Source organism: Xenopus laevis, chromosome 3L (genome assembly GCF_017654675.1).
Source record: "Xenopus laevis strain J_2021 chromosome 3L, Xenopus_laevis_v10.1, whole genome shotgun sequence".
Taxonomy (NCBI): Eukaryota; Metazoa; Chordata; class Amphibia; order Anura; family Pipidae; genus Xenopus; species Xenopus laevis.
Genome location: NC_054375.1, coordinates 134,476,200 through 134,590,023, shown reverse-complemented (window position 1 = coordinate 134,590,023; position 113,824 = coordinate 134,476,200). Strand labels below are relative to the sequence as shown.

The window sequence follows — 113,824 nt, the reverse complement described above, 5'->3', positions numbered from 1 at the left end:
TTTTTAGGGTACCCGGCTTCCCCCCTACATTTCCTAACATATGGCACATAAACTATACACTGGGCTCATGTATAGGGCAATATAACAATTCTATTTATTTTATTAAGGTTCCCTGGGCTTGTGTAGTGTAATGTATTTGCTGCAACATATACGTCCATTGGAAATTTAACTTCCCACCATATGCAAATAAGCCAACGCTAGCGCAACTTTGCTTGCTGAATAAACGATAGGGAAACTTCCGTATTTCCCCACAACCATATGGGACTTAACCTCTATATGCAAATACACAATACAAGATATCCAGGACCATACAGATTATATTAAAAAGCAATATTTATTGTCACCATGCCAAATATCTAAAATCATTTAAAATAAGCAGCGCTGCTTAGGGGGTGGGGATCCCATTTATCCTATTTTGCATATGTTATACAATACAGCACAATGTAAGAAACTGCGTGCACGCTATAGATCAAGACCTCCAATGTATGTGGATTGCAACCAACTGGATAAATCCGTAATTGAGTGTTCATAGGATGAGGAGAGCGACAGTCTTCGCGGCTGTAGTATAGGTAACCATTAAAGTGCTCAATTTGATGGTAGAAAAAGTACTTGTTGGAATCAGTTGTGGGATATCTGATTTAAAACGGCATGTGAGGGCGAAGCCGGTGTGGGGTTAATTCTTTAGTGCCCAGAATGATGCAGTCTTAAATGGTATAAATGTAGGCACTAGAAGAGGGAATATCCTCTATACATATCCAATGGACATTCAGATCCCGGTACTCTGGTGGTATGGCAATCGCTATATGATGGTATTTATCCCACCACTCCGCAGCACGCCACTGTTCAAGATAGAGAAATTACTGACCGTGATGGATCACCTCTCACACCGGCTGCTCATCGCTCCATACTCACATCCGACTCCCGCAGTCACTTGAGCTTCTGATGCGCATCATCCTCAAGACGGAAAACAGGAAACCGCAAATCCCCTCGCAGCGCTGTGCCTCGACAGCTGTTTCGCCGCTACCTGCGGCTTTGTCAAGAGACCGACAAACCGGAAATGACATCCTTTTGAGGGTAAAGTCACATGACTCCAATGGTCATAATTGCCACAACATTGTTGCATAAAGCTTTCAAATGTCACTAGTATCGATGTAGTAACATCGTTGGCGTAATATACAATCTGAGGATATCCTTTAAACCAAAATAAACAGTAATACACAATCAATGCATCCTATATTAAACAAAAAATGAATGAAAATAAAAAAGAAAGAAAAATAAACATATAAAGGTGAGCTTTATTGTGGCACTATTCACATAGCTACTCGCTAGGTTTGTATACCCCTAAGGCATGGTAATAAGATACACAATAGATGAATATCCAATAGGTCCTGGACATATGATCAAAAATTCTCGATTGTAAGTATGTATATATAAATATAAATATTAAATTCCCAAAAATAAATATATTGGAAAAATCAGAAGGAAAAAGGAAAGAAAAAGAAGAGAAGGAAAGTTGATATGTATACAGAATCAGTACAGTTCTAGACAAAAAGTATGGTATAAGATCATCAGAAAGGCCCAAATGGGCAGCCAAATATATATATCATACTAAAGGTCATTCAGCATCCTGTCCTATCATTTATTTACAAAAGCTTGAAAGTTAAGATGGCCATTCAAACCAAATTCAGATTTGTAAGTATGAAGTCTGAAGATCCATGTTGTTTCCAACTGTAATAATTTATTGTCCAAGTCGCCCCCCCTAATGTCCCCATGTAGGCGGTCAATGCCCTGAAAATAGGAACCTGCATGGTGTCCATTGTGCATGCAAGAAATGTGTTTGGCGATTGCTGATAGCAGATTACAATTTCTAATATCGCGCATGTGCTCATATATGCGTCTCCTGAAGGGCCTTTTCGTCTTGCCAACATATTTGCTACCACAATGACAGGTAAATAGATAAATCACATGTGTGGTCGTGCAACACGTATAATGGTACATGTCATAATTGACTTTTCCATTTCCAAAACTTGTAGACACTCTAATATATTGGCACTGTTCACATGTGCCACACTTGTAGCTGCCCAATGTTTTACAACATGTCGTTCTCGATTGAGGTTGGAAGTGACTATGAGTAAGTGAGTCACCAATACTAACATTCCTCCTATAACTAAACAGGGGACGAGGGGACACCAGTTTACCCACAATGGGGTCCTTTGATAATATGTTCCAATGTTTGTATATTGAGGAACGAATTTCCTTATCATTGGTATTAAAAGTCAGTACCAGTCGTGTGGCTTCCTGTGTCTCAGGGGAGGAAGTCTGGGTGTTAGAATTCCGACATTTGTAAAGTAGTTCTTCCCTGTTAAGGGATAGAGCATGTTGGTATGCCCTACGGAGACATCGTGTTTTATAGCCCCGTAGTTTAAATCTCTGGTAAAGGGAGTAGGCCTCTCGTTTAAAATCCTCATCTGTAGAGCATATTCGCCTCAATCTTATGTATTGTCCCTTGGGAATACCCTCAATGCATCTATGAGGATGCATTGATTGGGCATGTAAGAGGCTATTGCCCGCTGTTTTTTTACGATATAGGTTAGTGGACACCTGACCATCCTGGCCTACTTTTATCTCTGTATCCAAAAATTCCAATCTAGTCCTGTGATAGTTTAAAGTTAAGGTTAAGTTGAATTTGTTGACGTTCAATTTCGCTACAAATTCCTGTAATAATTTTTCTGGGCCTTGCCATATTAGCATGATGTCATCGATATATCTGTGCCAACGTAGCACATGAGGCAAGTATATCTCATATTCATCAGCCGTAAAGACATGGTGCTCCCATTCTCCTAAAAATAAATTAGCGTAGCTAGGGGCACATCTGGCACCCATGGCTACGCCCTGGCGTTGTAAATAGTAGATGCCATTAAAAAGAAATACATTGTGATGCAAAACAAAATCTAATGCTTGCAAAATAAATCTGTGTTGTTCAGAAATTGGTTTATGCATGCGTTCAAAAATCAGTTGTATGGCTTCAAGGCCCAGGGAATGTGGTATACTCATATACAGGGCCTCTACATCCAGCCCCACCAGGATACAGTCCGAATCTAAGATTAGGCCGTTAATTTCCCTCAGTAGATGGGTAGTGTCCACTATGAATGAGTCTAATTGTGACACCAAGGGTTGTAGCACCATATCAATATACCCACTGATTGGTTCTGTAAGTGAGCCACACCCAGACACAATCGGTCTTCCTGGCGGATCACTAAGGGACTTGTGGACCTTAGGAAGGGCATAAAATGTGGGAGTTCTGGGATGTGATACTTTGAGATATTCGAGTGTATTCTGATCAATTATACCACCGCGGTATGCTTGATCAAACAGATCAAATAGTTTATCCCTGTGTCCTTGTATGTGTGGTAAGAGAATGGGCTTATACCATTGTTTGTTGTTCAAAATTCTGGTACACATCATAATATATTGGGAGGAATCCATAATTACGATATTGGAACCCTTATCTGAGGGCTTTATCAAGAAGAAAAGAAAAAAAAGAAAAAGAAAGAAAAAGAAAAGAGAACGAGAAAAAACCCCAAAACAACCCAAAACCAATAATTCAAAACCTAATGGTTGAGTACAATTACTCTGCCCAAACCTTGCTAATTAGAGAATTCTAGTCCCAACCTTAGTATCAAGTATCCATATGACCCAAGCAAGGTGCACACAGTTAATAGCAGCCAATTAAGGCCCGCATAAGAAGAGGTGTCCACATTTACTTATTATTGACGTATTTCCCCACAACCATATGGGACTTAACCTCTATATGCAAATACACAATACACCTTGCTTGGGTCATATGGATACTTGATACTAAGGTTGGGACTAGAATTCTCTAATTAGCAAGGTTTGGGCAGAGTAATTGTACTCAACCATTAGGTTTTGAATTATTGGTTTTGGGTTGTTTTGGGGTTTTTTCTCGTTCTCTTTTTCTTTTCTTTTTCTTTCTTTTTCTTTTTTTTCTTTTCTTCTTTTAGACATGGAATTTTTTTCGGATGATAACAAATGGGCCTCATTAGCCAAATCAGTATTTTCAGGATCCGCTGCTTCTACTAGCAAGGGATCCCTTACAATGTCCCACCTAATGGTTAAAAGTAAAAATTTGCTACGACGGCGTTTAAATATATTTTGGAACATCATATGTTTGGAGGAATATATGACGAGGGGCATTATCCCAAGGGGTTTACGTGTACAGCTATTTCCCTCTTTTGAGGAAACACCACAATCATTCAAGCTGCAATGGGAGGAGGTATTGAGTGAATGTTCTCATAAACTTATGTCCCTTCTAAAGCAATATAATATTGAGGAATTAGAATCAATTAAAGCACAACAGAAACAACTGTGCGATCAATTAAAGGAATATGAATCCAATGATGAGTTTAGGAGATTGGATGATAACCTAAAGTCATTTATGGATAACCTTAATGCTGAAATTATGCAGGTGAAAAAACGGAAATTTGAAAGGGACATTTTGGATTATGAGAACAAACATGTTTATCAATGGAATAAGAAAAGACGTAATTTTCAGAACACATTTGATCGTAATGGGAGCACAAAGGGTTTTCAGGGGAGGCACCAGAATAAAAACACCAAGGCAAATTCGGATCGTGAAACATATTCAGAGAATGAAACGAGCGGGTCCGACACATCTTCATTCACACGTAAGCACATGGATCGCAAAAAGCGCAAATTTAATACGGTATTTCACAAGGAACAGGTCACGTCACAAGTTGTCCAGGAGAAAAGCGTCAAAGCGCCATTCCTGTTCAACTTGTCTCAGGATACACCATCACCAGTAGGCACTAGTTTTTTACAGTCACTCAACCTGTGATTGTCACAGGAAATGCAGCTTCACCATCACATCACAATGATTTACAAATAATAAATCTATCAAGCACTCATCTCACTTCCACCATCACGGGGTTATTACAAAAGGGACTTTCTTTTGTACCTTCTAAGTCACTTGATCAATTTTCCTTAATTAAGGATGTTCACTTATTTGCACGAAAATTTCTCCTAAAATTACAATGGACTAAAAGTAGACATAATACTGTTGACCTCAGTCAGTTCAACTTGAATGATTTCAAAACGCTTAAAATTCTTATGGAATTGTGGGATGATCCCAGAATGGAGGAAGAGCAGCTATTGCTGCAAGACATTCAGGACTTATGGTCCGAAAATTCCTCAGATCATATTAAATTACCCTCATGCAAGAAAAGATCTTGCCGATACCCCAATGTCTCAGAAAATGGGGCGATTGATACTTTTGTACGAAGTGTTACGGAGGACATTTTACATTTGACTAAAAATATAAAAAAACAAATCTTACAAAGCAAGAAATTCAGGCCCTTAAAGAGCTAAAGGGCAACTCTAATATTGTGATAAAGCCCTCAGATAAGGGTTCCAATATCGTAATTATGGATTCCTCCCAATATATTATGATGTGTACCAGAATTTTGAACAACAAACAATGGTATAAGCCCATTCTCTTACCACACATACAAGGACACAGGGATAAACTATTTGATCTGTTTGATCAAGCATACCGCGGTGGTATAATTGATCAGAATACACTCGAATATCTCAAAGTATCACATCCCAGAACTCCCACATTTTATGCCCTTCCTAAGGTCCACAAGTCCCTTAGTGATCCGCCAGGAAGACCGATTGTGTCTGGGTGTGGCTCACTTACAGAACCAATCAGTGGGTATATTGATATGGTGCTACAACCCTTGGTGTCACAATTAGACTCATTCATAGTGGACACTACCCATCTACTGAGGGAAATTAACGGCCTAATCTTAGATTCGGACTGTATCCTGGTGGGGCTGGATGTAGAGGCCCTGTATATGAGTATACCACATTCCCTGGGCCTTGAAGCCATACAACTGATTTTTGAACGCATGCATAAACCAATTTCTGAACAACACAGATTTATTTTGCAAGCATTAGATTTTGTTTTGCATCACAATGTATTTCTTTTTAATGGCATCTACTATTTACAACGCCAGGGCGTAGCCATGGGTGCCAGATGTGCCCCTAGCTACGCTAATTTATTTTTAGGAGAATGGGAGCACCATGTCTTTACGGCTGATGAATATGAGATATACTTGCCTCATGTGCTACGTTGGCACAGATATATCGATGACATCATGCTAATATGGCAAGGCCCAGAAAAATTATTACAGGAATTTGTAGCGAAATTGAACGTCAACAAATTCAACTTAACCTTAACTTTAAACTATCACAGGACTAGATTGGAATTTTTGGATACAGAGATAAAAGTAGGCCAGGATGGTCAGGTGTCCACTAACCTATATCGTAAAAAAACAGCGGGCAATAGCCTCTTACATGCCCAATCAATGCATCCTCATAGATGCATTGAGGGTATTCCCAAGGGACAATACATAAGATTGAGGCGAATATGCTCTACAGATGAGGATTTTAAACGAGAGGCCTACTCCCTTTACCAGAGATTTAAACTACGGGGCTATAAAACACGATGTCTCCGTAGGGCATACCAACATGCTCTATCCCTTAACAGGGAAGAACTACTTTACAAATGTCGGAATTCTAACACCCAGACTTCCTCCCCTGAGACACAGGAAGCCACACGACTGGTACTGACTTTTAATACCAATGATAAGGAAATTCGTTCCTCAATATACAAACATTGGAACATATTATCAAAGGACCCCATTGTGGGTAAACTGGTGTCCCCTCGTCCCCTGTTTAGTTATAGGAGGAATGTTAGTATTGGTGACTCACTTACTCATAGTCACTTCCAACCTCAATCGAGAACGACATGTTGTAAAACATTGGGCAGCTACAAGTGTGGCACATGTGAACAGTGCCAATATATTAGAGTGTCTACAAGTTTTGGAAATGGAAAAGTCAATTATGACATGTACCATTATACGTGTTGCACGACCACACATGTGATTTATCTATTTACCTGTCATTGTGGTAGCAAATATGTTGGCAAGACGAAAAGGCCCTTCAGGAGACGCATATATGAGCACATGCGCGATATTAGAAATTGTAATCTGCTATCAGCAATCGCCAAACACATTTCTTGCATGCACAATGGACACCATGCAGGTTCCTATTTTCAGGGCATTGACCGCCTACATGGGGACATTAGGGGGGGCGACTTGGACAATAAATTATTACAGTTGGAAACAACATGGATCTTCAGACTTCATACTTACAAATCTGAATTTGGTTTGAATGGCCATCTTAACTTTCAAGCTTTTGTAAATAAATGATAGGACAGGATGCTGAATGACCTTTAGTATGATATATATATTTGGCTGCCCATTTGGGCCTTTCTGATGATCTTATACCATACTTTTTGTCTAGAACTGTACTGATTCTGTATACATATCAACTTTCCTTCTCTTCTTTTTCTTTCCTTTTTCCTTCTGATTTTTCCAATATATTTATTTTTGGGAATTTAATATTTATATTTATATATACATACTTACAATCGAGAATTTTTGATCATATGTCCAGGACCTATTGGATATTCATCTATTGTGTATCTTATTACCATGCCTTAGGGGTATACAAACCTAGCGAGTAGCTATGTGAATAGTGCCACAATAAAGCTCACCTTTATATGTTTATTTTTCTTTCTTTTTTATTTTCATTCATTTTTTTGTTTAATATAGGATGCATTGATTGTGTATTACTGTTTATTTTGGTTTAAAGGATATCCTCAGATTGTATATTACGCCAACGATGTTACTACATCGATACTAGTGACATTTGAAAGCTTTATGCAACAATGTTGTGGCAATTATGACCATTGGAGTCATGTGACTTTACCCTCAAAAGGATGTCATTTCCGGTTTGTCGGTCTCTTGACAAAGCCGCAGGTAGCGGCGAAACAGCTGTCGAGGCACAGCGCTGCGAGGGGATTTGCGGTTTCCTGTTTTCCGTCTTGAGGATGATGCGCATCAGAAGCTCAAGTGACTGCGGGAGTCGGATGTGAGTATGGAGCGATGAGCAGCCGGTGTGAGAGGTGATCCATCACGGTCAGTAATTTCTCTATCTTGAACAGTGGCGTGCTGCGGAGTGGTGGGATAAATACCATCATATAGCGATTGCCATACCACCAGAGTACCGGGATCTGAATGTCCATTGGATATGTATAGAGGATATTCCCTCTTCTAGTGCCTACATTTATACCATTTAAGACTGCATCATTCTGGGCACTAAAGAATTAACCCCACACCGGCTTCGCCCTCACATGCCGTTTTAAATCAGATATCCCACAACTGATTCCAACAAGTACTTTTTCTACCATCAAATTGAGCACTTTAATGGTTACCTATACTACAGCCGCGAAGACTGTCGCTCTCCTCATCCTATGAACACTCAATTACGGATTTATCCAGTTGGTTGCAATCCACATACATTGGAGGTCTTGATCTATAGCGTGCACGCAGTTTCTTACATTGTGCTGTATTGTATAACATATGCAAAATAGGATAAATGGGATCCCCACCCCCTAAGCAGCGCTGCTTATTTTAAATGATTTTAGATATTTGGCATGGTGACAATAAATATTGCTTTTTAATATAATCTGTATGGTCCTGGATATCTTGTATTGTGTATTTGCATATAGAGGTTAAGTCCCATATGGTTGTGGGGAAATACGTCAATAATAAGTAAATGTGGACACCTCTTCTTATGCGGGCCTTAATTGGCTGCTATTAACTGTGTGCACCTTGCTTGGGTCATATGGATACTTGATAGGGAAACTTCGTTATCGTTCGGCGCCCTGGACGCAACTTTGCATTTTAGTGAATCAGTGTTGTCCTGGCGAATTTTTGCCTGGCGCAGTGTGGCAATGTGAGCGAAGCCGTCGCTGGCAAATTTCCACAGGTTAGTGAATTTGCCCCTTAGATGGGGTCAGTGACCCCCATTTTAAAGTATATAAAGTGAATCCAGCACACGTAGTTTGCTCAAGGGTTATCACCCAAGTTTAATGTCAAGCCAAACAGAATACAACGTTTCGGGGGCGTACCCCTTCGTCAGGTGCACCTGACGAAGGGGTACGCCCCCGAAACGTTGTATTCTGTTTGGCTTGACATTAAACTTGGGTGATAACCCTTGAGCAAACTACGTGTGCTGGATTCACTTTATATTCTTTCCAATTGTGGAGGTGCCGTCCTCTGATGTTCCAAGCACCGTGAGCGTTGATGAGAGGGACCAGGTGTGCAGCTGCATTTCGTTTTTTGGAGCCCCATTTTAAAGTGGCAAAAAGTCAAAAAAGAAGGCAACTAATTCAAAAACTATAGGCCCTGTCCTACGGGGCCTATACCTTACACTTTTAACTTCCCAACGTATGCAAATTAGCCAACGTTAGTGCAACTTCGCTTTGCTTGCCGAATTAACGATAGGGAAACTTCGCCTTCGTTCAGCGCCCTGGACGCAACTTTGCATTTTAGTGAATTAGCGTTGTCCTGGCGAATTTTCGCCTGTCGATGTGAGCGAAGCCGTTGCTGGTGAATTTCCGCAGGTTAGTGAATTTGCCCCTTAGATGGGGTCAGTGACCCCCATTTTAAAGTGGCAAAGAGTCAAAAAAGAAAGCAACTAATTCAAAAACTATAAGCCCTGTCCTACGGGCCTACACCTTACTCATACTCCCAGTCCTGGAGGCAGAGTTAGGGGTGGGGTAGGATTACTTCTCTCTCCCTGCTGTACTTTTAATGTTCTTTCACCTGTTCCTTCTCTGTCTTTTGAGGCTCACTGCATTAGGCTATTTCTCCTGTTTCACTTCGCTTGGCCATAGGCACAGATAGGGGCAAGGAGGGACACTTGCCCCTTCCTGAACTTGTACTTCATAATAAAGGATATTCTCTTGCCATATATATATATATATATATATATATATATATATATATATATATATATATATATATATTGTTTTGTTATTTTTTTATGAACACATAAAATTACCATTAAGAACCTGAGAAGCTTCATGTGAGAAGCTTTCTGCTCCTCAACTGTGTGAGGAATGAGAGAATCACAGTAGAGAATCTCCTCATGATGAAGAAGTTTCTGTCCCAGGGCAGATGAGTGTGAATCTATTGTGTTAAGCTTAGAGTGTGAATGTCAGTGTATGCGTGTGTCTTTGTGTGCCCATGCCTGTGTGTAAATGAAATGTTCTTGTTAATGTGTGTTTGTAAGGGCAACTGTGATTTAAAAAGATCTGACAGACTATACAGACTATAGAGACTATAATGAACCTATGTATAGCTGTGTAACTACATTAATTATTGAATCTTATAGGTACAGGTTCGCTGTTGGTTTTGCCTACAACCATTCTCTCATTGCCACAAAGCACATTAACCCCTGCAGTTTCTTGCCCTGCTGCTCCATTGAATCCCCCACCTATCCATGGCCTCACTCTATTCACTGTCCTCTTTTACCCTTTCCCTTCTCATTCTGCTGAGTTACCCCAAACTCACCTCTCCATCGCTAATAACACTCTGCCTCATTCTATATATCTTTATAGATGGAAATATCTATAATATTATAATATATACTTTTGCACCTCACCCCCTCTCCTGCTTCTGTCCTGTATCCACCTCATTGTTTCTTTTTGGATGACTCTTATCTTTTAACCCTTCTGCCACTTTGGAAACAAAGCAGCTTTTCCCTTGATTGAAATAGAATGTATAAACATAGATTCTATACTAGTGACATTTCATTGTGCACATCCTCTTCCTGCTCTTGTTATTCTACTTTATGTACAGTAGAACCTCCATTTTACATTTTTCACTGGACCAGAAAAAATGGTGTAAAGTCAGGGAAATGTATTATGCATTATATATGGGTGGCACCATAAAAAATTTAAAAACCTAAAATTAGGGTATGTAAAATGGAGGCTTCACTGTATGTATACAGCTGTAACTAGAACTCTAGAGGAATAACGTTCTACAAACTGCTGGCTAGTAATTTTGTTAAGAAAGTAGAAAATACCAAGTGCTGTCCAGGAAAACAATGAGTTTGTGTCATTAATAGAATGGCAATGCTATACATGTGCAACAGTTACTACTTTACAGGTCCGGACTGAGAATAAAAATAGGCCCTGGCATTTCAGGTACACAGAGGCCCAATCACCCCTCATAGAGGCCCAAACAGTCTCCACCAGCCCACTAAATAGTGACTTTCTATGGGACCTTATAGCAGCCCCTCTGGCATTTGCCAGAACTCATAGATTGCCAGTCCGGGCCTGCTAGTTTAAATAGTGAATAAAGTACCCCTCTTGTAAAATATAAGGATATTATAAGTTACCGAGGAGTTTCATGACCATATAAAAACACGAGGCCAAAGGCCGAGTGTTTTTATACAGGTCATGGAACTCCGAGGTAACTTCTAATATCCTCATATTTTACAACTGGGGGTACTTTATTCATTATAATACACAAATTTCAGTGAGTCATGTGACAGAAATGACATCAGAACTCACCGTTTATTACCGATGACACATCAGAACTCACCGTTTATAAGGATATAATTTACAGGATATTCATGGCTTTTGTGTATTATATATATATGTTTTCTTCCTTGGCCCACACTGACTGATACAAAGCCATTCCTTTAAAAATGGGTTGCTGGGAGAGGGGAAGCAAGAAACTTTATAATATCCTTCGATCAAAAAAACTTAGGAAAGACTATGGAGACCTTCCCCATAGGCTAACATTGAGTTCGGTAGCTTTTAGATGGCGAACTAGGGGGTCGAAGTTTTTTCTTAAAGAGACAGTACTTCGAATGGTCGAACAATTTTTAGTTCGAATAGTTCGATTCGAAGTCATAGTCGTAGTCGAAGGTCGTAGTAGCCCATTCGATGGTCGAAGTAGCCCAAAAAACACTTCGAAATTCGAAGTTTTTTTTACTTCGAATCCTTCACTCAAAGTTAGTGAATCGGCCCCTAAATGTTTAGTTTCTCAATAGTTTTTTTAAATCTTTTATGGAAAACTGTTGTCAAGGCAGAACCTTCAGTTGCCAAGGGATTGTCAGCTGCGGGAAAAGAATTGCATGCAAGAGAACAGACGCAGACCAGGAAGTCATCAGGAGAGACCCAATGAGATTGCCCTTTCTTTGCAAGTCAGTAGTCTCTACCGGTCTATCTTCTTACGGTGGCCTCTAAGCAAACTTGCAGACTCTGCATAAGCCACCAGCACCTCGCAGCTCACTTTGCTGGGTCCCTCTAGAATATTTATAGTTCATGAACCCGACACACTGCGAATCTCTTTGCTGGTGACATTGACATGCTGCATTTCTGTTTGGCAGGTTCTTTACCCGTTACCTTTCATTGCAATCGGTAGTCTTTTATCTGTCAGAGATGCAGTTTTTGCTTTTTTTAGCCTGGCCTTCGTTAAGTTATCTGTGTCTGCAAATCAACTGACATGGCTGCCGTGTGTAAAGGACCGTTAGGGGTTGTCATAGAAACAATGTGACATCATAACGGCTGATGCAGACCAGTAAGTTATCAGGGGAGAGCCAATCAGATCTCTTTCCCTTTGCCCCTAAGGAATGGGCGTCCGAAGATAGGGGCAAGGGGGGGGCACTTGTCGTTCCCTGGACCTGTACTTCATAATAAAGGATATTCTCTTGCCGTATATATTATGTTTTTTTAATACTACTAAGGACCTGCAATAAGCTTATAAACGGCTCACATCTTGTGGTCAGCACCCCTTCAAATAATGAACCGTCGCAATGCCTATTCTACTGCTCTGTGAGAAGCTTCCTGTGAGCAGCTTCCTGTTCCTCAACTGTGTGAGGAATGAGCGGATCACAGTAGAGAATCTCCTCATGATGCAGCAGCTTCTTTCTCAGGGCAGATGAGAAATGTGAATCTGCTTGTGTTAACCCCTACAGTTCCTTGTCCTGCTGCTCCATTGAATCCCCCACCTAGCTATGGCCTCACTCTATTCACTGTCCTCTTTTACCCTTTCCATTCTCATTCTGCTGAGTTAACCCCACACTCACCGATTTGTTGCCTCACTCTATATATCTGTATAGATACAATATCTAATATCATAATATATATTTTTGCACCTCACCCCCTCCATACCTCCCAACTTACAATTTAAGATAAGCAAAGAAGTAATTGTAACAATTTAAGATAAGCAGGTCTCTTGGGGAAACTGTGACTTGCAGCTTAAAGGGCAATTCACCTTCATTAAGCAAAACTGTAAAAACACATAAAAACCACAGAAATGTGTTCAAACTTTCATAACCTGCCAAATTTTCTAAAATGAACATGGTAATTAGGGGGTGTGGCCAAAAAATGGGCATGGTCAAAAAAGTTTTGCCGCACTACGTGTGCCAAATCTTTCTGTCCCTCTTTCTATTTCAAAAAATTTGGGAGATATGCCCCCCTCTCCTGCTCCTACATAATACATTTCCCTGATCCCCTGAAAAATGTTTTATAGAGCAAATAAATCTCCAGCTGGAACACAGTACTACGACTGCTACTACTGTACTTCTTTACTTAGATTGTAAGCTCTATGGGTCAGGGACCTCCTTCCATATTTCTCTGTAACACGTAGCACCTAAACTTGAATGTAACTTATTTTGTATTTATTTTTATATTCTATTAATGCATTGTTGTACTCTGCAGCACTGCATGTATAAGCAGTTCTCTATAAGTAAAGACATATATACAAATACAATGGACAGAGGCCTTTGGAGAGAACAAAAGTACCTCAAGTGATGCAAATATTGCCCAAAAACATCAGTATTAGTGTTAGAATTATTTGACTATGGCTAATCACGTGACAGCACATTTTTGTTATACAGCCAGGCTGAATAACTACATAGTGATGGGACAATAGTAAGGGGGTAGGACCATAGGGGCGGGAGAGGCTGGCCGTTGCTACAACTAACAGAGAAGTTTCTTGGTTGTGGCTTCCCTGGCTCCCGTTCAGGGCAACAGCACAGCAGTGAGCAGAGTCCTCCCCCCATATATAAACAGCGACCTGCAGCAGAGAGCAGTAGACAAAGGGCATCTCTGCAACTGTATCTGGGCATCACCATGGCAAGCACCCTGAGGAGACTGGCTAACAGCGAGAAGTGCAGGGTCCTGCAGGATAAACTGGATGACTGGTACAAAGACTATCACGTGAGTAAGATGGACTCTGCAAACTCTTATCCCCTCCTTTGTCTTTTGTACAGTGATTGCAGCACTGATTAAACCATATATTATATAGTGAATAAAGTACCCCCTCTTGTAAAATATAAGGATATTATAATTTACAGAGGAGATTCATGACCATAACACGAGGCCAAAGGTCATGAAACTCTGAGGTAACTTCTAATATCCTTATATTTTGCAACTGGGGGTGCTTTATTCACTATATAATTTACAGACTATTCATGGCTCCGGTGTGTGTGTGTGTGTGTGTGTGTGTGTATATATATATATATATATATATATATACACTGTACTTAACGGGGTTGTTCATCTTTGAGTTAACTTTGAGTGACCATTCTATAACATACTAAAAGTTAACTTAGAGATGAACCAAGCCACACCTGTATGTTGAGCCTGACAGATTAATACCTGGGCAAAATCAGGTAAATGCAACTTTCATAATAAGCTTTTTAGCAACACACTGTATGTTTCCTAAAGGAGTAATGTATGTACGTGCATTTTAATTTATATAACGTGGTTTGTGCAGACAGCCCTGTGCAGCAATACAATATTTTGTAACTGGCCATTTAGCTCTGTTACAGTTGCCAAAATACAACTTACTCCCGGAAACCAGACAAATAAGCCCAATAAGGACTTTCCAACTTGTTGGAACTGTATTGTTGTAAGGTCCTACATTTCTTTTACTGAATTGTGTGGTTACATCCCACCTATGATGGCATTATACATAGTTGCACTTGTGTTTGTGTCACACCTTGCCGTGCCCTGATTGAAAAAACTGCAGGAATGTGTGGTAACTAACGACGCTTGTTACCATGGTGACAGGGTGCTTCATTCCAGGGCAGAACAGGGCTTGTAACCGATGTTGCGACACTATCAGGACATGCTACTCTTTATTTACACACTGTCACCGCTCGGATAATACAACGAGACTGTGCTTTGAGGCTGACTCTGGAATTTGCATAATACGATAAACGATGCTGGGAATAATTTTTTTCCCATTTACACCTGTCTATTCTTTTTTTTTTATTTAGGACAGAGAGTATGTGGTATAATACATAGGGGGGAGATTTATTATGTGGCATAAAAAATGGTAGAATAATTCGCTAGTCATCTGCTTGTAAAAAAACAGCGTTAAAAAGTCATAATTCTTATTACATGCTTTTTCTTTAAGCAACTTCCACCGGAACTTACTTATAAAGGTCTGAAGCAGTGAAAAATGACGACAGAAAATTTGGTGCTCAATTGACGTTAAATATCACACACCTTGATGAATTCTCCTTTTGTTTTACACACCCTGTGGCACTTACTGTAGTTAAACGTTTTTTCACTTTTTTCAAACATTACCGGAGTGCTGCTGTTTTTTTTTTTACTGATCTTACCCTGGTAGAGGGTTCAGCTTGCACCTGGGGCTGCAAAGAGCCTTTTTTCTACTGTGTAGCATGCTTCAACTGATTCTGCTGGTTTAGGACGATACTTTTGTTATACAAGAGAAAAGTGAATACATGTGATACCTCTATTGGCAAACAGAAAAAAAATAAGTGTTTATGCAAGCATTTTCAACACAGCTTATGCCGTAGCATTTGATACATGTTCTAATTATTGTTTGGGCTGTGAAAAAATTAACAAGTGCATAAAATCACATTATAGAAGTGCATTTTGGCCACATTTGCAAAAACAACAACTAATAACTGATACAAAGGTAACAATGGCCCTGACCAAAAGAGCTTACAATCTTAAAGATTGTAGGATCCATTCGGTTTACAAGGTCAATGCACCAATGTGGTCTTTGTCCTTGCTTTCTTTGTTGGACCCATGTTTATTCGCTCATAGGCAACATGCACAGGCTGATGCTCTATGACTTGTGCCTGTGGTAAAGTAATTTGCCCCTATTGTTTGGGATTACTTTCAATTCTCTGAATGTATGTCCTCAGGACAGTTGTTCTTTAAAGCAACCAAATGAGAACTGGTAGTCCGTCTGACTGAAAATATTAAACACATCATGCAGCAGTTATTCTTTTAGGCAAAGCAGTTGTTTTCCCTTCTAAGGGCAGGACTCCATGGACGATTCTGCCGTGATCCGACGCTTTGCAAAAACGCAGGCGCCACGTCGGATGCATCTGACAGTCGTGTTACGTCGCATCAACAATGCGACCCGATCTGACAATAGCATTACTTACCTTATTTCCGTTGCATCCGACGTGACGCCTGTGTTTTTGCACAGCGCTTTCGATCGCGACGTAATCGTCCGTGGAGTCCTGCCCTTAGGCTAATGCCACATGAGGATAACTCTCGTCCTGCGTATAAACATAGACGGAGAATCAGCCCCTCCACTCATATAATACCCATGTGTATTTTAGGCAATGTAGCACCCCGTGTGTCAGAGCCCTAAAGTCAATGGTAGATGGAGCATTGGCTCCGCTGCTCTCTGTCTGCATATTTTAAGGCTGAGAGTCGAGAAGTGGGTCTGCATCATGCCCTATCTCCATTCATTTGAAAAAGATCCGCTTGCGTGCAGCCAAATACGTGAAAGCAGACATTTTCAGCGACTTCTACTGTGCTCCACTGTGTGTGACTACACCCAAGCAGATCTGATTCAAATCAATGCAAAAAATATGCAGGCTGAGAGCAGGCTTGGACCGACAACCGACATTTCAAGTATACAGAGGACCAAACAGCCCCCCCAGCCCAATAAATAGTGACTGTCTATGGCATCTTACAGCAGCCACTCTGACATTTGCCTGATCCCACAGATTGCCAGTACAGGCCTGGCTGAGAGCTGTGGAGCCTACACTCCGTCTGCCCTTCCAAGGCAGTGATCCCCAACCAGTGGCTCATAAGCAACATGTTGCTCACAACCCCTTGGATGTTGCTCTCAGTGGCCTCAAAGCAGGTGCTTATTTTTAAATTTTCAGGCTTGGAAACCAGGTGTACTGCCAAACAGAGCCTCCTGTAGGCTGCCAGTCCATATAGGGACTACCAAATAGTCAGTCACAGCCCTTATTTTGCATCCCAGGAACCTTTGTCATGCTTGTGTTGCTCCCCAACTCTTTTTACATATGAATTTGGCTCACAGGTAAAAAAAGGTTGGTGACCCCTGGCCTAAGGCTTAAAGCTTCACTTTGTTTCACCTGTTCTAAAAAATACATTTTTTTTTTACTAATGGCTGTTTGGATAATTACTTAACTACAGCACTTGGCTTGATCATGTTGGGTGATTGTGTTAAGTGAGTCTGTTTGGTTGCCATGGGAAGTATTGCTGGCCAGCATGGTAAAAGCCACAACTTCTACCTCTTGTAAACACAGATAAGAATACCAGTTTCCAGTTAAGTGGGTAATTCATCCTCAAAGGAAAGATCATCTGTGTGTGTGTGTGGGGGGGGGCTGTTGCCTAGAAATGCTTTGCATGGGTTAGTGCTATTTTAAAGGGGTTGGTGGGGGGCTGGTAAAATAACATTTTGCCTAATTAAAGAAAATATAATTCAAAGCAAGTTTCCAGTATACATTACTCGTTTTCAATATTGTAATGTTATTTGTAAATGTATTGGCAATACCTGCCTGTCCCTCCTTGCTGTCCTGTGTGTAGGTCCGCCACCTTTTTTGGAAAATAATACCGGCTTTCCTATATATTTATCTTTTTTCCCTATTAATAACATTGGGATCAGCCATTGTTTTTACCGGATAGGCCTGTAAAATACCGGCCTGGTGGCAACCCTACCTGTGTGCTCACTGCTGGTTCTGGTCATTCAAGCAATTTAGCAGCACTTAAGCTGGCCATAGATGCAAAGACTCGAACGATCGGACTTATCAGACTTCCCCATCTCCCGACCTGCCACTAACCTTTTAGATCAAACAAAGTAGAAAAAGAACAGATCAGCCGATGTTCTGCCCCTACAGCAATCGTACGAAAGTTGTGTCTGACAAAAGCTGTTGACAGTCTCCCACTGAAGAATCGTCAGATCGGCAATACATGCAGAGATATTATCGTCAGCCGACAGAAATTTTCTAACCTTTCCAATCGACTGAACGACCGATCAGCATGGCAAGACAGATGTCGGGACTCTCCATACACAATCTGAAAATCGTACGAATCGAGGATTCGTACGATCGGATCTTTGCGTCTATGGCCAGCTTTAGCAATCCAAGATTCCACTTCCCCCAGTGGTTTGCAGGACAAGCAGTGCAGAAAAAATACATTTTTGGTTTTATACCCCCTCCTGTACTGCGCAAAAAGAACTGCCAAAAATACATATGCACACAGCTGGGCTTCAGGATTGATCCCATTTGGCCATCCTTGTTTATGGCTCGGATTGCCACCTTTTCTGGAAAAAAATACGGCCTTCCTATATATTTATCTTTTTTCCCTATTACTATTATTGGGATCAACCATCATTTTTACCGGCCAGACCTGTAAAAATAAAGGCCCTTTTTATTTTCATTATTTATTTATATTATTTATGTCTAGTTGTTCAGTATCCATTTGTTTTTAGGTCCCTGCCTACCAATCAGAATGGTCAGCCAATGTATGACTAACTTTACCTACATATTGAAATCCTGCATCAATCTGACCCCACTCCAGGGCCCCTATACTAGTGGGGCTACACTGTATTGCTTATGTAACATATAAAGGGGATTTTATTAAGATATAACTACCACTGAAAAGTGCTCTTACAGCATAAAAAAAATAGAAAAAAAACTCTATCTTGAGTTCCTCCAGTTTTATTCGAGGTAGTATGTAAAATCTGCTTTATTATTAAAATGTATCACCAAAAGTGAACATTCTATTTCTGATTTGGGAAAGCTACTTATGTTTTCATGGCTTATATACTCTCTCTTTGACAGATCAATTCCTGCGACAGTAACTTGAATATGTGCTGCGAGCTTCTCGAGTTGAATTCCAAAATTCAGGGACAACTGTTTCAAATTCTCAGTGTTACAGCTCGAGAAGGTAAGAGATCTTTTGTAGCTCAAATATCATCCACAGATTTGTCTACAAACCCAACTACAGCAAAAAACCCTTTACAGCAATCACTGGGTGAAAAATAACGCATTGCTTTGTACATAAATGCAGTGCATATCCTTAAACAGTGCCAAGTTCCTTCATGTGTGGCCTTTTCCTCAATGATGCCTTTCTCGCTAGGCCATACCCTCTAACATTTGTAAGATATTCAGGGTTTTGGAAGAGAAAAATTAAAAATATGGAACTGAAAAACCAACCAGTTACTTACTACTTACTGGCAAAACGATTGGATCACACAGGCTCCGTTCAGACTAGTTAAATACATAAGATTAAGGTTTCCTTCCAGCTGGTATTTCACCAACCTAGCTGGTAAATAAGAGCCAATCTTGGGCCGGTATTACAAAATTTGACAATACTTGTTCCACTCTTAGCCTGCCAAGTTCAGTGATATTTCCCATCAGACAGGACAGTTATAAAATACAGCACACTCAGTGGCTTAACTATGGAGGAAGCAGACTTCTGCATTTCAGTCATAGAAAATTAGGCCTATGTGCATAAGGTATAGGAAAAAGTCAGTGTGAATGTTGATGTGAGCATAATCTGGTCTTTGCCGGCCCGCTTTATTACTCTGTCCAGTACTGCTTACTATACAGTTTTCATGGAGACGCACAAATCCGATCAAACCTTTCTTGATCAGAAATCTGTCCTGTTCATACATATGCTGAAAGGTCTAGAGTCCATTTTAATGGCATCAGTGGAGCAAAGATGGCAGTTACAAAATGCTATGTTGTCAATACAAATAGCATATAAATAAGGTATTTTCAGCAAAAATAATATAGCAATTCAGGAGGGGGGCCAGGTGCCTACTAATATGAGATATATTGTTTCAGGGGGTTTCTTTCCTGATCTTATATCTTCTTTATCCATATGGTAAGAATCATTGGCAAGTCATTAACCTGCTGACCCAGCGCAATATAGTTTACAGTTTTGGTTTGCATTTTGCAATTCAGCATGTCGCATTACATCTCATTCATATGGGTGGGAAGTGTCCTATAGTGGGTGGCAGGTGCTTTAATTACTGATATAAGTAGTGCCATGAATATCTTATATATAATAAATTATCTGTTCATTTCTAGGTGGTCAGTATGCAGGTGTGGAAACTCTCAAGAGCCGTTTCTTGCCTTGGTTGGGAACCTGCTTTTCTGCATCTTCTCCAGGATCATTTTCTGAGAGCAGTTTTGGTATTTTAAATGTATGTATAAAATGAAATGTCTTTTTTTCAAGTATAGAGAGAATAGTGTGAGAATTGTCTTGGGCACAAGATGGTCTCCTTAAAGGGGTGGTTCACATTTAAGTTCAATTTTAGTATGTTATAGAATGGTTAATTATAAGCAACTTTTTTCAATTTTATAATTTTTGAATTATTTGTCTTGTTCTGACGTTTACAGTTTTCAAATGGGGGTCACAAATGCAACTGTAATGCTACAAATTTATTGCTACTTTCATCTTTCTATTCAGGCTATCATAGCATGGTTGCTAGGATAATTTGGATCCTAGCACCAGATTGCTAAAATTGCAAACTGGAAAGCTACTGAATAAAAAGCTAAATAACTCCAAAATCACAAATAAAAAATGAAAACCAATTGCAAATTGCCTCAGAACATCACTCTCTATGTAATACTAGGGGGCCCATTTACTTAGCTCGAGTGAAGGAATAGAATAAAAAAACTTCGAATTTCGAATGTTTTTTTGGCTACTTCGACCATCGAATTGGCAACTTCGACCTACGACTTCGACTTCGAATCGAACGATTCGAACTAAAAATCGTTCGACTATTGGACCATTCAATAGTCGAAGTACTGTCTCTTTAAGAAAAACTTCGACCCCCTACTTCGCCACCTAAAACCTACCGAGGTGCAATGTTAGCCTATGGGGAAGGTCCCCATAGGCTTTCTAATAATTTTTGGTCAAGAAAAATCGTTCGATCAATGGATTAAAATCCTTCGAATCGAACGATTCGAAGGATTTAATCGAACGATTTTTCGTTCGATCATTTGATCTAACTATTTGCGGTAAATCCTTAGATATTCGAAGTCGAAGGATTTACATTCGGCAGTCGAATATCGAGGGTTAATTAACCAGAATGCCAGAAGCCTAACTCATACTTGACATATATGACAAGGGTAGTGCTTTATTAGGACTCATAGGCGATTGTATTAGAAAAGATAAATTTTAATTCCACAAAATTACATTTCAGGAATCAATGGACAGAAAATTATCCCCAAGCCATGAAAGAGAATTGAATGAAGTAGAATCCAAGCTGTCTTCTACACGAATTGAACTGAACTCTGTCCAACAAGAGTAAGTATCATATGGCAACACTACATCACAACACTTGACACTTAGGGGGGTTATTTATTAAGACTTACATTTTCCCCATTTTTTTATTTAAACAAATTTGACCAAAAAATAATCAGGTTTTACGACTTTTTTAAATTTGATGCTCGAATCATACGACATTTTCGGCTTGCCCCAAAACCTTGACTTTTTTGGATTATCGTACAAAAACCAGTAAAACCAGTACAATGTCAAGAAATATCTTCATATTGTAAAAGGGACATCTTCCATGGACTTCTATATGATCTTGACAGGTTTTAGCTGGAGTATTTTCAGATTCGGATTTTTAGCAGCTTCAGGTTATACTAAATCTCTAAAAATTCTAATATTTTTTCCTCCCCTTTAAAAACAAGGTTTAATAAACAGTGAAAATTGATTTCTGTCTAATGAACCCCATAAACAATCCAGTTTATAGATCTTTATTTTCTTCTCAATCTCACCTCACTATTTAATGTCACAAAATTCAGTCTAAGTAGTATCATACAGATGAACTGGATTGAAATTTACATTAACTAAAATCGAAGTAGAATCCTCCGACATTCGAATTCGAAGTCGGAGGATTTTATACATCGTACGATCGTATTCCAAAAGATTTTCCCAAAAAATCCTTTGACTTAAAAAAACTTAGCAAATCACACAGGAGGTTCCCCCATAGGCTAAACAGCAATTTGGCAGGTTTAAGTTTTCAAAGTATTGAAGTCGAAGTTTTTTAAAGAGACAGTACTTCGATTATCGAATGGTTGAATAGTCGACCGATTTTTACTTCGAATCAAAGTAAATTAGAAGTCGTAGTATCCTATTCGATGGTCGAAATATCCAAAAAATTACTTTGAATTTCGAATTTTTTTACTTCGAAAATTCCCTCAAATTCACTTTGACCCTTGATAAATTTGCCCCTTAGTCTGTCATGTTCATGTAAAAATCTTTCCCTCAACTCCTGGATTTTGAACTGTCCCATAATCTTTTCATATCCCCCCACCCTCCATTTTTAAGGCCCCTTCCCCAACTGCATCATCGATTGCATGTACAATTCCAGAGGTTTCCCCATTCTTGCCATAGGGCAAGTTGCAAAACATGTTTGCCGGAGCAGAATATTAAAAATCCTATTTTGCATAAAATTGGTTAGGTGAGTTTGAGCCAACCAATTGTCTCTACAGAAGGTTGCAGGTGGGTGGTAGGCCTATACAATTTCACCAGCCTCCCTTCATCCCTCCCCACCCTGTTCCAACCCATTTTTCTGAGAACCAGAACTTATTTCTGCTTTTATTTATAAAGAAATGCCTGTCCCACTCCCACCAAACATATATATATATATATATATATATATAGATATATATATATATGTATGTATCGGTGAGGCCGAGTTTGTGTGAACCAACCATCACTAATCCATACCTATAGAGGGTTATTTTCTAAACTTCGAATGCCAAAAACAAAAAAAAATTTTTTCGGGATTTATTATACCCTGAGTATGAAAAAAGTAAGAATCTGAAAATCCGGCATCTCAGACCTGCCGAGGTTGCGTATAAGTCAATGAGTGAAGTCTCAAAGATTTTTTGATCTGTGATTGGTTTCGTGCAATAACCCAAAGTTTTCAGGGTTTGAAGGCAAAAATCAAAAAAAAAAAAAAAAAAAAAAGAATGTTTGGGTGGAAATTATGAAATTTTTTTCAAAATTATTTGGGTTTTTTTCCCGTTAAACAATGGTTCCGGAAGGGGTTTTAATAAATATGGCAAAAAAAAAAAACAGTGCATATTTGGTCAGAGTTTTTTTCAGATAATATTGAGATCAATTCAGACTTTGATAAATAACCCCTATAGTGTCATCACTGAAAGTCTAAGAAAAGGTTATAACATTTGATTTTATCTCACTTATGATTTCTTCTTACTCCAGATTATTAGAAACACAAATGGACCTAGAAGACACCAAAACCAAATCGGCAAATACACTACTGGCAACTGAGGACGAGATACTACAGCTCAGAGCAGAGTAAGGAAACTAACGTTTGTGTTACTGCATATTGAATGCCTTGTCTTATTTAATGAACAGTAGCTTTTAATTGTAAATTCTGCTGTAAATTGTTGTAGCAGTTCATCTCTTCGCAAGGGAAGTGTAGTAGGGCATCACAGCTTTTGGTGCAAGACCAATATTCTTTACTTAATTGTGGTTAATACAGGGGAATTCATTCAAGGCATTCCGTTTTATCTCACTTCACACATTTTGGGAAATTTAACTGTCTTTTATGTTACTTCCATTACCAGTTTCTTTGGTTGTATTATAAAGCATTCCTTGTAGAAGAGATTCTGACTGTAAATCTGTGTAGTCCATGAACACTTGGGCCATACACTTGAGCCGTAAAAACAGATATTGGACAAATAGCCTGACAGGGCACCTCAATGATCACGCCGCCAGTTGGCCAACTACTGACTAAAGACTAAATTAGTACCTTTAATGGTCAGTTTGGCCCTGCAATCTGGTATTTACTATTGACCAAAGACTAAATTGGTACCTTTAATGGTCAGTTTGGCCCTGCAATCTGGTATTTACTACTGACTAAAGACTAAATTGGTACCTTTAATGGTCAGTTTGGCCCTGCAATCTGGTATTTACTACTGACTAAAGACTAAATTGGTACCTTTAATGGTCAGTTTGGCCCTGCAATCTGGTATTTACGTTGGAACTTTGCCTGCGTACCTCATTTTCAAAAAGTTGGTTCATATATAAGTGCTCATTTACTATAGGTATACTCCTTGTGCTTGATCATTAAAGGGGACCTTTCACCCAGACATAAAAATCTGTATAATATAAGTCCTTTTCAAATTAAACATGTAATCCAAATTATTTTTTAACTACAATAGCCATACCTGTTATAAATACATTTAAAAATCTTACCTGTCAATATGATACCGTCTGCCCCTCTTCTATGCCTCAGGCAGGCAATTACCTTCCATTCTGCACTTCCCAGATGTCCCTGCACTCTTCACTTTCTGCCTCCCTCCTCACTATCTAATTGTATAGGCAGTGCATGGGCTTAGGCATAAGGACTCCTATTCTGGCACATAAACAAGATGAGTCTTCACAAAATGGTGTCTGCCTGCTTGCTTTGAATGTACAGTATAATTCCAAGACTGAAGGAAACAAGATTTATATAATGCATATAGTGTAAAGTCTGTTTTGCATTGCAAACACAGAAGATGAGAATTTGGAATTATTTCTTAGGGTGAGAGGTCCTCTTTAAGAGGCACAAATACATGCCCTTTACATAAGCACTTGTTCCACAGCACAAAATTGGGGGCATAAGGGAGTCTCCTCTACTTGATGCCTGCCTTGAGCAGAGAGCTCCATGTTTGCCTTACATCTGTGTCCAATATTGTGCGCACTTTCACGGATCAGCAGACAGCTGTGGTTTTAAAAGTCTTTATTTCCCCAACAGATCACCTAATGCGTTTTGTGTGTCATCGCACGTACTCGTAGGCCTATGAGTACGCGCGATGATACATGAAACGTGTTAGGTGATCTGTTGGGGTAATAAATGGTTTTAAAAGGCTTTATTACCCCCAACAGATCACCTAACGCGTTTTGTGTGTCATCACACGTACTCGTAGGCCTATGAGTACGTGTGATCATACATGAAACACATTAGGTGATCTGTTGGGGTAATAAATGGTTTTAAAAGGCTTTATTACCCCCAACAGATCACCTAACGCGTTTTGTGTGTCATCGCACGTACTCGTAGGCCTATGAGTACGCGTGATGATACAAGAAACGCGTTAGGTGATCTGTTGGGGAAATACCACCGCTGTCTGCTGATCCGTGAAAGTGCACGCAATATTGAATAAATTGTGATTGCTGCCAATTACATGCACTTTTACTTTTGCCTCCATAGGAAACAAGCCCTATCATCTTTATAGATATTGGGCCAGATTCAATTCAGAGAGATAAAGGTTTAGCACTTGAAAACTCACAGACAAGATTCAATTTTTAACTCTTTTGAAGTATATGGAATTAAAGTGGAAGTGAATTTGGAGAAAAGTTCTTTCTCCTTGAACTGAATCCCATCCATGAGTTTCTTGTGATAAACAATAACATAACTTTTTCTCACTGAACTGAATCTGGCCCATTGTGTCAAAACAGTGCTGTTAAAGATTAGCATCCGATGTAACCACTATTTCTTTGTTGTCTTTGTGTGCACTTTTTAAGCATTTTCTGCATAATGTTGTTGGTAGGTATAAGCAAGTTTTGAATTATGTTTGTACACAGACATTTGTGTGCTGGTGTCCAGGGCCACCATCAGAAATCACATTCCCCATACAACAAAAATTTCTGGCCACCACATCAAAGACTCCACCCCAGACCCCCACACACTACTAATCAAATTGGCACTATACTTGGGGCGGAAGTGGTAGAGGTACAAACGTCAAGTATGAAGGTTTTTCATACTTTTCATAGGATTTTGACTGCCAATCATTCACAACAATGTTTTATAAATGCCATCAATTCAATAATGTATACAGGGACAGACACATGTATCATAAAATTATAAAACTTTGTACATTATAAACAAGCTGCATATGGTGAGACAAATATACATTTAGAGATAAGGAATAAAACAACACATTAGTATATTTTATACCCACTTTCAGGCTGAGAGCTGCTAAAGAGAAGCTGGAGTTAAGATCTCTTGAATCCATCGATGACTATGAACGGCAAATACGCCTTTTGAAGGATGAGGTCTCCATTTTGTCAACTGAGAATGGTATCCTAAAAAGCAGGTGTGTAGGCACTTTTCTGTACAAATGTCTATTTCTACAAAATAAATGTAATATTCCAGCAGAAAACTGATCAAAAGTACTGGCTCACAACATGCACGGTGATCCCCTATGATATTCATGCAAAACTGCAATAGCCAGAGCCCCTGCACTAACAGGCCTATTACAGTTTTTGCCTTATGTCAATTGGAAGCAATAGCTATATATACGTCTGATGTCACATAAGGAGGCTGGGAGGCACAAGTAGCTAAATAAGCAATCAGCAAACATCTAAAGAAGTAGTGTAATGCCAGCCTGAGCCCATCTCAACCCATGGGTATACAGCAGGGCCGTCACATCTCTATGGGGTACTTAACTATTTAACACTGCATTACCGTCTAAAGGTGGCCATACACGTAGAGATCCGATCGTTTGGTGATGTCACCAAACGAGCTTATCTCTCCCTGATCTCTCCCTGATATGCCCACATTGATATCGGGATGATCCGATCATGAGCCCTAGGACCCAACAATCAGATCATAATTCAAGCAATATGGGAGGTCGGATTGCAGCCACCTTTAGCAGTGTAAAGGCTCAATTAAATGCAAAAAGTATCTTTTGGTATCTACTACACATGCACACCCACCTGGACCAGTAGCAGTAATAAGGATAGTACCCTGGGGCCTGAATAATTTTAAGTGAAGAGGCAGTGGAGTAACTAGATATTACTGGGCCCCACAGCAAATTTTTTTTCAGGCCTCCAAAATGTCTAGAGGTTGACTTTTTTACCAATATGAAATGAATATGAATTACCAATTAAATGATATATGAATTATGGTCTCCTTGGGGCCCCTATACCTCCTGGACCCCCTGCAGTGTCTGCTTCTTCTGTATTTACACCCCTGTGAAGAGGAGCACCACATCAGGTTCTGAGGTTAGCAATTATAATCAATGGAGACTATGGGGCCGATTCATCAAGGGTCGAATATCGAGGGTTAATTAACCCTCGATATTCGACTGTGAACTAAAATCGTTCGACTTCGAATATCGAAGTCGAACGATTTTGCGCAAATCCTGCGATCGATCGATCGAAGGATTTTTCGTTTGATCAAACGATTAAATCCTTCGAATCGAACGATTCGAAGGATTTTAATCCAACGATCGAAGGAAAATCCTTCGATCAAAAAATCACAGGCAAGCCTATGGGGACCTTCTCCATAGGCTAACATTGACTTCGGTAGCTTTTAGCTGCCGAAGTAGGGGGTCGAAGTTTTTTTTAAAGGGAAAGTACTTCGACTATCGAATGGTCGAATAGTCGAACGATTTTTCATTCGAATCGTTCGATTTCGTTCGAATTCGAACGAATTTAACCAATTCGATGGTCGAAGTACCCAAAAAATACTTCGAAATTCGAATTTTTTTCATTCGAATCCTTCACTCGAGCTTAGTGAATCGGCCCCTGAGTGTCTAAAAAAACTGCCCCCACAGTAATTATGCATTACATTTTCCTTTAAAAATGTCCTTTACTGGCCCTGCTGTTGTGCTACAGCAGTATAGTAGTGCATTACTCAGCTGTGAAAGTCATTCTGCATAAGAAACGTAGCTATTATCTGATGCACTTGTATGGGTAAAAACATCCAGCTGAGATTGCTATTTATATATGCATGTAGCACTATTTAAAAATGTACCAGAACCAAATACTTTTATCATACAATTGATTCATCTCAAATACTGCACAGCTGATCGTTGTGGCTGGAATGCTTTGATTTTGAATTTGTATTATTTTAGAGTTTCAAGAAGCAGATCTCCCAGCCCTATTCGACATTCCAGCAGAGCATCTAGTCCATTCGCCAGGAGTGAGTCCCCTACCTCTGCCAAACTCACCAATTCCTCTCGCCAAGCCCGTCTGATATCTAGATTTAATGATATATTTGCTAACGATCGACTGGATGCACAGACTCTCCTTAGACGTTACGTTGAGGATCTGGAGATGGTTCAGAGGATTATATTTATTGCCACAGTGGTATGAAGATGCATACTAATTTGCACATTTTATATTTTAAAGTAGACCAATAAGATAACAGCAGTGTGAATGGTTATTTTATTGAGTCTGTGGTACAGCTTTATACTGTGTGTATAAGAATTCAACCTGCTGCCCTACAATTATTATGTAAAGAAATATAAAATATAAATCATAGTACTTATAAACCTTATTATAATTATCTGAAAGCCAACAAACCAGGGTTGTCAGTATCTGTGCTCTGGGTCTCCATTAGGAAAACAGGATCCAGAAGCTACTAGGTTAACAGGGTCCTTCCCCAAAATGGGTTATTAGTTATTAACCCACTGCTCACCTGGGCGCATGGGTGGAGAGCCCTGTCAATAAGTAGAATGGGGCGCACTTAGATAAAAATGGACACTCTATTGGTTGCATCTGTTGCTCATATTACAAATGTGTAACTCCAATAAACCATAATCTAAATGACACTCACATAAACAACATTTTGATGTTTTTTTTATTATGCTGAGATCTAAATAAAAAGCATCAAAATCATTGCACGTTGCTCTTTATGCGAGTGCCATTTGGATTATGGTTTATTGGAGTTACTCATGTTTGCTGTAAGTCATCTTCTTGGTCTTTTGCACAGATTTAGCTTTTTTTCACCCCTGTATACCCAAACAGCGCAACATTTGGGGCTGGTTATGAGCACATTTATGATGAAGTTCTGGGTAAGAAACACTGTATTGTGGTAAAAAAAAATCTTGCAGCTGTTTTGCACTTTCACTTATTTAGTTAATTAAGCCAGTGGCGAAACTAGATGTTACTGATGTTACTGGGCCCCACAGTAAATTCATTTTAGGGCCCACAATATATTCAGAGGTTGTCCTATTTTAGCAATATATATTGAAATTGCTCATTAATTAGGGCCTTATGGGGCCCCCTATACCTCCTGGGCCCTCCTTAGACTGAAAGCATAAGCCAGATGTTTCTGATAGGAGATGCCTGTTCTTGCAGTTAAGTTTTATTTCCAAGGTGGATCATAAATGCAAAACAGCAAGGAACTACTTGTACAACTTATATATATATCTATGTTTTTGCAGGAATCTTTCCATGCTGCCAAGATGGCCTTTAGGCAGTTTAGACTCAGAGTACGCAAATCCCTATCTCCTTCTCATATGGGACCTGAATCGCTGGAAGATGCTGTCATTGACTACATTGTCCGCAACCTAGATCTGTATGACGTCCAGTCCAGTGTTAATGTAAGTTTCTATTCTATTCCTCCGTTCTTCTGTGTCTCTTATCACGTCACTAGTAGCGAATCTTCGCGAAACGCATTGAATGCAAATAATTTTGACGCGAGCAACAATTTTTATACCCTCGGCTATTTGGTCAAAATGTATTAAAGTCAATGGGCGTCCAAATATTTTTGAAGCATGTCAATTTTTTTATGACGCGGTGGATTTTTCACCAGTGAATTATCGCAGCAGTTTCGCAAATTAATTAGCTTGCAGCAAAACGCAGTAATTCCCAGCGAAATTACGTCTGGCAAATTTATTCACCCATCACTAGTCACTAGTCTTTGTATATTTTTATTTATTTATTTCAATGTTTTTCCTCCCTTTTTTTATTTTTACTGTGTTCTAAAAAAAAAGGTGCAGTTCTGCATATGCAAATTGTGATAAAGCAATAAAGTTATACATATGTAATGTTACCCAAAATCTCTTCTGAAATCATAGTAACTATCACTGAATTATTTCACTGACAATCCTTGTTTGTTTCAGGAGGTTATCAATACCATGAATGTCAATCCTAAAATTTCCTTTCCGCCTGATGTTGACTTTATTCTGATCAGCGGATTTATCCGAGAGGTGTGCCGAGTTGCTTTTGCCATGCAGACCCTAGATCCCCCACTGGACATAGCATTTTCTGTTGATGGAGAACTCTTTACTGAGAGCAAGTAAGAATTCCTTTCCCTTGATTTAGTTCTAGTCACTAGATGCTAAAATGTAGATAATCCCCTTGAGGAGGTTCTAAACAGGGTTCTCCAATGTGTTACTCAGTAGGTAATATCCCTATGTAGTCTATATAAGGGGGAGAACAGTGGATCCTCTTTGGCTGGTGTAAAGAGGATAAGAGTGGATAATGCCTGAAAGCCTAAGGTCTACTGCTAAGGTAAGTCATTAGCTAGGTTAGCTAGTGGTAGGCCAGAGTTCTGGAGCTCACTGTAGGTGATGAGCAATAGCAGTAGATCAGCTATATGAGCAGCTGAGGCTCCAATGAGTAGGAAGAAAGGGGTCAACACCAGCAGTATCTCACCAATCAAGGACCCAGTGTACAGGGGTCTAAGACTAGGATGGTGCTGTTGCTAGATAGAGGACACCCCTAGATGCAAGGATAAATAACAATTTATTGCTCAACTCCCTAGGTACCGTCGTACATATGATTCCGAGCACACAGCCCCTCTGGTCTATTATCATGTGTGGCCTGCTTTAGTGGAAAATGACGATGTCATTGTTAAAGGAGAAGCAGTAACAAAAAGAGGAGCTCTGGTAAGATTATATAATTTTAATGAACCAATCTGTTGGTATTGTAATGTAAAGGTAGTGATATATATTGGGAAAGCTCACATACTTGTTATTGTATTCTCACCATGGGGTATATTTATCAAAAAGGGAAATTAGAGATCACCACAGTCCTCTAGAGTGAAATTCTGCCACTCTCCATTCATTTCTATGGGATTTTTAAAAGAGTATTTATCAATGGGTGAAAGTGAAAGTTCATCCTTTACGCCTTTCAAAATCCCATAGAAATGAATAGAGAGTGGGGGAATTTCACTCTAGAGGACTGTGGCTATCTCTAACTTCACTTTTTGATAAATTTACCCCATATCTGGGTACTACATCATGTACAAATAAAAGAAAGTAAAAAGGGCTAACAGTTACCTTTTATGCTCCTACATAATAAAAGGCACATTTGCCCATGTGGTCAATCCCATAGTTATTAAATACACTCAATAGGAATATGAGACAAACCACTATAAACACACACTAACTATATATATATATAATTCACCTTTAAGTTAACTTTTAGTATGTTATTGAAGGGCCAAGTCTTATTTGTCTTCTCCTTCTGACTCTTTTCAGCTCTCAAATAGGGTTCACTGACCCCAGCAGCCAAAAAAACTATTAATATTGTTACTTTTTATTACTTATCTTTTTATTCAGGCCCTCTCCAATTCGTATTCCAGTCTCTCATTCAAATAACTGTCTGGTTGCTAGGGTTATTTAGACCTACAGCAACCAATTAGCAGATAGCTGTGCAAAAAAAAATCTGATTTAAAAACATCTGGTTATAATATGCCAGTTTTCTCTCTGGCATATTGCTATTTACAAAGCATTATTGATCATATATATATATATATATATATATATATATATATATATATACTTACTTTAATGCTATACATTATTTTGTCTTTCCAGTGGAATTCAGTAAGGAGCAGAAGCAGAAGTTCTAGCCCACTCCGATCTCGCTCAGTTAGCCCAGGCCGCAACCTGGTACGTGACCATTTTGTTACCTATAAAGGTTCTTTGCTAATTTCTTGTTATTGTGTTCATAAACATGTGCCTAACATAAACATGTATACACCTGCAGAGTATCATTTACTGGTAAAGCTTGGGGAAAATGTCCAGATATTCTTCATAAATGATTGTTAATTCGCATGTGGGAGCCAGTCACAAGAGGAGTAAATTACAAGGCCCCAGATGCTAAAGGACTAGCACCGGGCATAAAATTGCCTGTGTGTCTCCCCCAGCATGCTTCTCATCCCTCATGTCCAACCACTGCATTCATGGGGGGATTCCTGTGGTGCAAAGTGATTGACATGATGCAAACATGCAAAAAAATGGTGGTTTGCATCTAGTTTTTATTTTTTGCACTTTGCACAGCATCGGACTGATACGTTGTGGGGCCCACCTGGGCTGTAACATGAAAGCCCCTCCTGGCACCCACCAGGGCCCCCCTGCCGAAGTTCAACTTCCCCACTACCACGAATGCCCACACTGCATCACTTTGGGGCAGATTTATTAAGGGTCGAATTGAAAATTGGAATTTTTTTCATGGTCAAAACTCTCCGATTCGTATTGTGAATAATCCAAACTCAATTTCGATTTTTCCGAAGTTGCCCGTTCGGAAAACGAAGCACTCTGAGTGCCATCCCGCCGGCGTTTTTCATTCTAGCTGGCGGGAAGGCAGTTCATGGAGATTAGTCGCCCCAAAGAAGAGGAGATTTGTCGCCGGGCGACTAATTTCCCCGAATCTCCCCGTGTGTCTCTGCCCTAAAAAGGGAAAGGGTTCTGAAAAATGTGCATTTGGTCTGCCCAGCCACTATGTTATCTCTGATCATTTTACTATTCTGTTTCACAGACATCTAGAAGCCGCAGTCCTTCCCCCAGAAGAAGTGGCACCCCAAGTAAGTGGCAACCTTATAATGAGAGACCAACTTTGTTCCTTTATCTGTTATGTACTAAACTACATAACAAATATAATGACCAGCTCATTTGATGCAGCTTCTTTATTTGCATGCATTCACATAAAGACACCAGCTTGTTAAACACCATTTCTCTGTGGCATGCTGCCCAATGCAATGAACTCTATTAACAGTGCTACAGAAGGCATGATTAAAAAAGATAATATACACTGATTTAAATTGATAAATTCTAGCCATTTTATGTACAAAACTTGCCATATATTGCCAGATTTGGACAGGCAGTTTGGCCGTTTTCTACCATACTGTACGACTATTTGGGCATATAAGGCAAATTAGATGGCTGTTTGCACTGATAATGCAGGTGGTTTCAGTTGTTGGGCATGTAGTTACTAACCATTCACAAGTACTGCTTTCATTTCTATTCCTGAAATGCTTCCCATTTGGCTGATTTTTAAATATTTCTCTCTATAGGATTCTAACAGTCTGGCATCATGTGTCAAATCATTTCATCAGGGACCCATCTACAACAGTGGTGCTTTTTTTTATTTCCCAGTACCTCAGACTTACAGTACAATAATGTGAATGGGATATTCAAAGACAAGTGTGCGCATGCAGTGTGTAAAAGGGGAAAATAGGATCGTCCCTACAAACTTCCTACTGTGTTTGTAGTGTTTGTAATACAGCAGTCAAATGCTGCAGAATTTGTTCAAGAAAACTAAAGCTATCAGTACTATTTCCAGAGTACTCGAATACTCATAAATGATTAAATGAATTCTGAAAAACAAGATGAATCAAGATCAGAAACATGATTTCCTTTGTATAACTATAATATTCTACTTCCCATATAATGTTGTGTTACTTAAAGGGGTTGTTCACCTTTAAATTAACTTTTAGTATGAGGTAGAGAATGATATTCTGAGACAATGTGCTCTTGGGTTCCATTTTTTATTACTTGTGGTTTTTGAGTCATTTAGTTTTTTATTCATCAGTTTTAGCAGTCTGGTTGCAAGGGTCAAAAGTACCCTAGCAACTATGCATTGTTTTGAAAAAGAGAACACAATAGTAATAGAAGAGGGCCTGAATAGAAACATGAGCAATATAAATACTGTATATTGTAGATTTTTGGAGCATTTTTTTTTTTAGATCAGGTCAGTGACTCTCCTTTGAAAGCTGGAACGAGTTAGAAAAAAAGGCAAATAATTCAGAAAATATAGAAAAGAAATATAAAGGCCAATTGAAAAGTTACTTAGAATTGGCCATACTAAAATTTAACTTAAAGGAGAAGGAAAGGCTAAAATGAAGTAAGCCTTATCAGAAATGTCTATATAAATACACCAGTAAAGCCTCAAAGTAATGCTGCTCTGAGTCCTCTGTCAAAGTAAACACCACATTTCTTTCCTTCTATTGTGTACACATGGGCTTCTGTATCAGACTTCCTGTTTTCAGCAGAAAACTCCAGGGCTAGGGCTTGAGCATGCTCAGTTTGCTCCTCTCTCCCTCCCTCCTCCCATCCCTGCTGTAATCTGAGCTCAGAACTGTAAGTGAGCAGGGAGAGACTCAGGCAGGAAGTGATGTCACACCAAGCTAATATGGCAGCTGCTGTCCTTAACAAACAGAGACAGTGTCTATGGCTGTTTACTCAGGTATGGTAAAGCATTCTGCAGAATAAATATAGCGTTCTAGCTTGCACTATTGAGGCTAATCTGAAATAAACTGTCTTGGAGCTTTCCTTCTCCTTTAAAGGTGAACCACCCCTTTAATACACTGATTCTGGAATTGTCTTTAAGTCAATGAATTGTGTATTAGAAAGAGAGTTACCTGCAAAATATGTTTTATAGCTTTTCATACTTCTAGGGTGCAGGCCTCTTTATATTATATGAAAACATAATAAAGTTGCTGTACAAACTTTCGGAGTATCTCGTATATATAAGCCCTGGACTGGACATTTTGCTTTGATCTACCAGAAATATTGTATTTCATAGCATAATACAAGATTGTTTTTGCACTGACTATCTATGAGTGCTGCCTTTTTATCTATTCATATATACTGTAACCCTTAACAGAGAAAATATCAGCACTGAGAGGATTTTGTACAAAATATATCAGTAACAATTAGTGTTTGATTTTTTTTCTATACAGTGTTTTTATGAGTTATTCATGGCTTGCTATTAAAGGTTGGACTGGGCCGGCGGGGCAAAAAACCCGGTGGGCCTCGTTGGCCCAGACCCTCTCCCAACACCACAGCTCTCCTTACCTCCCTCCCTGGCTCTATAGCTGTCCTGACCTCCCTCCCTGACCCTGGTTAAAGCCAGGAAGGAATAGGTAAACATGGGGGGGCCAGAGGGGAGTTGCAGCTGGGGGGCCCCCCCAGTCCGACACTGTTGCTATTCACAGTCATTTTGGCACAACTGGTGTCACTTTATCTTGAGAATAGTCTGGGCTAAAGGTGGCCATACATGGCAGATTAAAGCTGCCAATATCGGACTGATTCAGCATCTTATCTGCCCGTGTATGGGGCTTCCGACGGGTCTCCCCGATAGATATCTGGCCAAAAATCACCTCTTCTTCTGGGCGACAATCTCCCCGAACTGCCTTTGTGTGTCTGCCCATCCGATATAATAAAAAGTCGCCTGCACTAAAGCACACGCAGCGCTTCGTTTTCCGAAGTTTCACAAACCTGCTTTAGCGCAGGCGCCTTTTCATTATAGCGGACGGGAAGACACGCAAAGGCAGTTCAGGGAGATTGTCGCCCAGAAGAAGAGGTAATTGGTCGCCAGGCAACTAAATCTCCCCGAATCCCCTCGTGTGTCACAAGCCTTAAGGAACTCACCTGCGGCTCACAGATTTCTCTGAAGATGGTGTCAATAATGCTCATGCCTCTCCGACTGTTACAGGTTGCATTCTAAGTAAAGGGATCCCACATGGGGCCCCACTGGCACTAAGGATGACCCTGTATAAGCTCATACAACTTCTCTCACTGCTACTGTAGCCTGTGTCAGGCTTGTCAGCCATTTCCCCAGATGCTTCAAGGCAAATCAGCCCTTTCATTGTTAATTTTATTATTTCTTATTATTATTGTTATTACCTTTATTTTCAAGTATAAATTGCATAAACCTATATAAACCAAAGATGAGCCAAAAAAAATTCTGCCATAGAAGGTTTATTGCACACAATTGTGTGATTCAGCAATACCATCATACTGCTGATCCCGAGCACATCATATACATATTTATACTCTTTCAACACTAAAAATAACTATTCTTTATAATGTATTGGATAGATGCTAACATGGTATATTCGGATTGGCACGCTTGAATACCGCACAAGCTACTGAATATTCATACCGTAGGAATGGGCCTAGGTCAGAGGTTAAACATAAACATATGTGAAGGGACACATCGGAATCCTAATAAGGAAAGCCCTGCTAAAAATTCTAACCCTTACACCATGCCAGTGTTAGGAGTCATTCTGTGCCCGTGTACCATGTTCCTTGGCTCTGGATGGGGCATCGGATATATGTATACTGTATATATATAGCAAATTTCACATACTGATAGGCATTTGTTGCTATAGCATAACATATAACATCTCACCCAGTCCCAAATTGGTGGTCTTCATGGCATTGATCATCATAATCTTCCTCCCCCCCCAGGTGCCTGAACTTTTTGTGGCGTTTACTCGGACTCACCACTGAAATTCATATAGATCACACATACTGTCACATATGTAAGATACTGATCATATGATGCTAGGGCTTCTCCCTTACAAGAAAACAGAGCCAGCTAATATATAAATCATTTTACACACATGAGAGACATACCCAGAGGGCTTGTCTGATGTTCTTCGGGTTAGGAAAAATATAAGAAACCTCAAATAACTTTTCTCACATTTGTCCTAACCAAAAGAACATCAGACCAGCCCTCTTTCTTTTTACAGACAACTTCCACCAATACTTCATGGTGAGAATGGTTGGAAACGAACCAACAGGTGGCGCTGTTGTACTAAAATTAGTGTAAAAAAAATAATGAATGTAAATTGCAAAAGTGCTCAGAATAGCTCTCTCATCAATTTTAGTTATTCTTTGAGGAGCTGTCTCACAGTGCATTGAGAAAGGGAACGGTATTCTGTTTAAATGATGCACTTTGTTGGCCGATGCCTGCTGCATAGACAGATGAGAAAGTGGAGCCGGAGCTCCTCATAACTGCATTGCATTTCCAACTGTTTCTCTTTCAGCAGTTTAAGGTCAAAGCAAAAATCCTCTGGTGTGTCATTGTTCTCAGCTAATTGCCAGGGTGTTAGTAAGTGTAAAAGCAAAACAAATTTCAGTTATCGCTTTGTAATAAAAAAAAACTTTGCCACAATGTATTTTTAGTGTAAGCTCTATTATATCTGTAGAAATAAGTCAAATCAACTGGACTTGCTGTGTTTTTCTTGAAGACGTTTCACCAGTCATCCAACTGGCTTTCTTAATTCTGAATTGAGAAAGCCAGTTGGATGACTGGTGAAACGTCTTCAAGGAAAAAAACACAGCAAGTCCAGTTATATACCATTTATATACCATGATCTGGATGAATTAGAATGTTCACAAACATATAAGCCAGGGGTGTCCAAAAGGTAGATCGGAATCTACCAGACTAGTAGACCTTTAGCTGATGATCAGTAGATCTCAACACATGACTAAATCACCCTTCTGTTTCATTCTTTTCTTTCAGATATTTAATATGTTATGGTTACATAAGAAATAGTTGTTTGTTAAATATAGCATTATATATTTTCTCATAAATCACCATAATATAATATATAATATTGCATATGCAAATTAGGGGTGTGAAGGGGAAAATATTTTTACTTCCTTGTTTTGTCACAAAAAGTCTCGCAATTTCCCTCCCTGCACCTCATTTGCATATGCAAATTAGGATGCCGTTCGCGTGGGCAAAAACAATGGTTTTATGGATGTAGATCATAATGGCGACAATATCACTAATAGTAGACCCTGCATTAGTATAGTATGGGCACCCCTAATATAAACTCTATTGAGGAAGGTGTCAGCGTATACGACTATATCTTTAATAAAAGATATTTGATGCACATTTGCAGTATGTGATTGACTGTAGCCTTCCAGCAAATATCAGGCCAGCGTTTAGCTGGACATACATGAGTTCACCAGATAAGGAGGCCTTGGCTCCGAGTTCATCAGATAAGGAGGCCTTGGCTCTGTTTGGCCACCCACACAATAGGTTAAATCTACCTGATCTCTCATTTGGCTGATGAGCTGATGATCTGACTATAATCATACTATTGGCCTGTTGGGTCACTGGCTGCAAACAAATTGCATTGTAAAACAACAGGGGTTGTAGTTGGATGCATGCTACATTGAGCACACAGTCATTAGGTACTTGCAGCAAAAGGTACTGCTTGCTCTTCCATATAGTTGCACTCAGTGCTGATCAGTCCGTCCTGCCTTCTGTTCCAAACTGGGCGCAGAACTGCTACCACCACCTCCAATGGTGCATCAATCACTACAGCACACTTACCTACACAAGTCATTTTGGCCCAAGTGATGCCATGTGGATTTGGAAGTACAATCAGGCAGATTTTGGAGCATCGACCACAACTGCATCACCAGGCACTTTACCACCTCATGACTACAATTAAGCTGGAATTCCGGGGAAATAACGCTGCTGAGAGACAAACTATGTGGAGATGATTGGTCGGTCTGGTAATATATCTTATATATTGAGACACCATTTTGTGATATTCTGTGTGGAACTCCCTGCACACCTGACAGGCACACCCCTGTACATTCATTGACTGCTGTATATGATATGTCACCTATGAACCAAAGGAAGGAATTTAAGATGGTGTTTTAATATGGGATTATCCAGTAGAACATACTAGCACAAGCATAGTTTAATAAATACTTTATTTATATGAATCAGGGTCACTCATTATATCTTGAAAATTGTGGTATTACCATGTTATAGGTGCGACAGGGTGACATTTTTAGGTCCTTAAAGGAATTATTCAGTATAAAAAAAAAAACTGGGAAAATATATAGGCTGTGCAAAATAAAAAATGTTTCTAATATAGTTAGTTAGCCAAAAATGTAATTTATAAAGGCTGGAGTGACTGGATCTGTAACATAATAGCTAGAACACTATACTACTGCTTTTCAGCTCTCTTGGTTTCCACTGATTGGTTACCACTCACTAACCAATCAGTGACTTGGGGGGGGCAAATGGGCGTGACAGCTGCATTTGTATCTGAGCTGCATTCTGAGGATCAATTGCAAACTCACTGAACATTTATGTCCCATGTGGCCCCCCTTCAAGTCGCTGACTAACTCAGAGTTAGAGAGCTGAAAAGCAGGAAGTAGTGTTCTGGCTATTATATTACACATCCAGTCACTCCAGCCTTTATACATTACATTTTTTGGTTAACTAACTATATCAGAATAAAATGTCATTTTGCACAGCCTATCTATAACCCAGTTTTTATTTTTACACTGAACTGTTCATTTAAGTCTCATTTATAGAAGTACAAGAACTTTTTTCTCCGACATGCCCACGGAGCCCTAAATACAGAAATCAGAATAAAGTCAAAGAACGGAATAGGGGACTCCAGAACATGTCATTTTATTTCTAGCTGGATGTTTATGAGTCTTCTTTCTCATCTCCATGCGTGATGATATAACACAGTGACTTGTAGTCAATATTCCCTGCCACGTCAATTGGGGTCACAGCAAACATCTGGTCTACCTGAGAAAACAAACAGGAAGGAGATGTTATAAGGTGCAGCCAAAACTTAATAGAATTCAGAAAATACAATATAAAGTGAGACAAGTGCAGTGTATTTTGTTATTATTAAATGAACATCCTACATCTCTTTAAATAAATCTATTTAATGAGGGACCTGATTGAGCTGTTGGTGGTGATTATTTCGCTGTTTTATCCTCCTTGTCTCAAGCAATTACTTTGTGATTGATCTTTTAGAGCAGTGATCCCCAACCAGTAGCTCAAGAGCAACATGTTACTCACCAACCCCTTGGATGTTGCTCCCAGTGGCCTCAAAGCAGCTGCTTATTTTCTAATTTCTGGCTTGGAGGCAAGTTTTTGTTGCATAAAAAACTGGTGTACTGCCAAACAGAGTCTCCTGTAGGCTGCCAGGCTACACAGGGGCTACCAAATGACCAATTACAGCCCTCATTTGGCACCCCAGGAGTATTTTTTTTTATAACTTTTTATACATCTGAATGTTGTTCACGGGTGAAAAAGGTTGAGGACCTCTGTTTAAGAGCAACTGAGCTAAGTGACGCCTTGTGGTTAATTGTAATCAAATGTTTTAGGGATAAGTGAGTGGACTTGTAGGAAAGGAATATATAGAGCAACATGATTATTGGAGGAAGAGATTACAAAACAACTGGGAGAAGTAATAGGGAGAGGGTTATTGAGAGCAATAGGAGTAGTTATTGGGTATTTCAATGGCCATTGCAACTCTGGCATGTACTACAAACCTCCTCTGCACTGAATTTGTCTGCTTGTGTCATCAGAAGCAGCTTTAATCTGTAATTTAGAAGAAAAAAAGAGTTATGAAATGCTACATTTAATTTGTTGGCACCCAAATTTCTTCTGAAAGTTTGTTGAGAAGTTATTATACAGCTTGAATACCCTTTAGCTCCATATTTTGAAAGGGCCCAGCTGAGCAGTGCTCTGCCTTAAAAGCAGCAGGTGTTTAGTCCTGCTTTTTGCCTACAGCCCCACCGGCACTTACTCATCTTTGTTGATATTGCCAGTTGCGTTGGGGTCAAGAATTTTGAATGCACTGAGGATTGAGTCTTCTGGGTCCGTTCCTAAGAAGAAATCATAAGGCAATGAAAGAATAATGAATCATCTTGTAGCAGTGGTTACCTAGAACTTGAAGCTTTACTTCTATAAACCATTGTAAAACCTGCACCCTTCTCTTACTATTCTGCCACATGGTGGAGGAATGTATACTATTCACTAAACCTTCAATACCAGCCATTTAAATTGCTAGCGGAGCCTTTATTAAATTTAAAGAACATGTCATGGGCATCAAGTTAGGACACTTGCAGGTCATAGTTGAAAGGCACAATACTTACAAGTAGAACTTTTAACTTTTTTACTTTTTACTGAGACTGAGGAGCAGTTAAAGGTCTTACTTTATAATGAAAGTGCTGCTGAACCTTTAAAACGGCAATAAAATTACAAGTTCCCCTAAACATCTTATTATGTTTGACGAGTGAAACTAAGAGCAGTCATCTACTGTTACATTAAGTAATTGAGTGTGGGATCATTGTAATATGGGTGTGAGTACTCATTAGGGGTCATTGAGCAAAGGGACAGAGACAAATCAAGCTACAGAAATTCTGCAACTACTTTTTTGGAAGATGGGAATTGTTGTTTTGTAATAAAATAATAAAGGTAATTAGTCCCCATGTGTAAAATATTTAGACATTAAAGTCAAAGAGGTGTTTTGTCACCAAATAAAGGTGCCAGGGGGCTGTAGGTTTTAGGATGCAGAATTGCATCTCCTCCACTGTTTAAAGGACAAGGAAAGTTAAACTAAAGAAGTAGCTTGAAATGTTGTACATGATGTTTTGGGCTTCTGTACCAGCCCAAGGCAACCACAGCCCTTTAGCAGTAAAGATCTGTGTCTCCAAAAGATGCCCCAGTAGCTCCCCATCTTCTTTTCTGCTGATTCACTGCACATGATCTGTGCTGCTGTCACTTACTGAGCTTAGGGACCCACTCACAATATACAGTACAAATACAATATAAATGTCACAATATGAGGCTGATTAGTAATTAATATAGATATTTACTACATGGCAGCACAGAAACCAGTGCAATTAGCATCAGAATTTAATAATCAGCCCTGTAGCATCAGCTTATATTACAGGACAACCTCATTTTCTGGTTGATAATTAGTGACGACCCCTAAACTTAGCTTCTCAACAGCTGCTCAGAGCCCACTGAGCATGTGAGTGTCACAGACACTTTCCAAGATGGTGACCCCCTGTGACAAGTTTGAAGTCCTGGATCATTGCTGCTATTGACAAGCTGAAACTTTAGGCTGGTGCAATTTTTAGGGTTTAGTTTTCCTTTAAAGGTCTGAATAAAGTCAACCTATTGGCTGGATAGTGTGTGATTAGGTTATCCACATGGAGGTCCGTGAGAATCTCTCCATTTGTTTTTGGACCAATGTCCTAAATGAGTGGATGTAAAATAATATGGGAGGGATTTGAGTTCCCTCTCAATTCTGCATCTACCACTGTTCCATAACCCTCCAACCCCAGAAGAGACATCAGATAGATTATTTTTTTTCCGTTTGGATTGGCTGACCGTGATCTGACTGAAATGGATTGCTGAAACTTGAAACTCCAGGGAGTAAGCCTGAGATCATTCAAACTCATGATCAAATCTTGGCATATAAATATCCAACTTAATACACAATATTTTGGGGCACCAAAAGATAAAATGCTTCAAATCGACATCCAGTTAGCTTTAGTTATTGTGCCCAGCGGAGGGAAGGTCCAATTGCCATGCCAAGGTCTAACTGCCCTTGTTTCCCTGTGCAAAAGCTGTCCCCACTCACCATTAAGCTTCTCGCCAAACAACGACAGGAAGACTGTGAAGTTAATGGGTCCTTTGCCCTCTTTGAGCATCTCATCCAGCTCATCCTCATTCACGTTCATCTTACCTGAGAATGAAACAAGTAAAGATTCAACTACAAATAGACAACTTCCTCAATAAGTTCAATGGAACTAATAGCACTGGATTATGGTAATTGTTTTAAAATGCCAGGGAATTCCCTTCCACTTCTTCTGTTGAACTGAAGAAGCTACTTGAATGAATAGGGAAATGTTCTTAAGATTATTCAGCAAGTCTGGATGCTTTAGACTCAGGGGCACTCCACCAATGAGGCGAGTTGAGACACTCGCCTCAGACGGCAGCTCCCCCCTGGTTGCCAGGGGCGGCAAAAATGCCGCTCCTGGTAACTAAGAGCCGAATTTCTTGTTTTCAAACCGGAAATTTGGCTCTTCTAGTGCAGAGAGCACAATTGCGCTTTCTGCACTAAGCAACGCGGACCACCCCTGCCCTCTCCGGCACTGTAAAGGTAAGTGCCGTGGGGAGGGGTGGGGGCGATGAAAGAAGGCCACCTCAGGCGGCATAATGGCCAGAATCGCCTCTGTTTAGACTTACTACTAATCAATATGCTGTATCATGACCTGGATGAATAAAAACCTTCATAGACCCCCGACAACATGAAGTACATACTAGCAAGTTGTTCAAGGAGTTGCCCTTATGAATAAATAATTACCTGCCAAAAAAACGCATGGAAGCTCCTTACGCTCTAATGAAGGTTTAAATGCATTGTTTTTCCATCGGACAGCAAAGCACCATGCCCTGATTTTAATATCACCAGTCAGTGCATTAAATGAGACTTTAACGATTCTGATTCTGTACAATTGGAACCAATATCAGGAAAGTCTTGAGGGATCATTTACAATGCCCCACTCAGTGTGCAAAGAGCAGATAAAAAAAAGGCCACAATTAGGCATATTTGCACTTTGCCCATAGACGGCCTCCCCTCCCACCCTCATTTGGTGCTCAGTACAAAGCAGAGCATCCAGGGGCACAGGTCCTTAAAAAAACAGAGCTAAAAATGCATTTCTGTGCCCCTTAGTGCTTTTGAATAAGCCTATGGTGTTCTGATGCTGCATTGTGACCAATGGAAAACATTGCTCTTACGCATGTGAAGAAGATATGGTCTTCACTTCTATTTTCCATGACGAAGAGCGCACCAACTGTATGGAAACTGTAAGTAATTCTGCTGCTTCTGCTTTTCCTATAATGCTAAATTAATTAACAAGAGAGCTGAGGCATGACAGAAATCCTCTCCATGCAAAGGAAATTGCCAGGAGGGACACTAATATCATAATTGTATTTTAAAAAGGGGGAAGAAATAAAGGGACGAGAAAAAGAGCCTGAAAAGCTTCCTCCCAATGACCAAGCACTTTTTATCCCAAAAAACGCTTTAGTCAGAACTTATAGATGTGGAAAAGTGATTATAAGATATAATGTGACAATTGCATCTCTAGTGTCATCAGTATCATGTATCAGCTTACCCAATTGCATATATGTTTCTTTGAGGTCAGGTTTGCTTATGATCCCATCACGGTTTTGGTCGATACAGCTGAATGCCTGGCAATGGAGAAATACTGTTAGATGGGAACATGTATTCATGTATTTTTAGAACACAATCCCCCCTCCACCATGTGTGGACGTTGCATCTCTATGGGAATAATGTGATAACAAGCAAGTTAGCTCTTGGTCTAGTGACTGTGAATTTCATGTATTGCAATCAATAAACCAGTGCATGCTCCCTGTTGATTGGTCAATATATTCCACTTTTTTAAATCAATACACCTCAATAAAAATTCAAGGGGTTCTCTGCAGAAGATCAATAAACAAGAATAAGTATGTTCAAATGGACTCAGAGATCCTTTTCAGCATATGAGGGTATATTTTCAAAATGGTATCAGAGGGCTAAACTATAGCCTCTGGGTTTATGGCACATATAAAATATGATATTGCATGGGATCCGTCACACAAGTCTCAGCACCTCCTTAAATTCTTGAATCTGTGACTGCTCAAACATGGAGAAGACATTAGAGGAGCCTCGCTGAGCACGTTTGGCAGCCGCCTTCCCTGCAGCTTTTCTGCTGGCCTGGAAAACATAAGAAAAATTACCTGGGCTTTCAGTATATGAACAGATAGGAGGAGAAAAGAACAAGAGTGTGATAGTCTTACAAAGGAGGGTATCTCAGATCTAATGGTACTGAAGACCCTGTGAGGGACACAATCATTTTAAGGTGGCACTATGGTGATTACATCGCACGCATAAAGCAAATGACAAATATTCTTATTAGATAGATAGACACAAGTCCACAGGAAGAGGGTAGATACCTGAGACATTAATGTTGCCTATGTGACTTTTAAAAATGTATCTAATAAACTAGATTTTTTTTAAAAGGAGTAGTGCTGTGCACCATATAAACTTTGGATTAGTAGGGGACATGGAAGAACACTTAGCAGAAGCACTTCATTACAATAATTTATATTTAGTTGTACTAGCAATCAATGAAAAAAAAAAAAATATATATATATATAAAGCTATATCTATCTATATATATATATATATATATATATATATATATATATATATATATATATATATATATATATATATATATATATATATATATATATATATATATATATATATATATAAAATATAAATTATATATAACATTTTAAGTCCTGAGAGTGCGGACCTTCTTTATGGGATAACTATATATATATATATTTATTTATGTATGTATATATATATTAAGGAAATATGCATCTCTGTCATGGTAATAAGAAAACAAGTAAATTTAGTATAGGGGAATAGGGGGCAAAGTGAGTGAGAAAACTATAAATCCTGGATTGTGTCCAGTTGAATTATATTTTTCCTTTCACCTCTCTGTCCAGAAGTGCAGTGAGAGTAAAATGGGCAATTGCCTGTATCTACAGTCCAGTAACAAGAAGGTCAGATGCAAAAGATAAAAAGACAGAGGCACACACCTCCATAAAAATGGGGTTCAACCAAAAATCTATTTTCTAAATGCCACAAACATTTCCGATTTAACTTCCCCTTGTTACTGTCTTGTTACTGAGTGTGCAGCTCAGTAACAAGCACTCTTCTTGACCCTAGCACTGCCAAAGAAAACTAGCAATCCTATGAAAAGAAGAAAGAAGGGAAGAGAAAGCTAGGGAGTTTATTGGAAAATAAGATGATAACAAAAAAAGGTAAAATTGTGCTCACCGCTTATTTTTAAACAATAAAGTGGGGGTGCAATGAGGCTGTGACCACTAAATTCATACACCCATCTTCACCCATTATCAGTATATTAATGACATTGAGACATTTTGTTACTTAAGCTACTAAAAATGCCTTACCCTTTAAACAAAACAGGGATTGGTTGTCCATGTATTGCAGAAGCATTGTACACACGCACCACACACAACTCACTTACCATGTTCTCTAGTGTCTTTCTTCGTCCTGTGCCACCTAATGGAAAGTTCTCCTGACCATTTTATACTGCTTCTTATCTCAGCTATAGCCAAAATAGCTCCAGACCTCAGGCAGAGAACCAAAGATGGCCATAGAGAGACGGGAGAGATAACAGCACAAGGGCTAAAATTCCAGAGCTCTCCCGTTCTCTTTCAGTAAAATAGCCCACCTTCCTTCTATTTATCAGAAAGTGCAGTATCTGCCCTGGCTAAAATGCTCACTGCCTCCACTACTAATATTAGCAAAAGCAAATTTTAGAACAGGGCTGGGTGAAGAAAAGAGTCCAAAGCAGTGTAATGGGTTATTTCTGACTGGAAGTTGTGCACCCCTAGCTATTGCTGAATTGGCATCTTCCAGCATATTGAACATTTGATTCCCAGCATCCTCTAAAATGTATAATTAAACTGTATGCAGAAGACCACTGTTACAGCATCTCTAAAGGAAAGCATTCCTCAGCTTCTCTATTCACATAAGGGGGTATATTTATCAAAGAGTGAAGCTAATAGTGAAGTTCCGCCACTAGAGTGAAATTCCACCACTCTCCATTCATTTATATGGGATTTTTATATGCGTATTTATCAAAGGGTGAACTTTCACTTTCACCCATTGATAAATACACCTTTCAAAATCCCATAGAAGTGAATTGAGAGCTGCGGAATTTCACTCTAGTGGCGGAACTTCACTCTTTGATAAATTTACCCCTATATGTGAATTAAAACTCCCACTATCCTAAGCCACATTTGACTTGGCAGTTCAATACAATAGGTGAAGAGAGGCAATGTTGATATCCCTTCTCTGCCTTCTAAGTTGCCTTATAAATTCCTTTTGTCTGGTTTTCCTTGCTATAAAAAATATGCCTCTTGGTGAGGACTTTGGATTATTGGGCACCAATTGTATTTGCTTTACTTCTTAAGGTATGGAGTGTCAGATGTCTACAAGCCTCTCTACCAGGCTGCAGCCTCAGACCATGTTTTACCATTATTATAACATTTTCCCAACAGGATCTGGTATACCAGCAGCACAAGCCTGCACAGCTACAGACCATTTAATATCCCAGAAGAAGTGCTGATGGTTAATGCAGTTTCTGTTTTGGCCAACCATCTTTGGTGACCACACAAGAGAGTATCTAGTATCAGTAAATCTAGAGCAATTGGACTTGCTGAGTAATCATTGAAGACGTCATTAATCACTACTCATACAAGCAGCTTCTTCAGTGGAAACAGCTCTGATGAGTAGTAAAACATCTTCAATGATTTCTCAGCAAGTCCAATTGCTCTATATTTACTTCTACTAGATATACCATGATCTGGATGAATGAAAACATTCATAGACATTACAGTACAAGAGAGTGATCTATCAAATTCATTTTGGGAACCTACCCATATAAAGTTCAATCAAAACCTGACCAAACAGTATAATAATATAGAAATAGTCCCCCATATGTAATAAAAGGCACAGCATTTGTCCAGCTGAGGTAAACTATAGCAGGGTCAGACTGGCCCCCAGGACAATGGAAAAAATCATGGTGGGTCCCATCCCTGTTGGACCCTGTTCTTAGCCAGCAAGCCAGCCACCTAGAGCCACCATCACCCCCCACTCCACTGTGGAAAGCACAGTCATCTTTAATTATTGACAATTGACAGCGAAGTAAGAAGCACAGCAGAACATGAGCAGGTTGGGCTGAGGACATAGCTGGAGCAATGGGTGGTGGGCCCTGTGGTGGCCGATGAGTTGGCCCTCCAGTGGCTGGGTGGTAGACCTTTGAATTTGGTACGCGATGGGCCCCAGGTATTTTTGTTTGTATTTAAACAGCAAATACTGACTTCTGATTTGTTTGTATAGTGATTAGACCTTTAGCAAATGTGCTCATTTTAATACATAATCCCTAACATTTGCCTTCTAATAGTCCTGTGATATCACAATGTTACAATCCTGGCAAGATGGCATATTTATTGTTTCCAACAAATAAATTGATTTGGATTAATATATTGAACATATACTAAGTTGAAGGACTCAATCAGGAACACATAGCGGTAAAACAAAAAAAATATGTATATAACTCTGCTAAATCCATACACAAAAGCATCTTACAAAACTAGACAAAAATATGTCATTAAACCAGCACGACACAGATGACCTGAAATTCTGTGTCCCTCAGTAACTCTAAGGGGCCGATTCATGAAGCTCGAGTGAAGGATTCGAATTAAAAAAACTTCGAATTTCGAAGTGTTTTTTGGGCTATATATTAGACCTTCGACTACGACTACGACTACGAATCGAACGATTCGAAGTAAAAATCGTTCAACTATTCGACCATTCGATAGTCGAAGTACTGCCTCTTTAAAAAAAACTTCGATCCCCTACTTCGGCAGCTAAAAGCTACCGAAGTCAATGTTCGCCTATAGGGAAGGTCCCCATAGGCTTGCCTAAGTTTTTTTGATCGAAGGATATTCCTTCGATTGTTGGATTAAAATCCTTCGACTCGTTCGATTCGAAGGATTTAATCGTTCGATCGAAGGAATAATCCTTCGATCGTTTGGTCGTAGGATTTGCGCTAAATCCTTCGACTTCGATATTCGAAGTCGAAGGATTTTAGTTCCTAGTCGAATATCGAGGGTTAATTAACCCTCGATATTCGACCCTTCATACATCTGCCCCTAAAAGTGGATGAGTATTTTTCCCATACAGGATTGTTGGTAGATGCAGTATGAAGGGATCCATGTATACATTTAACAACAAAAGAGTCTACATAAGGACCCACTGAAATGAGCCTGGATTGTATTAGATCTTTAATACATTTACCCAACATCCTTCAGAAAACCCTTTGTACTATTTTATAATCAATGTTTTGCCAAACGCCTGTCCAAATGAATGGAAAGAGATGCATTTATGTAATAACTCAATTATTCAACATTGTGACATCAGTCAAAAAACAGATCCAGAAGAAAACAATCCTTTGCAATCATTGCACGCAAAGTTGGCATGTCTTCCATTCCTAATATTCTTTCCTAGGAACTCCTTTTATAAGTGTTTTTTTAATGACGATAAAGTATTTATTTCTGTCTCTTGTAGCAGCAGGCATTTCTGCGGTAGTAAACCTAAATAATGTTCTTCCTTGCACATATTATTGTGTTTCAGACAACCTTCAGCAGTTCTGTTTTCATATGAAAAATAAAAAATAATAGTCTTAGTGCGAATCTGTAAAACCACCACCTGCATATAGACATTGTGATGTCACTTATTACTGGTAAATGAGATATTCATGTAAATGAAATGAGATATTCATGTAAATACATTTATTTTTTGTATAGATACTGCATTCTTCAACATTACATCACTTGTTCCAATAACCCCCGATGGCCGACCTCAAACACTTTGTTTAGTGACAGCTTTTCCAGTTACTTCATCACTTTCGAGCTACTCATTATAATGTCCAGCTTTAAGTTTCATAACTGGCTTTTTGTCTGTAAGTAGAATAATCTACATTATATTTTACTGCAAACAGAATATTCCTCCTGTGTCACTTCCATCTGCAGGCTGTGCCTGAGAAATAGTAAGGGATTTTTTACAAACCATTACCTGAGTCAAAGTTGGGGTGAAATCCAACTGAAAAAGTCAACTGATATCTGGCCAATAATTATACCTCAACATGTTATATAGACAAGAAACACTGATTATGATTATAGATAACTGTACAAGCAGTCCACATTTCCTTTAATAAGCTTAGATGCACTTATGTCCTTTGTGGTTCTTTTATAGTTCTTTAAAGTCTTCTCCTGCTGGGAGGCTACTAGTTGAATCAGCGTTGGAAAAGTTTCAAATGAAGGGTGGCTTCTGGCATGTCTATGGATAAAGCTAGTTTCTTGCTTTAATATTGTTTTAATAAGTAGGATTCATGGTGAATGTTAATTTATTCCTGGATCCTAGAAGTTCTTGCAAGGGGTTCTCCACTCATGAGAGTGGATCTAAAAATCTCTTGAATTGGTGAAGGGCATTGACAGCAACACCCGTGGTAAACGTTCATGAGTTGGTGCTCCACACTGAACTTTTTTTCTTACTGGGCTGGTAGTATGTCTTTGCCAAGATTTGATATGATGTCTCAGGTTGAACATCTCTTGGTGGCAGTGTTTGGTGGACCACCCAATCTCCTTAGGGTCTACCAAAATGCATCATCTTTGGAACCTCCCAAAGAGGAGTCAAATGTCCACTGATGTTATCTTCCAGTTTCTACTGAATTAATTGGTTTATGAACAATGACATGTTAAGTAGATCTGGGCTATGTAGAATATGTTTCTATGAGTCATTTATTGTGTAACTATAGGAATGACCTTTGGCTCTCTCTGTCTACTGAGTTCTCTCCATGCATTTTATAAAGCTAAAGTAATATTCATTAAATCTTAGCAGCAGAAAGGTTTGCCAGATGTTCTACACGCCATTGTAGATATGAAGGAATCTCTTCAGATCTTTGGAACACTCTGCAGAAGGGAGGCTTTTCGGTCTCTGACTTGACTTGGGTCTCATGTATGCATTGAGGAAATGCTCACTAGTGACCAATCATGACAGCCATCTTATACGCCACTGCTGATATTAGGGCAGCTCCACGTCCACTTCCTTCCTCTGACTGAATGAAGGTAATTTCACAGCCTGAAGTCAGTTTGAGCACAGTGGCATGGAACTTGTCCTTGAAACTGTAAAAAAAAGGGGAAAAAACCCAAAATGTTATTCTTGTAATCTACAGAGTTCAGAGTGCATCTAACTGTCAAAAGAATTATAATTTAACATTATCTCTTTTTTAATAAATTACTTCCCCTTATATACTTGCCCATAATAACAGCGGTGCATTGATTTCTCAATGAAAATGCTTGAGTTGCCCCAGGCCATTTGAGTGTAAGCAGACCTTTAGTTGGAAAAAATGCCCCCTGTTTTGCCCAACATTTTAGTCCTACCCTAAATCATGTATGTTAGGGTTAGGGTATGAATAAACACAGCTGAAAATAAAAATTTTTGTACCCCCATTAAGGCTCCTGCCCTAGGTCTGGGCCTCTTTGGTCTATATGATAAACATACCGATGTTCAGTCAAGTGTGGCAAAGTCTGGGTTATAAGCACTTGTACTTTACCCAGGTTTAGTGGAATATGCAAGCTTAAAACACAGCAAAAATTGGAGAAGCCACCAGCCCCAAAGGAATGGAAAGACTACAAAGGCCTGGGTCTAGGGAAGCAGTCCCTTCCTAATATAAAATGTTTTGTTGTTATATTTTCGGGCTATAGAATATCAGACCAGCTCTGTACAAAAATAGCATAACAGGTAAACTCAAACCTGGAAATCACATTGTAAGCCCAGTTTATAAACCTACAAATATTCTCCGTTTTTTGAAATTCTATTTTATTAATAAAAATATTTATTTCAACACATTGAATACATTCCTTTTCATTTCCCTTCTAAAACATCAACACTATATTTCTATATCCTTCTCTACTGCTCAGTCCTGGCAAAATCCATAAAATCCAATAGAAGACAAAAAAAACTTGGCGAAATGAGAGGCAAAAAAATCATCAACATTTTCCTACCCATTCCTAATTTCCTATTCAGTGACGGGGTTTTAGTTCATTCTAAAGTTTAATGGAAACATATTGATGATTTTTAAAAACTGCCATTGTTACTTAAAAACGTCAACATTGTTTGAACCTGAATAAAGCTCAAAAAAAAATGTTTTAGTGCTCTTATTTTACAACAGAACATCCCTTACTAGCATCTCTAAACATCTTTTAGAAGGAAGCCCTAAATCACTGAAGAAATATGTCTATACGCTTAAAGATGGCCATAGATGCACAGATAATATCGTACAAATCTAATCTTCATACGATATTAGGTGCGTGTATGGTGGGAGACAAGCCAACTGATATTGGCAGAAGACTTGGATATTGATCGACTCATCATTTGGGCTGGTTGTAAAATGTTGATGATCGCCCATTGTTTGTGCTGAATCTTCAGACACAGGTAGAATTCTATTGTTTCTATCTGTATATCTGACGATTCAGCTTTACACAAATGTATTAAAAAGAATGATCTTTCCTGGAAAGATCTTTTTCAGGAAAGATCGTAATTGTAATGTCTATGGCCAGAGTGAAATGTAGAGTGAGATGAAGACTTTCTTATCTTGTTAAATGAGCAATGACCTCCCCCTGCAACTTGTTCCATAAAGGACAGATGACAGTATTCAGTAATGTGACCCTAAAGGCTAACTAATCTCACATCTATTAATGGAAACTTGCACTAGTGTTAGACGTTATTATTTTGCGTTTGGTGTGATGAGTATTTAATGGATTTAGAGATTAGTAATCTGCTATTCTTTGTCCTTAGTAGAAAAATCAATTATAATAAGGTAGGGAAAGCATCTGCTTTAGATCTTTATAGCTAATTAAAATCTTAAGCAACGTGTGCTGCATCACATGGAAATTGCTGCCTACATAATTATCAGCAACACAGAAGAAATAACGCGTTTTCCTGCATTGGATATCAGCTGTGACAGCTGTGACAGACCCCAAATTTCTGTGCAGCGATTAACAACTAAATATAGTTCTCTTCCCAAATATCCCAGCCTGTCCAAAGAACTAAAGGCAAATGAAGGTTTGGGTGTTCTTTGTGTTCTTATGAATGTGATGCCATTTACTAAAGACATTTCTATGTGTGACAGAGAGAGCAGTATACTTATTAATGTCCCTTGCCATCTTAACACAATTCCTTATACTGTTTGCACTGAGAATAATGATTTCAGACAGGGACCAAACTCCCTGAGATGTCTTTTTTTTGTTTTAAAACATTTCAAAGCTGGAGGCATTTACTCGGATTGTGCTGCCAGTGTTCAGCCATTTTCCCTGGGTACTGGCTCAATGGAGCATACAGCAGAACAAGGGAGCATAACAGGCGTTCACAAAGTAAACAAGAACCATCTGTAGTGGCCCTGTGTGAGTGTTTTATAAGAAGGCCATCTGTAGTATAGGTGGGGCCTGGGATTTGAACCTACCCTAACCCTGAGGGTAGTTAGTTTCCCAGGTGCCATTTTAACAGTATCAACCTCCAGTTCACCCACACTGTATTTTTAGTTTAATGTTGCTAGATTGGGTCTGTATAGGGATACCTGTGGTGGCTGTTGGAGGCAGGTGCGGATTTACATAGCGGACGCCCCTAGGCCTGCTGTCATTTGTTGCCCACGTACCCTGCCCTTTATTTGTGCAAATTTTTGAAGAAAAGGGGATTGGTGCACGGGAAGTTTAAAAAACTATCGTATCTCCTGCACATCCCCAGTGTTTCTGAACCAATGTGGGTGTGGTTGGGCAGCATGCCGCCCCCTAAAATCCTGCTGCCCTAAAAAGTAAGTCTGAGCTCTACCACCGCACATCCCCTTAAAAACCCTGCCGTGCCTACATTCCTCCCCTTGCCTCCTCCCCCAGACCGCCTCTCTTTTTCCCGCCACTGCTATCCCCCTCCATTGTTCTTACCTGGGGTCTGGCTGGGAAGGCTTGGGGGAGACTAGGCTACACTTGAAGGGAGAAGGGGGGCCTCATCTAACCCCATTTCGGCCCTAGACGGGCTTCATCCCCCCTTTCCACAAATCCGGGCCTGGTGGGAGAACTTTCACTTTAAGCATGCTATGTATGTTAATATTAGCATACATGGTTATTTGGGGTTCTGTGGTTTCTGGGTTTTATTTAGGCCTGGTAATAGGCGGATAATAATCCTCTGTGCTATGATTGTTGGGAGGTATGGTGATTGTTGGGGGAGCTATGTGCAAGCACAGATGTTGATAACCTTTTATGATGGTATTTATAAGATAATATGTTATTTGTAAACCAATTAAGTTTTAGTTATTTAAATAAATCGACTGTGTCCTGATCTCTCATGTGAGTGGTCCTGGTAGACCTTATGTTGCTACAGTACTTGTGCTGAGGGGACGTGTAAAAGGTTATAAATGAAAAAGTATTCTTTTAGTCAGGGTCGGGCTGGAGCATTGGGGTTCACAGGATTCCAAACTTCTGCAGCCCCATGCGCATGCATGAACACTGGCACGCAGCACGCATGTGCAAACCCTGCAGCGTGGCGAAGCGTGTCATTTTTTAGGGCCAGCTGATTGGGGGAGTCCGACCCTGCTTTTAGCCATGAGCAAGTTACTTCAGCTTTACATGGGGAACATGCAGGCCCAGGCTGGGCTAATGGGGGCAGTTGGGCCCTTTGTTTATTTGAAGTTCCAGGGCCTATTTTGAATCCCAGACCAGATCAGGAAGCATGACACTGTCTTGGTCATCCACATAGACATAGATGCCAACCTGTGCAAATATTGCTACAAAGCCTTGTATATTTTTTTTACACATAGATCCTTGACAGATAAGAACTTCATATTCTACCTAGGGTGTAGTTTGTACACAGATCCATCCACTCCCACAGTAATTCGAAGTAGCTCCTCTCTCCTGCTTTGCCGCATGCGGTTTAGGATCCCAGCAAGGCCAGCAGAACACATGATCGCAGCTCGAGTAGATACACTCTCACATGCTAAGCGCACAGCGTGACAGTCTCCAATTGTGGCCTGTACTCCTAGAGTCCGCAGGATGTTGAGAGTCTGTTTAAAATCGGAGGTGTCCCTAAAAGGTAAACAAGAAGATTTACACATAATCACTGAGAAGGTTGGAAGGTTAAAATGATTATCAGTTGAGGAAAGAGACAAAAGACAAAATGTATAGGTTAATGCCAACATGTAAGGTAAAGGGTAGCAGATATGCTAAGATGAGAAGAAGTACAGGGGAGCAAGCTGGGATAAGGTAATAATATATATAGGATGAAAAGGGAACAGTAAATATGCAGAGCACTGCCTGTGAGGTGAATGAACTGAAGTAGTAAGTGTATCCAAAGCCAATAAAGAAGGAAGAACAAAATGGAACTCAATCTCCTTACGCCTCTATCTGGGACACAAATTGTGTTTCGAAGGCTCCTCGGGTCTTCAGCTTTTCAGAAGATTCTCCTCCAAATAACAGATTCTCATTCACCATCTTTATCAGGACCAGTCTGACCAGCTCCCCCATGTATTTTCCACCGATCATCTTTTCGTAGCTGTGTAAGGAAGGAACACTGGAACTGAGATGATGTTACAACTTTCAGCAAGTATAGTTCAAGCACCAAGCAACAGAGACATTTAATTATCATGTCTCATGAAACCCAGCAATGTCAACTATCTCCATGTCATCAAGGAGATCTAATTCCATGTTGCCATTTGGACTAAAGTAGAATATGATCATAAACATCGAAACTGGATGATTATCTCAGTGATGACATGGGGAGAGTTAGAATATCTAGAAATTCAAAAACAACCTCATGGCATGAATTCATAGCTGGAATAACAGCTCATAGGTTCTGTGTTATTATTATAGGGTGTGATATGGAGAATATGACCGTATATTTGTATAGTGATATTACACAACATTTGCTGATTTAGGCCAATAGCACACATTCACTTTGGTAGTGACAGAAGGTTTTTGGGCCAAACAATTAGCAAATGTCCATGCTCAGGCTGAAAACAGCTCATTACAAGTGGTGACAGGTGATTTCCATTCATCTACGATATAGGTGTTATGGAGAGTTACTAGACTTTTCTCAGCCATCTGTAATACTCAGAAACAATACATGTGCCAATGGCTTTAGGGTCACTGGGGTGTCTGCTTGCGATTGGACAGCCTTAGTGAACATGAATTTATCACATTTGGAAGGCAGCTGCTCTGCTTATGTCTGTCCCTCTGTAAAATAAAATAGACAGTTGAATCCTTACAGTTGCTGACCAGGATTAAGAGATGCCTCATCCACCACTCGGTCGTACTCTAGTCGGAAATCCTCCAGCTCCCCCGTGTCTCCAAATGCTCCCCACTCCGTGTTCACACACATACGTCCCTCCTCTCCTTCCACCAGCTCCACATTACTCATCTCCTCCATGTAGCAAGCGTTGCAGCCAGTCCCTACATTGTTAATTTTGTAGATTATAGTTTTCATAAACTCCCATGAGCACAATTATGGCATTTCATGTGTTATTTTACCATTTGGTACGGTCCTTACCTACGATCAAGCCAACCTCACAGTGATGGTCTTCATAGTAACAAGATATCATAGTAGCCACTGTATCATTTACCATGGCAACCACATCCATCTCAAAATCCTGGGAAACAGAATAAACTTTGTAAGAGGAAGGACAAAGCACCTACTTCCCTCCATCTTGTTCCTACACAGCACATTTATCAGTGATATGTTTGAAATGTAGGTAATGTTCATTATTTTCTCCAGTGAGAGACATAAATTAGTACCCTTTCAATGGAGAAAATAAGTATAGAGTTGGAATCCTCTTCAATTCTGTGTTGATAATATATATATGAAGAAGCTACTATCGAATATACTCTGAAATTACTAGTGCAGGCAGAGCAGAACAACAAGTAAAGTTCAGTCCGGAACACTTACACCACGTCTCTTGATTGCATCTCTGAGTAATCCAACAACATTGTTTCCTTCTGCTCCAGATGCTTTGAATCCTTTGGTCCAATTGAGAAGAATACCCTACAATAAAAGACTGGGTCAGTTGTATGTGTTGCTATAGGAAGCATTGTCAACTTGCAGCCCTCCAGTTAATTCTGCAACCCTAAAACCACTTCCCATTTCCCCAACAGCCTTCTGCGGGATAAACTGTCATAGTTAAAGGCAGGGATTATTATTAGCTTTATTCTTGTAGAGCTACTATTTATAGGCAGTGTCATAGACCGTACATCATTCACACCTTTCGGCTCTTAAAACATGAGCAAACTTTTTAAAATGTCATGTAAAATGCAATTTACATTAAAATATTTACAGTCAAAGAGATGTACCTTCAGAAGCAAAACAGATAATTATTCTTATGATACTCTGCTCAGGAAAGAGACCAGAAGCCACAAATGCCATTTCCCATCTCCTTCCTAAGCAGAGCAACATCAGAATATTTTTCTGTTTTCCATCTGAAGGTATGTCTCTTGGTTTGTACATTTCCAGGAACTGACCAGTAGGTGGCGATACAAAATTCATTATATTGACAGTTGATAAAAACTTAAAGGGATACTGTCATCAGAAAAAATGTTTTTTTTCAAAATGAATCAGTTAATAGTGCTGCTCCAGCAAAATTCTGCACTGAAATCCATTTCTCAGCAAACAGATTTTTTTATATTCAATTTTGAAATCTGACATGGGGCTAGACATTTTGTCAATTTCCCAGCTGCCCCAAGTCATGTGACTTGTGCTCTGATTAACTTCAATCACTCTTTACTGCTGTACTGCAAGTTGGAGTGATATCACCCCCCCCCAGCAGCCAAACAAAAGAACAATGGGAAGGTAACCAGATAACAGCTCCCTAACACAAGATAACAGCTGCCTAGTAGATCTAAGAACAACACTCAATAGTAAAAACCCATGTCCCACTGAGACACATTCAGTTACATTGAGAAGGAAAAACAGCAGCCTGCCAGAAAGCATTTCTCTCCTAAAGTGCAGGCACAAGTCACATGACTAGGGGAAGCTGGGAAATTGACAATATGTCTAGCCCCATGTCAGATTTCAAAATTGAATATAAAAAAATCTGTTTGCTCTTTTGAGAAATGGATTTCAGTGCAGAATTCTGCTGGAGTAGCACTATTAACTGATGCGTTTTGAAAAAAACATGTTTTCTGATGACAGTATCCCTTTAAATAACCCTAAAACTGAAAAAAACAACTAAATAACAATGTAAATTGCAAAAGAGCCTTATAATAATACAAATTTCATAAATACTACAAAAATACAATTCCATTAATACATTATTTTTCCTACAATACGAATTGCAAACAATAGCAGTGTTTCTGAAGCGAACCAGTGCAGGGCAACACTGCAATTTATTTTTAATGATGTTTTATTTGATGTTACTTGTATTTCAATGAATATTTATGGCACACTATATCAGTGTATTTATTGCACTAACGTTGTTATGAGGAAAGGAGACGCACAAAAGGGGTTTTAAACTAAAACTGTCTAAAAATCTATTTTCTACTTTTTTTTTAACTGCTGTACCTATAAATAAGGAAATGTTTCACATACAGAATAAGCCCTGAAATGCATATAATGCCCAGAAAACCATTAAACATACGATTGCTACATTGACATCACCTTGTCGATATCCTCATGTCTAACCGGGAAAGAGAAAGTAAATCCCAAGGGCAGTTTCTTGTGCTTCATGTTTTGCTGGTCCAGGTAATCAGAAATGCATTCTGCAATGTAGTCAAATAGCTGTAGGGAGAGACATGCGGGAGATAAATGGGCTTCTTGCAAACGTCTTACTGCGCATGAGTGTCTCCATACTCTGAGTCTCTCTATGTCATAAAAGTGCTTTATATCAATGTGCTGTGCAACTCTGGATATGTGCTAAGATGGCCATCGATTTCACTGTTGGTGACCTCACTGGCTATGCCTGTCAATTCTGTCACCCATGCTGAAATGCAGGACCAGATCAGTACAACTTGAGCCTTATTTAATTAATGTATTTTTACCATGCCACTGCATAGTATTCAGCTTTCAGTGACCCTTGGGTAGTTGTCTTCATCTTCACACTTTGTTGCAACCATGTGTTGTGTGCATAGTTCTGCTCTTTCTCTTTGTTATCTTTGCATCACACATTTAAATCTTGGTAATGTTACTCTTTCTATAATAAGACTTCAAAAGGGTCTCCAAAAGTAAAATTATAGGGTAGGACTACATGGATGTTTTCGGCGCTGCATGCTGCGTCTGCATCCGACAGTCGTGTCATGTCGGATCAACGCTGCGACACCATGCGACTGCATTCACTTACCTTATTTTTGTCGCATATGACTTGTCGCAGGTGTTTTGTTGCAGTGCGTCGGATCGTGCCGAAAACGTCCATGTAGTCCTACCCTTGTTCAACACATAGGGGAAGTGGCCCAGGTGCACCACGCTGAGCCCTCAGCATAGGGAGCAGATAACCAAAAATAAATATGGAGCAGGCACTCAAATGAAGGCAATCTTCCATCAAATAGTTGAAGCAAAGTACAAAGATTTTATTGTGTATAGGCCATGATTAAGTGTTTAAAACACGAAACACGTAGGGCGGTGGACACAATAAATCTTTTTACTTTGCTTCAACTGTTTGATGGAAGATTGCCTTCATTTGAGTGCCTGCTCCATATTTATTAATGTTACTCCTTCGGTCTGTTTCACTTTTTCCCCAAACAGCTAAAGTCTATTTCTCACCATCTCTGCTGTTCCAGTCATGGCATCCACTGGAATTGAATACATTTTGTGTTTTGTCTCCACTTTCCACTGCCCTTCCAAATCCTCCCCAACCTTTACCAACATGACACGGAAGTTGGTGCCCCCAAGGTCCAGGGCTAGGAAGTCACCCACCTCTGCGAAAAATGAAAAGGAAATCAGAAACTAAGAGCAACATTTTTTTTTTAATTCACAGCTAAGTGATCAAAAGTATGCAACTGCAGCAAAAGCTGCATGAAGAATTGGGACTCACATTGTATATTTACTAAGATGCACAGCCCTCAAAGTCACAGTGCAGAAAGGGCAGCTGCCCAGCGCGTGATTGGCCTGGATCCCAATGTGCGGCTGGTCATTTTATCTAAGTTAACAGATTGGAGATGAGTGGGTTGTGTATGCGGGTGAAGGACACTGGGGCAGATGCTAAGCCACTGTTTGAGCAAGATCTTTGTTTGCTTACAGAGTGTGGACACTGATCATCCAGAAATGTATTCTTAGCTGGAAGAGTAGACTAAAATGTTTCTGTTTTCTGCTGGACAACAACCAAGAGGGTGGTGCAATCAATGAAATGGAGCATGAAATAAGGCCAAAGCTTGGCTTATGGTCTTACTGTTTCTGTCTGAAGCATTGCATGGTGTTATGAACTGAAAAACTATAGCAGGGAGAACACTTGGTGCCAAAAACATTAGGAATGTGCTGTTTAATTAATTCTGCTGGGCACTCACCAGAGCCATCAGGTGTTGAGCGAACATAGGTGGGCAGCATTTTAACACTGGCCTCCTCATTGGTTTCCAGGTGAAGACCCCTCTCCATCTCAGCCTGCATCCTGCACATCAGAACATGCAAATCTTCCTCCTGCAGATGGAACTCAGACAGGATCTGATCCACCTAAAAAGGGAAAGAAGAAAGAAAGGAGGGAGCAGGTAGCAAGAAGGGAGAGAATTGAAAAGAAGAAAGAAGAGATCACATATAAATATTTGTAACAACAACACGCAGAGAGAAACTATTTGACCTATGTTGTCCTACTGTATCCATTACATATATAAATCCATTATATTCAAAATATAAAGGCATTTTCAAAAAGAGCTCACTAGTTGTTGATGACCTTACCTATGCTGATGTACAGTACAAGCATATGGCAAATGCTGTACATCATTCAAAGGGCTAACTTGCTGCCAACCACTGATGTAAGTAGCTCTTGATTGGAGCTAGTTAAATCAGACAGGGCAGAAGGATCCCACAATCCATCATGAATAAGTGTCTGGTTCATCCAGTTACTAATGCCACCTCGATTTTCCAAGAAAAACACTCTACAGCACTCCGAATCATGTGACAGGGGTTTATTGTGCCAATCTTGATGACACTGGTGATGCTGCCAATATAACTGAAGCCCGGTAGAATGGAGCAGGGGCGGCATTTGCATTTGTCTCCCAAGCCTCAGTGGTAGACCCAAGGCCAGAAAATTAATCTTGGTAAAAAGAACAACAACAATGGGTATATTATTTCATTATGTAATATTTTATTGATGTTTGAGATGCCACCCTGCATTACCCCAAACTGTTGACAGCTCACTGAATGGAAGATCAGAAGGTTTGTCTATTTTGCTAGAAGGTTTGTCTGTTTTGATGATGATGATGATACTGGGATAATAAGAGCTCAATGTATATGTCACCATGCAATGAATATACAGTGCAGTTCAGGTAGGGCTGTTACCATCTAAATCTTACATGTATCTTATACACCTTGACTGGGTACATGTTCCATTATCAGGGCTGGCTATATATATATATATATATACACTTCCTGAGGACGGCTCAAGTGACTGGGCCGAAACGTTGAATAAACTACACTTTTTCTTCTTTATCCAAGTCCTATGTGTGCGGACCTTTTTTGACATTTACATAAGATTGTTTTTTTGTTCCAGCACTGAGGCATCCATTTTGTGCTCTGGGTGCACCGACCCCATGTTGTTTATATATATATATATATATATATATATATATATATATATATATATATATATATATATATATATATATATATATACTGGCACTCATGGCCCCTGCCAAGGGCAATAGCATTATAGGGTCGGTCCACAGATGTCTTTATAAAAAAAATAATCGCCAATAAAATCCTTACTGGCTAATTGGGCCTGTGGGGGCAGGGGTGCTTCGCCAATGAGGCGAGTTGAGGCAGTCGCCTCAGGCGGCAACGCCCCACAGGGTACCAGGGGTGGCAAAAATGCAGCTCCTGGTACTTTAAGAGCCGAATTTCCGGTTTTCAAACCGGAAATTCAGCTCTTCTAGCGCAGAGAATGCAGTTAGGCTCTCTGCACTAATGTACTGGCCCTCTCTGCCGCCCTCGTGGACCCCCTCAGGCGCAAAAAGGTAAGCGCACGGGGGAGGGGGGCGGCAGCAACTGCTGCTGCCTCAGGCGACGGAGGGGCCTGGATCGCCCCTGTGTGGGGGCTTTTTGGATCTCTGTGTACTTGCAATGCCAGAGCTTATTTTAAATCACAGTCTGCACCTGCCTAGCTACATACATGTATGAGTGGCAAGCAGGTTAGTGTGCTCCTGGTTAAATTATGTGTTGTGTTAATGTCATAGGGTCCTTAGATTGTAAACTCCACTGGAGCCGAACTGATGTGAATGATGAATAATCTCTGCAAAACACCATGTGAATGTGTCAGCGCTACAATAAAAGATAATAAAAACAATGTGTACAACAGCACAGCCAGGCACATCTTTATACCACTTGAGAAAGGCACGGTCATGGGTATCCTACTACAGCATGCTACATATATATATATAAATACACCACAGATGATTAGAAAACACTGTGATAATACCAGAGAGCCAACCAGTCAATACACACTAGTCTAGCTCTTCATTAATAAAAATACCAAGAAACTAAATGACCTGCAGATAATCGTTGCCTAAGACTAAGAGAGGGTGAAGTGAAGCATTCAAGGTCACACATTCCAAAAGCTTGTTCCTCAGTCCCATGTGACATTCCCAGCGAGTTCCGTCTCCCACTCCCTATACACTCCGTCGGTTGTAGCCACTTACCTCATTCTGGTCAAATGTTTCCATGCTCACGTAAAAAGGGAATCTTCCACACCACACGCAGATCAGTGAAGGGTTGTTAGAAGTGCCTGTGTGTCAGTGTGTCTTTTTGCAGATCATGTGGCAAGTGTCTAATTGTCCCTGCCCGGGTATCTATGGTGATTAAAAGCTTTTTCTGGAATGTAGTCAGTTTTTAATAACACCCAATCCCTTTTAATTGTAGTATCTATCTCTCTGGATTAGATATTAATCCTGTTTCTGAATAGATGTCCATGTACTACACAAGTTCAATGTTCTGCTTCACTCCAGTCCCTTGATATAAAGCTCTTCCTTCTGATACAAGCCACGTCTGTATTTCTTGTGTAACCTGTCTCGCTTTCTGGAATGAGCTGCCTTTCCTAGGCTGTAGGTTACACACCGCCTAAAGCTGAACTTGATAAGGGTTCATAGGATGGCGAAACTCCCATGGCAAGAGGGAAGGGAGGAGAGAGTAAGGGGAGGAGAGCTGCAGAGGAGAATTCTATAGACAGAAATTGGCCATAAGGGGTTAGAACAACTTGGAAATAAATAGTAAAGAGTAATTAATCACAGTTACAGAACGTATAGTATAATGAGTAGATCTATGTACCAAAGGTCCATGTTTGACATTGGGTATGGACATCCTGCAGATCTATAACGCCAAAATAATTTGCACCCCATTTCCCCAACCCTCAGGGCTATTTTGTAGAGAGGGGCATGACCACAGTCCCCGAGTCCCCCTATTTATTATATTCTGTAACTGCTTTTAGCTACACATGAAGACAACCTAATATTCTTTAATATATATAAAATTCAACAATAAGAACAATTCCTTACATCTAGTAAAAAGCATTTGTTAGAGAACACATCTTTGCATCTTTTCGTTGATGCAGTCCCACAATCTGACCGCCCGTATGGCCTCAATTCTGATCCAATCGTTGGGCTCTAGGGCCCATGATCGGATCAGCCCAATATTGCCGCCTCAATGTGGGCATATCTGGGAGAGATCCACTCATTTGGTAACATCACCAAGCAAACGGATGTCCCCGTGTATGGCCACCTTTACAGTTCTGTGCCTGGTATGGCTATAAGAATACCAGCCACATAGAGTGTGAAATGTCGCTATGGGATAAATTCTGCTCTATTGTAGGGCAACGCAGCTGGCAGAGTACTGGTTAATGAGTAACTATACACGTTAATATTAGCCAAGCCCAAGTCATGATGTAAAGTGCTGAGCACACACACAGCCTTATATAACTGCCTTCTACAAGACCTATAGCAACTTAAACCTTACATATTATATAACAACGGTGCAAAGGCCACAAATAACTTATCTGGAATGCATCTGAATACCAGACTCTAGTGCTGTGAACCTTGAAGTTTACTTATTGTGACACTTTTTCTTTTTCAACCCTAGATATTGTCATATATCTCATATGATGAACCTCAAAGGAGGGCTTGACCTGAAAATTCAGAAGACCATTGGCCAGTGGGAGGTTGAGACGAAGGACTCCTCTATCTAAACACATAAACACTGCTCAGTATATTTGTATATTACATAAGCACAGTAAAAGTCACTGAGGCATGACCAGGTCATGGAACTCCAGGGTGATTTCTATCGTCAAATGTTTTAATAGAGGGTACATTATCTTTAATATGGTCATGAAACTCCTCGTGACTTATAATATCCTTATATTTTACAAGAGGGGGTACTTTATTCACTATATAATACACAAGAGTGCATTATACATATACTGCACTTTCATGGGGGCCTGTCATCTATCCATAATGCATGGGACCTGGGATTTCTGGATAACGGATCTTTCTGTAATTTGGATCACCATACCTTAAATATGCTCAAAAATAACTTAAACATTAAATAAACCAAATAGGATTGTTTTGTTTGTAAAATAAGGATTTATTATATCATAGTTTGGATCAAGCACAAGGTACAGTTTTATTATTACAGAGAAAAAGGAAATTATTTTTAAAAGTCAGAATTATTTGCTTAAATTGAGTCTGTGGAAGATGACCTTCCCGTAATTCAGGGCTTTCTGAAAAACGGGTTTCCAGGTAACATATCCCATACCTGTATTCTTTTAAGGCTCTTACTGACGAGCGGATGTAGCTGCGCTCCCCTGCATTCCATTTTTCTGCGTTCAGCCGCAGGGGAGCGCAGGAATAGACGCATTACGTTTTTTCCAATGGGACTGTACTCACACAGGCGCGTGTAGGCGCCGAACGCAGGAAAAATGCAGCATGTTGCATCTCAACCTGCGTTCGGCGCCTATACGCGCCTGTGTGAGTACAGCCCCATTGGAAAAAACGTAATGCGTCTATTCCTGCGCTCCCCTGCGGCTGAACGCAGAAAAACGGAACGCAGGGGAGCGCAACCGCTCGTCAGTAAGAGCCCTTAGATCGATGCTAGTTTGTTTGTGATCAGCTTTATGTGAGAGCTGGGCCCAAGGAAGCAGTTGGGACGTTTAATAGAGTCTGGGCCTGCTGCCTACTCTATTCTGAGGAACAGCACAGCACGCTGGAGCTCTTTTGCATTTTCAGGATGCTGAAACCTCAAACCATGGCGGAAAATTCTAAACAGAATATAGGCTTGTGTGCTTAGCATGGCATGGTAAGTTTAAAAATGGTATCAGTTGAGCCAGTATGGACATTCTAAAGGTGACCATAGACTCAAAGACACTGTCATACCAATCCTTGATCCGTACTATTTTCGGATTGTGTTGGAGTGTCGCAACATTTTTCGGTCACCCCGTCGATCGGACAGGTTAAAAGATTTGTATGGTGGGCCGCTAATATCTCTGCATGTATCATGATATCAGTGGGAGACTGTCACTAATATTTGTCATTTGCGGTCTGTGATTTTAATGGCCAGAGCATTGTCTGGTTTGTTATTTAACTACTTCATTTAATCTGAATGGTTAGTGGTAGGTCGGGAGATTGCAACAAAAGAGTGTTCGTCGGACATAAGGATTTCTCTGTACATCTTACGCTCTTGTGCCAAGAGCACATACAAATATATATAACACAACCCCTGCTGCTCCTGCAGAACTGCTGTGTGTATGGTTATTGACGTCCCAATGCCAGATGGTTGTTTTCCTCCTTATTGCTCCAATTTGTCCTCCTTGGATGTAACGACATCCCATTAATCAGGGTGTTGTGTCAGCAGAGAGGTGTTTACTTTGCCGTGTGTGTGTGTGTGTGTACATGCTGAGAGAGGTCAAGAGGAATGCACACATGCGTGAGAGTAACACGCTACCCCTTAGGGATACTGGGAATCCTATTACATTATAAAGAGGGAGGGCTTCCCGTTACTGTTAAACAAGAACCTTGTGATCTCTCCGTATGCAGGCTTTTGGCCTAAATGGTTCCAGTTAATCACTGTGTGTGTCAGGCACAGCTAATTGAATGCAATGTATCTACTGAGTACTGTAAGGATACACGGGGCTGCAGCTGGGATATCATTCATAAGAGGGTCAGGCTGTATTTCTTAGAATAAAAAGAGAACTAATTTCACTAGACATTCTGTACTGAAGGGAAACTAGTAAAATGTTGTTAGGGAATATAAAAATATTTACATTTCTGTTTCATCTATTTTAATTCCATAACTGCTGGTCTCAAAGCAAAAATCAGCTGGCTCGTTGGTCTAGGGGTATGATTCTCGCTTTGGGTGCGAGAGGTCCCGGGTTCAAATCCCGGACGAGCCCCGTTTGTTTTTATAAACACAGAAAATAACATAATAATTATCAATGAATAATGTAGATGTAGAATAATCTCACATATGGACATTACCTAAAGCATTTTACTTGGAGGTATTGATGAGCTTTAGCCAAAGAACCTGTTGCAGTGACAGGTATAAATCACCCAAAGGAAGGTGTGACACTTACTGTACTTAAATGTGGGCAGGGTTTTGGGGGTGTGGCATCATAGTAACTGGGCATGGTCACTGTAAATAATGGGTGTGGTCTAAAATTTTCTGATTTTCCTTCGGAAATTTTTTGAGGTTTGTTTTCATGGTGTAAACATCAGCTTTCCCGCATCAGAGATTGTGTTTGAAGACAAGCAGAGAGAGCAGTGTGATCATGTTTTTTTGGAAACTATTAAATGTTATTTTTAAGATTTTTTTTTATTTTATTCTTAATACACTTTGAATTAATATTTGGCAGGAATCTCTTAAAATATATGCAGACGGACATCTGCTATAAGCTTCATGATTTCATGCACAGGGCCGCTCCTGCCATGAGGCAAGGTGAGTACTGACCCTGGTAACTTTAAGAGCCATATTTCCATTTTTTTTATAACAGAAATTCATCTCTTCTAGTGCAGAGAGCACAACAGCACTAGTAATGTGGTCTCACCAGTGCGGGTTAGGGGAGGTGTAATTGGAGCTGAAATGGCACAGTTCATGCACATAAATGATGATAGTTTTGGATATAAACTCCCCTTCCTATTAGCCCACTGTCTGATATATTGATATATTGATGTGCTACACAACCAGGGGCGCTCCGCCAATGAGGCGAGCTGAGCCGCTCGCCTCAGGCGGCAGCGCCAGACAGGATTCCAGGGGCGGCAAAAAGCCGCTCCTGCACCTTTAAGAGCCGAATTTCCGGTTTTTAAACCGGAAATTCGGCTGCGCTATTGCGAGAGAGCGCAATTGCGCTCTCCGCAATCGTGTTCCTGCCTCCCCTCGCCGACAGGCGGCTCCTTCCCCAGAAACGGCGCTGTACACAACACAAGGCACATGCCACTCAGCCTTGTGCCCAGGCCCTGACTGGCAATCTGTGGGTTCTGGCAAATGCCCGAGGTGCTGCCGTAAGTGTCACTATTTAGTGGGCTGCTGGGAGTAGGTTTGCCACCGGGCTGGTATTTTACTGGCCTGGCCGGTAAAAATGATGGTTGATCCCAATGTTATTAATAAGGAAAAAATATAAATATATAGGAAAGCCAGTATTTTTTTCCAGAAAAGGTGGCAACCCTAAATGGGAGGCTGTTTGGGCCTCTGTGTACTTGAAATGCCAGGGCCTATTTTGAATCCCAGTCCAGCTCTGCTTGCGCCATAGACTGGCCAATAATAGCTGCTGAATTGGTCCCTCTTATGCCGTGTTTCCCTCTTACTGGACCATGTCCTTGGAAGGTGCTGTCCAGGGTCAGACTGGGTCAGAGGAGCGATGCACGCTCACTGGTTGCAAATCTTGGCCAGCGGGGCCCACAAGATCCAGGGGCCCACCGGATTTTTTCCTGGTGTCCCGCCAGCCTAGTCCGACCCTGGTCCTGTCTGATAGACAGCTCAGGCAAATTTATAAATTGTATCAGGTAAGGACCGCATCAGCACTCTGATATGGTTATCTTATGACAGATCTCCATAAGTCCCCATTATGATCTGATCCTTGGCCCACATTAATGTGACTAGAGAAGGGGGACTCAAGACCATTTTTTCAGTGAGGCCCAGTCAAGTGTTTACACCTCTGGACATTACCAATGATGAAGTGGCAGTGAGTCACGAAACGCGTTAAGTGGGCAGCCCCACAGGCAGTGGCATAACTAGATGTTACTGGGCCCCACAGCAAAATAATTTTAGGGCTCCCAAAATATCCAGTGGTTGCCCTGTATTAACAATATATATTAAAATTCCTAATTAATTAGAGCAATATGGGGCCAACTATGCCTCTTGGGCCCCCCTGCAGCCACAGGGTCTGCTTCCTCTGTAGTTACACCTCTGCCCACAGGAGAGATGCTGCTGTAATTTTTAATGGATTTATAATAAATTTTGACTTTTTTAACATATTATTCGTTCCCCTACATTGATTTTGCCTTACCATTTATGCCCAGCTGTAGTTGGCTAGACTGGGAAAAGTGCTTAGAAAGTGAATGGCCCCAAAAGTAGGGTGCACTGAATACAGCATTGGGCTAAATTCCACATACAGATTTTTCAACCCGGTTGGACCCGAAGACCTATTCATGTGGGTTTTGTATTTATTTATTTTTTTATTTGTTTCAAACATTTAGATCCAACATTTGGTCAGGATCCCCTCACCTACCTCCCAATGTTTTGGAAATAGAAACAGGGACAACAAGATTTGCTGCACTCTGACACACCCCCTAATTACCATGTTCACTTTACAACATTTGGCAGGTTATGAAAGTTTGAACACATTTCTGTGGTTTTTATGTGTTATTACAGTTTTGCTAAAGAAACTGAATTGCCCTTTTAGCTGCAAGTCACAGTTTCCACAAGAGATCTGCTTATCTTAAATTGTAACAATTGCTTTTTGCTGCTTATCTTAAATTGTTACAATTGCTTCTTTGCTTATCCTAAATTGTTGCAAATGTTGCAAAACATATTCTGGGCTCTCTGCCAAAAGCCAATTAAGTATCTTTTTCTGGCTGTTCAGTGCAGGAGATCAAAGAGAAAGTTGGGACATTTCAGTTATAATCCAGGACTGTGAGTTGAGCTGTCAAAATCGGGACTGTCCCACGAAAAACTGGACAGTCGGCAGGTATGCCCTCACACTGCAACAATGTAAAGTTATTGGCACACAGGGTGTCCTGACCACCATCTGGCTGTAAACAGCAGTGGCCAAAGTAGCCATATTCACCTATCAATATGTGAATTGTTATGGAATGAAATGTGGCTTCTCTTGCTCCACAAACTAGCCACAGTTCTTCTAGAATACCTAGAACATTAAATAAGTGTTGACTGGAAGAGAATAATAATGTATTATACTGTATTTATAGATATGACAATTCCTAATGGATAGGCTACAGGCTTGGCTTGTATACATGGACTTTTGCAGTGTTTGATGTTACACTTCTGCTTGTTAAATTTTCACAACTTAGAGTAATAGACTGTTCCTGTTGATCAGTTATGGCAGCACAGATGTATTGATTTGCTAGACTGTGTATACACTTACTGGAGGGGCAATCACTCTTACCATTGAGTAACTACTTGGCAATAATCGGGAGGAGGCGAGTGTAACATTACGAGACAGGGGTGTGAGCTGTACCACCCCTTAGTTAACCCAGAATCCACACCAGATATCGAGTCTCTTTTGGTTAAACACTGAGAAATGAATTTCACCATGAATAGTAGCTCCAGAGTCAACTCTTTTACAATCCTCTAACACACAGAAACTAACAGAGCTAACAACAGAAATGTAATGCTAACAGCCATAGTACATGGGCAATTTTGGGCACTTTTGCTGTGTATTTATTGACAAAAATAACTAGTGCCAAAAATCCTCCACTTTTGTTACCTATGAGAATAAAAGAAAAGTGACAGAACCATCTGGTCCAATCACTTAGTCCCTAAGCCAAATATTGGATCATAATAGAGGTTTATAGTCCTGCCTGATAGATACTGTATCTGGCCAAAATTTGATTGGCCAGGCCATTGGTTTGTCTCCACTCCACTCAGCTACCAGCTTGATCTGGAGAAGCTAGACAGCAGCTACTATTGGCTCATGTATGGCGAGCATTTGTCATTATTGAATATACATTTAAGAAGCTGTCTGGAGCCTTCATTTGCTACTGGAGATTTGAGTTCTCTCTTTCCATCTAAATGTATGCAATTTCTTGTTTGTTTTTGGCCTTTTTTTGGTTCAGCCACCCTATTTTTTTTTTTGTAGGGGTAGTTGCCAGGCACTCCAACAAAATGCTGACAACTCCATGGCAGTGTTGTAAACCACACACCATTGGTTTTAAGTGCTTAACAAATAAATGTAAGATTTTTGAAGGGCATTACTGCTCATTTATCAACACTGGGCAGTAACCTGCTGCAACAAAAACTGTCTTTATCTTATTTTTGGTCAGCCAGCTGCAGGTGGAACAATGAAAGCAAAAATGTTACTGGTTGCCAAGTGTCCCCGCCCAGATGTCAAGGTGCAGATTTGTCCGGAGTTAATAAATGAGCCAGACTAAAATTTGTGCCATACGCGTGACATTATGAAATGAACAAATATAAATAGCTTCAAAGATATCTAGTTTCCTACTACTACTACAAAATAATATTAGTATTGTCAAGTCTTAAAGGGGATGTAAACTGAAAAATATTATATCTCTAATGATAGAAAATGTTCAATGTACACCCCCCTGCAAAAAAAAAAAAATTCCATAGGGGCCCTGTGCACAGCAACTACTTCCCCATTTGCCTACAGATTTTCCAGCTGAGGAGGATTTCTATAAAGCAGACCTTGTATTGCACCCCACAGTGAAAGCAGGGTCTGCTCCTTCTATAATTACACCAGTGGTTGCCTCTACAGCACAGTTCAGCCAAAATCCATGGACCCAAAAGTGACAGAACTTAGAGGAAAGTGGGTACCATGTAATAGATCCAAAACTTTTATTTTACGTTGAGATAAATGGTTAAGTGGATCCAAGCTATCTGCAGAACTTACTTATATACAGAGGGGATCTCACCCTACATTGGCTTCTGCAGCTAACAGGGCAGTGTAAAAGATATGTGATAGTTACAGACATAAGCTGTAGCAGACAAACAGTATGACAGCTCTGCAGGGATGTAAATAAAAGAGGGAGACTGAATGTGACAAAGTAATGCACTAAAGAAGGTTTTGTTAATATAATGCTATTATCAGGCGCAGGACCATTTTAATAAATGGGCAAAAGGAGTATATGCCAAGGGCCCACTGTGACAGGTGGCTCTACCATCAAATTTTATCTGCATCCCCAAGAAATGGCAGACCCCTCATTTTAATCAGCTGGAAAAGCTATAGAACAGCATGAATTACATTTAGATATGCAAAACATTTTTTTGGGGGGAACCGTTAGTGGACAATTTCTTGGGTGGCAGTTGATCTTTCTGAGCCCAGGCCCAGAGGCTATACCCCTTCTAGCAGACCCTGCTGTTTCTCTTAAAGCTCATTTAAAAAGGATAAATACTTCTTCCATCAACTTTCTGTTTTTTTAACTATTTATCTGCTTTAATTATTTATCTGTTTTTTATTTAGTAATAAATAATTGTGTCGTTTACCAGGCACTGCCTTTTCTAACATTACTCAAGCCAGGTGTAACCACTTGTTTCTATGGTTCTTCTTTATTTTGATACTCGTAAAATTATACTCATAAGAAATCAATCATACTACAATAGTGAAGGTATTTTAGGTGTAATACACTGTTGGCCCTGGGCTGCTGGGCAACTTGGGTCAATCTAGTAATTAATTTGAATGCCAGAAGTTAGTATTCCTTAGCACAAGACAGGTGTTATTTGCCTTGCACCTAAGCAACTCTATTGTGCACAAACAGGGTTTTTCAGTTGGTACGGCCTCAGCTAAAAACATTAAATCTTTTGTTGACTCAAATAAAGAAATGGAAGCTTTAAAATACTTGCAATAGATCTGAGTTGTGTTTTTATTTTTAAAGGGGTTTTTCACTTTACGGCAGAGACACAAGCTGCAATTCGGGGAGATTAGTTGCCCGGCGACAAATCTCCTCTTCTTCGGGGGGACTAATCTCCCACAAATAGCCTCCCCTGCCTTCCCATCGGCTAGAATGAAAATCGCCGGCGGGGTGGCGTCTTCGGAAAACGAAGTTCTCCAAGTGCCATCCTGCCGGCGATTTTCATTCTAGCTGGCAGGAAGGCAGGGGAGGCAGTTCGGGGAGATTAGTGGCCCCGAAGAAGAGATTTGTCGCCGGGCGACTAATCTCCCCGAATTGCAGCGTGTGTCTCTGCCCTTAAAGTATCTTTTAGTATGATATAGAGAGTTATAGTCTAAGACAATATGCAATTAGGCTGCATTTTTTATATTTGTGTTTTTTTTGTGTTATTTAGCTATTTCAGCAATCTGTATGCTGGGGTCCAAATTCCCCCAGCAACCATAAATTGATTTGAATAAGAGACAGGAATATGAATAGGAGAGGGTCTGAATAGAAAGATAAGTAATAAAAAGTAGCAATAATAATAATTATGTAGCCTTACAGAGCATTTGTTTTTTAGATGGGGTCAGTGACCTCCATTTGAAAGCTGGAAAGAGTCAGAAGAAGGCAGCAAATAATTTCAAAAACTATAACAAATAAATAAATGAAGACCAATTGAAAAGTTACTTAGAATTAGCCATTCATACTGAAAGTTAACTAAAAGGTGAACCACCCTTTTAAAATGGGCATCACTCTTATTTTAGTGAAATTGTGCAGCCTGTACTGCATATAGATTTAGATAGTAACTCTTTCCCTGACAGTGTCTGGATTGAGTGCGAATGCTCTTAGCAGTCCTTTGTAATAACTTTCAATCATCCTAATACTGTTTCTGTAGTGGCTATTAATAGTAATATTTTGGAAAGATCAAAATGAAGTATTAACATATGCAGTCATTTTCATGGATAGCCTAGACATGACTACAAACAGCAACATATATATTAAAGGGGAACTGTCGCATAAATGAAAATTTAATATTATCTTCAGCGTACTGAAATAAGAAACTTTCTTTATACAATCAATTAAAAATTCTATACTGTTTCTGAAATAATCAAGCTTATCTTCACTATTCCTCTCTTAGCAATTGTTTTTCCTCATTCTGTCTTCATTCGGGAGTTGGGTGTCAGATGAATGATCCAATATATCTTATAGGGGGGCTCCTTTTGCCTAGAAGATGTATTAGAGCTCACTCTATTAAAATCACCAGACATCATGTCTCTCTACATGCAGAATTTGTGCAAAAGGCAGTTATTTTGTTAATATTGGATCATTCATCTGACACCCAACTGCTGTATGAAGATAGAATGAAGAGACATAGATGCTGAGAGAGGAATAGTGAATATGAACTTGATTATTTCAGAAACAATGCCGAATTTTGATTGATTGTGTTTAGAAAGTTTCTTATTTCAGTATGAGGAAGCTTATATTGAATTTTCATTTTCGCAATAGTTCCCCTTTAAGATTTTTGCAATTTCAGATCAGCATCAGCTAATTCCCTTAAGACATAAAAGGGGAAAGACAGAGGAAGCAGAGAGAAAGATCAGATAGAGGGAGATGGAGTTGGTAGAAGACAGATGAGCAACAGTGACCAACCTTTTGAATTTGGGTGGCTTCCATCTTATTCCAGGTATCCAGCATGAGGAGCTTAGAGGTTTTACCCAGGACAGAAGACACAGTGGAACTGGGTGGCAGGTTTCTGCTCAGGTCACTGTGTGTGGTGCTGAGCTTGGTTGTCAGAGGCAATGGCCTGGGTAGGGTGCTGTTGATTCTCCTCTTCTGGAAACCTTAGTCCTCATCCACACGTTTACTGCCGGCCGACTGTTAGATAATGTCCCTAATTAGTTTCCCTTTCAATTCACACACTTAAAAATGATAAGGCAGGTTTTCTTGCAGGACCATCTGCGTGAAAAGTCCGTAAGCTTCTTTTTATAGCCAGTGTACTAGTCTCTTACAGTAATATTACCTAGAGTTGTATTTCACACCCTGGGGACCTTTAAGATGCAGGTTTGATATTATTTACTGTAGAAAGGAAGATCAGTCAGAACCCGAGTTCAGTGACAGCATTCACCACCTTCTTCCTTGCACTCTGCAGACCTGCCAGGTTATCAGTCTCTATATATAGCCCCGCGCACGAATCAGTGAACCTATAAACCTGCTTCTCTATCTATTTAACCGCTTGCCAGCTGGGTTCCTTAATGACACCATAAGTCACATATTTCACACCCATGTAGCTCTCGAGTATACACAATAGCAGCAGGACAGAGTCACTTAAGTCCACGTTGCAATTTGGCTTCTTTGTGCAACAAGTACTGTATCTTCTTTTCAATTAAATTCATTTAAAAATGAACAAGAGCAATGATAACAACTGATGACATTACTAAGGCCAATTTATAAGTCCTTAATTATGTATTATATGTATTTATATAATTTAGTAATTCTAAACTATATTTTCAACAGTAAGGTAAAGAGTATATGGGATTAACTGATAAATATTGGTAAAGTTGTTGTACCGTGTTAGCCAGTCAGAGGGCAAAAAAACGTGTTATTTAGCCAATAAAGGTATGACCTTTATACCACATTTTTGTAATTTTTGTACCACCTTTTTGTTATTTTTTTGGCCTGATAAATATAAGGATGCTACCGATCTGTAAATATTAGTATCACTTTATCTAGGGACCTTTCTTTTCCCAGATGTTACTGAAGGAGAGTTATTATCATCACACTGTTTGCACTGCATTTGTGAGTACTTTTAGTTCATTACTAGCAGGCAGCTACTCTTCAGTTTTGCTGGCAATTAGGGATGCACCGAATCCAGGATTCGGTTCGGGATTCGGCCTTTTTCAGCAGGATTCGGATTCGGCCGAATCCTTCTGCCCGGCCGAACCGAATCCGAATCCTAATTTACATATGTAAATTAGGGACGGGGAGGGAAATTGTGTGACTTTTTGTCAGAAAACAAGGAAGTAAAAATGTTTTCCCCTTCCCACCCCTAATTTACATATGCAAATTAGGGTTCGGATTCGGTTCGGTATTCGGCCGAATCCAAAATAGTGGATTCGGGGGTTCGGCCGAATCCAAAATAGTGGATTGGGTGCATCCCTACTGGCAATATCGCCTGAAATGGTCTTTTTAGTTGATCGACACATCGTACATTTAAACGATTATTTCGAGATAATCGTGGTCTCACAATAACGATTGGATCTTTTAAAAATCTTTACATCTATGGCCAGCTTAAGAGGGAGTCTGATATTTATTTCTATATCAGGAAATAAAAAGGCAAAATCCTGAATGTAAAGTCTTTCCTTGTCAGAAAATGTTCAAACCTATTAAAAGAGAAGGAAAGGCTTCGTGCACTTGGGGGTGCCAAATGTTAGGCACCCCAAGTGATTGTATTGATTTACCTGAAACCCTGGGCCAGTGCTCCTATCAGCAGAAAACTGCACCGGCCCGGGTTAGTGAGCACCACGGAGGAATCCTCTTTTTTCTTTCTCTTTCTTTAGAGCGAAAAGCCGAACTTTAACCAAAAAGTCGGCTATTTTGTTCAACTGCGCATCACTATCCACTCATTGAACCAATAATAGCAAGTATGGGATCCGTTATCTGGAAACCCATTATCCAGAAAGCTCCGAATTATGGAAAGGCCATCTCCTATAGACTCCATTTTATCCAAATGATAAAAATTCTTAAAAATGATTATATTTTTCTCTGTAATAAAAAAACAATTCCTTGTACTTGATTCAAACTAGGATATAATTAATCCTTAGGCCAAGTAGTAGGCAGGGCCAGAACTAGGGGTAGGCAGAGTAAGCACGTGCCTAGGGCGCAAAGCTGGGGGGGGGGTCAGGGCACACACCTTCTCTGCCTCTCCTACCCCCTAGTCCACTCCATGCTCTGGCCGGTGTGTGCGTTTTTTTGCGCATACGCATGCTGTCCCTATCGTGTCACCTCTTTTTTATGCGCATGCTCGCACGCGGGTTCTTTTGCACATGCCCGCTCGCCACTGTGGGGGGCTCCAATCGGCAAAGCAGCCTAGGGCGTCTGCCCAGGCTGGCCCGGTACTGACTTTAGATATGGAAATCCAAATTATGGAAAGATTCGTTATTCAGAAAACCCCAGGTCCCAAGCATGGATAACAGGCCATACCTGTATATGTTAGTGGTATTTCCATGAGGAAAGGTGAGAACTTTGCCTCATGCTGTTTCTTGGTTACTGGTAACTTTAAATTTTCTTTTTTCTTCATCAGTTGGAAATTCAGCTCTGCTAGTGTAGAGACTGCTCTTTAGGGGGCACAACAATTTGTTGGACTCCTCAGGTTGCATTTGGGACAGAAATGTCCCTGCCAATATATACAATTAATGAATAAGTGATTGTAATAAAAGTAGACGACAACAGGTTTCATTCCCTATTGGGAGTAAGTGGTGAGCCTCAGGGTTATACAAGGCATTAGTATAAAAATTAGGCAGTCAATTAGGCTCCTAAAAGAAAATCACTTTATCTTGTTGTGCACTGATAATGAAATAACATGCTCTGAACCCTTCTGTAGACACAGCTGAGATGTGTAGAGGGGAGAGTGTTATGGCTGTTGTTAGTTCCATTCGGCTACTACAGCCAATGCGGCACCATGGGTGTCCACATGAGGCGGCAAAAGGGTGCTGTTGGCCCACTGTGACTTCTCCAGCTAGTATTTTTATACTTCCCACCCCAAAGCAAGCCTTAATTAGTTTATCTTATGCATTGTCGTGAATAGGTTCATCTCCAGTGGGATGCTACCCTATGTGATATAAGCTTATTTGCTCCCCCCCCTGGAAAATTTTCTGCAGACACCCATGCCAATGTCCCCTCTCTTCCAGTAAGGAACTCTGACAGGCCTGTTATTGGTTTTTAGGGCCATCATGCAGAATCCTCGCTCAGGTAATGAGCCGTCACCTCCGGCAAACACTTCATCGCCCGGATCACTTAGCAACCCCTGCATTACCTGCCACGTTTTCCAGGCTGTTCCCTCAAGCAACAGAGAGGCTCTGACGTCAGCCGCAGGTAGGATGGATACTCATTGCTTCCAAGGAAATTCTGGGAAGACTGTTATCCTGTCCCCCCCATATGTTATTTACTATCTAAGCTTATATACTGACCAGTCTGAAATGAAGTCACATGCATCTCAGGATAGATCACTTTGCTTTTCTTCTACTCTAATCACTGTAAATATGCTCTGTTTGGAAAATTAATTTCCAAGAATCCTGCACCCCGCTTGGTGAAATCGCAGAACCACAGTGTTTGTTTCTTGAAGGGATCAGTGGCCCCCATTTAAAACCTGGAAAGAGTCAGAAGAAGAAGGAAAATAATTCAAAAACTATAAAAAAAAGAAAAATTGAAAAGTTGCTTAGAATTAGCTATTCTATAACATATTAAAAGTTAACTTAAAGGTGAACTACCTCTTTAAGGGATGTGGCTGCCATGTCTGTTGAAGGTAAATTAGATTCGATCTTTCCATCCCTGGATACCCTCTTTAAAAAACAACATTCATCAAATGTGGATAGAGACATTCAAATTGTTAGTAACACACATGTATATATATATATATATATAGAATATATACACACACACACACACACACACACACACACACACACACACACACACACACACACACACACACACACACACACACACACACACACACACACACACACACACACACACACACACACACACACACACACACACACACACACACACACACACACACACACACACACACACACACCGCTACCCAGTCTTACCCACACAAGTATGGTTTTACTTACAACCTAGCTTACCTACTGATCACTATTAGACATGTTAAACTCCTCAGTAATAGTACTAGTAGTATACTTGTAGTATGCTGATCCAGTAAGTGTCAGATTTGCTGTAGATCAGGCCACATGGAAATAATTGGATTATGAGCCACCAGGCTCAGCAGTATTATGTCTCCTTCCTGAACAAAGGATAGTTTCTGGTATTTAACAACATATGTGATCCTACTGGTGGAAAGTTTTAGCAGGGGGATATAATTTTTAGTGCTAATGGCTTTATTGTGCGTCTTAGAATAAGATGCTACTGGGTGCAATTAAAGGGGAAGGAAAGGTTAAAACTAAGTAAGCCTTATCAGAAAGATCCACCTAAATATACCAGTAAACCCTCAAAGTAATGATGCTCCGAGTCCTCTGTCAAAAGAAACATCACATTTCTTTCCTTCTATTGTGTACACATGGGCTTCTGTATCAGACTTCCTGTTTTCATCTTAAACCTCCTTGCCCCGGGCGTGAGCATGCTCAGTTTTCTCCTCTTCCCCCCCCCCTTCTCTGCTGTAATCTGAACCCAGAGCTATGAGTGAGCAGGGAGAGACTCTGGCAGGAAGTGATGTCACACCAAGCTAATATGGCAGCTGCTATCTTAAATAGAGAGCTTCCAGAGCTTTTTACTCAGGTATGGTAAAGCATTCTACAGAATAAATATAGCAGTCTAGCTTGCACTATTGCAGCTAATCTATTGGCAATAAAATGCCTCTGTAGCTTTCCTTTTCCTTTAAACATATACAACCCAATTCAGGAGGCTTTTAAAGTGATATTGACTAATGTGTCCTGTAGAATGGATACGTAATCCTGGATAGAATTTCATACTATCCTTACTATATAATGGTAAGTCCACTGGAAAGTAAATTTACTTACAACAGATGCAGCTTCTCATCACTTCCTCATATGGTGACACCATATACCTGACATCATGCTGCATTGAGAGGTTGACCTGTTTTACTCTGTACCTCCTGGGCCCCTCTGCAGCTTCAGGGTCTGCCCCTGTTGGCAGATGAATTGGGCAGATCTTCTTTACTCCAAAAGGACTACAAGATGGTCTTTCAACACCAGCCCCAATGTGCTATGCATGCTCAGACAGACATACAGTATGGCCGAAATCAACTAAACCAAACATACCTAATCATGAGATGAGGATAATTCTTTGGAAAAGCTCACTGGTGTTGTGGTGACATCTAAAGGATGGCTACAGTATTGCAAAGCGCTATTATAGTGTACCAGTAGCAATTAGATGAATTGAAAAGCAGGTTGCACAACTCCAGAACTATGTTTTCTTCTCTTTTATCGTCCAAATCCAATTAACTACCAATAAGAACTGCTATGGGCTGCTTCTCTTCATAATCACTCATACCAGGTGTCACGCTAGCCTATGAGGATTATTACACCACAAATAGTTCTGATAAAGATAAAGACAAGTCCTAGTCTCATACAATACAAAATCTTTATGGAAGCTAAGGGTAACGAAACCCGAAGTTAATTTCACATTCATTGCTTCATATTTGTAATACACAAAATCAGTGATAAAAAGAACAACTGTTAGGGTGTTACTTATCAAAGGGCGAGTTGTAATTTTACCCGAAAAATTCGAGGGTATTTTTAGTCAAACCTTTCGGGTTAAAAAAAATCTAAATTTTTTTGAGATTTATTATACCCTGAAGCTGGAAATAGCTAGAATCCAAAATACGCCATCTAAAACCTGCTGAGGTCACGCAGAATTCAATGGCAGTGGTCCCTTGGACCATTTGATGTTTGTAGCCTTCATGATGTTCCTTTAGAACTCGACCTTTGATAAATAACCCCCTTTGCGTCCATTTAATTTACTGGGAAATTTACTGGGAGAGAAAATATTCATATGCTTTATTTTTTTCAGCCCTATTATTTATTTATGTATTTATTGCCAAGTTAAAGGCAGTTAGGGATGAGTGGGTTGCCTTTTCCACTGTGTAACTCTAAACCAAGAAATGTAAATTCTATGTTTTCGGTAAGGTTGCCACCTTTCTTTCTGACAATGTAGACTCTGGCAGAGAAAAAGTTAATGGCCACTATTAGCACAAGTTAGAGATAAGTTCTAAATTCGGGTGGTACTGAAATATGGGACAGGTAAGTAAAACAACACAACAAATTTATGGTCCCCATTTCTCAGGGACAGACCCCATGGAAATGTGTCTCAGAGTCTGTGTTAAACCCCACCGCAGACTGATGGGAGGCTGTTTGGGCATTGTTTTACTTGGAATACCAGGGCCTACTTTGAATCCCAATATAGACCTGGCTCCAAGGCTTTCTTAGCAATAGTGCAGGAGATCCATGTTCTGAAAATGGCACAGCTCAAACATAAAAGAAACACTTTTTTTGTGCTCTCATGGGCTTCCCTGTAACCTTAGAAATAGCATTTTTCACTGTGTTATCAGCTTTGGGATAGGGTAAGATGGGAGATCTTAAAGGAGACACTTTGTGTTAAAAATAAGAATGTACCAGTGCGTTATACTCATTTAGATATAGAAGAATTGTGGTCAAAAATAGTGTTTCAGGCTGATTTATTGAATATTTCTGCAAAAACCCTAATAATCCCTCCATTCTCTTCCACTTCCTGCTCCCTGAATTCCCAGGCTGTGCAGGGGAGCAGGCACACTCAGATCACTGCACTGTAGGATAAGAACCAATCAGCAGCTAGCAGGACCTGATAGGGAACTGAAGCCTGTCTGTGCTTGTGTGACTGCAGGGCTGTGATTGGCTGTCCCCCTCCTACTGTGCTTCTGGCAGGTACTGTCAGTGTCGGACTGGGGGGCCTGGGGCCCACAGGGACTGCTGTACCAGGGCCCCCCTCAGGTCTCCCTTGCTGAGCCGCTGGAGCCCCACACCGCATGTGTGCGCATGCGTGGTGTGACGTGTGTGCGTGCATGCGTGCACTCGAGTAATGTTTTTCATGGCAGGAGGAAGCTTCCAAATTTCGGATCTGGGCCGGCAGGGCCCACAAGAGCCAGGGGCCCACTGGGTTTTTTCCTGGTGTCCCACCGGCCCAGTCCGACCCTAGGGACTGTTAGGAAACACCCACCCCTCATTGGAAACATAGATAGGGACCAGAGGACATCTATAGGGAGCTCCAATAAAGGGGCTATTGTTAAAGATATCATTAATTTTTAGCACCATGTAAAAGCAACACCATATATTACTTTTAATTGCCTACAAAATTATGTGTTTTTTTTCCATTTCTCCTATATGTCTCCTTTAATTACTTAATTCTGGCTCTAGCTAATTATTTTTTCCTTGCCACAATTGGACTTCTATGTTGGACTACACACTAAATCCTGGAACTGGACATTTTTCATAAGAACTAGTTTTGTTGACTTTCAAGAACTTTGTAAAAATATGTTCTGTTGTTTTACTAATGAGGGTTTTCAATATGGTATGGATAGTTATTATAGTTATTAATGAGGATATAAAGCACTACTCTGTATGTAGATCTATATGTCTGACAAAGGGGTCTGCCCCCAGAAAGGTGACACTTATTGACACAATAAACGTGCAGGGGTTCTCCCCACTTCAGCTGCCATTGTGTGCATGGTATTCTGTATTACTATTGATGTGGAAGAGGTGCCGACCTCTCTAACCAAGCACAAGGCAAGTCTCCATTTGAGAGGTGGGGGAAAGAGGACTAACCTTCCTTTATAAAATATAAAGTTGCCATTGTATTTATATTTGTTCTGGGGGCATTAAAAAAAAGTAGTTGGCACTGTATTTATACTTTTAAGTGTTCTGGGGACAATATACATGAAGTTGCCTCTGCATCTATAATTAGGTTTGCCACCTTTTCAGGAAATAATAACATTGGCATCAAGCAAAAATTTTACCAACCGATTTTCACTAGGGATGCACTGAATCCACTATTTTGGATTTGGCCGAACCCCCGAATCGTTCGCAAAAGATTCAGCCGAATACCGAACCAAATCCGAATTTGCATATGCAAATTAGGGGTGGGAAGGGGAAAACATTTTTACTTCCATGTTCCAAAAAAGTCACGTGATTTACCCTCCCCACCCCTAATTTGCATATGCAAATTAGGATTCGGATTCGACCGGGCAGAAGGATTCGGCCGAATCATGGCTTTGGATTTGGTTCATCCCTAATTTTCACAGGACAGTCCGGTAAAAATGATGTTTGATGCCAATGTTATTAACAAGAAAAAACAGCAAGAATATAAGGCAGGTACATACCTCCCAACTGCCCTGTTTTGAGTGGGACAGTCCCAATTTTGACATCTCAACCCGCAGTCACGCGTTTGTACTGGAATGTCCCGATTTCTGTGCACTGAACAGCCAAAAAAGATACAATGTTGGCTCTTGGCAGAGAGCACAAAATAGATACTTAAGATACATTTGTAACAGATTCACCTTCATTAGTAAAACTGTAATAAAACATACAAACTACAGAAATGTGTTTAAACTTTCATAACCTGGCAAATTTTGTAAAATGGGCATGGTAATTAGGGGGTGTGGCTGCAAAAGGTGGCGTGGTCAAACGGTTTCCAAAATGCTGGGAGGTATGCCAGTATTTTTGTCCAGAAAGGGTAGCAACCCTAACTTAAGGTCATCTCAGGTCATTTTGCCTGGTCATGTGCTTTCAGAAAGAGTCAGCACTTCACCATGGAACTGCTTTCAGATAAGCTATTATTTCTTTTACTCAGTGTAACTGAAAGAGGTGTAAAGGGACTTGGATTTTACTATGTCTAGCCCCATATCAGATTTCAAAATTAAATACTAAAAAAATCCATACCTCCCAACCGTCCTGTTTTGAGACAGTCCCGCTTTTGACAGCTCAACCCGCAGTCCCGTTTGTGTACTGATATGTCTGAGTTTTTCTTTGATCTGCTGCGCTGAACTGCCAGAAAAAGAGACAAAGATTCTAACTTAATTGGCTCTTGGCAGAGAGCCCAGAATACATACTTAACATACTTTTGTAACGGTTTTAGATAAGATAAGTACGTACACAACTTAAAGGGCAATTCACCTTCATTAGCAAAACTGTAATACCACATAAAAAAATTGGGCGTGGTTAAAAACATTCGCCGCACTATGCGCAGCAAATCTTTTTGTCCCCTTTTCTGTTTCCAAAATGGTGGGAGGTATGAAAAAATCGGTTTTCTCTTTTGAGAAGAAGAAAATTACAATTCTCATATTACACGCCACTTTGTAGGCGGTATGACGACATAAACACAGCAGGAAATGAGAAGAATGGGATATGTGTGTCACACTACCCCCAATAATCCGTCTCCTTACGCTATTATTATAGCACAGCCCTTCCGGAACCCTGTCTGCACAGATCTATTTTCTGGCGGGACTCTTCCCCAGCTGGAACCCCGGTGCACTCTGGGAGATGTAGTTTTCCCAAGCGGGTAAATTGAGCGCCGGACGGTTTTCCGCTTCGTGACGTGTAACGGGAAGGGCTGTTTCCTGCCCTGGAGAGAAAGCGGTAGCGGCGGCGGTAGAAAGAAAAGGGGGGAGGGAGGCGCGGTGGAGAGGTGAAAGAGAGGAGCGATAAAGAAGAGGAGAGAGGTCGGTCTGACAGCGGTTGTCGCTGAGCCGCTCATTGTTGTGTGACTTAGGGACCGTCAACCTGTGGCTTGTCAGCTGTTGTTGTACTACAGCTCCCAGCAGCCTCTGACGAACTGTTGTTGGATAGAAAGAGCAGCGGCTGGGGGTTGCCACAGGTTGAACTGCCTGGATACAAACATTATCAGGTGGCTGTATAATAATCGTATGTCTGTGTGAGCCACTAACCTACTAGTGATGTGTGTCTGTGTGAGACCAGCTATGTCTGTTCTATAAAAAACATTAACCTCAATCCTCTCCTGTCTCCCCTCCAGCCACCATGAAGCTTTACAGTCTCAGTGTTCTTTATAAGGGGGAAAACAAGGTCCATCTGCTGAAAAGTGCCTACGATGTCTCCTCCTTCAGCTTCTTCCAGAGATCCAGGTACGCTGGGTGCCCACCCTCTGCCCACAATATCCTGTATAAAGCTGCCCACCCTCTGCTCACAATACCATATATCAAGCTGGGTGCCCACCCTTTGCCCACAATATCCTGTATAAAGCTGCCCACCCTCTGCTCACAATATCATATATCTGGGTAAGCTGGGTGCCCACCCTCCACTGACAATATCAATAGATTCCAAGATGGGTGCCCATCTCTGCTCACAACAAAAATGGTTTCCAAGCTTGGTGCCCACCCTCTGCTCAGAGTTTTGTATATAAGCTGGATGCTCACCCTCCTTTCACACTATAAATGGTTTCCAAGCTGGGTGTCCACCCTCTGCTCATAATATCAATATTCTGCAAGTTTGAGCACCCACCCTCATAATCTTGTATAGGAAACTGGGTCCTTGCCAATGTGGGACATACCATCAGTGGGCACATTTCTCTGGGTATATACACCTAATTCAGGATTGCACACTGTATCTATTAATGGGAGCAAGTAGGAACAGCATGGCCTATGCAGCCTGCAAGAAATTAGAGGGCATATCGATCAAACAGAGAAAGCTTTCTTAAATTTCTATTGAGATTTCTACATGTGGGGGCAGAAAATTCATAAAGCGTTGTAAAATTTGGTAGTTACAATAGCAACCAGTCAGAATGTTTATTTTCTTTAGTGTTGCTACAGTCCATTGATCCAAGTTGTTGGCTAGTTGCTATGGGCTCAGTTACATCAACTCGCATGCCACCGTTTGGCCTTCCTCACGTGCCACCCTACTTTGGCCTTCCTCATATGCCACCCTACTATGGCCCTCCTCACTTGCCACACATTCTCCGCTTCAGTAGCACCCCAATCTCCCAGACCTAACAACAATATGGAATAAGCAAAAAGGGGATTGCATACTCCAAAATTGAAAGTAGAAATTTTATTTTAAATAATTAAATAATATAAAATGCCAGACACACTTCAACCATAAAGGTCTTCATTGTGTGAAAAAATAGAAAAAGAAGTGGCTATTTCTAACATAACAATATGGCAGCTGCAGGGCACTGTATTAAATTAAAGTCAATAGACGACCTTAATAGGGACTCAGCTGAGCAACCAGTAGGGAGGCTTCACTTCATATAAATGGATTCCGGGGTGAAAATAAGACTGACTGGGCAGTGCTAATGCAATTTTTTGTGCATTTCTAGAAAACCTAAACTTGTAATATAACAGGTTATGCATGTTGTCTGCATCTGTTTAGCCAAGGTTAAACAAATAGATCTCTTATAGATTCAGAGAATGGAGAACAAAAACTCTTCAGAGCTGGTCCCAGTTGACTGCAGAAAAAGAAAGACAATCCCTTTTCTAAATCTAGTCCTACAATTAAACAAGTCCTTGGATCTGTTTTGTACTACAGGTATGGGACCTGTTACCCAGAATGCTCGGGACATGTGGTTTTCTGGATAACTGATCTTTCCATAATTGGGGTCTTCATACCTTGTCTCCTAGAGAATTATGTAAGCATTAAATAAACCCAATAGGCTGGTTTTGCCTCCAATAAGGATTAATTATACTTTAGTTTGGATCAAGTACAAGATACTGTTTTATTATTACAGAGAGAAAAGAAAATTATTTTTAACAATTGTAATTATTTGATTATAATGGAGTCTATGGGAGACCACCTTTCTCTAATTTGGAGCCTTCTGGATAATGGGTTTCCGGATAGTGGATCCCATACCTGTAATAGTATATTCTTACTTGCTTAAAAGGAATCCAAGACCTTTCTTGCCGCTATCTAATGTATCTGCCATTACAGCTGCTTAAAGGGTAGATAGATCTCTCTGTGACCTGCACTTGCCAGGCTATGTTTCCTTTGTGTTTATGAGATTTAGCTACTGTAGCAACTCCCATTCATACTATCCTCTGCACAAACTTCTATGGTTTCTGTTCTCTTTCCACAGTGTCCAGGAGTTTATGACATTCACCAGCCAGCTGATTGTGGAACGATCGGATAAAGGGAGCCGGTCCTCTGTGAAGGAGCAAGGTCAGTGGTGTATATTATACACAAAGGTTAACTGTGTTTGAAGCCACAATCATAACACTCAGATTGTGTGTAAGGACTTGAATTATACAAGTTCAGCTTCCTTTTTGATAATAGATGTGCTCAGCATCTATATTATGAGAGATGCTCTCAATCCACTGGTCAGCTTCATGATCTCAACATCAATGTTGCCTGAATTCCATTCATTTCTCAAATAGCGGAGTTCAACATACAATTCACAGAAGTCTTGAGTCATTCACACTGCAGGCTTTAGAATTCAGTCCGTCAGAGTCTGTCCCTCACTATTTGTATTCCGTTCATTGCTATTGTAATCAATAATGAAATCACAGAATAACTTTTGTTAGTCGTGACTAGCCAGGGTTAAAGCTCAGTCACAACAGAAGCATGCTAAGCATTCCTAAACTGCATTTCACATGGTCATGTGATTCAGCTAAATCAAATGACTGAGAAGGAATATTCTAACATAGGTGCTATTATTCACCATTGTAGTAACCTATAGCAACTATCAACAATCGGTATTGACTGAGGTGTTTCATTTAGATCAGGAAAAGCAACATGATGTTGTGATGGCTATGAGATACTCTGTTGGCTTAAAAATCAATTCTCCACCCCATCCTGTAGTAGAAATAGGGCTATATGCAGACTCATAAGGTCCTTAAAGGGGTGGGTTCACCTTCAAACAAGGAGTTGATTTCAGATAGATCACCAGAAATAACGACTTTTTCCAGTGACTTTCTACTTTCTATGTGTGACAGTTTTTCTAACATTAAAGTGACTTTTTCACCTTCTGAAGCAGCTCTGGGAGGGGGGGTCGCCGACCCTGTAAATTATGCTGAATTGATACATTAAGTTGATACATTTCTTATCTTTGTTCCTGCTGAGCAGAATCCATGAGTTTCATTACAGGAAGCTGTTAGAAGTGATACAATAGTTACTAATATTTCAGAGATGTTGCTGAGAAATGGATCAACAAAATGTTGCAAAATTGTAACAGTTCAGAGTCTGCACCTGAATTACTGAGCTGCCAGATTGAAACACCAGACACGAACATTCAACTTTAAACTTAGATTTTGGAAAAACAGTAAAAAAAAAATGATGGAAAGTAATTGAAAAAATTCTTTATTTCTGGGGAACAATCTGAAAACAACTGAATTGAAAAAAGTGTTTGGAAGGTGAACAACCCCTTTAAGTGACAAGGAGGAAGAGTCTTATGTGAAACACCATTGATAATTAAAGGGGGCGTTCACCTTTTAGTATGTAATAGACATTGATATTTTGAATCAATTTGCAATTGTTTTTTTTTTCTGTGACTTTTCAACTCCAGGAAGTAATTTCACCAGCTATCTGGTTGCTATGGTCTTGTTTACATTAGCAACCAGGCAGAACTTCAAATGAGAGACTGGAATATGAATAGCAAAGGGACTGAATCAGGTCTGTAGAGAGAAACAAAATAGGCCCTGGCATTTCAGCTACACAGAGAGTCCATGGCAATTTACAGCAACCCCTCTGGCATTTGTCAGAACCCACTTATATAGAAAGTTAAGGAATAAAAAATAATAATGATACAATTTCAAGCTCATTGAGCAAGATGTAGGAAAGGAAGGTGAATCATTAAAAAGGCTATTAAAAAAAATGACGACCAATTGCAGAGTTGCTAGGAATAGGACATTCTGGATCATACTAAAAGTTAACTTAAAGGTGAACCAACTGTTTAAAAATACCTGTGGGAGAAGAGTCACACAATTGGCAGCGTCTGACATAATTCATTTTGGTTGTTCTCTTCCCATAGAATACCTGTGTCATGTGTATGTACGAAATGATTCCCTAGCTGGGGTGGTGATCGCTGATAACGAGTATCCGCCAAGAGTCTGCTTCACCCTTCTTGAAAAGGTAATAAGGAACTGCGCAGTAAAGTCATTTTGATTCAGGGACGTTGGAGTTCAGTTCCTGCATTAGCTTTTACAGGTCATTTAGTTTCTCTATGCTTCTTGCTTATCCGTGAGACTGGGACTCCAGTATTGATGATTTTGTTTTATTAAAACAAGCAGCCAGAAGCACGCTATTATTCTCTCTACGTCAGTCTTCTCAACGCTAACTGCTTTACATTACTACACTAATGCAAATTAGTCCTGGGATTAGTTAAATTAAATTAGCTCAATCTTTGAAGGTATGTTTCTGTTCTAATCTGGATAATGCTATGGCATTCAGTCTCTTTTCTCCGACTCGTTTGTGTCTTTCGCGCTTGCAGGGCCACCTTGACTGTAACTTATTTTTTGGAATTTCTCTGTGTCTGACCTTTAGCATAACCTTCTATGGGCTACTACTTAGACTTCTGGTTAAAGCTTATTTAATAAGCATAGGTGCAGAAAAATAAGTTGCTCAAACGCATTCAATACAAAGTTCGTACAGCTGTAAAATTCCAGGAGTCTGTGTAACCCCTAAAGCAGGGCTGTCCAACCTGTGGCCCGGAATGGATATGAATGCGGCCCAGCTTCAAACAAACGGTTCCCGAGGAAACATCGCAAAGAATATGGCCCCCCCCCCCCGGACCTAATGGGACCACCCGCTGTCACTACTTTGTACCTTGCATTGGCAATTCAGCTTGTTGTTCCTGTTGCGCTCCGGTAGTGTGCATGTCTGACTTGTGCTCTTCACTTTCCTTTTTTTCTGTATTGCAAAAACATGAATTGCATAAATTTGATTCACATTGTATGTAGAAGGAGAAAGAAAAGGAAGGGGGGAAAAAAGAAAGAAATATAGTTATGGAAGTAGGATAAAACAAGAGAGTGAAATAACACTATGTGCTCTTTAAGTCCAGACTGTTGTCTTGTTAGGTACAGGCTTACTATGCCAGGTTGTAACAATGTGGTTACCTATGGAGTAGGGAGGATGGGGACCCTGCCCATTGCCCAGTTAGTAATAATAATATAATAATACATCTATTTAATATCCAGGTGTCCCATATTCCAGTGTATAGTTCCATCTGGTTATCCAACTGGTATTTGTTATTTTCTGTGTATTTTCTGTGTATTTTCTTTACTTTTACAAATCAAAAGTTTTTGTATGTCATGTGTGGCCCCAGACAATTTTTCTTTTTCCAATGTGGCCCAGGGAAGCCAAAAGGTTGGACACCCCTGCCCTAAAGTATTCAGGATAAATCTTGTAGAGAAAGGAATAAATGGATTCAATGCATTCATTTCAAACTGCAAGTGTTTTTTTATTCAGCAGTGGAAAACACTACATGTTTCGAGTCAAGCCCTTTTTCAAGATGCCTGACTCGTAGTGTTTTACAGTGCTAAATAAAATAACACATTTACAAAGTTTATCCTGAATAGGCATAGGTGCCACTATATCCTAGTAACACCATAAAAACATATATGCCGCTATACTTTAGTAACCCTATAAACAGGGGGTGTAACTACAGAGGAAGCAGACCCTGCAGCTGTAAGGGGTCCTGGAGCTACAGGGGCCCCATGAGGCCCCTCTAGACATTTTGGGGGCCTAAAAAATAATTTGCTGTGGGACCCAGTAATATCTAGTTATACCACTGCCTTTAATGGAGAACTAAACCCTAAAAATGAATATAGTTAATAATGCCATATTATATATACTGAACTTATTGCACCAGCCTAAAGTTTCAGCTTGGCAATAGCCATGTACAACATTTCTAGCCGACTTCTTTAGTTAAGCTTTAGTGCTAATCTGTTTATAGCTTTCTTTGTTGCTTGCAAATACATGTTTGATTGGATATAATTGATTGTGATATGTTGGTGTAATTTTCTCATTGATTCTCTTTCTGCAGGTTCTTGAGGAATTCTCTACTCAAGTAGACAGGATAGACTGGCCATCAGGCTCTCCAGCCACCATTCAGTACAACGCTTTGGATTCTTACCTCAGCAAGTATCAGGTACCAGTTCTCCACAGATAATGGCTTAATCATATGCACAAAAAAAGTCATTTTGGAAAATTATTAGAGAAATGTTGCTCCAAAGCAAAAGTTGCTAATGTCTGGGCTAGTCCCTTGTAGCTTGTCAATTCAGGCTGTCATATTGTTCTGCCCTTGGGCCAGTAATCGGGTCACAAGTGGACCCAAGTAGAGTTGTCAGCCACAGACTAATTTATCATTATAATTTTTCTCTTGAGTTTCTGGGTTCCGCTGAGCACCATTCGAAGGGCAATTATTTTGCTCATTTAAGACACTCCAGTGCCTACAGAGATTATTGCATAGGTAGATCTACATGCATGAACAGCTGAACCCTTCTCTAACAATGATGTGAATTGTAGTTCAACAAATGATATAAGCCAGGCCACTGCAAGAAAGTTATGATGAATTAGGGTTGTCCAGCTGTTATCCAGCCAATTAAAATGTGATATATCTGGCCATCTGTCTATTAAATGAAAAAAAAGGTGGGGCAACACTATAGTATCCATTACTACTAGATTAAATAGATGATGACCCATATTAAAAAAGGAATTACCTGAATTTGTTAATTGTACTTGAACTTGTTGATGTATGTGTTTCAGAATCCTCGAGATGCCGATCCAATGAGTAAAGTTCAGGCTGAGCTGGATGAGACCAAAATTGTACTGGTAAGATCATGCCCAGTAATAATCCTAGAAATAAAAGAACGCTACATCGAAACTGCAAACTGAAAAGGAGCCACTGGCAGCATTTATTGCTCTGCTTAAAAAGCTGGTGATGTAAGCGAAGGCTGAATGCTTGCTCCACAGTGGCAGCCCCCCACTATTTTAACCCCTCCTTGCCCTAATCTCCTTGGTTCTTAACTTTTGGTTGTTCCCCTCTGAGACAGTTTTCTTTATGTTACACTGATGAGCTTTGACATGGTTGAAATGGATTGTCTGCAAGTTTGGTTTTATGGCTTAGATTGTGTCTGTACTTACAAACCAGTTATATGGCATACATTCTGCTATAAGAGGGCTAGCGATAGAGCCAAGAAAAGGGCCGTGTAGCCAGAGACTCATGCCATGACACTTCCCACACCTTAATATTTTAAGATTGGGTTTATGATCTAACCAAAAGCCCTTCAAGCCTAAATGATATGATTTTCAAATTAAAACATTCTTTGTAGAAATGCTGAAAAAGTACAGATTTTCTAATACTGTGCGTCAGCATCCACACCCTTCTTCCCATTTTATTATTATTGTCCTTTAGTCATTGCACGGATGGGAAGCGTGTGGGAAGAAACCCTTGTACCTGGCAGAAGCCCACACTTACATGGGGAGAAAGTACAAGATACTTGCAGATAGTTTCCTGGTTAAAATTGAACCTAGGAACCCAGAGCTGCAAGGCAAGAATGCTACTCGCTGCCCCCTCATTGTACATACTAGTTACTATAGCTGCCTCTGTGTGTGTGTGTGTGTGTGTCAGTCAGTCAGTCTATGCATATAACATCAAAAGATCTGCCAGGCTTTTTTTTTTTTTATTTATTTTTTTTTTCCCCACACCCCCTCCCCCCCGCAACAAGGGAAAACGAAACCAGTTGAATATGAGAAACTCTGGTCCATTGAGGCAAAGGTTACAGAATTGCTTGGATTGCATATTCTCTCTGCATCTGAAAATTGTTGATATGCTTGTGTACATTGTTGTACAGGTATGGGATCCGTTATCAGGAAAACATCCAGAAAACTCCATCTCCCATCAACTCCATTTTATCCAAATAATCCAATTTTTAAAAAATGATTTCCTTTTTCTCTGTAATAACAGTACATTGTACTTGATCCAAACTAAGATATAATTGACCCTTATTGGAAGCAAAGCCAGGGTTTATTTAATGTTTACATGAGTTTCTAGTAGACTTAGGGGCCGATTTATCAAGGGTTGAAGTGAAAATTCGATTTTCGAGCTATTTTTTTTGTGTACTTTGACTAGGGAATAGTCTAAATTCGATTAGACTTCAACCATTTGCCATCTAAAACCTGCCGAATTGCAGTTTTAGTCAGTTTTTTTTTTTTTTTTTTAGAATAAACTTCAAATACAATGTTACTTCGATTCGTACAATTCGAACTTGAACAAAAACTGCCTATTCACCCCAAAAAAAAAAAAAAAAATATATATATATATATATATATATATATATATTTTTTTTTTTTAATTTCGGGGTTTTTTTTGTTTGTTTTTTTATTCGAATGTCGACCTTTGATAAATCTGCCCCTTGATGTATGAGGTTCAAATTACGGAAAGATCCCTTATCCGGAAAAACACCAGGTCCCAAGCATTCTGGATAGCGTGTACCATACCTGTATGAGCAAAGTTTAATAAAAAATCTAAATTTGCCAGTCTATCATACTGATGTTTGGGACTACTTTCTATAAATATAAGTTTTCTTTTTGGATCTCCTTATTAGGTCCAAGTCCCCTGTGCACCTTTAGTGTTTGCATAATGGAACAGCCACAGGTTATATAGCTCAGCATGGCCAAAAACAGCATGTGGGTTAATAACTAAATAAACATTGCCAGGTTCTGTACTGAGAGTGCCAAGCTACATGTTACACAGTTACATTGATTATATGTGTCTAATGATTATGCCCCTGCTTCCCCAGCACAACACCATGGAGTCTTTATTACAACGTGGAGAGAAACTGGATGATCTCGTCAGTAAATCTGAAGTCCTGGGGACACAGTCAAAGGCCTTCTACAAAACTGTAAGTGCTGGGCCCTGTTGCCTAACATTACTTTGTAATAATCAGGATTCTGGTTAGGGAGAGGAACAGTGATGTGTTACCTTTTTATTGGGCTTGGAAATAATCAAGTTTATGTTCACTATCTCCCTCTCTGCATCTGTTTCTCTTCATGCCAGAGTTGGGTGTCAGATACTCATTGACAGTTAGATATATATCTTATAGGGGGGCTCCTTTTGCCTAGAAGATGTATTAGAGCTCACGCTATTAAAATCACCAGACATCATGTCTCTCTACATGCAGAATTTGTGCAAAAGGCAGTTATTTTGTTTGTACTGGAATCGGTTATTTGATTGAGCTCTAATACATCTGCTAGGAAAGGAAGCCCCCCTATAAAATATATTGGGTCTAACTGTCAATGAATATCTGACACACAACTGCTGCATGAAGAGAGAATAAAGAGAAACAGTTGCTGAGAGAGGAATCGTCAACATAAACTTGATTGTTTCAGAAACAATGCAGAATATTTAATTGATTGTATTTATAAAGTTTCTTATTTCAGTATGATGAAGCTTATATTACATTTTAATTTTCACGATAATTCCCCTTTAAAAAGAAAATTGTTCACTTTTTTTTTTTTTAAACTGAAATCACTAACACAAATGTTGCAGTCAGTCTAGATTTGAATTGCTAGGGCCACTGTTCCTAGCAAGCACTTGACATGTTTAATTCCACACAGGCGAGAAGTAGAATATAAAACCATATCATTTGTTTAAAAAAAAACTCGCCGAATAGTGCTTGTGTTGATGTACTTTCCTGTTATTTTAATTAAGGAATGTCTATGCTTATTATTTTTGCACTAAACGAGAAAATAAAACCACTTCTGGTCTGTTTGCAGAGGAGATGTAGTTAACCAACTCCTTTCCACTGAGAAGTCCTCGGTAATGAGCTGCTTTTAAGCTCAAAGACTGCTTAGGGTAATTGAGAGGGTTTTGTAAGACATGTACAGTGGTGTGAAAAACTATTTGCCCCCTTCCTGATTTCTTATTCTTTTGCATGTTTGTCACACTTAAATGTTTCTGCTCATCAAAAACCGTTAACTATTAGTCAAAGATAACATAATTGAACACAAAATGCAGTTTTTAAATGAAGTTTTACGTTATTAAGGGAGAAAAAAAACTCCAAATCTACATGGGCCTGTGTGAAAAAGTGATTGCCCCCCTTGTTAAAAAATAACTTAACTGTGGTTTATCACACCTGAGTTCAATTTCAAAGGTTATAATACCATTTCTAAAGCTTTGGGACTCCAGCGAACCACAGTGAGAGCCATTATCCACAAATGGCAAAAACATGGAACAGTGGTGAACCTTCCCAGGAGTGGCCGGCCGACCAAAATGACCCCAAGAGCGCAGAGACAACTCATCCGAGAGGCCACAAAAGACCCCAGGACAACATCTAAAGAACTGCAGGCCTCACTTGCCTCAATTAAGGTCAGTGTTCACGACTCCACCATAAGAAAGAGACTGGGCAAAAACGGCCTGCATGGCACATTTCCAAGGCGCAAACCACTTTTAAGCAAAAAGAACATTAAGGCTCGTCTCAATTTTGCTAAAAAACATCTCAATGATTGCCAAGACTTTTGGGAAAATACCTTGTGGACCGACGAGACAAAAGTTGAACTTTTTGGAAGGTGCGCGTCCCGTTACATCTGGCGTAAAAATAACACAGCATTTCAGAAAAAGAACATCATACCAACATTAAATATGGTGGTGGTAGTGTGATGGTCTGGGGTTGTTTTGCTGCTTCAGGACCTGGAAGACTTGCTGTGATAGATGGAACCATGAATTCTACTGTCTACCAAAAAATCCTGAAGGAGAATGTCCGGCCATCTGTTCGTCAACTCAAGCTGAAGCGATCTTGGGTGCTGCAGCAGGACAATGACCCAAAACACACCAGCAAATCCACCTCTGAATGGCTGAAGAAAAACAAAATGAAGACTTTGGAGTGGCCTAGTCAAAGTCCTGACCTGAATCCTATTGAGATGTTGTGGCATGACCTTAAAAAGGCGGTTCATGCTAGAAAACCCTCAAATAAAGCTGAATTACAACAATTCTGCAAAGATGAGTGGGCCAAAATTCCTCCAGAGCGCTGTAAAAGACTCGTTGCAAGTTATCGCAAACGCTTGATTGCAGTTATTGCTGCTAAGGGTGGCCCAACCAGTTATTAGGTTCAGGGGGCAATTACTTTTTCACACAGTTTGGATTTCTTTTCTCCCTAAATAATAAAAACCCTCATTTAAAAACTGCATTTTGTGTTTAATTGTGTTATCTTTGACTAATAGTTAAAGGTGTTTGATGATCAGAAACATTTTGTGTGACTTTGTGTGACAAACATGCAAAAGAATAAGAAATCAGGAAGGGGGCAAATAGTTTTTCACACCACTGTATATGCAGGTCTGGATTTACATAGCGGGCATCCCTAGGTTAGCTGATGTTTGTCGCCCCCATCCCCTCCCTTTAATTCGTGCAAATTTTCATCATCAGGACCAGATCAATGGGGATTGGCGCACAGGAAATTTAAAAAAAACAATGCGCATCCCCAGTGTTTGTGAACCAAAGTGGGTGTAGTTGGGCAGCGTGCCGCCCCCTAAAATCCTGCTGGTCCAGGCTTTGGAGGCCTCTCCACAAATCTGGGCCTGTGTATATGTTTTAATTAACAGTCTGTTTTACAGTTCAGGAACAGGTTGGTGTAATAAAAATTAGGTAAATAGGCTGAGCAAAAAAAAAAAATATTTCTAATATACGGTAGTTAGCCAAAAATGTAATGTATAAAGGCTGGAGTGACTGGATGTCTAACATAATAGCCAGAACACTACTTCCTGCTTTTCAGCTCTCTAACTCTGAGTTAGTCAGTGACTTTAAAGGGGGCCACATAAGAAATAACTGTTCAGTAAGTTTGCAATTGATCCTCAGCATTCAGCTCAGATTCAAAAGCAACAAGTCACTGATTGGTTACCAGGCAGTAACCAATCAGTGGCAACCAAGAGAGCTGCACTCAGGAAGTAGTGTTCTGGCTATTATGTTAGACATCCAGTCACTCCAGCCTTTATACATTACATTTTTGGCTAACTTACTATGTTAGAAACATTTTTTATTTTGCACAGCCTATTTATTTAGCCAGTTTTTTTTATTTTTACATTGAATAATTCCTTTGATATGGTGGTGATTGGATTATTCCTCTTGCTTTTCTCCAGGCGCGGAAGCAGAACTCGTGCTGTGACATCATGTGATGTAAATATCGGCCGGCAGATACAATGGACACCAGACAATGAACAAACACTTTAATATCGGGCTGAAGCACCAGTCGTGCAGTGTCCTGCCCCCTTTTTCTTTAAGGGGTGACGAATATAAACACTGCTGCCCTGGGTCAATTCCCCTCTCCTCAAGTGCTTACGAGGGACAGTTGTTTTTTTTTTTTTTTTTTAATGTTGTCTGTGATGATGTGTCAGATTTATACCACAAGACCCCCTCCCCCATACTGTCGTACCTCGGTACCCGGAGGAATGATCTGACCAGTGTAACCATTCCTGTCTCTATGCACAGAGTAAACCTGTTAATGCTGAGTATTCCCATATCTAACCAGCCTTCCCCCAGGCTCTGGATCTGATGCAGGCAGCACCAAAGCTACAAACAAGTCTTCATTTATAATCCTCGCACGACGTCTAATTATGTTGCGTAATGCTCTGCTCTGGGAGATGTCCTTGCTCTTTGTTTACTGCGCCGCACTATTAAAATCCCTCGCTGTGTGTCCAGCTTTAAACTCATAATCGTGAGGGTGGGAACATTTTATATATACGGGGAGGTTCCAGAATATATTATTCAATCCCATAGTTGTCTCCCTGACGGGGATGTGGTGACTGCTTAAAGGAAAACTATACCCCCAAAATGAACACTTAAGCAACAGATATCATATTAAGTGGCATATTAAAGAATCTTACCAAACTGGAATATATATTTAAGCAAATATTGCCCTTTTATATCTCTTGCCTTGAGCCACCATTTTGTGATGGTCTGTGTGCTGCCTCAGAGATCACCTGACCAGAAATACTACAACTCTAACTGTAACAGGAAGAAGTGTGGAAGCAAAAGACACAACTCTGTCTGTTAATTGGCTCATGTGACCTTACATGTATAGTTTGTTGGTATGTTTGTGTGTACCGTGAATCCTACGATCCCAGGGGGCGGCCCTTATTTTTTAAAATGGCAATTTTCTATTTATGATTACCCAATGACACATACTACTAGAAAAGTATATTATTATGAAAATGGTTTATTTACATGAAGCAGGATTTTACATATGAACTGTTTTATGCAATATCTTTTTATAGAGACCTACATTGTTTGGGGGGTATAGTTTTCCTTTAAGGCTTTCTAGTCTTTAACACTCTCCTACCTATGGGAGATTCGGAATTATTTTCTTCTTGTTTATTTTAACCACTTGTTAACCAGAGGAATCTCCTTATGATATTGAGCGCATTACCCATTCACTGCTAAATTCATTTTTTTTTTTGTTTTGTTTTTTTAGTTAAAGGGATAGTGTCATGGGAAAACATGTTTTTTCCAAAACACATCAGTTAATAGTGCTGCGCCAGCAGAATTCTGCACTGAAATCCATTTCTCAAGAGAGCAAACTGATTTTTTTTATATTCAATTTTGAAATCTGACATGGGGCTAGACATATTTTCAGTTTCCCAGCTGCCCCAGTCATGTGACTTGTGCCTGATGATGAAACTACTTTCTGGCAGGCTGTTATTTCTCTTAATGTAACTAATCTTGTGTTAGGGAGCTGCTATCTGGTTACCTTCCCATTGTTCTGTTGTTAGGCTATTGAGGGGAAAAGGGAGGGGGTGATATCACTCCAACTTGCAGTAAAGAGTGACTGAAGTTAGTCACATGACTGGGGGCAGCTGGGAAATTGACAATATGTCTAGCCCCACGTCAGATTTCAAAATTGAATATAAAAAAAAATCTGTTTGGTCTTTTGAAAAATGGATTTCAGTGCAGATTTCTGCTGGAGCAGCACTATTAACTGATTTGTTTTGGAAAAAACATGTTTTCCCATGACTGTATCCCTTTAAATTGGGGTTTTTCGGCTGAAGTAATGAAAAGACAAATCGAAAGTGTCGTGACAATTAGAACCTCGTTTGCCCTGGCACGTGCTTTAACTCCAGTTCCTGAATGGTTGCCCATAATGTGGCCGACTCATTTCAGGCCACTCCAGAAGACTCAATGTTTAATGCCCAAATGAGGGGGGCGGCATACAGACTGTATAGATAAGTTATTATTGTAACTCCGTGTTCTGTTGTTTTACTGATTTCTCTCCCCCCTCCAATGACGGTTTTCATGACCCTCTTAATTCAAAACTGTATTTTAATAAAGATTGGCTGGACATTTCTGTATGAAACATTGGCTCATGTGTGGACTTATTCAGCGCTACTTTTCTACACCGAACCTACTAAGCCTTTTAATAACAGGCTTGGAAAAAGAACTGCTTGCTTCCCAATAGGATTGTGGTTACTCTGTCTCTAAACAATAACAAAGGAGTTAGAAGAGATGTTTTAAAGGGACAGCGTATAATTTTATGTGATGGGACCAAGGTGCTCAGGCGATAATGTGAATTATCTAAGTGTAATGGCACACAGGCTGATTCAGGTCCTGAGTTTTTAGTAGCTTAGTAGGAGGTATCACTTGTCACTAGAACAAGCACTTGTCACATGAATTCAAGGTGGTGCCGTTTCCAGACATACAGTTAGGTCCATATCTTTGGACAGAGACCACTTTTTTCTAATTTTGGTTCTGTACATTACCACAATGAATTTTAAATGAAACAACTCAGATGCAGTTGAACTGCAGACTTTCAGCTTTAAAAAGATTGCATAAAAATGTGAGGAACTAAAGCCTTTTTTAAACACAATCACTTCATTTCATGGGGCTCAAAAATAATTGGACAATGGACTCAAAGGCTATTTTGTGGGCAGGTGTGGGCAATTCCTTTGTTATGTCATTTGCAATTTGTCGAAGAAGAAAAAAACTTTTTCTGATCCAAAGAGGTCCAATAATCTCTCTGCATTGCAGTACAAGTCATTCTGCGGTACTAGAAGTGCTACAGTTACAGTGCTACGCAATATGTTGGCGCTATATAAATACATGTTAATAAATTATCAATGAAGCAGATAAAAACCCTGGAGTTGATTTGATGGGGGGGGGGGGCTGGTATGTGGAAGATTTTGCTGTGAACAGACAACATGCGGTCAAAGGAGCTCTCCATGCAGGTGAAACCCCTTCACAACAGCCAAACAGGAGGTAGGCGTGTCAATATCCAAGTCTGCCATAAAGAGAAGACTGCATGAAGTAAATACAGAGGGTGCACTGCAAGGTACAAGCCACTCATAAGCATCAAGAATAGAAAGGCATCTAAAAGCCAACACAGTTCTGGAAAAACATTCTTTGGACAGATGAAACCAAGATCAACCTCTACCAGAATGATGGCAAGAAAAAAGTATGGAGAAGGGGTGGAACAGCTGATGATCCAAAGCATAGCACAGTTGTGTATAAAACATTTGGGAGGCAGTGTGATGGCTTGGGCTGCATGGCTGCCAGTGGCACTGGGACACTAGTGTTTATCCATCATGTGACACAGGACAGAAGCACAAGAATCAATTCTGAGACACTGTCTGCTCAAATCCAGCTAAATGCAGTCACACTGATTGGGAGGCGTTTCATAATGACCCAAAACATACAGCCAAAGCAACCCAGGAGTTTATTAAAGCAAAGAAGTGGAATATTATTGATTGGCCAAGTCAGTCACCTGATCTGAACCCAATTGAGCTGCATTTCACTTGTTGAAGACTAAACTTGGGACAGAAAGTCCCACAAACAAACAACAACTGAAAGCCGCTCCAGTAAAGGTCTGGCAGAGCATTAAATAGGAGGAAACCCAGAATCTGGTGATGTCCATGAGTTCAAGACTTCAGACTGTAATTGCCAGCAAAGGGGTTTATAACCAAGTATTAGAAAGTTTTTTCATTTGTCCAATTGCTTTTGAGCCCCTGAAATGAAGTGATTGTGTTAAAAAAAGGCTTTAGTTCCTCACATTTTCATGGAATCTTTTTGTTCTGAATTAAAGCTGAAAGTCTGCAGTTCAACTGCATCTGAGTTTAAAATTCATTGTGGTAATGTACAGAACCAAAATTAGAAAAAAGTTGTCTCTGTCCAAAGATTTATGGGCCTAACTGTATATTGCAGGAGCGCTTTGAGGCAGTTGTCAATCATTTCAAGGCCTTTAGCACCTCCCCCCATAGCCCCCCCATGTTGGCCATCTGCTACTTGTTTTGATGAAAGATGGCTGAACCTAATAAAGCCAACACGTGGCATTTAACTGTGGATTTCTGCTTCTATGAACAAAATGTCACCCTTCCCTATTGCTGGAGTTGATATACCGTATATCACTGCTAAATGGGTTAACTGGGAAGTGTAATCCACGGCACCATTTAAAAGGATTAACAAGCATCCTGTGATTAAGATCATAGTCAGGTTTGTGCTGACAGAAGAGCTTTCCATTGAGACACTGCGATGGAATGAATTCAGCAGGAACAATGGCTGTGTACCCTCTGCTGGATAAATGGTTGGAAATGTTCCCCTCTGGTCACCATGGTTACCCCATCAGGACCGCAAGCATGTAGCACAGTCCAGAATCAGCAAAGAAACAATGGAAATTTCCTCTCTCTGCTGGCAATTCAGTTGTCCCAATTAGAGAAGCAGACCCTGCGACTACTGGGGGGTCCCGGCTAAAGGGCAGTTTCATGTTCCTAAAGGCATCGGTTACAACAGAGGACTTAGTTTGTAGATTTCCTGCATGTTCCAAGTAAAAAGTAGTACACTGCTTTGGTAGACAATTTAAAGGGGGAATCTATAACCCAAAAATGAATTGATGTAAACTTACTAAGATAGCTCCTCTGAGTATCTTTACAATTTAAATGAATTTTCTATTTTTAGTGGTTTCTGAGATGTGAGCAGTTTTAGACCACTAGACTACTACTGGGTTTTTGGTTCAGCATTCAAAGTCAGAGTGACCCAGAGGCGGGCCAGGCTAGCCGGGCGCCCTAGGCGACCCAGCCGGCCACCTCGCCCTCACATCCCCCGTCGCTTGCGCAGTGATGTCACTCGCTTACACACAAGCATGTTGATGGGGCGCCGTGACGCACATGCGCGCAGACTACACAAGCTTATGCGCTGCGTAATGCCGACGCTTGTGTAAGCAAAAGTTAAGTTTGGCGAGTAGTAGAGTCTGGTCTAAGGGTAGGCAGAAGAGGTAACTGCCCAGTTCCCCTCAATTGTTGCGCCCTAGGCCGCTGCTTCTTCTGCCTACCCCTTGTTCCGGTGCTGGAGTGATCCGGGGTTTCGCATAGCTATGATTTACCTGTTAAAGCAAGCCCAGCAGGCAGAGACAAGTGCAGTACAGGTATTGGACCTGTTATGCAAAATGCTTGGGACCTGGTGTTTTCCAGATAACAGATCTTTCTGTAATTTGAATCTTCATACCTTAAGTCTACTAAAAAATCGTGTAAACATTAAATAAACCTTTTTTTCTTTCAATTAGGATTAATTATATCTTATTTGGGATCAAGTACAAGGTACTGTTTTATTATTGCAGGGGAAAAAATAAATCATTTAAAAAAATTTGGATAAAATGGAGTCTATGGGAGATGGCCTTTCCATAATTCGGAGCTTTCTGGATAAAGAGATTCCGGATAACTGATCCCATACCTGTATATATGATGTACTGTATATACTAGTTGGTATTCAGTTTACCTAACCTATGGCCTTCCATCTGTGAACTGCATGTCTCAGCATTAAAAGCTACGTGACAGGCTGAGTGTTCATTACCTTTATCAGTTAAGGATCAGGGTTGTTTTATGCTTGACAAAAACCCATGATGATTCCAATGCAATTTATATAAGGGCAGAGACACGCTGCTATTTGGGGAGATTAGCCGCTCATCGACAAATCGCTTCTTCTTCGGCGACTAATCTCCCCGAACTGCCTTCCCGCCAGCTAGAATGTAAATCGCCGGTGGAACGCCTTATTTTCCGAAGTTGCCTCACCATTAAACTTCAGGCGACTTCGGAAAGCTGAAACGATCCGAGTGCCATCCCGCCAGCAGTTTACATTCTAGCCAGCAGGAAGGTAGTTCGGGGAGATTAGTCGCCCGAAGAAGAAGCGATTTGTCACTTTGCGACTAATCTCCTGAAATAGCAGCGTCTGTCTCTGCCCTAATGGTTTTAGCTGCTCTTAGTCAGTTACCACCAGGTGGAGCTGATGTTCAGGCACGTGTCCTGGATACGGTTTACATACAATCAGGGATGGGCAAGTGGAACCACTGCTTTAAAACCATTCAAAAACAATAAATACATGTATACTGGAAAGTGCCTTAGAATGATGGCATATACAATCCAAAGCTTTAGATGCTGCACATGCCCTTAAAGCGACGTGACATGTACTCCTGAGAACTGAATCTGACTTCAGAAAAAATCTCTTTTGCAAGTTTGATGAAATAGAATCACTCTACACAGTTCTGGGTTCCCACTGTATCCCTTAAAAGCAAACACCTATAAACCCCCATGCTGCAGGGCTGATTAAATGATAATAAATAAAAATAAAATGTATACTGCAGGCTGCACTGATCTTTACACTGCACATCTGGACTAATTAGTACTAAACACTGCAGTTGATTTCAGGCAACCAAAGCTCACTTGTCGGCAAACATAGTCTTCACTGACATTGTTTTGGGTGGTTGACTAATATCTGGCCAGCAACCACTAACAGAGGGTTTTGGAAGAGTCCAAATAGAGACTGGAGATGAGGAGGACATCTACAAGGTGGACAATGGTTTCCTCCTCCCTGTCTATCTCCTATAACAGTGCTGTGCAACTTCTATGGTACAGAGGGCCGGAATTTTTCTAATCTACATGGTGGAGGGCTGATAATGGAAGCCAGTGTTAGCCACTCCCTGTTTTTAGTGCTGGGTAAGCATGAAACGCGTTAGGCGTTAGAGGGATTACTATACATGTTTTTTAACTACTGATGTGAATAAAATATATTTTTTTATTGAATAGCATGTTTTGGAGAAATTATTGAAATTGTGGTTTTGCCTCTTTTTGGTCACTAGAGGTCTCCAACATGCTTATTAATAGTATTTACTACTTCTGCTCCCAATTTGATCTAAATAACTCCCTGTTTTTAGACCACACCCACTTTAAACCACACCCATGTTACCACAAGACCATGTACACATTAATAGCACACCAAAAAACCAGATGGTTGGTGCTCACTGCAGGGATCAGGGCCGGAACTAGGGGTAGGCAGAGTAGGCGGCTGTCTAGGACGCCATCGTTGAGGGGCGCACTTTTACTGCGTTTTTTTTTTTCATTCTTTCATTTTTTTCAAGCGTTTATTTAATAATTTGTTTCAGTAATGATGGTCACTCAGTCAGGTGGAATTCCCCTCCTTCACCTTCTCCCTCTTGCCAGCAAGTAAAAGCTCCTTCTGTGCGGTGCGGCAGTGCAGCGTGACGTGTGTATTTGCGTCAATGATGTCACTGTTGCAGTTGGATGACAGAGAGAGGCAGAGAGCTGGGGGGCTGCTTGGTGTGACTCTCGCTGCTCTCAGACTTGCACAGTTGCACTGAACTGAAGACATTCTTTCTATTACTGTAAAGTGTGAAGCTTCCTACTGGCACAGCCAGGTACAGATTTGGGGGGCCATATGTTTGCTGTTGCTGCTGGACTGGGCGCTGGCACAGGTACATAAATACTGGGGGCAACATGATGTGATCAGATTTATTTTTGTCTGCTGCTGACACAGGTAAAGATTGGGGGCAATATGATGGCTGCTGGAGGGCTGTATGATGGATGGCTGCTGAACTTGCTGGTACAGGGGGCAGTAATATAAATGAAAAAGTGTTGTACATTTTCTTGCTTTCTTTATTTAAAAACCATCATGGTAAGGAGGGAAATGGTAATGCAGGACAGGGGGGCACTGATTGAAGCTCTTACCTAGGGTGCCAAACTACCTTGGCCCGGCACCGACAGGGATGTCACTCATATGTGAAAAAAGTTAAGTCATATTAAGACATACCCTTAAATCCATATGCCTCCTCCTCCCCTGTGTATAATACAGTACCCCAACATATGATTAAACACTTTAGGGGCCCCTAACAATAATTTCCAATTGCTAACAAACCCCCAGAACAAATACCAGGCTTACGTTCCATAGGGATCATAGGACAGGCAGAGTGTGGCAAACACAGGGTGCAAAGAGCAGGCAAAGTATGACACACACAGGGAGCATAGGGAAGGCAGAACAGAGCAGGAGACAGGAATCAGGACCAGTCTAATATGTACTACATACAGTGTCACAGTGCTGGTGCCGCATTAGCATTTTGTATAAAGTGTGAACAGGTGAACAATGTGGGCATCTTAAGGTGTGAACAGTACTGGGCTTTAGGGTGTGAACAATAGAGGTGTCACATGTGGGAACAATGCCGGGGGGATCACATGTGTGAATTTGAGATGTAAACAATACAGGGGCCAGTTAATCTTTGTAGTGATATCTTTTAAATCTTACATATGGTAAGCAGACACAGCAGGCAGACTTTGATGTAGAGGGCCACATTAGGGGGGGTCGCGAGTTGGACAGCCCTGTCCTATAAGGAAGGCAGGGAGGAGAAATAAAGTGACGCACAATGGATCACGGAGGAGCGCAAGGGGAGTTTTGGTAAGTTATTTCTTAATAAAGACTTTGCGATTTTAAAGATCAATTTGTCTTGGTGGTTTTTTTTCAATGTATACTAATGATTTTTTTTTTTTAAAAATGTTGATGTTACTGGTCCTTTAATTGTGTTTGTTCAGAACTCGAGCAGAGACAGACTTGGGTAACTGTTGCTTTCATGTTCTGATCTTAAGGCAAGAAAGGAGGCTTAGACCATATCTCCAGCTATAATACAGATTGCAGAAAGTATGAGTCACTTAAGACATCAAAACATATCGGAACACGTTCTCTAGGGAACAGGAATGGTGCAACCAATTTTGTCTCTGTTTGTGTGTAGTTATAATTAAATGTTTAGGAACTGTAATTTAAAGGTGAACTGAACCTCGGCAAAGAATCATTCTTAAGCTGGCCATAGACGCAAAGATCTGATCGTACGAATCGAGGATTCGTACGATTTTCGGACCGTGTGTGGAGAGTCCCGACATTTTTCGTCCGGCGGAGATCGGTCGTTTGGTCGATCGGACAGGTTAGAAAATTTCTGTCGGCTGCCGATAATATCTCTGCGTGTATTGCCGATCATACGATTTTCAGTGGGAGACTGTCAGTAGCTTTGGTTGGACATAGATATCGTACGATTGCTGTCAGGGGCAGAACATTGCTGATCTGTTCTTTAACTAATCTGACTGGTAAGACTTTGATCTGAATGGTTAGTGGCGGGTCGGGAGATGGGAAAGTCCGATCCTACGATGATTCGTACGATCGGATCTTTGCATCTATGGCTGGCTTTAGACTTGTTACTCCAGAGGCCTTTCACACTGAAGTTCTGTGCCTCCAAAGATTGTAATCTCACTGTCTACTAATGGTTTAAAGGGTGGTTCACCATTACTTTAACTTTTGGTATGTTATAGAATGTCCTATTCCTAACAACCTTGGTTTATTATTAAAGGGGAAGTAAAGTCTATAATAGAATAAGGCTAGAAATGCTGTATTTTGAATACTAAACATAATCATGAACTTACTGCACCACAAGCCTTATCAAACAAATAATTTATGCTTTCAAAGTTGGCTACAGGGGGTCACCATCTTGTAACTTTGTTAAATATCTTTGCAAGATCAAGACTGTGCACATGCTCAGTGTGGTCTCGGCTGCTGCTTAGGGATCAAAACAGCACAAGTCAAATAATATCTGCCAGAAGCTGATTCAACAAGACTGATTAATAATCAGAATATACAGACTGTACTTGGTCCTGTGTTGTCATGTAATCTAATGTGGATTTTATTGTTTCTGTAGTGTTTAATACAAACTTTATCCAGATAGAGCTGGATAATATCTGCAGAACCAGTGGCTGCAGCAAAATATCCTCCAAATAAAATCCCAGTTTATCTGTTTAAATCTGGCTCCATGATCTTTGTCCCTGCAGCTGGAGTTGGAAACAGTAAAGGGGATGTAAAGGCAAAAATAAAATCCAATACAAATCTCGACACAGTCACCGACTGCTCTACAGGGAATCAAACAAAGCTGCTTGAGTTCTGCATGGCTGGGAAGTAAGGCAGGGGCTCCCCCTGCTGTTCATAAGTATGATTGTTTCCCTGCAGAGCAGTTAGGGACTGTCTGACAATTCCTATCCACAGCAGTAAATGAAGGGAGAATTTCACTGCATACAGTCAGTTTTCCCCTCATTTTTTTCACTTTTTTCCCCTCATTTCCCTAATTTACACGTGTAAATTAGGGTTTCATATCTGGTTCGGTATTCGGCCGAAACTTTCAGAGGATTCAGGATTCTGCTGAATTGTATTCTACCCAGAATATCAATACCTATGACATAGTAAAATGTAATTTCAAGGTGAACAACCCCTTTAATGATTTTTGATGACTACTATGCTTAGCTTCACAGTCGTAGCCCAAAGAACAATGAGCCTATGCTGAACCACTGACTTGCAAAAAATGGCCAAACAAGAAGGTGATCTGCTGTGGACAACTTTAAAATGGCTGGATAATTACTGTTAAATGGCTGCTGAACCTTTGGGCTGGTAAAGTAAGTAAAGTATATAAAATACAGAACTCCTTCCTAACCATAATCTTTTCTAAGGTGGCCATACATATAAGATCCGCTTATTTGGTTGCCAAACAAGCAGATACTTCACCAATGTGCCCACCAATGACAGGGCAAAATTTGGCTAATTCCATCGTTCAGCTCTAGGGCCAAGCGATCAGTTTATAACAATGGTAATAGGTGCCGACTGTACGAGGATCACATAAACTAGTCAATGTGGTCCTCGATTGGAGGGGAAAATCAAACCTGCCTGATCAAGATCTGGCCTGATACCAGTCTGTAAGGCCTGTCGGAAACCCCCGTACACTGTCAGATAAGCTGCCGAATCGGTGTGAAGGATCCAAATTGGCAGCTTTAATCTGCCTGTGTATGGCCACCTTTAGGCTTTACCTTTAAAGGAGACCTAAAGCCTAACTTGGGCTTTTGTACCAGCCCAAGGCAACCTCCGCCCTTAAGCAGTAAAGATCTGTCTCTCCAAAGATGCCCCAGTAGCTCCCCATCTTCTTTTCTGCTGATTCACTGCACATGCTCTGTGCTGCTGTCACTTACTGAGCTTAGGGACCCACTCACAATATACAGTACACATAGAATAGAAATGTCACAATATATGGCTGATTAATAATTAATACAGATAATTACTACATGGCAGCACAGAAACTAATGCAATTAGCATCAGAATTTAATAATAAGAATCGTAGCATCAGCTTATATTACAGACCAACCTCATTTTCTGATAGATAATTAGTGACGAGCCCTAAGCTTAGCTTCTCAACAGCTGCTCAGAGCCCACTGAGCATGTGAGTGTCACAGACACTTTCCAAGATGGTGACCCCCTGTGACAAGTTTGAAGTTCTGGATCATTGCTGCTATTGACAAGCTGAAACTTTAGGCTGGTGTAATAAGTTCAATATGTAACATATAGCATTTTTAGCCATGTTCATTTTTAGGCTTTAGTTCTCCTTTAAGGCAGAAAAACAACGCATTGCCTGTAATTAAGTACAGGAGGGTATGAAACATTTAAGGTGGAGTACCACGGGTCTGTATGTATTTTTCTTTTTTGAATGAAATTTGAATATATTTTGGTCTTTTTAAAGATTAAGTGGTTTTATAGGTTACTTTTTTTTTATACAACACTGTTGCTTTCAGATCATGAGAATAAATAATACTGTGTGAAAGAAAGAAAACAAGTCTTACCAGGATAGCAACTGGCTAATGAGGTGCTGTCATTATACCCTCATGTAACCTTTGTTCTCCGAGGACTAACCACACCCGAAGGCTGAGCCATCGATTGAGATCTAAAATACCATATCTGCTCGGTTCTCAGTGGAGCTTGATTGAAATTTTCTATATACTGTATCTTATGAACATGAAAACCAAGACAACTCATAAAAACCATGGAAAAGTGACCCCTTGAAGTGTAACAAGGGCAAAATAATCACTAAATGGTTTTTTTTGTATATATTATATGCAAATGTTTTTTTATTAAATAAACAGTATTATGCTATGGGATTTTTGTATCCTTCTGTTGGTCTACTGCGAAGAAAGAAAGACCTCCTTTGCATACTACATGAAAGATTTCTAATTACGGTGTTGTAAGTAAGCGCTTTAGGCAAAATGGTGAAGGTTGTCAGAATAAGTATTGGGGAATCATCCTGAGAAGTGGAAGGTTTCTTTGAGGAAACGCTATAGAGTTGAACACAGGGTGTTACCTGTAAAATCTGAACATACTGCACATACTCTGTTTCCGGTTTCTCTACTGCCATAATCGCTGATCTGCTTTTGTTTGTGACATTTTGGGGAAGATTTTTTAAGGTTTGAACTGAAAATTTTAATTTTCAAATTTATTTTATGGGCGAAACTCTCAAATTCGAATTGTGAATTATTTAAACTTGATTCGAGTTTGAATTTGAATTTCGAGATTTATCATACTCTGGCGCTTTAAGAACTCGATTTTGTCTATTCGCCACCTAAAACCTGCCGAGTTCAATGTATAAGTCAATCCGAGAGGTCCAGTGGCCATTTTTATGCTATTAGTAGCCATCCTGACATTCGAGTTTTTTTCGGAGAAAAAACTCGAATCGAGTTTAGTCGAATTTGAATCGATTTAGATTTGAGTTTTCGGATCAGAAATATTCATCCGAGTTTTAGCAATTCGATTTTTTTAATTAATAACCCCCCCATTCACATTTTGAGTAAAATCAAATTCAATTGTTTAAGGGCTCTTACTAACGAGCGTTTTTACCTGCGCTCCCCTGCGTTCCATTTTTCGGCGTTCAGGGGAGCGCAGGAATAGGCGCATTTCATTATTTCAAATGGGGCTGTACTAACACAGGCGCATGTAGGGGCCGAACGCAGGTTGAGACGCAACATGCTGCATTTTTCCTGCGTTCGGCGCCTACATGCGCCTGTGTGAGTACAGGCCCATTTGAAAAAATGAAATGCGTCTATTCCTGTGCTCCCCTGCGGCTGAACGCCGAAAAACGGAACGCAGGGGAGCGTAGGTAAAAACGCTCGTGAGTAAGAGCCCTAAAAAAACTCACATGAATTCGAAATTAGATTTCTAATAAACGTGCCACTTCATGTACGCCTGAGAAGGATTGGCAAGAGGAAATAAGCATAAAGGACTAACTAACTTTCATTCCTTGTTATTTTACTGCCTTATCATGGATCAGCCTATGTCTGTGGTTGGTGCACTCCCTAGTTGACCAAAAGGAAAAAACAAACTGCATGCCAAGGCAGAACTTGCTGTCCCTGCTGCTGCTGCTGCTGCTTATTGGACAAGGAGTGCTCCAAAGGGCAAAAGAGAACAGTTCACTGATTCAGCTTCTTGTGTTGGTTCCAACAGTAACCTCAGGACATAAACTCTGCTACTTTCCATCCAATTGAGGAAGTGGGGAAGATTCGGTGTAAGCAATAAATTCCAGCACTCCTATCTGTATGTGTTGATTCCTTAATTATACTTTGATTTATAAGAAGTTGGGCAGACATTGGCATTACTCTTGACTGACATTGGCATTACTCTTGATGGAGTCACCTATTGGCCTTTGTAAGGACCCAAATGTATACCTTCCCTCATCACTTATTTGAATAGGGCTCATTCAGAAATTAATTAAGCAACTGGGCTGCCAAACGAGCTTGATCCAAATATTTGGGCCTTTGGCCAAGGACTAGATCACATGGATGGTCCATGCAAAGCTCTTGGCTTCCCACTAAAATCATGGCCAAGGAAGCCCAACACCTGTAATGGCTTTTGGCTGTGTCCTTGTACCTCTGTATGAAACATTTTCTGACTTTTTCTGTCCAGGGTACAGTATTTAATCCCATTTAGCTTGGCATATTAACATAAGGGAAATCCAGGTGGCCCTTAATTCTAAGTGGGCATAGTGCCAGGGAAGAGGGGGCACAATTGGGCAGATTGCAGATAGGGGTAGTGAGGGCTGGATTGGGGGCATTGCCACGTTACCAAAGGAAGCACATTTCAAGACACAAACACTGCTGTAGTTTAGTTCAACCATCGTTCATCTATCGTTACAAAAATATTGACCCACCATAACTGACCCTCAAGCTGGGCATATAAATGTATTTAGGAGAGCAAATAGGCTTTCTCGATAAGTCACACCCAAACAGGCTTTCCGGCTGTGTCCCCTGAGCCACTACTATTGGCCCTCCTTGGTGGGATAATCCCACAGTTTTGAAACCTCTGCTTTATTATAGAGTCATGGAACCCCTTAGTTATTTCTAATACATATAATATAAAATAGGGGGTACGTTATTCCCTAGAAAAATGGTGCTTACTGAGGTCACACTTACAATGGATGTATAGTAAAGTAACTAGTTTTATTTGGTGATGGGGATACTGGGAGTTGTAGTCTCCAACACCTCAAACACTCAAGGTTGCCTGTGATTTCTGCTTTTTTCCATATGCTGTTCAAAAAAATGTTGGCATCTCGGGTAATAACTGGTCTCTCAACGAGCCTTAGAATGTACAAGCTACAACAAGCTCTTGAAAAGTATGCATGCTGATTCTTCCTCTTCCTGATTTTTAAAAACACATAAATCATTGTTATTTCAGAGAGAGGCTGTAAACACTCCTACTCTGTAACACTTCTCATTTACTGTCTAGGAAGTAGAGGGAGGGCAGATTCCCCCAGACTATTCTGAGCAGAACAAGTAGTGAGAAATAATTTAGGTTCAGCTCTTGAAGCCATGGAAACATGAACATTATCTGGGACTCTTAAGTGTAGAATCACATCAATTTGTGGAAACTGGAATCAGTGCAAGAGATGCCCTATTGAGATGACCTACTTTCTCAAGGGGAATTCCCCTTGATAAAGGCTAAGTGCTGAAACGTTGGGGTATTCTCATCTTTATAAAGGCAGAGTTTGTGCTACTGCCACATTGAAAAAATAAATGGTACCACTCAAAAAATGAACAATTAAATGAAAAAATCACATTATTAAGTTAGTGACGGAGGATTCACTCACAGTTCACCTCAGTCTCAAGGTGCAAAGTCCAAAACACTGTATCAAAAAAAAATGTGAGGACCTCCAATAATAAGGAAACAAAAGGCAAGCCTATGAGTAAGTGCCCCAATAGGCATGAAACGCGTAAGGTCTTATGTCCTAATTCATTTTTCTACTTTTTAGAATTTTGTTTCCTTATTATTGGAGGTCCTCACATTCTTTTTGGATACAGTGTTTTGTATTCTCATCTTTGGCAAGTGTATCTGTCTCTTGTGGTGGTTTTCTTTTTGCCTTGAAACATTTTGCTAGGTGGTATGTATATCTTTGCTTATACTGTTGTACGTGTATTATACTGAACGGCAATTTCTATGATGTATGTTTTACTCTATATTTGTTGAAATATAAAGATATTTTTTTCATACCTCCTGTTGTCTACAAAAAAAAGTGTGCATGCCCAATACATTTTCTATTCAGTGAAACTTACCTTTAAGGGTCTTCTTCATTCTACTCTTCTTTGGATCCAATCAGAGGCTTTTTAGAGGCTTTCAGGTCCAATTGGAGAGCGTTCAGCTCTTTTCGCAGCTTTCAACCAAGCAGCTTTCAGAGTTCGGCGGCTTTCAGAAAATTTGCGGCTTTCGCAAATTTCAGCAGATTTCAGAGACGCAAGGGGGGCCTGGCTAATCCAGGAAGTTCAGAGTGGCCGGGCTCCCCTTAAAGCACCTGGCCCGGTAGAGTTGTGCCTCCTGTGCCCCCCTGATGACGGCCTTGCACACACCCACCAGGGCACCCCCTCTGCTTGTCTCTTCCCATATTCAGCAACAATACAGAATGGGATGTGACTCATGCACCTCAGCAGTAGTCAGGATCCTGTCAGAGAGCCTGTGAGTCTGTGAGTCTGTGAGTCTGTGCAGGACAGGATGTGACAGAAAAGAATTGTCAAAATCAGGAGATCACATCTGCACTCAAGGCTTCATATATAAACTTATAAGCCAGTGACCAGGGGCACTTTAACTGCTGCCGAACTACAGCCCCCAGCATCCTCCAACAACACCAGCTTTTATTATCCATATTTATTTAGTGCCAGTATATTCTGTAGTATGGGAAAATTCCAATTAGATTTTGCTTTTTTTTTAGGACAGGATTTCCACCCTGCCTGGTATCACCCAATTCATGAGACCAGTGCTGTCTAACTTCTGTGGTACCAACGGCTGACATTTTTCTGGCCTATGTGCTCGAGGGCCGATAATGGAAGTCAGTGTTGACCACTTCCTGTTTTTAAACCACACTCACTTCAAACCACCCCCATGTTACCACCAGAACTTTAAAGACCATGTCCACATTAATGGTGGTATGATACCAAAACACCAAATGGTTGGTGCTCACTGCAGGGATATCACTCATATGTGATAAATTTAGGTCATATTAAAATAACATACCCTTAAATCCATATGCCTCCTCCTCCCCTGTTGATAACACAGCACCCCCCAGCACCCTAGGGGCCCCTGACAACAATTTACAGATGCTAACAAACCCTCAAAACAAAATAGGGCAGGCAGAGTACAGCACACACAGGGAGCATAGGGCAGGCAGAGTATGGCACACATAGGGAGCATAGGGCAGGCAGAGTATGGCACACACAGGGAGCATAGGGCAGGCAGAGTATGACACACACAGGGAGCATAGGGCAGGCAGAGTATGGCACACACAGGGAGCATAGGGCAGATAGAGTATGGCACACACAGGGAGCATAGGGCAGGTAGAGTATGGCACAGGCATGGAGCATAGGGCAGGACCATAAAATGGACAGTTCATACTGTGCTACATACAGTGACACAATGCTGGTGCCCTTCCAGCAGGTGTAAAAAGGTGACCAATGTGGCACTTCCAGTCTGGGTCTGAGGTGTGAACAGTAAAGACCCGTATTTTGGCGAGGCTACAAAGGCCTGGGACTAGAACATTGAAATTCTAGGGATGGCATGGGCCCCAGCCGCATTGGAAAGCAGCGTTTCCCAACGATGTGGGTCATGCGCGGGGGGTGGGTGCGCGTGGTTGGTGGGTGCTCGGACCTTGGGGCCTCAAAGAGCCGAGGATGGAAAAACGGCCCTGAGTACATGATTTAAGGGGTGTGAACAATGCAAGTGGTTACTTAATTTGAGGTGTAAACAATGCAGGGGCCAGTTAATCTCTGTAGTGATACCTTTTAAAATTTACAAATGGTAAACAGACACAGCAGCCAGACTTTCATGTGGGGGTCACACAAAGGAGGGGGGTCTCAGCCATCAGTTGAACAGCACTGCATTGTACCATCATGCATTTAATCTTCTGAAAACAAATCTATATGCTAAAAATGAAAGTCAGACAGAGCATATGATCACCAATTACTCACAGCTTAATGTAGACTTATATGCAAATATAATGCAGGTTAAATAGTGTCTCTTTAGTCATCCTTGACAATGGCCTATTCTGTTTTTACTACAGCTTTATAATAACAGGCCAAGAGTAGCTTTCTACTGTTGCTAGTAAACAGGAAAAAAAATGTTCTGCTTTAAAAGGGCATGTAGCAGACCCTACAAAACAGAAAGGGGTAAACTTCAATACTGCTTTTCACTACAATCATATTTAGATAAAACCATAAAGAGTAAGTCAAACCCAAAATAAAAATTTGCCTAATAAAAGAAAATATAATTCTAAGCATCTTTCCATCATATATTTAACTCCTGGTTGTTACCTTTTAAAAAATGTTGCAAAATGTTCCCAAGCAAAGACAGGTCTGTTAATCAGCTGCCTTGTCTTAGGGCTCTTACCGACGAGCGGTTGTAGCTGCGCTTCCCTGCGTTCCGTTTTTCTGCGTTCAGCCGCAGGGGAGCGCAGGAATAGACGCATTACGTTTTTTCCAATGGGGCTGTACTCACACAGGCGCGTGTAGGCACAGAACGCAGGAAAAATGCAGCATGTTGCGTCTCAACCTGCGTTCGGCGCCTACACGCACCTGTGTGAGTACAGCCCCATTGGAAAAAACGTAATGCGTCTATTCCTGCGCTCCCCTGCGGCTGAACGCAGATAAACGGAACACAGGGGACCGCAACTACAACCGCTCGTCAGTAAGAGCCCTAACATTGTATCAACAGTCTGAGCCACCAGTGCAGAGAATAGACAGACAGACAGGGGACAGACTAGAAAGGGACAGACAAACA

The 113,824-nt window shown here is 40.3% G+C and overlaps 4 protein-coding genes and 1 non-coding gene across 6 annotated transcripts; 3 read left to right on the top strand and 2 right to left on the bottom strand.

The window, feature by feature from the left end:
- The first annotated feature begins 13,943 nt into the window (after positions 1–13,943).
- spata18a.L (spermatogenesis associated 18a L homeolog) lies at positions 13,944–33,950 on the top strand. The gene is made up of 13 exons (XM_018253465.2): positions 13,944–14,188; positions 19,060–19,165; positions 20,314–20,429; positions 21,435–21,538; positions 23,468–23,563; positions 26,218–26,346; positions 28,111–28,345; positions 29,425–29,583; positions 30,106–30,281; positions 30,750–30,873; positions 31,807–31,881; positions 32,750–32,795; positions 33,285–33,950. The coding sequence occupies exons 1-13, from the start codon at positions 14,102–14,104 to the stop codon at positions 33,290–33,292; spliced, it is 1,461 nt and encodes a 486-aa protein (XP_018108954.1). The 5' UTR covers positions 13,944–14,101; the 3' UTR covers positions 33,293–33,950.
- Positions 33,951–38,721: 4,771 nt separating this feature from the next.
- Positions 38,722–45,948, bottom strand: mylc2a (myosin light chain, regulatory A). Its single transcript, NM_001086846.1, is given in 7 exon segments — positions 38,722–39,571; positions 40,327–40,375; positions 40,584–40,662; positions 42,429–42,533; positions 43,963–44,038; positions 44,460–44,564; positions 45,916–45,948. Coding segments are annotated over 7 exon segments (522 nt in total). The 5' UTR covers positions 45,919–45,948; the 3' UTR covers positions 38,722–39,466.
- Positions 45,949–49,227: 3,279 nt separating this feature from the next.
- Positions 49,228–62,704, bottom strand: gck.L (glucokinase (hexokinase 4) L homeolog). Its single transcript, NM_001085829.1, is given in 10 exon segments — positions 49,228–50,641; positions 54,359–54,592; positions 54,903–55,058; positions 55,771–55,954; positions 56,052–56,151; positions 56,448–56,543; positions 58,152–58,271; positions 59,250–59,404; positions 59,990–60,152; positions 62,333–62,704. Coding segments are annotated over 10 exon segments (1,377 nt in total). The 5' UTR covers positions 62,357–62,704; the 3' UTR covers positions 49,228–50,496.
- A 3,293-nt stretch (positions 62,705–65,997) lies between these two features.
- Positions 65,998–66,069, top strand: trnap-ugg. Its single transcript has one exon. It is a non-coding gene; the product is annotated as a tRNA-Pro (tRNA).
- Positions 66,070–83,008: 16,939 nt separating this feature from the next.
- On the top strand, positions 83,009–96,214 carry ykt6.L (YKT6 v-SNARE homolog L homeolog). 2 transcript variants are annotated; one of them, XM_041586986.1, is made up of 8 exons: positions 83,009–83,183; positions 83,495–83,603; positions 85,547–85,629; positions 87,437–87,537; positions 89,450–89,554; positions 90,172–90,237; positions 92,208–92,309; positions 95,539–96,214. In XM_041586986.1, exons 2-8 carry the CDS (start codon positions 83,500–83,502, stop codon positions 95,572–95,574), a joined length of 597 nt encoding a protein of 198 aa, XP_041442920.1. In that variant the 5' UTR covers positions 83,009–83,183; positions 83,495–83,499; the 3' UTR covers positions 95,575–96,214. The 2 variants fall into 2 exon arrangements, with proteins under 2 accessions (XP_041442920.1, XP_018106774.1); XM_018251285.2 differs by lacking the exon at positions 83,009–83,183 and adding an exon at positions 83,190–83,368.
- The last annotated feature ends 17,610 nt before the right edge of the window (positions 96,215–113,824 follow it).

Excerpts from the sequence above, each read along its gene's own strand:
- spata18a.L (XM_018253465.2), top strand. The coding sequence starts at position 14,102 with ATGGCAAGCACCCTGAGGAGACTGGCTAACAGCGAGAAGTGCAGGGTC. Across the intron at positions 23,564-26,217 it reads ATACTACAGCTCAGAGCAGA|GCTGAGAGCTGCTAAAGAGA; the intron begins GTAAGGAAACTA and ends ACCCACTTTCAG. Across the intron at positions 30,874-31,806 it reads TAACAAAAAGAGGAGCTCTG|TGGAATTCAGTAAGGAGCAG; the intron begins GTAAGATTATAT and ends TTGTCTTTCCAG.
- ykt6.L (XM_041586986.1), top strand. The coding sequence starts at position 83,500 with ATGAAGCTTTACAGTCTCAGTGTTCTTTATAAGGGGGAAAACAAGGTC. Across the intron at positions 83,604-85,546 it reads AGCTTCTTCCAGAGATCCAG|TGTCCAGGAGTTTATGACAT; the intron begins GTACGCTGGGTG and ends CTCTTTCCACAG. Across the intron at positions 92,310-95,538 it reads CAAAGGCCTTCTACAAAACT|GCGCGGAAGCAGAACTCGTG; the intron begins GTAAGTGCTGGG and ends GCTTTTCTCCAG.